Raw genomic sequence first — 140,830 nt, 5'->3', positions numbered from 1 at the left:
AGCTGAGGAATCTCAAGTAGGAGCAGAGAGTTATTTTACTTCTGTATTTGGCACTGGAGCAACCACTGCTGGAATCCTGTGTCCAGTTTCGGTGCCCACAATTCAAGAAGGATGTTGATAAATTGGAGAGGGGTCAGAGAAGAGCCACGAGAATGATTAAAGGATCAGAAAACCTGCCTTGTAGTGATAGACTCAAAGAGTTCAATCTATTTAATTTAACAAAGAGAAAGTTAAGGGGTGACTCAATCACAGTCTACATGGGGAACAAATATTTAATAATGGGCTCTTCAACCACGCAGAGAAAGGGAGAACATGATCCAGTGGCTGGAAGTTGAAGTCAGGCAAATTCAGACTGGAAATAAGGCATAAATGTTTACCAGTGAGGGTAATTAACCATTGGAACCATTTACCAAGGGTCGTGGTGGATTCTCCATTACTGACAATTATAAAATCAAGATAGGATGTTTTTCTACAAGCTCTGCTCTAGGAATAATTTTGGGGCAGGTCCCTGGCCTGTGTAACAGGAGGCCAGACTAGATGATCTCACTGGTCCCTTCTGACCTTGGAATCTATAAATCTATGAGGTGGAAACTGACCATGAATTTTACTAGCTTGTGCAGTGTTGGATCTACACCGAGACGTGAACATCAAAGAGCTTTTATGCTATTGTGTCCTGCAGCACCTACTAGGACCAAGAGAACAAGTCCAGGCTCCCTGTCCTAGGAGAGGAACCCCCTAGTGCAGAGGAGTAGCATGCACGATAAACCATAGCCAGAAACTCCCATGATGCATTTCCTCCCCTCACAAGGATGGGTGACCATGGTGCATCATGGGAGATATAGTCCAACTAGGGAGTGTGGTCTGTAGAGGAGAATGGGAACATGAGGCACTCAAACGACAACTCCCATGTGGTAGCACGGGGACGTTTCAGAATCACAACATTTTGGTTTCAGCCCAACTGTTTCTGGTCTTGAATTTGCATCAAAACCTCGACGTAGATAAAAATGATTTTATTTCAATTATCTTTGAAATTTTCTCTGGATAAATTTTTTTTGACCAGTTGTAACAGACATATCAGTTATTGGACACCTGCTGCCCTGGTAGATGTTCTGATGAAGGCACCGTAGTCCCTTCCCAGCGGAGGCTGAGCTGAGCTTTCCAGCTAAAGCAGGGAGTAAATCCCTCAGACAGTGAAACTGCAAACTCTTTTCAGATGCTCCGTATGTGGGAAATGAAAAGCAGCTTCCAACACCGAGCTCTGGATGTAGCTAAATATCTGTTTTGGGATGAAGGATGCTCTTGTGACTAAACCATTGGCCAGGAATTCTGGAAACCTTTGATGTATTTTTGGGGCCTTTCTATCTGGTTAACCACCTCTTAACCGCTAACCCACGCCTTAGACCACAATGGAGATGAACTGCAAGAGCCAGATATTGCCACAAATAGAAAGATACATGGAGAGATGTTTGCTGGTACGATCTGGTGAAAGGCTGAAAACACAGAATGACGTTCGTTTCTGAAATGATTCAAGTCCTGAACTATAAACAAAAACCTGACTTTGAACGTAAACATCCTCTATTCTTGTCACAACTGCCACAACCTTCATGGAAAGAGGTGTTTATGGATTGCAACAGTTTAGTCACTGGTTGAACAAGCACAACAACAAACCTTCAACTTCCCGTTCCCAGTACTGCTGCCCTGAAGTGTCCAAAAATCATGATTCTGGCCCCCCAAAATCATGAAATGTTAAAAAATTATAAATGTTGAAAGCTTTGTATTTGCCTTCTAGTTTTTGAACCTTACATAATGTTCAGGTCACGTTTTTTTAAGCTTTTCATCGTAACCACAAGAGTGAGAAACTTACTTATATTTGTTCTTAAATCAAAGCTGAGATTCTCACCTAATCAACTCCTGGAGATGAAACTTTAAGAAACATACCAAACATTGTGAGACTTGTGATCAAATCATATGACTTGCCACCACTGCAGTCTCCTCCCGCATCTCTCATCACGCAAAAGCTACAAGAAATGCACAGTTGTAACTCTACCTGCACTGGTTGTCTGCAGCTGACTGTAGTTAGATTGTCATGCAGAGGAAGAACTGTTTATTAAAAATGGGGATAATTAATTTTCTCACTCTGTTCCCCTACTTGTCTTCTGAGACTCTAAAATCTTCAGAGGAGGGACTGTGCCTTTATTTCTGTTTGGCCAGGGCCTGGCACAATGGACCCTTTGGGTTCTACTGTAATGCAAGTATTTAATACCAGCATGGGATGAAGAGCATGTCAATTGCTATTTGTACTGAGTCATTGCATTTGAAAAGGGAATAATTTGAATTCCTTGTACGGAATGCAGAAGTGGTTACACAGGACTATGAGGGTGATAGTGGTGTTTCTTACAGAAACATTGTCTTTATTTGATCTCCTCTCACATTGAGTTGGCTGAAATAACCCCGCCAGTTTCGTGTTGACCGACAGAGGTGGAATGTGGGAGGACAGTTGGGAGGTAGGGAGTATGGGACACACAGGTATGATTAATGTCTGAGTTCCAATCCGTCACAGTGTGCAATTAGCTGGTGCTTTCCATGGGTTGGTGTACTTGTCTGCGTTCCACTTCAATAACCTTAGAGACAAACTTTCTAAAGTGCTCTCCATTGGTCTAACTGGTCTCATTGAAGCCAAGGCGGAGAGCGTTTGAAAATCCCACCTTGAAACAGCCCAGGAGAGGGCTGTGGCTGGGGCAAGAAGCCTGGGCTGATTGGGGAAATTAAGCTCAGCTGCGGCCATGCCCCAGTCAGGCCCAGCTGGCCCCTATAAGAGGCTATGAGCCAGAAGCCCACTCAGTCTTCCTCTGTCTGTAGAGGGAGAAGGGCCTGGCTGCAGGGACCTAAGCAAGATACCTAGATCGGGAGCAGGGCTGGGGAAGGGCCAGGGGAGCTGGGAGCTCCGGCCTGGAAAGCCCCAGGCTGCAGGCTGAATAGGTGCAGGGTTGCAGGGGCAGCCCATGGGGAGGCAGAGGCAGCAGGTCTGAACCCCTTTGCCTGTGATGAGTGGCTTATACTGCAGTCTGCCCCAGTGAACGGGGGCTAAGTGGTGACTGGCAGTAGCCGAGACTGAGGCAAAGTGAGGATAAGGGTGAAGGTTCCCCTGGAAGGGGGAGACCCAGAACTGTGGGGGTACTGCCAGTGAGCAGCTCCCAGTTAAAGGGGCACTGGGGTCCTGGGAGGGACATGGTGGGGCCCGCAGTGGTGGCGAGACACCGGCCTGAAGAGGGTGCCCCGGTGGCTGGATGCTAATTTCCCGAGATGACCAGCAGGAGGCACCACAGGGGTGAGTGCACACTCTTACAGGCAGTATATAGTCATGTGATAATGGAAGAAACTATCCCGGGCCCGAATATTGGCTAGTAGCTTGGATGAAAGAAGCAACAACGATAAACTGTGACAGAGCCAGGAATTGAATCCAGATTGTGCTTTAGCCACGGATCACGCTTTAACCACTAGGTGCCAATGAAGATCAGTGTTGATGAACCAGAAAAAAACAGCCATGGACACAACAATGGGGGACACAGAGATTTGGAATGTGGTCTCAGGGAGGATCTAAAGCACAAAATTGCTCACCTGTCCGAAGTGACATATGTTCATGACTGAAAACGTGAACTTAACAGAGAAGTGGTGACTTTCTTTTGATATTGTTAAACACGCAGCCCATGGACTTTCCAGAAAGTCCTAAACAATAATGTTAGTTCCAGAAAGAACTAAACAATAATGTATAGAGAACAAAAACCAGTTGACTTACCTAATTCTCCATTTTGTGCCCACATCCATGATCACATGACTATATGCAGTCATAATGTTCCCCACACTGTTGGTCAACAACTAGCTACATTCAGACTGTTGGGCAGAGAAATAAAAGTATATTAAATATTGTACCTCTTTAACTGTATCCCCCCCACACACTTTGTCTCTCACTTGTCATCTTTCAGTGTAAGTTTTCCATGTCTTCCTAGTGTTTGTACAGTATGTAACACAGTGGGGTTCCAATCTCCCCAAACGCCAGCATCATTCAGGTGTTGGATAATGTCTGTAGAAGTAGTGTATGCGTGTTTATGCATGTGCGTGCTCACGTGCGCATGGACTGGTATTCGTATTGAATAATTGTGTGTGTTGAGTTCATAAATTTTACTTTGTGCAGACTGCAAAAGTGTCAGGTCTATGGCATGTGCAGTGGGTGTATAGAAAGGTAAGGGTGTTAATGGTTAGGACTGGTTGAAAATTTTCCACTGAAACTGGTTTTTGATGGAAAATTGGGATTTCAATTAAATTAAATTTCCCACAAAGAGAGTCTGTTTCCCGTGGGAAATTTTTACTTTTGGTTGAAAAATCAAACACACAAAAATAGAAAGTTTTTGAATTTTGGCTATAAACCAAAATATTTTAGTTTGGACATTGTGCTGTGGTGCATCATGGGGGTTATAGTTCATGTCTCTGTATGGGCCAGGCTCGCCAGACAGACCTCCTCTCCTGTGGTGCACTGCAGCCATGGGGCTTCCATGATACACTGTGGCAACTCCCTAAGATGGGATACCATGGTGCATCATGGGAGATGTCGTTTGATCTACAGAGGAGAATGGGAACATTATTATTTGTATTATCATAGCACCTAGGAGTCCTACTCATGGACCAGGACCCCATTGTGCTTGGTGCTGTACAAACAGGACAAAAAGAAAGTCTTTGCCCCAAAGAGCTTATTATTTTATTACATGATGGTTACAGAGACTGTAAGCATGTGAGAGAAAACCCGCAGTGAGAGACAGTCCCTGCCCCAGCTGAGATCAGGGCACCATTGTGCTGGGCACGGCAAAGACACACAGTGAGAGATAGTCCCTGTGCCACAGAGAATTTGGCCATGTTAGAATAATCCTAGGATTAAATGTAACATGAACAAAGTCCTGTGCCCTTGTCAATCATATGGTACAATCATATTAGTTAATAGCTCTAGTGTAAACACACCTTAACATGTCAAGAACCAAAACCGGATTTCTTGATCCTAATGCACCACCTTAGCCACACAACTACCCTGAGTTAGAAGAATCAGGCTTTGTCAGCTTTCTCATCCATACTGAAATATAACAGTAAATAAAATGAAATAAAGCCTCCACTTCTTTCTGAAATTTTAAAAAATCTGCTACTGTTACATGTAACATCTAAGATTCCTGAAAGACAAAAATTAGAGGCAATGTTTGTATTTAACTTGTCATTGTGCCAGAGGATGTTGTGAAGGCCAAGACTATAACAGGGTTCAAGAAAGAACTAGGTAAGTTCATGGAGGATAGATCCATCAACGGCTATTAGCTGGGATGGGCAGGGATGGTGTCCCTAGCCTCTGTTTGCCAGAAGCTGGGAATGGGCGACAGGGGATGGGTCATTTCATGATTTCCTGTACTGTTCATTCCCTCTGGGGCACCTGGCATTGGCCACTGTCAGTAGACAGGATACTGGGTTAGATGGACCTTTGGTCTGACCCAGTATGGTCGTTCTTATGTTCTTTCTTTCATTCAATTCACTCTTTCCACTGTGAACCCTGATCCTGCAAACACTTAAAAACACACCCAACTTTTTTCACATGGATTCAGTGTGACTGCTCGTATCATGAGTGTTGTGATACTTGGTGTGTTTTCTAAAATCTACATACAGGTCACTGAGAGGCTGCATGTGTGTCACCAAGGGCATGATGGGAAGGGGACGGGGGATGCACGGGGGGGTCAATGGAGGCAGGAAGGAGGAGATCACAGGACTGCAGGGTTTGTCATGCCAGGGATAATGCATCTGCCAGTTCTCTCTTCCCTCAGCTGTGCTGACTCTGCACGGCAAAGAAGAGAAAAGTGTCAGTGAAAACAAATTTTAACCAGTAAATTCCACTGGTCTCTCCCACAAACGTCCCAGCCCGCACCATGCACAGGGGATATCGCTGAGCATGCCGGGGCTGTTTTTAAAGTCACTGTTCACAGTGTAATGGCTCTGTTAGCAATTCAGCTCTAATGCTGAGGCAGCTTCTGCTTGTGCCTCTAGGTGCCTGTTTTGGGCTGGGGGTGCTGTGCGGGAGGGTCAGAGCCCTGAGCATGACACGGCTTTAGCAGGTCCTGGCCCGGGGAGCAAACTGCAGCATTTCCCTCTTCCCAGCAGGGGTCGACATGGAGCTACATGGCCCGATGGTGGAGCTGGGAGAGGGAGCATTACCCTGAAGTAAAATTACCACACACAGGGAAGATCCCTGATTCACTGTTCACAGTGTAATGGCTCTGTTAGCAATTCAGCTCTAATGCTGAGGCAGCTTCTGCTTGTGCATCTAGGTGATTGAGGTGGGATGGGGGTGCCCTCAGCATGACACGGCTTAAGCAGCTCCCTCCCCGGGGAGCAAACTGCGGCAGTTCCCCTTTCCCAGCAGGGTCGATGTGGAGCTGCCTGGCCCCATGGCGGAGCTGGGAGAGGACCATGGGTCAGGAGGCATGAAATTACCCTGAGCCTCTATGTGGGGCTCACTCTGTGACTTGGTGCGGTGGTGAGAGCCTGCAGCACCCACCTTCTCCCTTTCCACTTTGGGGGCGGGTCGCGTGTTCCTTGTCCTGCCCCCCATCACTGCAGCAAGACATAAGTGGCCACCAGCAGCTTAATCCTGCCTCCCAACCCCTGACCCTGCCGGTCGCAGAGACCCAGGCAGCAGCCACCTCTGCCCCACAGCACAGGAGACCTCTGCCCCTGCCACCAGGGGGAGCCCTAGGGGAGTGTTGTATGTCACAGGGGGGCAGAGCTTATTGAGACGTGGTGGGAGACAAGGGCTTCAGGGGTGGGGCCTAAAGCCCCCAAACAATTCCTGGCCCTTCCCCTCTGAGTCTGGATTTTAAATGTGCAAAAGTCCCTGCATGCCATGCCTGATGCCCTTTGTTTGTCCTATAACCAGAGCCCTTTTCATTTCTAATCCGTGTTGCAAGGTTCTGCTAGACGGCAGCCAAGGACATTCGTTATATAATCAGCATTAGAATGTGCTGCCACAAGAAACTTCAAACGAGTCTGTCTTTCCTGTTTCAGTCTCCCGGAACATCACATCACTGGCTGCTCCGAGCAGGGAGGAGCTGTGGGCCAGTATATAACCCGCCTGCTCCAGCGAGGGACTGACACAGGACTGCGTGTGTCTCACAGCCCAGCAAACCCGTCCTGATCCGAATTAACCCTTTCGCCGCTGTTGGGCCTCCTGCGGGGAGCTGGCTGGCTGATGCTCAGGTGAGCAGAGAGCTGCAAGCGCGGGGCTGGGGGGGAGGGGGAGATATCTGCATGGGGAGCTCTCCTGGGGGAGGGGTTGGGCTGCCTCCATTCTGTCTCACTCCGGCTTGGTCCCCACGAATCCAGTTCAGCTCCCGGCTCATTTGCCCCGCGGGTCTGTGCGGGGCTGGTTGCAGGGGGCTCCTATGGGGCAGGGTGAGCGCGGGGCAGGTGCAATGCCCCTGGGCACCCCATAGCGCCCAGCCTGGGATGTGCCCGCCCTGCAAAGCCAGGTGGGGTCTGTTCTCTGCACCCACTGCAGAGCCCGCGGGGTTTGCCCTGGGGTCAGACCCTCGGTGCCGGCTCCATTTGATGCCTTTGCTGGGGCCCCCTGAGGCCCACAGCTGCTGGGTTCACCCTTTCTGGGATCCTGCTCTGTTGATCTGTCTGTCCCTGCAGCGAGGGACCCTCCTGCAAACACCCTAGGCAGCAGCTGCCAGAGCAGATACACAGAGACACTGGAGAGTGGTTGTCAGTTGCATTGGCTGGACTCACCTTACCAATTATTAAAGTCATAGGCACTGACTTTTCTTTTTGCTGGCGGGTGCTTTTGAAGAGGTGTGTGTGTTATGGGAGGCATTCTGCTAGTTTGGGGGGAGGTGGGTAAACATTTCTGTCATATTCTAATTACTGAATGTGTCAATCATTGGCATCTTAACTATTTTAATAACAATTCAGTTGTTATGAGCTACCTAATTACATTCTCATGAATTACAGTATATTAAAATCATTGCAGCCAGCTGCAAGCAGTGTTCACTCATGTCCCAGTTTAAAGACATTATGTCTCACTGTAGCTTTCTGGATGAAACTACAGCCAGCAATCTTATTTACATCTAGTTCCCTGGGATGGTCTTGATGCACGTTCAGGACAGCTGCATTATCCAGTTGTGTCTGTCCCATTGATGACTGGAGAGAATTTTTAAGTCTTCTGAAGCTGGAGAATGAGTTCGGGATGATACAGGCACAGTGAGATGGATCCATTTGCAGTAATCTGGAAGCATAGTGCTTCCAGAGTCCTGCAAATGATTCCAAGGTCTCTTTCTTGATGGGTAACAGCTAATTTAGACCCCATTATTTTGTATGTATAGTTGGGTTTATATTTTGCCATGTCATAGAATCATAGAAGATTAGGGTTAGGAGAGACTCAGGAGGTATCCAGTCCAACTCCCTGCTCAAAGCAGGACCAACCCCAACTGAATTTGCGTTACTTTGCATTTAACATTGAATTTCATCTGCCATTTAGTTGCCCAGTCACCCAGTTTTGAGAGATCATTTTGTAGCTCTTCGCAGTCCGTCTGGGATTTAACTATCTTGAGTATAATCATAGAATAATAGAACTGGAAGGGACCTCGAGAGGTCATCAAGTCCAGTCCCCTGCACTCATGGCAGGACCAGCACCATCTAGACCATGTCTCACAGGTGTTTGTCCAACCTGCTCTTAAAAATCCCCAATGACAGAGATTCCACAACCTCCCTCAGCAACTTATTCCAGTGCTTAATCACCCTGAGAGGAAGTTTTTCCTAATGTCCAACCTAAACCTCCCTTGCTGCAATTTAAGCCCATTGCTTCTTGCCCTGTCCTCAGAGGTGAAGGAGAACAATTTTTCTCCCTCCGCCTTGTAACAACCTTTTAGGCACTTGAAAATGGCTGTCATGTCCCCTCTCTGCTTGTATCAGCTGCAAACGTTGGCACCTCACTGCTTACCCCCTTTTTCCAGATCATTGATGAATATTGCACAGCACAAGCCCCTTGGGGGACACCTCTATTTACTCCTCTCCATTCTGAAAATGGACCATCTATTCCTGCCCTTTGTTTCCTACCTTTTAACTGGAGCGCCTGGCAATGCTTTCAGGATCATCTAACCTTAATTTCATTTAATGCCCAGACTTTTGTTATCTCAATCACTCTGCAGCTTTTTATAAACACATTTCCTGCCCCAAGGGCAGATGCTGTTAGCAGCACAGAACTCCTCACATTCCACACTCCCGAGCTCTGACTCCTGGGTGCTGAGCACCCACTGTTTTTCTTCCAGAGCACCCAGGGAGTAACACCTATGATTAAATTGCTGCCCCAGCTTGTGCGTGTGTTTGTGCATGAGTGGCGGGTGTGTGTATGCCTGTTTGCTATGTTAGTCTGTAAGGCTGTCATATATCATGCAATCTGCCAGCCCTATTGTATAGCCTGGATCCTGTGAGCAGCCGGGGACAAATGCTCCCTGGGGCAGATGGGAGCTGGGGGGGGGGCTGCTCCTTTCATTGTGCAGGGGGAAGCTCTAGGCAGAAGCTTTGCAGTGGCAGAGACTAAAATCTAAGCAGAGAATGCTGAGTTCCTTATTCTACTAGTTTCTTGCTGACTGGTGGGAAAAAGTGACTCTCAGGGTGTGTCTACACTGCACAGTGAGCCCAGCTCAGACTCAGGTTTGAGACCAAACTCCTTTTTGTCCACACACAGATCAGTCTGACTCAGGTCATGTCAGGTCCTAGCATCCTGCTGGGGCGAGTCTGAGCCTGCGTCTTGGTGTGACTCCGGTCCGAGCCCTGTCATTTTGCAGTGTGGATGCAGCAGTCAGAAGATCGGCACGGTGCGGTATTGACCATTAGCAAGGCTGAGAGACCCAAGGCAGCAATTGTAAACCCAGGTTTGCAGTGCAGTGTAAACGCTCATGCATGGGTTCAGACACAAGTGTCCAAAACCCGGATCCCACAGAACTGGGTTTACAATGCAGTGTAGACGGACCCTTAGTGATTCATTGGCACCATCCCAGGCCAGGTGTAGTTGCCAAGAGGTTGGTGATGAGGCCAGTGGATACCAGTGAGAGGAGATTCTAATCCGGTGGCATTTCATACCCCACTGGGCAGGTGGCTGAGCTGTTACAAGGTGCCGGGCAGGGGAGAATCCGAATCTCTGTATGTGCACAGGAGACTCTGACCGGGGAAACTGCTGCATTTTCTGTCTCCCGCATTCCTGCCCTTGTAGCATTTTATGACACACAATGGGACTATCGGGCAGTTCCCAGCTGGCTGAGGTAGCCGTTACCCCCTCCCCCATTACCCCACGGCTCTGCTAATACCCGAGAGGAGCTGTGAGATGAGGGGGCTGTTGGTTTAGCTGCATTTTATTGATTCACTGACAGGGCTGTTTATTGTCTGATTGCAATGACATTTCATTTCCACTAGAGGGCAGGTGTCATTTTGCAACAGATCTCCCCAAAGCCCTATCAGAACCACCCCCTGACCACATCCCTGACTTGAAAAGGCGGCAAATTCAAATCTTATGAAATACATTTCACGCAAGGCACAGCTGGCCTGTGGAATTTGCTGCCACAAGATCTCATTGGTCAATCTTCTTTTCTGACTCCTGCCAAGCTCTTGGCTTTTATACTGATAATGGGACCATCCTGAGTTACAAACATCAATATTGCAAAATAACCTGGAATGGGAAGAGCTCTAAACCCGCCTGTGACAAGGTACAAGCCCCAGCTTCTAACCAATGGGGGTGAGGGAGGAATCTGTCCCTTGGGCAGGTTATTCCATCACTGCCCAGTACAGCGGTGTCCTGCCCCTCCCGCTGAAGCAGCTGGTGTTGGCTGCTGTTGGAGTCACTCCCATCAGATCTGCTCAGCTGGCAGCTCTGCTGCTGTCACAGGGCGCAACTGGGAATCTGTGTTTGCTGCTCTCTCAGGTTCTGTCCTGCCAGGGGTGCAGGGACTTCATGGGGCTCCCCCAAGGGCAGAGAGAGAGAACTGCTCCCCCGCATGCAAAATTCCAGGCTCTCCAATTAAACCATAACTACTTCTTGTGAACTATCTGCATAAGGGGAAGCAAATTCATTCCTGCCAATGCAGATGTGTCCAGAGCAACTGTAAACAGACATAACTAATCAGAGCTGGGGGTCTGGCCCCATTGGCTGTAGTGGAACCATGGTTAATTTCCCCAGCTGGGGATCTGGGGTCAGTGATTTCCATGGAGCTGCCCCAATTCACACCAGCCCGGGATCTGGCCCCACTCTCTCTGCATGGAACTGACCCCAGTCCAGCACCTGCATCCATGTGTTTGTCAAGTGCTTTGGGATCCTTCAGATGACAATTGCTGTAGAGAAACCAGGGCCGTCCTAGCACTGTCGGCTCTAACCACCCTGCTGTGCAGGGCTGTGGCTGGGCAGATAAACACGGACAGGAGCCAGCCCGAGTAACCCGACAATTCTCTCCACAGGCAAATCCTCGAACCCAGACCCCAAGGGAAACAGAACAAGGATGATTCAGTGACCTGGAGTCGATTTGGGCAGCGCCTGCTAAGGCCTAGTTGACCCTGGGGATCAAAGCAGTGCCAAGGATACCTTTGAAACAGTTCATTCGAACACAACCCAGACACAGTCTGACTGGTCGGGATATTTGGACAAAACTCACCATCCAATTATATTTGACGGGGGGTTTCCTCATCACCGCATGTAGCCAAACCGCGCCTGAGCTGTAATCCAGTGAGCTGCTTTGAAACTGTCCTGAAGAAGGGCTCTGCCGGCACCGCCAGCCCCACCGTGAACAGGCCTTAGTTACCAGTGGCTGCAGAAAGATGGTTGAGATGAATAGGTCTCCCGTTTTGGTCTCCCGTTTTGGACTCCATGAGTCTTTCAGAGAGAGAAAAGATGTGGAAGGAGTCGTCTCCTGTTGAGGAGCCAGAGCCAGATCCAGATCTGGGTTCCCAGAAAACCTCAATGACACAAAACGGAACAGCTTATGTGCCCATCCCCCCAAAGGCTGGAGAGAGCTGCACAATCTGCCCTACAGGTACAGCTGCCTCTTTGAGGTCTTTCTTACCCTTCTGTCCAACCCGCATTAACTCAGCGAGGGCCTTTAGCTCCCTCTAGTGGCCGGTCCGTGTGAAAGACACAAGTCAGCCACGGCCTTCAATGTACTGCACCCGATCTCTGCCCTGCTTTAGTCCCTGCACAGTCACCCCACTTCCTCCGTCCGCGCTAGACAGGCTGGTCAACTTTCCATCAGCGCCTTCTGGGTGGGAAATCCTTTTTTGAACAAGGCAGATTTCCCCCCACAACTCTTTTTGCTCAGAAGTTTTCCAAGTTTCAAATGGAAACAATGACAATCTTCATTTCTAATGAGCAGGTTTTTGTTTAGGGGGGAAATTTGTGTTTGATGTAGGAAAAGAATCCAATTTTTATTTAAAATGTTGCGGTGTGCTGCCCCCCTCCCTGCGCCTCTCCCCTTTTAACTGAGAACACTTTGAAGGTGCAGAGGAAAACCCTGAAAACCGCCAATTGAAACCCAAGTTTTTCTGATTTTTTTTTTTAAGTTGAAAGGACTTTCCCCTCCCCCCAATTTGGAATGAAAATTTTCACTTCCTGCTCTGTATATTTCTCTATTTGCAAAATATCCCCTGATGCAGTTAATCAGTGAAGGGCCCAGCCCTCCCTGCTCTGGCAGCAGTGCAAGGGTTAATGGCTTTTCCTATTACAGGTTTGCTGTCTGGGTTGAAACCATGGGCACGTCGCTGGGCAGTTCAGAGTGTGGGTCTCAATCTTGTACTGGTCATCCTCAGCCTCATCCTCCTCATCGCCCTCATCGCCGTGTCAGGTGAGTGTGGCGCCCGCACTGACCCCGTCTCTGCATCTTCCACTCAGTGTGGAAACATCACAATCCCCCGCACCAACTTCTACCCCTCCCTCCCCCAGCCCACCCCTGCTTCAGCAGTCACATCAGACTCTGCTGAGCCCGTGGCGTTTCTGTGGGGTTTCTGTCCCACTGGCTGTTGGGTAACTCTGCTGTGTCACCCAAACACACCTGGTTACCCAAGGCTGTGGGTCACCGTCTCACCCGCCTTCCTGCAGTGGGAGGGAGCCGTACCTGCGCCTGGCTGGCTGTCAGCTCCCTAAACCCACCAGCCTTTCAGCCTCACAAGCCCTCTCCTCCCGGCTAGGCCAGCCCTGGCTTTGCCCTGCAGGTAACAATAGCTGCACCCCAGCCCCTGCATCCCGTTGCAGCGCTGCCCTGTGACATCCAGCCCTGACACTGGGTCCTCACAGCAGGGGCGGCTCTAGAAATCACGCTGCCCCAAGCAGCGCAGTGCGCTGTGCCGCCCTTCCCCGGTCCTGCGGCGGGTCCCCTCTTCCCGCGGCTCCGGTTGAGCTCCCGCAGACATGCCTGCGGCAGGTCGACCGGAGCCCGGGACGAGCGGACCTGCCGGAGGCATGACTGCGGCGACTGCCCGGGTCCCGCGGCTCCGGTTGACCTGCCGCAGGCATGCCTGCGGGAGGTCCAGCCGAGCCGCGGGACGAGCGCCCCCTCCGCAGTCATGCCTGCGGCAGGTCCGCTCGTCCCGGGCTCCGGTCGACATGTCTGCGGGAGCTCAACCGGAGCCGCGGGAAGAGGGGAAGAGGGGACCGCCGGCCCAGCCTCCCGCCCTCCCCGGCGACAGGTGACGCCCCCTACATTTTGCCGCCCTAGGCACCAGCTTGTTTTGCTGGTGCCTAGAGCCGCCCCTGCTCACAGAAATCCCAGATCCGCTGCCCCTAAAGGCGCAGAGTGCCCCATTTACCAGTTTTACCATAAACTGCCGCTCCTGTATCTCACCCAGCCCTTCTGAGCGCGGCTAATAAACAAGAGGATGTTTGTCCAGGAAAGAATAAAGATTTAATCAGAAATTAGAGCGTGGGATGGAGAGAAATGGTAACAACACAAAACCAAGTAATAAAATGTGAACCCGGGTCTACACTCGCCATTTCTGTCTAATAAAGCTGCTTCCCCCGCAAGTCCAGTCTCTTGCCAAGCTGGCCGGCTTCACAGAAACCAGGAGCCAAGCGGTCCTGAAAGCCCCCCTGCTCCTCCTCAGTGAATGGCTCCAGAGGGGTTTTTCCCCCTCCTCTGGTATATTCAAACAGAGAGAGAACAGCACCACCTGGTGGCTGGTTGCATCATCGGTGGTGTTCCTATTCTGTACCTAGCATCTCATCTGTAGGTGCATGGGGATAACAGTGCCACCTAGTGGCTGTTTATAATGATCTTAGTGGTTGGTCGTAAGGGGCCTCACCCCCTGGCCTTTTTGAGAGCACAGTTTTGTGCCCACAGTCCATTGCCCTGGTATTGCTCCTCCCGCAGACCAGCTTGGCCGTTCAGATGTCAATGCGCCTGATGTGCAGGTGCAATCAGGTGTCTAATGACTGCATCTGTGTGGCATAGGGTACATGGCAGCCCTCACTGAAAATACCCAAACTCAGGGCCGGCTGCAAAAGGGAGAGCAGATCCTCCCAAGACTGGTGGGTAACACTGAAGTTAGACGCCCCAGCCAGTCACAAACTGTGCTTCTGATCCCCACACTGGTTATCAAGAAGTTAAAAAAGAAATCATCCAGCCCCCTCTATTGCATTCCAGTTCTCTGGCTCCCAGTCAGCACCTTTGTCCAGTACAGTGAGAAGTTATTTAAAAACTCTGCTCACTGTACAAAATGTTCTTCTGACCCCAAAGGGCCAGTCACATCACCAGGCCAGTATTAGGTTGGATCTTACCCAAAATACCACGCTGCCAGCCAGTCCTTTAGTGTCTAAAACTAAAGGTCTATTATAGAAGAAAGAAAAAGAAGAGAATTATTAAATGGCCAAGCAGTCAGATACATACATAAGACTTCAAAGTCCATATATCAGGTTCTTAGCCATATTGGTGAGCTTGCTGGCTTGAAAGTCTCCCTGGAACATCCCCAGCTTGGATGGGTCATTCAGTCCTTTGTTCAGAGCTTCATTTGTAGAAAAGTTGCTTCAGAGGTAAAAAGCAGGACTGAAGACAAAATGGAGATGATGCAGCTGCTTTTTATAGTCTTTTGCCATGTGTCTAGTACTTTCTGTGTCCCAAACACAAGCTCACAGCACATGGCATGGAAGAGCTGTAGAGTTCTCTGTCCACTGGCCTGTCCCTACACGTCTTGCTGACTCAAGGTGTAGCCCCTGTCTCCTTGCCACGGGTACATTGTGCAGCTGATGACCCTGGATGGGCCACTGAGCAGGCTGGGCAGTGCCGATGCCAATCTGTCTGGGGGTGTCACCCAGACACACAGCACAGCTATACCCCACACATCTATAGTTCATAGCACAAAAGTGATACAAACATATAAACAAGGTTATCATGCTTGGCAAATCATAACATTTTCGCAGCTCCCTCACACGGCCTGTCTGGCCAGCTCGGTTGCCATTTGATAATATTGGTATCAATAACATCACTAAGTGTTCCACATGTTCCACAGCGTCCCAGTCTGTGCCTGCAGGGGCCAAAATGGGGACCCCAGCAAAGGAGCCCAGGACTGGAAACGTGGCCCCAAATTCACAGCTGGCGTCGCTGTGGGGAGCTGGTGGGTGGCGCTGGCCTCTCTCTGGTGTGAAGGGGAACATGCCCAGGCACAAGCTCAGCTTCTCATGGTGTGGAGGGGGTGCGGGGTTCCGTGGTGTGATGTCACTGGGGCTTGTTGCTGTGGCTACAGATGGTGACGGGCAGATCTGTCACCCTGTTACTTTCTCATCTCCAGCAAAGAAATCAGAGCCGTCTCCAGCTGGTGCTGCCTGTCCAGTGGCTGCCTGCCCAGAAAGCTGGATCGGGCACCTGGGGAAGTGTTACTATTTCTCAGAGGCTGAAGGGAGCTGGACCCACAGCCAGAACAACTGCTCTGCCCTCGGTGCCTCCCTGGCAGTGATTGACACCCAGCAGGAAATGGTGAGACCCAGATTCTGGGCTGCACAGGGTGGGGCTGGCAGGGCCCCAGATGCTGCTTGAATTTAGGGCAACTTCTCACATCCCAGAATAGCCAGAGTACAGAGAGATCCACCCACTCTCCATCCTCCCCGTTCACTGGGGGTTGAGTCGGAGCAGTGTGGGGCTAATGTGCCGACCCTCTGCTCCAGGGGAGTTGTAGTTTGGGGGCCTTCTGAGTGCTGAGATCCCTGGTTGGACTACATCTCCCATGATGCCCAGCAGTGGCTCAGCCAATAGGGAAACCCCAGTGCATTATAGGAGATGTAGTCTGGGGGAACCCAACCCAGAGCGGATAATATGAGGCATAAACTATAACTCCCATGAGGCACCTTGGTAACTCAGCTGCCTACAGATTAATGTCGACCTGACCCCAAACAAAATCATTGCTCAATGGAAAATAGAAACTTTTCCATGAAATCAAAATTAAACTTAGGAAAAATTCATCTTTGCAGGAAACACATTTTCTGTCACAGAAACATTTGGCTGGAAAATCTTCAGCCAGCTCCACGAAATACACTAGACTAGTCTGAGCATCATGTCCCTGCATGGGCTGACCAACCTGTAGCTCATGGAGCGAACGGCTGCTGCCTCTGAGGTTGGGATGTCATTTCTGGTGTAGAATTCCCAGCCTGGACCACCTGCCCAGCGCCCTGTGTAGCAGCCCAGAGAACCCAGTGCAGGTTGTAGAGATCCCAGACACGGAGATGTGTAACGTGTATTTGCTGTTACTTTTTTAACAAAGGATTTCCTGATGCGCCATAAAGGACCCCCTGACCACTGGATCGGCCTCCAGAGGGAACAGGACCAACCCTGGATGTGGACCAATGGCAATGAATTCAACACGTGGTGGGTCCCGTTTAGTTCTCTTAACTCAGTAAATGTTGCAGCTCACATGTAAAACAGGACACTGGCCTTGTGGTTAAGGTCTGGGCTGTGACTTAGGAAATCTGGTTCAATTCCTGGTTATACCCCAGGTTTGCTGTGACCTTTGGGCAAATTGCTTGGAGCCAGATTGAAGCTGCTTTCATAGTTTTGTTGGATTTATTATTATTTTTATTATTTGTTCCTGTTGCAGGTTTCCAATAGCGGGAGGAGGCCTGTGTGCTTTTCTGAACAGAGGCGATGTTTCCAGTTCAGGCTGCTCCAGGGACGCACGCTGGATCTGCAGCAAAGCAGCAGAGAAACCAGCAGGCAGAGCAAAGTGACTGACCTGGATGAGTCGAGCCTTGTCCTTTCAGTAGAGCTGGCCCAAGCTGTCTCAACGAGTGGGGAACTAGATGGGGCTGGCGAAGGGGGACAGCCCAGCAGGAAGGAAGAGAGACGCTCGCTGAAGGACATCAGGTAGCTCCTCCCCTTGGAGCCTCTGGCACCATTGTCCCATTTGGGAGTGCGGGGTGCTCCAGGGATTTAATATGGAGGCCACATAATGTGGGTCTTTTATGGCTCCATTCCAGCAGCCCCACCCTGAATCAGGAGTTGGACTCCCGGGATGGGGTGAGGCACAGTGGCCCTCCCAGGCTGAGGGCAGCCCCTGTGTTCAGGTTTAATAACATCTGGAGCCTGCCACGTAAAATTCATCCATGGGCCTGTGCTTACTTTGCCACTGCGTCCTCATCAGTGTTCCTGCTCCAGCCAACATGCAGCTACCCCTGGCCTGAGTGAACCCCTTGTAACCAGCCAGCCAGCACCCCAACCATTGGACAGATGGACAGTAGCCATAAGATAGGACATGGCAGTTGTTTGTACTTCACAAGCAGCAGGGGGTGAGAAGTTGGCAGCCAGGCCTGCTGGGAGAGGAAATGGGTAGAAAAGCCCAGGCTCTGTCTATGGCACAGAGAAGGGATCTTTTGACTTGGAAATTGGAAGGGGAGCAGCCAAACCTGCAGTGTCCCTCCTGTCAGAGACCCTGTGCAGGAGCTGGCTAAGGGCTGGGGCTAAACTGATCTGCCAGAGACTCTCTGGAGGTGCTGTGGCCCCTGCAGCCATGGAGTGAAGGGGCCGGGGTGAACCCTGCCGCCTGGGGGAAGAACTCGAACTCCTGCTGTGAGGTGAGAAGGGCTGGTCTGCAGGCCCTGCTGCGAGGGCTGCGGGAGCGTGAAGAGGCTCCGTGGACAGGAGAGGATGCTGGAACGTGCTAGGATAGACTCGCTCTGTGTGTGTGTGTGTGCGCGCGCATGCGCATACAAACTTTTTATAATAATAAACTACACTGGGGTTTAAAATAATAAGGGAAATTTTTATTTTATTGTAAACCTTAAATCCTCCTTGTGAACGGCTCCTCCCACCCCAGCAGGGAAACTGAGGCAGCAGCTGCATCTGCCAACAGGGCTGTAAGCGCTCCTCCCACCAAGGACTAATGAACTGACACCCGTGGAATGTGTGTGTGTGTGAGAGAGAGAGATCAAAGAGCTGAGCTGGTCTCTGTCTGGCCATGCACAGTCCCCAGGAACCATTACGGATAGGGCCGTCTTTAGGCACAGGGCCGGCTCTACTGTTTTTGCTGCCCCAAGCAGCGCACCGAATTGCCACTGCAGACGGCGGGGGCAGTCCGTGCACCCTTAGGGCAGCAGGCGCATTTCCGCGGCAGCCGCAATTCAGCGGCAGCTTCTGTCTTCAGCTGGAAGACAGAAGCTGCGCCGCCGCGCACAGCTGAACAGAGAAGCTGCCGCCGAATTACCGCCGCCGCGGAAACACGCATGCTGCCCTAACGGCGCACGGACTGATCCCGCTCGCCGCGGTTGCAATTTGGCGCACTGCTTGGGGGAAAAAATACCCAGACTGCCGCCCCTTGCAGATTGCCGCCCCAAGCATCTGCTTGGAATGCTGGTGCCTGGAGCCGGTGTAACGACAGAAACAGCTCCCGCTCCCGATTCCCTACTTTGGCTGCACTGAGCATGCGCACCCTAACTGAGCATGCCCAGTAACCGTCGCTGTCGCCGCTTCCCTCTCTCTGCCCTCACTTCTACTTACGATTTGCTGCCTCCTCTTTGGGGGGGTTTAAAAGGCTCAAGGGGGCAAATTGCAGCGGGGGGGCTGCCAGGGTCTGAGCTGGGGGCAGAAATTTACTGGCCAGGGGGGTTGAGCTGCTGTAGGTAGCGGCAGGAGAGGGGCTGAAGGGGAAAAGTGGGGGGTGGGAGCCGGGGTTAAGCCCGGGGGTGGGGTGGGGGGAGACACTGCAAGACCCTGTGCGGGGACAAAGCCCCCGTTTAGGGAGGGGGTGGTGGGGGGAACAGTGGCCCCTCGGGATGAGCCACCTGCTGCGCTCGCAGATCTGGGGGTGTCGGGGGTGGGGGGGGGCACAGGCTGTTTTCGTTCTGCCGTGTGTCAGCCCCGGAGCAGGGGGCGGGTTCCTGGGGCTGGGTCTTACAGGCACAGGCAGCCCAATTCCCAGACTGTCAAAGCGTAGACACCGCAGCTCCTCTCGATCCTGTACAAGTGCTGCGGGGCGGTTACTGCTCCAGCCAGGAGACTTAGTGCGGTGAAATATTGTACAGACGCCCCCTCCCTCCCTCCAACTCTGCCTCTCACATTGTGACTATGTTACCAAAATATCGGGTCCGTCTAGCTGAGAGCCAATAACAGCCTGACAGGGATAAGGAAAGATTGCTTTATTCTGCAGAAAAAAGGAGAATTCTGTACTCAGGTACAAAGAACTCTGCAGCACACAAGTTTCACAAGCTTTTTATACACTTCATTGGTGGGTCTCAAACCCCGTGCTTCTGTTATCTGGTTAGTAAAAACTGGCTTGGAGCAAGATTTCTCTGCTTTGAGGCAGAAGAGAAAAGATAGTTAAAAAGTTTAGGTCGCTGTGTTACGTGAGGCTTCTGCTTCCCCCTACTGGCCACCTGCTAGTTGTTAACGGGGGTCACTAGTAGCTTTCACAACTATGTAAAAGTGTCTTCTATCATTTTCTATGTCTATATAAAATCACTGCAGCTCCTTTCTCTTATACAACGTGCTGATTTGGTAACTCCCTCCCAGAGCCCACATGTCTGTACCCCCTCCTGTACCCAAATCCCCTGCCCCAGGTCAGAGCCTGTGCCCCTCACTCAAACTCCCCATAGCCTGCAACCCTCCTGCACCCCAACTCCATCCCAGAGCCTGCACCCCAAAAAGGGCCAGATTAACCTTTTGTGGGCCCGGTGCTAAACATATTTGTGGGTCCCCATGGGGGAAATGGGGACATGAGGCATGGGGCAGAGTCCTCAGAGCGAGGGGCTGACTTCGGGCAATGGGATATGAGTCATGGTACGGCAGGGACAGCCCCACTCCACCCAGCCCAGTACAAGGGCACTGTTTACAAACCGGGAGCTGCCAGACCCACGCTGTCCAGCCCAGCCCTGCACTGCCATTGTGCTTCTTCCCCTAGGGGGTGGGCCCATGCTGCACCATGCTACCCCCTGCTCAGCACCCCTCTGGCTCCCTATGCCCAGTGCCACACCACCCAGAGACCCCCACAAACCCCCTGCCCAGCACCTCTCCGACTCCCTATGCCCAGTGCCACACCACCCAGAGACCCCCACAAACCCCCTGCCCAGCACCCCTCCGACTCCCTATGCCCAGTGCCGCACCACCCAGAGACCCCCACAAATCCCCTGCCCAGCACCCCTCCGACTCCCTATGCCCAGTGCCACACCACCCAGAGACCCCCACAAATCCCCTGCCCAGCACCCCTCTGACTCCATTCGCCCAGTGCCGCACCACCCAGAGACCCCCACAAACCCCCTGCCCAGCACCCCTCCGATTCCCTATGCCCAGTGCCACACCACCCAGAGACCCCCACAAACCCCCTGCCCAGCACCCTCCGATTCCCTATGCCCAGTGCCACACCACCCAGAGACCCCACAAACCCCTGCCCAGCACCCTCCGACTCCCTACGCCCAGTGCCACACCACCCAGAGACCCCACAAACCCCTGTCCAGCACCCCTCCTACGCCCAGTGCCGCACCACCCAGAGACCCCCACAAGCCCCCTGCCCAGCACCCCTCCGACTTCCTACGCCCAGTGCCACACCACCCAGAGACCCCACAAACCCCGGCCCAGCACCCTCCTACGCCCAGTGCCACACCACCCAGAGACCCCACAAGCCCCTGCCCAGCACCCCTCCGACTCCTACGCCCAGTGCCACACCACCCAGAGACCCCACAAGCCCCTGCCCAGCACCCTCCGACTTCCTACGCCCAGTGCCACACCACCCAGAGACCCCACACACCCCCGGCCCAGCACCCCTCCTACGCCCAGTGCCACACCACCCAGAGACCCCCACAAGCCCCCTGCCCAGCACCCCTCCGACTTCCTACGCCCAGTGCCACACCACCCAGAGACCCCCACAAACCTCCGGCCCAGCACCCCTCCGACTCCCTATGCCCAGTGCCACACCACCCAGAGACCCCCACAAATCCCCTGCCCAGCACCCCTCCGACTCCCTACGCCCAGTGCCACACCACCCAGAGACCCCCACAAACCCCCGGCCCAGCACCCCTCCGACGCCCACGGCCACACCACCCAGAAACCCCACAAATCCCTGCCCAGCACCCTCCGACTCCCTATGCCCAGTGCCACACCACCCAGAGACCCCACAAACCCCCGGCCCAGCACCCCTCTGACTCCATTCGCCCAGTGCCGCACCACCCAGAGACCCCCACAAACCCCCTGCCCAGCACCCCTCCGACTCCCTACGCCCAGTGCCCCACCACCCAGAGACCCCACAAACCCCTGCCCAGCACCCCAACGACTCCTACGCCCAGTGCCACACCACCCAGAGACCCCACAAACCCCTGTCCAGCACCCTCCTACGCCCAGTGCCGCACCACCCAGAGACCCCACAAGCCCCTGCCCAGCACCCTCCGACTCCCTCCGCCCATTGCCACCCCACGCAGTGACCCCACAAACCCCGGCCCAGCACCCTCCGACTCCCTATGCCCAGTGCCACACCACCCAGAGACCCCACAAACCCCGGCCCAGCACCCTCCGACTCCCTATGCCCAGTGCCACACCACCCAGAGACCCCACAAACCCCGGCCCAGCACCCTCCGACTCCCTACGCCCCGCGCCACCCCACCCAGAGACCCCCACAAACCCCTGCCCAGCACCCCTCCGACTCCCTACGCCCAGTGCCACACCACCCAGAGACCCCCACAAACCCCCTGCTCAGCACCCCTCCGACTCCCTACGCCCAGTGCCACACCACCCAGAGACCACCACAAATCTGCCCAGCACCCTCCGACTCCTACGCCCAGTGCCACACCACCCAGAGACCCCACAAACCCCGGCCCAGCACCCTCCGACTCCCTACGCCCAGTGCCACCCCACCCAGAGACCCCACAAACCCCTGCCCAGCACCCTCCGACTCCCTACGCCCAGTGCCACACCACCCAGAGACCCCCACAAACCCCTGCCCAGCACCCTCTGACTCCCTCTGCCCAGTGCTGCACCACCCAGAGACCCCACAAACCCCTGCCCAGCACCCTCCGACTCCTCTGCCCAGTGCCGCACCACCCAGAGACCCCACAAACCCCTGCCCAGCACCCTCTGACTCCTACGCCCAATGCCACACCACCCAGAGACCCACACAAATCTCCTGCCCAGCACCCCTCCGACTCCCTACGCCCAGTGCCACACCACCCAGAGACCCCCACAAATCTCCTGCCCAGCACCCCTCCGACTCCCTACGCCCAGTGCCACACCACCCAGAGACCACCACAAATCTGCCCAGCACCCCTCCGACTCCTACGCCCAGTGCCACACCACCCAGAGACCCCACAAACCCCTGCCCAGCACCCTCCGACTCCCTACGCCCAGTGCCACACCACCCAGAGACCCCACAAACGCCCTGCCCAGCACCCCTCTGACTCCGTTCGCCCAGTGCCACACCACCCAGAGACCCCACAAACCCCGGCCCAGCACCCTCCGACTCCCTATGCCCAGTGCCACACCACCCAGAGACCCCACAAACCCCGGCCCAGCACCCTCCGACTCCCTACGCCCAGTGCCACCCCACCCAGAGACCCCACAAACCCCTGCCCAGCACCCTCCGACTCCTACGCCCAGTGCCACACCACCCAGAGACCCCACAAATCTCCTGCCCAGCACCCTCCGACTCCTACGCCCAATGCCACACCACCCAGAGACCCCACAAATCTCCTGCCCAGCACCCTCCGACTCCTACGCCCAGTGCCACACCACCCAGAGACCCCACAAACCCCTGCCCAGCACCCTCCGACTCCCTACGCCCAGTGCCACACCACCCAGAGACCCCACAAACCCCTGCCCAGCACCCCTCCGACTCCTACGCCCAGTGCCACACCACCCAGAGACCCCACAAATCCCCTGCCCAGCACCCTCCGACTCCTACGCCCAGTGCCACACCACCCAGAGACCCCACAAACCCCTGCCCAGCACCCCTCCGACTCCTACGCCCAGTGCCACACCACCCAGAGACCCCCACAAACCCCCTGCCCAGCACCCCTCCGACTCCCGCTGCCCCGTGCCGCACCACCCAGAGACCCCACAAACCCCTGCCCAGCACCCTCTGACTCCCTACACCCAGTGCCGCACCACCCAGAGACCCCACCAACCCCTGTCCAGCACCCTCCTACGCCCAGTGCCGCACCACCCAGAGACCCCACAAGCCTCCTGCCCAGCACCCCTCTGACTCCGTCGCCCAGTGCCGCACCACCCAGAGACCCCACAAGCCCCTGCCCAGCATCCCTCCGACTCCCTACACCCAGTGCTGCACCACCCAGAGACCCCCACAAAACCCCTGCCCAGCACCCCTCCGACTCCTACCCCCAGTGCCGCACCACCCAGAGACCCCCACAAATCCCCTGCCCAGCACCCCTCCGACTCCCTATGCCCAGTGCCGCACCACCCAGAGACCCCCACAAACCCCCTGCCCAGCACCCCTCCGATTCCCTATGCCCAGTGCCACACCACCCAGAGACCCCACAAATCCCTGCCCAGCACCCTCCGACTCCTACGCCCAGTGCCGCACCACCCAGAGACCCCACAAATCCCCTGCCCAGCACCCTCCGACTCCTACGCCCAGTGCCGCACCACCCAGAGACCCCACAAATCCCTGCCCAGCACCCTCCGACTCCCTATGCCCAGTGCCACACCACCCAGAAACCCCACAAACCCCGGCCCAGCACCCTCCGACTCCTACGCCCAGCGCCGCACCACCCAGAGACCCCCACAAACCCCCTGCCCAGCACCCCTCTGACTGCGTTCGCCCAGTGCTGCACCACCCAGAGACCCCCACAAACCCCCTGCCCAGCACCCCTCCGACTCCCTATGCCCAGTGCTGCACCACCCAGAGACCCCCAGAAATCCCCTGCCCAGCACCCCTCTGACTGCGTTCGCCCAGTGCTGCACCATCCAGAGACCCCCACAAACCACCTGCCCAGCACCCCGCCGACGCCCAAGGACCAGTGCCACACCCCCCAGAGACCCCCACAAACCCCCGGCCCAGCACCCCTCCGACTCCCTAGGCCCAGTGCCACACCACCCAGAGACCCCCACAGACCCCCTGCCCAGCACCGTTCTGACTCCATTCGCCCAGTGCTGCACCACCCAGAGACCCCCACAAACCCTCTGCCCAGCACCCCTCCGACGCCCTATGCCCCGTGCCCCACCACCCAGAGATCCCCACAAACCCCTGCCCAGCACCCTCCGACTCCCTATGCCCAGTGCCCCACCACCCAGAGACCCCCACACATCCCCTGCCCAGCACCCCTCTGACTCCGTTCGCCCAGTGCTGCACCATCCAGAGAACCCACAAACCCCCTGCCCAGCACCTCTCCGACTCCCTTCGCCCAGTGCCACCCCACCCCGAGACCCCACAAACCACCTGCCCAGCACCCCTCTGGCTCCCTTCGCCCAGTGCCACACCACCCAGAGACCCCACAAACCCCTGCCCAGTGCCCTCCCAGATCACGCCCCACCCACTCAGAACCCCTCACAGATGCTCTCACTGACCAGTGCCCCCCAGCTGAAGATCCCCACAGCCCTCCCACAACTGCACAGTGCCCCACACCTTCCCACCCAGAGCCCCCCTACAGATCCCCTCACTGTCCAGTGCCCCCCACACAACTGCAGTGCCCCGCACAGACCCCCCACACTTCCCAGCACCCACACACACACAGATCTCCCCCACTGACAGCCCCCCAACACACAGATCTCCCCACCCCCCAGTGCCCAGCACCTACCCAGACCCACTATAGACCAACTCTCCTACACCCTAACCCCCAGAAGGGCTGTTGTGCAGGCCCTGCTGAGCGCTGTGGGAGCATGAAGAGACGCCATGGACAGGAGCGGATTGCTGGGACGTGCTAGGACGAAGGGAAGAACGGGTCTGTCATGAGCCCACTGGAATGTGGGTGAGATCAAAGAGCCGGGCTGGTCTCAAGCTGGCCAGGCACAATCCCCAGGAACAATTCCTGATCGGACAAACTGCTAACAGTGACACACGCGCCCTAACCCCTGAGCTAAACATCAGGAAGATACACAGATTATTTGTATCACATCAGCAGTCAGAAGCCCCAGCTCAGATCATGGCCCCGTTGTGCTGGGTGCTGCCCAGACACACAGGGAGAGACAGTCCCTGCCCCAGCTGAGATCAGGGCCCCGTTGTGCCGGGTGCTGCCCAGACACACAGGGAGAGACAGGCCCTGCCCCAGCTGAGATCAGGGCCCCGTTGTGCCGGGTGCTGCACAGACACACAGGGAGAGACAGTCCCTGCCCCAGCTGAGATCAGGGCCCCGTTGTGCCGGGTGCTGCCCAGACACACAGGGAGAGACAGGCCCTGCCCCAAGGAGTTCACAGTCTAATTAGACCAGGGGTCTCAAACTCAAATGACCACGAGGGCCACATGAGGACTAGTACATTGGCCCAAGGGCCGCATTACAGATACCTCCCCGCCACTGCCCTCGGCTCCACCCCTTCCATGAGGCTCTGCCCCCTGCCCCACCTCTTCCCACCCCTTCCCTGCCCCCATTCCAACCCCTTCCCTGAAATCCTCACCCCAACTCCACCCCCTCCCTGCCCCCAGGGGGTGAGGGCAGGGAGTTGGGATGAGGGGTGGGGCAGGGGATTGGGGCACAGGAGAGGTGTGGCAGGGGGCTCAGGGCAGTGGGTAGGGGTGCAGGGTGCGTCAAGGGGTTCAGGACAGGGAGTCGGGTGCAGCAGGTGGCTCAGGGCAGTGGACTGGGGAGCAGGATGGGTGTGGGGTGCAGAAGGGGGCTCAGGGCAGTGGGTTGGGGTGCAGCAGGTCGGGGTGCAGGGTGCGGCAAGGGGCTCAGGGCAGGGGGTTCAACTGCAGGCAGGGTTCGGGGGGCGGGATCTGACCCGGCACGCACCGGGGCAGGGCAGGCTTCCTGCCTTGCCTGCCCCTGCCCCACTCCGGGAAGTGGCTGGAACATGGGAGAGGAGAGGTGCAGGGGGTGGGTGTTGCTGTTGCTTCAGGCACCGCCCCCAGCAGTTCCCATTGGCCACGGTTCCCCATTCCTGGCCAATGGGAGATGCTGGGGGCGGTGCCTGAAGCAACAGCAACACCAGGGGTGGCTCCAGGCCCCAGCACCCCAAGCGCGTGCTTGGGGCCGCACGCCACGGGGGACGCTCTGCCGGTTGCCGGGAGGGCGGCAGGCGGCTCCGGTGGACCTCCCACAGGCGTGCCTGCAGAGGGTCTGCTGGTCCCACGGGACCGGCGACCGGCAAAGCGCCCCCCGCGGCATGCCGCCGTGCTTGGGGCGGCGAAATGTCTAGAGCCGCCCCTGAGCAACACCCACCTCTGTGCCTCTCCTCCCCCAGGTTCTGTTGGCTTCCTGGAGTGGCGTGGGAGCAGGGCTGGCAGGCAGGGAGCCTGCCCTGCTCCCAGTGCGCGCCGCGCCAGACCCGCTTTAGGTAAACACTGGGGGAGGGCCGCGAGGAGCTCACGGGCCGCAGAAAATAACCTCGCGGGCTGCATGCTGCGTGTTTGAGATCCCTGAATTAAACTGACAAAGGCTGGGAGAGGAAACTCAGACACAGAGAGGGCAAGTGATTTGTCAAAAGTCACAAAACAGGTCAGATCCAGGAATAAACCCAGGTGCCCTGAATCCCAAGCCAGGGTTCTAGCTGATCTGTGGCCCATCAACAATAAACACACTCAGCTTTTGCACGGTTCAACAGAAATCTTTACTCTCTGTGTGATGATAGCCAGCAATAGGCATAAGCAGACTAAGCAATTGCCTAGGGGCCCGAGCAGCTCAAGGGGGCCCCATTCACTTTTTATTATAAGAACTTGTGGTAGTATTGAGGGGGAGTAATGTTCCTACTTCGGGCCCCAAATGACCCCTGCTGATCCCTAGCTCTGATCTAGAGCTTTTCTGTCTCATTACCCCATTTCACAGATGGAGAAACTGAACCACAAAGGGTGCCTACACTGCAGTTAGACACCTGTGGCTGGCCTGGGTCAGCTGATGTGGCCTTGGGCTAAGGGGCTGTTTAATTGCAGTGCAGCTGTTCAGGCTCCGGCAGGAGTCTGAACTCTGGGACCCCAGGAGGTTGGAGTCACTAGGCCCAGCTCGGACACTGGATCTTTGCTGATTTACATGACCCAGGGCAGACTCTTCTCTCCTGGTCCTGGGGGTGAGGGATAAATTTCCCTCTGGCTGTGCAGAGCCTGATACTCTACGGCCCTAAACCCAGCCCCCGCAGCGCTCTCCAGCCCCTGCTGGAATATGTGAAGCCAGCCCCTGCTGGAATCGCTCTTCTCTAGGCTGAGGTAGGACTGGGAGTCAGGATGCCTGGGTTCTATTCCCAGCTCTGGGAGAGGGAGAGGTGGAGGGGCTAGTGGGTTAGAGGAATGGGAGTCAGAGGTCCTGGGTTCCATTTCCCACTTTACCACCAACTCTGTGTAATCTTGGGCAGGTCAGTGTCGGTTTCCCCAGGTGAGACATGGGGCTAACAGTGCCGCACTCTGAGGTCTCCTTTGTATCTTGTTCAGAGCAGGACGGCATCTTGCTGGCAAATTGACTGAAATGCAGAGTTGCAGGTGTCAGAATGAATCTGATTCCCCTTCACCGCCCCACAGCTGTTCCCCTCAGCCGGGCCTGACACCGGGAACCTGCAGGACAAAGGAGAGGACCCCTGTCAGCGCATGTGGGTCCATCACACTCAGTCGTTAGCAGCTCTTCCCCCTTCTAACAGGATCCATGACTCCTCTCCTCCAGCTCTGCCCTGGGGGCTGCCCCTTCTCCACCACTGTCAGGGCCCTGGCCAGGGTCTCTAACGGCCTCTCCCTGCCCAGACCCCAGGGACCTGCTCCAGCCTCATCTGCCCTGCTGCATTAGAACCTGTCTTCTTCTTCTGCTCCGCGTCCCCTCCCCACCGGGCTGTGCGGATGCTGTCCATCCTGGTTCCCTCCTGCCTCTCTGGCTGCTCTGTGTCTTCCCCTCCTCCCCTGCCCCACTCTCCAAGGGATCCCCAGGGCTCTGGATTTGCCCCTTTGCTCTTCTCACTCCACACCCTCCTTTGTGGGGAGTCTCATCATCACCTTACACTGATCACACAATCCCCAAACTTCTGACCTTCCCCCCAAGCATCCCTTCTCCTCCCCACATCTCTCTCATGGCCCCTTCTGCCCAAAGAGGGGAGGGAAAGTGAATCACTCACTGGGTCTGATCCAGCTGGGAGCCGTCCACCCAGGTCCAGGCCTTCTCCAGGGAAGGGATGGACAGTCCGATCCAGAACAGAGATGTGCCTTGTGTCAGGTCCTTTATGAACTCCTGCAGTGAGGGAGTTGACAGGCAGCTGGTGATTATAACACTCTCTTACCCCGGGGGAATTCTGTGCCACTGAGCAATGCAGAATTTGTGCAAAAATTAATGTTGTATGTGCAGAATTTCCCTTTTCCCCCCAACAGAAATAGGCTACAGAGCTCCCGGTCGCCACTAGGGGCTGCTGGACCCAGCAGATCCAAACTTGCAAATAAGAGACACTGCTGGAGTGGGAGCTGGAGAGTTCCTGGCAGCTGAGGTTCTCAGCCCGGCCTGAAGGACGGAGGCGGCATGCAGGAAACTCTGTACTAGCCTGAGACCCAGCATCAGGCTATTTCTCCCTCCGGATCCCTGAGCTCTGGGGGAGGGAAGGGTGTGAGTGGCTGGACTGGGGGGGCCTGTGGCTGGGCTCTGGGGGTAGGGGTGCAGGTGTCTGGGCTGAGGGGGTACCATGTGGCTAGGCTCTGGGGTGCAGGGGGCAGAGAAACAGGAACTGGGTTGGTGTAAGGGTGTGGCATTACACACCATATTCTTCATAGTTATATTATGATATGATTATGGATAACTTGATGTATTTTATGCAAGATAGGTCATGTAAGATATCATTGAAAGGTTACAATTTACTGAATATGATTATCCTACTTGTATGCATGTATCATGTCTGTATCTGATGTTAGGAATATTGTCTATGTATCTATTACAAATGTGTTTACAGCTGGGGAATGCCCACTAGACAGAATGCAATCAGTCTAGATGGCTGGGAAGGGCCATTAGGGAGAACAATAGGTCTCAGATGCTAATCTCCCACTGGGAAGCCTTCCTGAGGACACTACAAACAACCTCCCAGTTATGGTTGCTATGGCCCTACAGAGACATGTGACCAAGTCACCTGGTACTGGACTCCGTCACAGAATCCTAGTGTTTTTCCACTGTCTGGCGTGAGAACTAAAACGGGGAGACAAAGGGTTCCCGCCATAGGCAGAAGCTATTTCAGGCAGGGGAATGACATCATCATGGTTCTCCTTCACTGACTCCCCACCCAAGAAGACTGCTGGAAACACCTGAGAAACAAGGACTGAACTGGGGGAGAAGGGCTGAACCCAGGCTAGAGGGATTTCTAGCCTGTGAAAGGAACAGCTGGGGTTTTAAGCTGCAAGTGCAGCTTGTCCGCCAGAATCTCTGCAAGCTGCCTAAATCAACAATTAGGGTGAGAATTTGCTACTCATTTCCAATTTCTTTAGTACATTAAGCTTAGATTGTGTTTTGTTTTCTTTGTTAGGCAATCTGCTTTGATCTGTTTGCTACCTCTTATAGTCAGGGCCGGTGCAAGGATGTTTCGCACCCTAGGCGAAACTTCCACCTTGCGCCCTCCCCCTCATCCACCCTGAGGTGCCCCCCTTGCGGCAGCTCCCTCCGCCTAAATGCTGGCGGCGACCGGGGCAGCTGAAGATCCGGCCGCTGCCGAAGAAAACGGCATCCCCCAAATCCTAGCGCCCTAGGCGACCGCCTAGGTTGCCTAAATGGTTGCACCAGCCCTGCTTATAGTCACTTAACATCTATCTTTTGTAGTTAATAAACTTGCTTTTGTTTTGTCTAAAACCAGTGGGTGGAAATCATAACTTGGGGCAGAAAGTTGTGTATGGTCCTTTCCACATGGAGGGAGGGGGTGAATTTCATGAGCTTATGCTGTACAGTTCTCTGGGCAGTGCAAGACGGTATAATTTTCAGTTTACCCTACAAAGGGGGGTGCACTTGAGTAACTGCGCAGTTCCTTAGCTGAGCCATCCCATGCAGAACTGATCTCAGCAGCTGTGTGTGTAGCCGCATCTGGGAGTGTCCCAATCTGTATGTGTGCTGGGAAAGGCTTGTCACAGCAGTGCAGTGTTAGGGTGCCCAGGCTGGTGGGTCAAGTGGGCTCAATGGTACCCTAGTTCCAGGTGGCACCTCGAGGGGGGTGGGGGACCCATCACAAGGGGCTTGTTTAACTCTCTACTCCTGGGAGAAATTTTGTGTGTGTCTCTATTGTTATAGACATACTTGCTGACAGGTATTTTGAAATAAATTACCAAAATATTTGAACCTGGACAGATTATACTATGTTATTTTGACAAAATAAATATTCAAAATTTTGCAGAATTTTAAAATATTGTGTGCAGAATTTTCAATTTTTTAACACACAATTTCCCCAGGATTAACTCTCTTCTTGCATTTCCAAGTCTTCAACAACTTCAGCACCAGAATTACAGGGCTGTCTGTCTAATCTATCCTTCTACATCTCCCTCTCCCTCACACACACACCCCGCCCCTCGGTTCCAGCTGAGCTGTCTTGGGCACACACAGAAGGGGGATGGCTTAAAGCAGCCTTTGTCCCCCCACCCTGATCCTGGGGCTAGTGATTTAGGCTGGGATTGTCAAAGCCACCTAGGGGGATTGGACACCCTGTTATTAACAATTAATGGGAACAAGGTGTCCAAATCCCCATAGCAGCTGTGAAACTCCCAGTCTTAAAGTGTATCTAACAAACCCCTTGAACTCTGCACCCAGGGCCCAGCCCTGCAGGGGCAGCTCCAGCAGGAAGGTATCATCCCCTTTACCAGCTCCTCGGGGTCCCGGATCACCAGCAGCTGAGAGCCCCTCGCTGAGCAGTCGGCGCGGCTCTCGCTCCATATTTTATTTTCTCTGGAGACCCAGTAGCACTTGTTCCCGTCCAGCCGCCAGTCCGTGGGGCAGAGTTTGCACCTGGAGCCCCCTGGACAGAGACAAGCATCATTAATGCTCTGAGCCCTCTGGGCCTCGTTCCCAGATACTCCCTTCCTGCAACCGGGGCAGGGATGGGGTTAAAATGGTTTTGAGTCCCCTTTGTGCTCCCTGAAATCTGGGGCTAGGATGGGCCCTGCCTGGCTCTTGGTGTCAGTTAGAGCAGCCTTGGGGCTGCTCTCCCTTATCCATTGCTCCCACATGGGCCCTGGGGAGGAAAGGAGTGCAGGGCCCTTACCTTAGCTCCAGACCAGCCGGAGAGACCCCCTCCCCCAGGACAGGGGAGATTGTCAGGGGCCTATGGACCCACTTTAAGGCCCCTTTACACTGCCAGAGTGGCCTACAGGCATCTTGCAGTAACTGGGGGGAAGGGGTGTTGTTAAACGGGGAACAGGAGGGAAGGCTGGGACCCAGCGGTGATGGGGAATGGATGGGGAGATAGGAGTCAGGTGTGGGACAATGGGAGAGGAAATAGGGCCCAGATGTCAGGGAATGGGGGGGGTGGCACCATAAGACAAGCTTACTAATGGGATGGGATGTGACACCTCCACACTGAAAATAATTAGACAGCTTTGTATTAATTATTAAAATCTTCATGGGTGGATATTACCCTGAATGGCCATTAGATGTCACTGCTCCACACAGTCTCAGCAGAGGCCCAAGTTGCAGTCCCAGTTGAGGCGGGTACATTCGAGGGACTGGTGGCTAGAGAGGTGCAGCCAGCAGGGGGCGGCGTGTCCCTGCTCTGCAGGATCCCCATGGCCTGGGACGGCAACTGGGTTTCCACTGGCCGTGCCAGGGGTGGAGGGTGGCTCAGAGACACACGCGCTGGGGTTACCTGCTGGGCTGGGTAGAGTCGGGTGGCACAGTTGGAATCGGAAACGCTCTAGGCAGGTGCTGCATTCTGCTGTGCTGGGGTCTCTGCTCCCGGCTCTGTCGCTCCCAGGGGGTGTCGCTGTATCTCTGCTCCCGGCTCTGTCGCTCCCAGGGGCTGCCGGGGTCTGTCCCTTCTCAGATACCAAGTGGGAAACTGCAAAGCAGCATAAGTGGGAGTGAGGACGACCGATCAATGTTACAGGGGGTTGGTGGAAGGACCAGCAGAGAGTCCTGTGGAGACACAGTGCCTGGCCCCATCACCACTGACTCAAGTGGGCTTTGAAGCAGCCCCAAAGGGCCATGGTATAAAAAACTGGCTGGGATTGAAAATCTGTGGGAGCTGGTGCCTAAATCCATTGGGCCCCTTTGCAAACCCAGCCAGTGTTTACATCTAAGTTTCCCATCCCCCTTCACCAGAATGGAAGAGTGAGGCAGGGCACGACTGCTATCCCCATGGCACAGGTGGGGAAACTGAGGCACAGAGTGCCTCGAGGTGGCAAGGAACAGCTTCAGTTCCAGGCTTGGGATGGGCCACCTGAGCTGCCCTCTTGGGCTGCAAGTTCAATACAGTGTAGCCCTCGTGGTCCTGCGTGGTGCCCCAGCGAGAGGAGGGGCCAGGAGCCGTGTGGGCTGGGGTGTGAGATCACACAGGAAGCTGAGACCTGGGCTGCAACCGTGTGGACGTCTGGGCGGCAGTTAGAGCATCCGGTGTCAGGGGCTCTTTGCTGCTACAGAAGTTGGTTCCGTCATGAAAGCGCTCCCAGTCCCTGATGGGCATCCCTCCCCCTTCAATGCTGCCACCTGATACCAAGGTGAGGGGCGCAGCCTGTCTGATGCCCCTGTCACTTCCTGTCTGTGTCCCTCACCCACATTCCCTGTGATGCAGAGGAGGATCATGGAGACAGATTGTTTGAAATTTTGAATTTTCAGAATTTAGAGGGTTTTTTTTTAATTTTGAAAAGAGGGTGCCAAGGTGGTTTTTATATATCTGTAAAATTTTCCCTAATTTTTTATCCAGTTCTAGTGTATCTCTGGATCTATCTTCTCTCTCTCTCTCTCTCTCACACACACACACACATCCTATCCCCTCACATACTTATTAATCTATCTACACACACACATCATGTATTTATTCTCTCACACACTCATCAATATATCTATATATATATACACCCACGTGCACACACACACTCTCTTTCTGTTTCAGTCAAGCTGTCAGCAACTTCAGGTTGTTCGTCTACAATGGAAGTGAACTCTGCAATGGGAGAGCAAGAGAATCCATGCTACACACTTATGCAAATACACAAATAAACACCCAGCTTTTGGCACTTACCCCAAATCCCCAGCGCTATGACAACTGCCAGCAAAGCGATGATCACAACCCAGGCAACCCACTGAGCGAGTCGGTGCCATGGCAGGTGCTGAGGAGGACCTGGAGGAGTTGACATTTGGTAAAACACAATCCGAATGGAGCACAGGACTAATTAATATTTGAAAAGCCAACACGGCTCCAGGCTTCCAGTGAGGCCAGGCACTCGTCTGCCTCTCTTCTCTCCACTGACAGTCAGATTTAGAGTGGGTCAAAGTTTTTCATCCATAAGTTTTTCAATTACATTTTGCTACTTTTTTCTTTAACTCGGAACTTGTGTGAAAACAGGTTGATTTTCCCCAAAATGTTCCAGTTTTAGGTCCTTTTTTTGTTATGAAAATGCCTTTTTGTGGTTCTATTGGTTACAGTGGTGACCCATTTCGACTTATAATTTCCTTTTCCATTTCCAACGCCTGGGGGTATTTTCCTTGCCAGGTTGGCCTGGGCAGCTCAGGGACACGAGGGATTTTTCAGCACTGAAAACCTGTTTCCTGATGTTTTACGCTCTTGGAAATGAAAAATGTTGGGCTGGGAAATGGCAGTTTTTAAAAATGGAAAAAACATTTCCTCTGAAAACCTCAACCCCCAACCAGAGGAAGGGCCCGCCCAGCTCAAGGAGCCAGTGCGCTCAGCAGGATTCACTCCTGGGCCCCGACAGTCACTCCCAGCCCTGCAGGGATCAGGGGTGAAATTCTACAGCCCCAGGGTGCAAGAGATCAGGAGAAACCCTCTGTCCTGTGCCCGGCTCCGGGAGGGGAGTGGGGGCTAGTGGTTAGAGCTGGGGGGCTGGGAACCAGGACTCCTGGGTTCTAAGCAGGGGCTGCTGGTTAGAGCGGGGGTGCGGCTGGGAACCAGGACTCCTGGGTTCTCTCCCCACTGAGGGAGGGGAGTGGGGTCTAGTGGTTAGCGAGGGGCTGGGGGCCAGGACTCCTCGGGTATCTCCCCAGCGAGGGAGGGGAGTCTAGTTGTTGGGGGCAGGACTCCTCGGGTCTCTCCCCGGCGAGGGGCGTGGGGTCTAGTGGTTAGAGCAGATGGGGGAGGGGGACTGGGGGCCAGGACTCCTGGGTTCTCTCCCCAGCAAGGGGAGGGGAGCAGGGTCTAGTGGTTGGGGGGAGGGGCAGGACTCCTCGGGTCTCTCCCCAGCGAGGGGAGCGGTGGCCGTTGCTGCCCCTCCCCCGGTGGCGCAGCAGGGGGCGCTTCGCGGGGGGGCTGAACGGTCCTGTCCCCCTGAACGTTCGGTGCCGCCCTCGGACCGTTAACGGCCGCTCTGCCCGCGCGCTCCCCGCTGCCCCCGCGCCCCGCCCTCGGTGAAAAGCGCGCGCAGGCTGCTCGCCGGGCCGGAGGCCGGGACTGAGGCGCTGGCTGGCGGCATCCCCGCCCCCTCCCCGTGGCTGGGTCCGGCGGCAGCGGCGGCGGCTCCTCCTACCTCCGTCCCCCAGTGGGACCCGGGTAGGTGCCGGCGCCGCCTCAGCCCGCGGGGAGGGGAGTGGGCGGGGGTGTTTGGGCGCCTCTCGCGGCACCGCCACAGGTCGGGAGCTGCCCCCGCAGGCTTTGGGGAAGGGACGGCTGGGGGGTCTCTGGCTGTGGGGGAGGGGTGGGTGCATTGGGTTAGAGCAGGGGGGTCCCTGTCTCTGAGGTGAGGGGTGGGGCTGGGGGGGCCTGGCTCTGAGGTGGGGGTGGGGTGTTGGATTGAGGCAGGGGGGTGCCTGGCTTTGAGGTGGGGGGTGGGGTGCGTTGGATTGGGGAAGGGAGGGCTGTGGGGGTCCCTGGCTGTGGTGGAGGGGTGGGTGCATTGGGTTAGAGCAGGGGGGTCCCTGGCTCTGAGGTGGGGGGTGCATTGGGTTAGAGCAGGGAAGTGGGTGTTACACTTGGCTTCTCTCCCCTCCCGTGGGCGGGAAGTGGGGGCTGTTGGTTAGATCTGGGGGTCGGGACGTGGGGGTTCCAGTCTCAGCTCCGTGAGGACTGTGGGATCTGGTGCTTGGCGGGGCTGGCAGGGGGAAGGAAGGGAGTCTGGGAAACAGGATTCCTGGGTTCTTTTCTTAGCCGTGCCACTGATTTGCTGCATGTCCATGGGTGAGACACTCCCCACATCTGGGCCTCCATTTGCCGATTGCTCCCACCTTGGAGATCCTGGGATGCAAAGCTCCCGTAGGTGCTCTCAGTCATGTGTGCGGATGCTGAAGGATCAGGCCCCGTATCTTTCCCTGCTTTGTGCACAGCTAATCCCGCCCTGGTCCACCAGCCCCGGCCATGCTGTGTGCACTTCCTGCTGCTGGGACGGGGAGCCCGAAGGTGAGAAGTGGGGTTTGAAATCAATACCTTGGATCCTGTCCGAGGACGGGACCACTGAGCCTCTCCCCTTGGGCCGCAGGTTCAGCACGGTGTAGCCCTCCTCGTCCTCCATCAGCGCGGGTATTGTTCCTCAGAGAGAGGAGGCAGCGACAATGCAGCGGGGAGCCCCGTGGGGAGGGGTGTGTGACACCTCACAGGAAGCTGAGACACTGGCCTGCAGCCGTGTGGGCGACAAGGTGATGGTCAGAGCTTCCGGCTTGAGGGACTCTTTGCAGCTGCAGAAGGTGCCTCAAGTCACACAAGGTCTCATCCCAGCCAGTAACTGGTGCAGCCTATGGCCACCCTGATATCAGGATGAGGGGCACAGTCTGTTGGTGTAGGGGCTTTAGCCTGCCCCTGTCACTGTAGCATCTGCATGCCAGTGTTGAAACTCATATTTAGATGAAAAAGGTGCATGCCTCAGTTTCCCCCACTGGCTTCGAAGGGGTTCAATTTCCCTTTGGGACATAGAGGCCGTGGACCTATCTGGGTTCCCATAGCAATGCACTGTCCAGAACTTTCCCCATATGGATGGAGAGCCAATGGAAGAGTCAACAATTAACTCAAAAACTGGCAGCCCAAGCAATCAGCACAGACAGAAGCAAAGACATCTGAGGTGTCTGCTCCTGTAAACACAAATGGGGCTGCCCAGCGTGGAGAGAGCTGAAGCCCAGGCAGCTTTGGGGTAGGTGATTCTGCCAGCACAGACAACGAGCTGAGCTTGGCTTTCTCAGACTAACCTCATGGCCCTCAAATGCTGTGTCCCAGTTGGTTAGTCAGTGTCAGCTTGGTTTGGAAAGGTGGCTGCATCTCTCCCTCAAGGGGTGAAGTCTTTACCAGGCATCTGAACTCACTGGATCCACTGGGGAGCCACAGTGCAAATGTGGGGGTGCTGGATTCCCAAGGCCCAATGTCGGAGTCACGGGGCTGTGGGGCTTGCCTGTGGGAAAGTGAAGCACAATAAAGGGGGCACTTCCAGAGAGACTGGGAAAACTTGCAGGCAGAGCACAGCCTGTAAATCCGTGACAGCCTCCCAGATGGTAACATACTGAGGGAGAGATCAGCACCCCCACATGGTGAAACTGAGGCATGGAGTGATGAAGTGACTCACCGAAGAACACATAAGAAGTCAGAAGCAGAGCCAGGTCTCAAGGCCTAGTCCACAAAGACAGCCTTTTTTTCCCCCATAGGATCACTTTGGATCTCCTTCTCCAGTAATCCCACCCAGCAGATCAATCCCCTGTTGCACAGGAAACGTACAGCTATGAAGGTCATTGCTCTGGGATGTTTTATAGCCACCACACAGTATAATTGTCCCCTTCCAGTCAGATGGATCTATCCCTCTGTGCATAAATCAGGAGCCAGATGGATTTTTCACATGCTTTTTATTTATTCACACACATTACTGTAATAGCACAGCTGGATGGGGCATGTGGGGATTGAACCCACGACCTCTGGATCTAAAATACACAGATCATCAGTGCTTGAGCTATCCAGCGAAGTCTGTTAGCAGTTTTGGCTTTGTTTCTAAGAGGGAGCTAAAGTATGTTAGCACAGATTGCACTATCAAGCAAGCTGCTGATTTTGAAAAAGAAGCACCAGACTGAATGTTTACAGATGTAGCTGGGCAGAAAATGGATTTGATTTCCATGGAAAATTTGGATTTGCCCAAAAGCCATGAACTGAAAACTTTTCAGTTGCAAAAAACTGAAAAGGTTCAGCCCAAACCCAACAATTGTTCAGTCCTGAACTGCTGAAATCTGACGAATTTGGAGATTAAGTGACAATTTTTCTATAGCTCAGATTCCCAATGAAAACTCACATTTTTTGAGAAAACCGATTCTCTGCATAGGACTGGTACAAACTGATTCCTCAAGACGAGTTTTTTGATGGAAAATTGGTTTTACCGTTTAACCAATTTTCCTTGAAAAGTATTGGGTTTAACATGGAAAAGTTGAAGTTTTCTTTTAAAAAATCCCTAAAGGCCCAATGTGACAGGGTTCCCGGAGTGCAGCCAAGACTGTGGGACCCTTGAGGGTATCCCTCTCACACTGTGAGGATGTTGCTATGCCACAAACCTCTGGCAGGTGCTGCAATGACATGGACATCCACAGGCAGGAACACACCCAACTGAGTTACATGGATGATCTCCCAGCCACTCATGAACCAACAATAGGGAAGCCCCAGCACCCCCATCTTGCACCCCAGAATTATACTCTCTTGTCTTGGTCAGAAGCCTGGCCAGTGTAAGTTCATTACCCATCCACCCCTCCCTCGATGTAGAGCGGACACACACTAGCCTTTGTAACCCAAGCTGATATTTTCCACGCACTTCAACCAAAATACAGTTTTAAGTAAAATAGAAAAGATTTATTAACTACAGAAAGATCAATTTTAGATGATTATAAGTAGCAAGTGTAGAGATTAAAGTTGGTTATCTAAGAAACAAAAATAAATTTGTAGTCTGAGTTCTACAAACTAAACATGATTTGAATCAAGCAGTAGCTTACCCTGACTGATGGTACAAACAAGTCACAGATCTTCAATACAGAGGCTGCAACTGCCTGGGACCATCCTCCCCTGGTTTAAAGTCTTTGTCCTCCAGACGTGTTTCCAGGTGTTGAGTTGTGGGGGCAGTGAGGCCAAGTCATGATGTCACTTACCCTCTTTTATAGTTTTCTTCCAGCTTGCTGGAAAAATCTATGCGTGTAACGTGGGGGTCCATTCCCATTGGTCAAGCAGTCTCCATTGTCTACGTGCTGTCTCTGAGAAGTCTTTTGAGATGGTTGTTGGGAGAGTGGATTCCCTTTAATGGGCCACCAGCACATCTGGCTACTCCATTGTTGAACCTGAAAGGCTGTTTGTAGGTGTTCCCAACCTCACGACATATTACAGTAACACACACTCAGCATTGCGTCATAATGTCACATACAATCCAACAGGATATTAATGTCAAACAGATCAAGTCTTTTAAAATGATACATCACAAGGCATACTTTGTACAAAACATATCGTAATTGTATGACAGTGGTGAATATGGGGGTTCAGAGTGCTACTTGGAGGTACAGGGTGCCATACCCAACAACCATAATACTTTGAGTCTGAAGTGGCCTCATGGGAGTTCAGTGACACCGAGGCAGAGTAGTAATGGGCAGAGGGCAGCACTTGGCCACCCCAGGATGTGGCTGGGTCTCAAATGCCATGGCCACAATAGATCACTTTAAGAACCAAGATTTATACGTTTAGGTCCCAGTTTTAAGCACCACTGTGATCCATAAAACCTGTGGTCAGCTGCTGCCCAGCCCTGGAGACATCTAAAATAATGCAGCGCCAAAATATTTGCTCCGAAAGCTTCCTAAGTGCATTTTTTGAGGCCTCTGGGGATGTGGATTTCTGCCTCACTATAGGTGCTCAGATACCTTTCTCCCATGTAAGCCTCAGTGTAATCCAGTAACACTAAGAACATAGGCATTCCTCCAGCTACCCCAACAGGTGTGCTCCAACCACACATAACTCCAAACAAAATGGCTCGGCTGGGCTAGAGGAGAGCTTTTTTTCCTAACTTTTAGCCCCGTGGTTAGCACGCTCACCCAGGGCATGGGAAAACCCCAGTTCAATTCCCCTTTCTGCCTGATGAGAAAAATAGGTTTGAAGAAGGGTCCCACACATCTCAGGTGAGTGCCCTAAATACTCATTTACAGAGTGATTCTCACTCTTTCTCTGTCCCACTTAATATTTAATTAAAATGGAACAGCCTCAAGAAGAGAGAGCCCATTATCAGAACATCTCATTGTCCAATGTAAGTAACTGCTCATTCTTGTACCCCATGGGGCTAATCAGAACTAAAGGGCTTGTCTGCACTTGAAACACTACAATGGCATCTCTTTACCTCTTCTGTGTAGACACGATATATGCCTGTGGGAGGGATTCTCCTATCGGTGTAGGTAAACGCCCTCCCTGAGAAGTGGTAACTAGGTCAACAGAAGAATTCCTCAGTCGCCCTGGTGCTGTCTACTTGGGGATGTAGGTTGGCTTAACTAGGCCAATCAGGAGTGTGGATTTTTCACATGTCTGAGTGACTTAGTTATGATGACCTAATTTTCTAGAGCAGACCAGGACTTAGGTATTACATAAAATAAGGAAGTGTGGTAGAATCATGCCTGGAGTGAAGTACTATTCCATGAGAAGTTGAGTGGCCAAATCACATGCCCAGTTTCAGGATGAACACACTGTAACGGGTTCGATCACAGAGACTGCCCTCGAGACTGTCACTCGATGAGCTGAGATACCACTGAGAACAAGCCTCCTGCCAGAACAAGAGCCCCTCCACTCCTGTCTTGCTGAGTTAGACACACCAATCGACTCCAGCACACACCCAGAGGTTGGGCCATATCGCTTTGCAGTTCACTGAAACTGAGATTCACTCAGCCCAGGAGCTTCTCAGTTAACCGGGACTTTTCCAGCACCCAGTGTTCAGCTTTTCTGGGAGCCAGAACCCAAGATAAATCCGTTTTACTCTGTATAAAGCTTATACAGGATAAATTCATGAATTGTACGCCCTCTATAACACTAATAGAGAGAGATACACAGCTGTTTGCTCCCCCAGGTATTAATCGCTTACTCTGGGTTTACTAATAAAAGTGATTTTATTAAGTATAAAAAGTAGGATTTAAGTGGTTTCAAGTAATAACAGACAGAACAAAGTAAGTCACCAAGCAAAATAAAGCAAAAACATGCAAGTCTAAGCCTAATACATTAAGAAACTGATGACAGGTAATATCTCACCCTCAAAGATGTTCCAATAAGCTTCTTTCACAGACTAGACTCCTTCCTAGTCGGGGCCAAATCCTCTCCCCTGGTACAGTCCTTGTTAGTCCCAGCAGACATCTCAGATGATAAGCAGGGTTTTTTTCATGACTGGCAGCCTTTGTCCTGCTCCACCCCCTTTTATCTCTGGCACAAGATGCGAATCTTTTGTCTCTTTGGGGCCCCACCCCTCGTTCTAAATGGAAAAGTACCAGATTTAAGATGGATTTCATTATCAGGTGACATGGTCACATGTCACTGTAAGACTGCTACTCTCCATTTTCCATAGGCTGGCCCACACATACACAGGAAGGCTTTCAAGTAACTACGGCCATTTACAACATATTGTTTCTGGAGCACCCTTAATGGCATCCACTTAATATGTTTACATCAGTGATACAGGTTTATATCTTATTCTCCTAACTCCAGAAATAGAAACAATACATGGAAACAAATGGGATGAACACACTTAGTAGATTACAAGTTTTCTAATGACACCATACAAGTGGTATTTAGCGTAAAGCATATTCCTGTTATGGCCTATTCAAAAGCATATTTCCATAAAGCATATGGAGTGCAACGTCACACACACCCTCAAAACAAATCCCACAGTGGCAGAGAAATGGCTTATTTCACCCTCATGTACTTCAGCAATATCTGAAAATGTTTTAGTCACATTTTATTTGAAAAGACATCACGCAGAGGGCCCTGCCTAGAGCAAAATATTTGCTCTCATTTGTTCAGTGACAAATATTGCTTCCCGATCTGATTCCTGAGCCCTCAATTGAACCCGTGACCAACAGCAAACATTTGTGGGGTATCTACATTTGCATTCAGCCTCATGTGAGTGCACCCAACATGTCAATCAACCTGAGTGATGACATGACCAACAATTCTAGTCTAGTCATGGCCTAGGATTAAAACCATCAGCACATGCCTGGCTTTGTTTATTTGCATTGTCAGAAACATGTTTAGAAAAGTGTAACTGATTGGAGTTGGTTTTAGAATAAGCTGTTCTCTCAGCCTTCTCTATTCCATAGCATTAGTACTGCAAAATATCAAGGTTTACAACTAATAAACAAGATAAAAGCAATTCACTGAAATTAAGCAATATTGAATTATTTTCATCTATTCCTTTATTGATAGGATGCTACAGAACAATTTTTTTTCTCTTTATAAAAAATCCAAATCCAAAAAATCCAAATCCAGTACTGGTGTTGATTGGTGTAGCTCTATTGACTTCAATGGAAATAGACCAATTTACACCAGCTAAGGATCTGTCCCAGTGAAGGAGATTAGCAGTGCAGTTTCTAATTCCCTACTCAGGGCATGTCTATACTTATGACTAAATCGGCACAGCTGCGATCAATGCAGCGGTGTCGATTTAGCGGGTCCGGTGAAGACCCACTAAGTCGATAGCAGAGCACTCTCCCATTGACATCTGTGCTCCAGCTCCTCGAGAAGCATAAGGTATGTCCGCGGGAGACCATCCCCCATTGACACAGTTGGTGTAGAAACCGCTGTAAGTCGACTTAACTCACGTCGCCTTCAGTAACTCACATCACCTTACATAACTGAAGAAGCATAATTTAGCTCGATTACAGCTTTAGTAAAGACCAGCCCTCAGTGTCCAGTGCAGTTGTGCTTTCCCTAAATACCCATGAAGCAATTAAAGTTCAACTTTTTGAACCCAGTTAACCCTTTCCTGCTCCTGCTGTTGTTGTTCTTGCTGAATCTGCAGCTGAAGTTGCCCCCATGACAGATCACTAGCCCCATGGATGTTCTTTGCTGCTTTCACAGCAGATTTCATAGCGGTGTCGATCCAGGCATGAGGCTGAGCTGTGTGTTCTCCTGCAAAGTGGATCCTTCCTTCATTCTGAAACAAAGGCCCAGAATAGTCAACAAACTGGTAGGAGGTGAATGAGGCATACGCTCCCATGGAATGTTTGTCCAGGTTCCATCTCTGTATCACGTATTTATCACAGACAAACTGGAGATAGCCCTTAGATACCTTGTGGATTTCTTCCAGGTCGTCCAGCACCACATTGATGCACTTCTCGTCACTCAGGGGAACAAAGAATTCACCATCATCGTTCCATATGTAGGAAGCCACAATCACCCCCACCCCATTAGAGAAGTTGTGGTTAGGATAGTAGATGAATCTGGAAGGGCGATCCGTGACTGACGGCCCGCCTCGAATCCCGTCCTTCTCCCAGAACTTTTCGGTACAGGCCAAGACAATCTTGGTGGCGCTGGAATAGTGAATGGAGCGCAGGGCACGGGTCTTATTGGAAGAAAGCAGTGGCATAAATTTGATAAGTCTTGTGGCTTTTGCTGTGGCTGTGACAAGAACATAGTCAGCCATCACTAAGGAGGGGCTCAGTATGTCGGGTGCACGGTAAAACACTCCGACCTTGTTATCATTGGATATATAAGAGAGGTATGCTGTGAATCAGGAGAGGTTAGAGCTCTTCCAAAACTCCTGGGATTTGTTCAGCATTTACCATTCTTATCTCTGGACAGTCTCATTCACCAGATACATTTCCAGTCCTTTCTTCAATCCTGCTAAACTCTTACCCTCAAATATGTTGTGTGATCATAATTTAAAACTTAATAGAACCGTAAGGATCCCACGTGATCCATCCACTGACTTGTGTAACAAACCAACAGAATTCTCCAGTGTACTGTCTAACAGGGCATTGGCTTGGAGAAAAATATTGAGACGGTTATTTATGCTATGGAATTTTCAGAATTGCTGGAATATTAACGGAGATGTTAGAGTTTTAGATCCACTCTCAAACCCATGAAATGCCATAGACACTAAGCATGGATTGCTATTTACACTTTCAAGTCCTTGTCCTGTTAAAAAAAAAAGAAGTATATTTAGCCTGGGTAGAATTTGCTTTTTATTTGTTTATAATTTCAAGGGATCATTGTAATAATTTTTTTCTATTTTCATCCATTTAAATTTTCACCATTGCACAAAACAATGTGTTTTAAATTTTTTAAAAAATATTTATATTGATTTAAATGTTCACCATTGTGGGAAATTATGGGGGGTGGGTCAAACAAAATTTGCGGGGGGGAGACAATAACTATTTAATGACAGTAGATGTTGAGATTGAAAAAGTTCATGCTTTATAACCATTAAAATACAAACTGTCAACATCATATGATAGGGTGACCAGCTAGGAAGTGTGAAAAATCGGGATGGGGGGGTAACAGACCCTTATAGAAGACACAGCACCCCAATATCGGGATTGTCCCGATAAAATCAGAACAGCTGGTCACCCTAATATGTCAAGATTTTAGCCTTAAATCAAATTCTAATCCAACGCTGAAGCACCATTTTTCTGACTTTGCCTGTCTATAAATGTCTGCTTTCATTATCATTGATGGAAATATTTTTTCATCGCTTTGTGTGTGTGGTGAAATCAATAGTTACTGATAAATTATCTAATCTTCCTAACTCAAAATGTTACACACTTATCCAGTATGCAGTACCGGCAAGAGATTTTTAGCGGGTACGGGGTACCAGAAAGACTTGGGGAGGCTAGCGCCACCTCCTCAGGGGGGCGAGGTGGGGCTGCGCTCTGCTCTTTAAAGGAGCAGAATGTGGCTATGGAGGACATTCATTCTTTAAATGGCTTTAACAGCACAATACATATTCTAACAAATTTAAACAAAGCCTTTGTGCTGTTATGTTGGTCAGGAGTCCTCAAAAGGGGAGGGATGGGGAGGATGGAAAGTGTTTAAACACTGTTTTTGATTCTGCTTCTCCCCATTGGTCTGAATTATCCATGACATCCATACTGCATTACATCAAGTCCAAATCATTAGAGGAATGCCTCTGCTTGCACTGACCAGAGGATGTTTGGATTCTGATGTCAGCACAGTTCTGCAGCCTGACAGGTATCAGGTGTTGTCCTCAGTGTACATAGATTCTTCTTTGCAGTCAAACTAGTCTAACATGCATTTTGTTAACTGGAACTGGAGCAGCAAAACAAAGAAAACAAATGCCTCATTTTCCAGCTTTGTGGGTGAGAGAACTATCAGTGAAGATTATAATGCCGGACACTGAAGGCCTTAAACCAGCTGCCTCAGGAATCTGCCAAGAACTTTGCTGAAAATATGTTTCTCATCTTAGCAATGGAGCTAAGACTTATCATACATCTGCCCACCTTTATTCAAATGAAGCTCCTTCTTATCTGTCAGCTCAGGCATTGTCAGTTTCATCCAGAACAATTTACAAACTTGGAACCTAATCCTGTAAACTTTTAATCATTTGATCAATCCCATTGAAGACAATGGGACTATCTGCATGACTATGGACCCTTTTTGTGGTCTGGTAAGAGTTTCAGGAGTCTGGTCCTATAAAGGAAGTTGAATCCCCCATTGAAATGCAGTGTTTGGGTACAATACCATAAAGCAGTTAAGGATACTGTTCTACTTAACATTTGTCTTTTAATAAGTCAGACATAGGCTGAAATGGCTCCTCACCCAACTCCCATATTCCATATAAACAGACTGAATACTACATATTTGGGGGGGAAGGGAGTAATTAGCAAAGGGGGTTGTAGGAGGTAATGGGGAGAGTGTGGAGGCCCTGGGCTGGGGGGCGGGGCAGGGTGGAGTCACATGGAGGGTCAGGTGGGTTGGTCGTGTGCCCCCCCATTGTGTCCCTCCCAGGAGTGCAGTACCAGCAAGAAATGATTTCTACTTGCACCACCACTCTTATCTCCTTCTTACACAAAGGTTTGAAGTGCCCACACCCTACTCCATGGATCTGAACAGCGAGGGCTCCTCCACGTGGCAAATCTGTTCATTGCACTGACATGACCATATGTAAACTCCTACAGTGAAATCACAGAAGGGAAAAAAATCCCACAGGTCCATGCAGCTGTTCCCCTGAGGGACCCATGCAGATAGGGTGACCACACATACTGATAAAATTGGGACTGTCCCGATTTTGAGGAGTCTGTGCCGCATCCCGACCGAAGTACGGTTAGGACACCATTTGTCCTGATATTTTGTTTTGGGCTTTTTTTTTTTTTTTTTTTTTAATTCACCCCTCCAGGTCTTCGGCGGCAATTTGGCGGCGGGTGCTTCAGTCGCGGATGGTCTTCGGCAGTATTTCGGCGGTAGGTGCTTCTGTCTTTGGCAGCAAGGTTTATGACCCACCGCTGAAATGCCGCCAATGTGCGGGGACACCCAGGAGGAGCTGGGCTGGAATAAGGCAGGGAAGGAACTAAGCTAAATATTAGTGGGGGAAAACCTTCCTGCCCATGACATGGATCCAGGCAAGGAGCGCCCAGAGCAAGGCTGGAGAGACCCAGCACTCCGGATGTTGAAAACTATGGCCCTGAACCCGGCCTGTGTTACCTTTATGCACATGATTCATCCCATTGCAGTCACGGGACTGCTCACACATTTACACTTAGGCCACTGCGCTGCTTAAGTGTTTGCAGGCAGAAGGCCCAGGCTAGATTCACTCAGAATGAGATACACGTGAGCTAACCCTGCACTCAGATATTTTCCTTTCTGTAATTTCTCTGTAAAAATGTGCACATGATCATGTCAGGGCAATGAACAGATTCACCACCAGGAGGAGCCCTCACTGTTCATATCCATGCAGTAGGGTGCTTGCACATTAAACCTGTGTTTAAGCAGGAAATAAGATTGTAAATATATTTAGAATTGGAAAATTAGATACTGTGAGCTCGGGCCAGATGGCTACAAGAAAGTAGCAAAAAAGCAGGTATATTAGCCCCAGGTTAAACAAGTCCCTGTTTCCCTAACAAGGTTTACCCCAGATTGATTAAGACACCTGGAGGCAACCTAGAACCTGCTAGAACCAGTGGAGACAGTTAGGTTTGATTGGGACACCTGGAGCTAATCAAGGACCGGCTGGACCTGGTTAAAAGCCTCCCCTTTAGTCAGTTTAGGGCATACCAGGAGTGGTGGGTGGGAGGAGGAGGATGTGCTGCTGGAGAGCAGCAGAGATGCTGTCGGGTACCAGGAGGGAACCCAGCTGGTACAGAGGAGAGGGGCAGGGAGAGCCCTGCCTGGGGAACAGCCCCTTCGGGCCCCAGAAGTCCGAGGGAGGTGAACCCCTGCTAGAGGGGGAGAGACTGAGTTAAGAAATCTGGTCTGTTGCCTCCACATCTGGAGAGGCCAATAGAGCAGAGGTGGGCAAACTACGGCCCACGGGCCACATCCAGCCTGCGGGACTGTCCTGCCTGGCCCCTGAGCTCCCAGCCAGGGAGGTGAGCCCCCAGCCTCTCCCCTGCTCTTTCCCCTCCCCACATGAGAAGTGCTCTGACCCGCTGCTCCTGCCGGGCTGTGCGGCTTGCGCCCGCCCACCTCCCAGGCTTTCCGCTAAGTCAGTCCTGCCGCTCTGAGCGGCATGGTAAGGGGGCAGGGAGCAGGGGGGTTGGATAAGGGGAAGCGGGTCCTGGGGGACAGGAAGCGGTTGGATGGGGTGGAGGTTTGGGGTGGGGCGGTCGGGGATGGGGAGGCGGTTGGATAGAGGTGTGGTCCTAGGGGCTGTCGGGGGCAAGGGTATGGATATGGGTCAGGGCAGTCAGGGGATGGGGGGAAGGGTTGGATAGGGGGCGGGGTCTGGGGGCCGGTCCCAGGAGGGGGTGGTCAGGGGACAAGGAGCGGGGGGGTTGGATGGGTCGGGGGTTCTGAGGGGGGCAGTCAGGGGGCAGGAAGTGGGAGGGGCAGATAGGGGGCAGGGGCCAGGCTGTTTGGGGAGGCACAACCTTCCCTACCCGGCCCTCCATACAGTTTGGAAACGCTGATGTGGCCTTCAGGCCAAAAAGGTTGCCCACCCCTGGTGTAAGCCCTTTACTTCTGGGGCAAGCCTCAGTCTGTTTTAGCCACACTCGTCACTGGCATAGCAGGGGAGGGGGGAATCTCTTAGTCTCTAGTGCAGGGGTGGGCAAACTTTTTGGCCCGAGGGCCACATCAGGGTTGTGAAATGGTATGGCGGCCGGGTAGGGAAGGGGATGGAGTGAGCGGGGTGGGGCCTCGGGGAAGGGGCAGGGCATGGGCGGGGCCTCGGGGAAGGGGCGCTGGGTTTTCTGCCCACTGATGCGCTATAAGGGACGCCTTGACCACTGGCCTCCAGAGGGAACCGGACCAACCCTGGATGTGGACCAACAGCACCGAATTCAACAAGTGGTGGGTCCCTTTTGCTTCTGTTAACTCAGTAAATGCTGCAGCTCCCATGTAAAACAGGACACTGGCCCTGTGGTTCAGGCCTGGGGCTGACTTGGGAAATCAGGGCTCAGTGCCTGGCTCTGCCATAGATTTGCCGTGTGACCTGGGGTGAATCGCTCGGGGCTGGATTTTCACGGCTACTTGAAGCTGCTGTAACAGTTGTGTCGGGTTTTTATTATTGTTTGTTGCTGTTGCACTTTTCCGATAGCGGGAGAAGGACCATGTGCTTTTCTGAACCACAAGGATATTGCCAGGTCAGGCTGCTCCAGGAAGGGACCCTGGACCTGCAGCAAAGCAGCGGAGAAACCAGAAGGCAGAGCAAAGTGACTGTGACCTGGCTGAGGCCGACATTGTCCTTTCGATGGGCCAGGCCCAAGCTGCTTCAGCGTGGGCAGCTGTGTCAGAGTCTTAGGCTTCCCTCTGCTCTGCGCTGCTGGAGCGGTGGGCTGCAGCTCTGCTCACCTCCAGCTCTGCCGCCCAAGGGAGCTAATTCCCTGCCTTTGAATGCCTCCAGCAGATGGAGCATTTGCTGCAGGTGTGGCAGGGCAGGGCTGGCTGAGCCCAAAATAATCCCTTCGCTCCTTGTTGCCCAGTGTGGGGTTTGTGCACCCCCTCATAGGCAGGCACTCCCGCTTTTGTGTTCTGCGTTTTTGGAGTGCTGCACACTGCAGCACACCGAGGCACCACAGGCGCCAACTTTTGTTGGAGCTGGTGGGTGCTTGCGGCCCCCCCACCCCGCCCGAACTCCGCCCTGGCCCGGCCCCGGCCCCGACTCTGACTCTGCCCCCTCCCTGCCCCGTTGGATACCTCCCCAAATCCCTGCCCTGGCCCCGCCTCTTCCCCAAGCATGCCACATTCCTCCTCCTCCCCCCTCCCTCCCAGGCTTGCGTCAATCAGCTGTTTGGAGGCGCAAGCCTGGAAGGGAAGGGGGAGAAGCAGGACGCGGCAGCGCGCTCAGGGGAGGAGGCGGAGGTGACCTGGGGCAGGGGGTGGGGCCACGGGGAGCTGCTGGTGGGTGCTCAGCATCCACCAATTTTTCCTCTTGGGTGCTCCAGCCCTGGAGCACCCACGGAGTCAGCACCTATGCAAGGTGCTACCACCAGCACAACCTCAACAATAAGGACACTCAATGATTAGCAGTGCACTTTTAATTCCCCCATCAGAATCCCCAGGGGTTTGTACCTTCACGAAACACTCAAAAATCCATTACAATTTATTTTCCTTCAGCTCTTCCTGTTGCCACCTGGGTGATGCACTGACAGCACCATGGATGTTCCTGGCTGCTCTCACGGCAGCTTTCATAGCCGTCTCGATCCAGGCGTGAGGGTGAGCAGTGTATTCTCCTGCAAAATAGACCCTCCCTTCGTTCTGAAACAAAGCTTTGGAGTAGTCGACTAACTGATACGGGGTTAATGAAACATATGCTCCCATCGCATATTTGTCCAGACCCCATTTCTTGACCACATGTTTATCACAGACGTTCCGGATATAAGTCTTGGGCAGCTGGTGGATTTCTGCCAGGTCCTCCTGTATCACATCAACGCACTGTTCATCACTGAGGGGAGTGAAGAATTCAGCCTCATCATCCCAAGTGTAGGAAGCCAGGATCACCCCCACTCCACTGGAGAAATTGTGGCCGGGGTAGTAGATGAACCTGGATGGACGATCAGTGATTGACCTCCCATAATAGATTCCATCCTTCTCCCAAAACTTTTCCCTGCAGGCCAAAAAAATCTTCACATCCCTTGAGTAGCGGAGGGAGCGCAGGGCATGGGTCTTGTTGGAGGAAAGAGGTGGAGAAAATTTAATGAACCGTGCAGCTTTTGCTGTGGTTGTGACAAGGACATAGTCGGCCATCACTGAGGAGAGGAGCGATGTGAGTGGCCTGCGATAAAACACTCTCGCTTTTTCATTGTCGTGTAGTATCTTCACCACTGTGGACTGAAATAGAATATCCCTAGGCATAGTCTTGTAGAAAGCCACTGGTAGCTGATCGAATCCCCCTATGATCTCATCAAGACTGAAAGAAAGACAGTGGGGTGGGGAAAGGAGATGATAGTAGAAGAATGACAGCTTGTCAATAGTTCTCTGAGTGAATATCACAAAAATAATAAGTGGATCAGTAGAATATCAGGGTTGGAACGGACCTTAAGAAGTCATCTAAGTCCAACCCCCTGCTCAAAGCAGGACCAATCCCCAGACAGATTTTTGCCCCAGATCCCTAAATGACCCCCTCAAGGATTGAACTCACAACCCTGGGTTTAGCAGGCCAATGCTCAAGCCACTGAGTTATTCCTCCCCCACATAAGGAGCTTCTTAGCTGAAGATATAATTCCCCCCTCCCGACCACTTCAATTCCAACTTCTTTTATTAGAGGCAGGTGTCAGGTCTGTGGTAGTTCAGGCTAAGACCAGCTTTCTGGTTAAAGTTTCACTCTTCTACGTGATCTAAATTCTGCATGATTTTCAGCAGAGTGAAGCTCCAGTATCACTATTCCAGGTACTCTTAGTCAGAAGTTAATTACTGAATTCCACAGGAACTCTCCCCAGGAGAAGCCAGAGATAGACACTTTCAGTAATGTTCATTTCATCCCTTGTGAAAGTGTCCCCTGCCTTGTATGGCTAGAGAAATATAGTAATGAACACCTGCCCTGGGTGACAGTTCAGACCATCGGTGCCTACTTGAAAGAAGGCAACTGGTCGCACCGATAGATGGACGAGATCCATCTATCTCCTTATCAACCTCATTATATCAGAAGATGGATGGATAGATAGACAGATCCTACCATAGATACATGTTCTTCTCCATATAAAGCAAGTAATTAAAGATACTCTTCTTCTTACCCTTCTTTGAACGCAATATCGTCCATGACAGAGTACAGAAAAGACAGGTGGAAACTACCATCTAGATTCAGCACGTCACCAATCATGTCAATGGCTCCTCTACTTAATTTTCCTTCTTTGATCAAATATTCCTGGTTGGGGAAGAGAGGAAGGGCAGAAAGTGCATGCATATCACATCCACATTGAAACATGACAGCTGAAGAGATGAACGTAGGAATTATTCGGTACCCATAAAGGGTTAGCCAAAGGTCACAACCACAGAGACACAGAGACTCCCTTGGCAAACAGGCCTGTGTTCTTTGCAAACATTTCTCAGCTCAGACCTGACAAACTGACTACACCAAACACATCTTACAAGCTATTTATCTATGAAGAGTAACGTGTAAGGTATCTGCAGAAAGCTCACAACTTGTCAAGATTAATAGTCGTGGCGAGATGTATGTATGGGTAATATTTAAGGGGTAAAGTATTTATGTTTGATGGACTTGGGGTAAAAATTAGTCACCAGGGATACAGTGTCTAGGTGACGACTCTTTCACACCAGAGGGGCTTGTTCCCCTCCACCAGTTGGCCAAGAGGTAATGCAAGGTTCTTTTCCCTACTGTGGCCCCATCACAGAACAAATTAGCAAAAAAGACCATTGTAACAGGCAGCAGATCGCCCTGGCTATGAATCAAGGCAAAAGTCTGTTTTGGTATAAATAGAGCGACAGGGAAGGCATTCAGGATTGATTCGCTGAGGAAACCCTTTACGTCAGTGGTCTCCAAACTGTGGGGCATGCCCCCCAGCGGGGCATGGAGGAACATTTGGGGGGCTTGATGGGGCAGAAGCTACGTTGATGGGAGTACAGAGTAAAAATAATGGTGGGCAGTAGGGTGACCAGATGTCCCGATTTTATAGGGCCAGTCCCAATTTTTGGGTCTTTTTCTCATATAGGCTCCTATTACCCCCACCCCCATCCCAATTTTTCACATTTGTTGTCTGGTCACCCTGGTGGGCAGGTACACAGAGGAAAGGTACCTCACTGAAATAATCATGGATGAGGACACATAGCTGGAGACCCAGGGTGAGAAGAAGCGATTCCAAGTCGGTTACATAGGAATGGAGGACCGTCTTGTCTTCGCTACACAAACATAGGGCAGATGGGAGCACAGGGACCGTTTGCTTTCTACAGACCGATGTCTTGGGTAGAGAGAGGCAAAGAAGATGTGGATCCGTGGCCCTGCCCTCCCCCTTCCACAAAGCAGAACCCGGGAGACCACAGGGGAAAGTATGCAAGGCCCCATGAGGCAAGCGTGTTTCCGCCACATATAGCCAGGAAGCGTAGGAGGATTCAGATGTAATACCTCCTACCATGGACTGTGTGAACATGGCACAATCTATCCCACAAGGAGTTGCATTAGCTGGTGTGAGGAAAGCTTTAGGAAATCAGGCACAAGATACTGGAATGCCATCTCCAATTACCTTGATGGAAAATGAGTCATATTTCTCTTTCAAAGCTCTGCAGTCTGTTGTCACCTGGGGAGCAACGAAGAAAACAGTCACTAGTTTCACAATCACACCTCTACCTTTGCAGACTGGTTATTTTCCCTGTTTGTGATCGTGTACTTACGGATGGTATCCTAGTGCATATGCCCAGGGAGGCAGGCCATGAAATGACTGCTGAGGTGAAAGAGCTGTTAACAAGGTCTTTTTAATGGGGACATTGGGGCGGACTTCTCCTTAGCTGGGGGGTGCTTGCCCCCCCCGCCCCAGGCCTCACCCCCACTCCACCCCTTCCACCAAGCTCCTGCCACTGCCCCGCCTCTTCCCACCCCTGCCCCACCTCTTTCCGCCCCCTCTCCTGAGTGTGCCCCATCGCCACACCTCTCCCTCCCTCCAGGAGCCTCCTGCATGCCGCAGAACACCTGTTCAAGGCAGGTGGGAGGCGCTGGTAGGGAGGGGGAAGAGTTGATCAGCGGGGCCGCCGGTGGGCAGGAGGCACTTGGGAGAGGGGCCAGAATTGGGTGGGAAGAGGTGCAGAAGAGGTGGGGTGGGGGTGGAGTGGGGGCAGGATGAGGTGGGATGGGGGTGGAGCCTGTGGCGGAGCAGGAAGGGGACATTGGGGGAAGGGGTTGAGCTGGGTTTGAGCACACCCAGGGAAAGGAGGAAGCCGGCGACCTGTGCCCTCAAGCCATGCCAGCTAGCCTGGGTTGAAAGGACCACTTAAGTTGAGCAAGATGGTGTTGCGTGTGGATGAAATGGGGTTTAGGACCAAAATCTAACTTTGAAGTGAAGACCTACCTACAGTACATGAGTCCATTCCACAACACACATACCTTATCCAGTGTCTGGTCATAAAGTTCACCGGCAGACTTCCCCCTCTCTGTGGGAAGCACAGGGTATTGCAAGATATCAGGGTTTCGGTCAACATCTCCAGATTTTGCCCTGACGTTGTTAGTCAAATACCAGGCATTGACATTAGTATTATAGAATGGCTTCAGTTTAAGTCCGAATCTGGTAATAAATTCACGCACAATCCTAAAGAAAAGAGAAAGAGTAAAAAGAGAAATATTCCATAATGAGAAAGAATGTTATATGCTCATGTATGGTCCCGAGCATGAATGGCCCAATCCTACCTAGGTAAATGACATTATTTGTGTGTCATATGACCCCAAATCCATATTTTACCAAATCCACATTCCACCCTGTTTTGCAGTAGCTGAAAAATGTGGACAACTCTTTCAATAACGATTATAAATCTGTTCATAATAAACATGTTAGTTAAATGTGTCATAAAACATGTTGCTAAAACTGAAACCAAAAAATGCACTGAGCAATTTCTTTTAGAAAAATGCCATTTGGCATTTTGTCTGGTGGAGTAGATTGTCATAACTCAGCCGACTCTGCATTTCCGCCCACCCCAGTGCCATCCCATCTACGCAGGAAGAGTTACAGCTCCATAGAGATTTCAGTCCATGCACACAGACTGACTATTTGATGCAATGCAAGTCGTCCACATAAGGAAGCAAGGGGAGATTTTAACCTACTCAAATTAAAGCCTTCAAAGATTTTTTTTCCTTGGCATTTTCATAAAAGTCTTTGAAATAGGGCTTCCACGGTTCTGAACAAGGCTGGCGGGTGAGGAGGGCGAGCTGTGTATTACCTGTGGCTTCTTGGCAAACGCATGGCTCCCAGCTCCGCGTACCAATCTCCTTCTCGGTAGGTCAAGATACGTCCTCCCACACGGTTACTGGCTTCCAGAATCAGGACCTAGGGGCAAAACGCAGGTTATGGTTTTCAATCCCTTGCTGGTACCTAGTAGCTGTAGGTAGGGCTTGAATGATCCCACATCCTTTCTTTTGTAAATGGCCATCAAAGAAAGAACATTCATGTTTTATCACAGTCATGTCAGATGCTATGTAAGCAAACAAGCCTGGATTCAGGAAAGCAGGTACCCATATAAAATACCAGGGTTGGAAGGGACCTCAGGAGGTAACCTAGTCCAACCCCCTACTCAAAGCAGGACCAGTCCCTAGACAGATTTTTGCCCCAGATCCCTAAATGGCCCCTTCAAGGGTTGAACTCACAACCCTGGGTTTAGCAGGTCAATGCGCAAACCACTGAGCTTGCTCAACTTGAATATCAATGTCATAAGACTTAAGCATAGGCTTAAAGTTAAGCACGTTCTGACGCATGCTTCCAGAATCGGGCTGTATTCCTGCACTGGGTACTCCCTGCCCTGGGCCCCCTCGTACATCCTGCCCCCCAACTCCCTGCCCTGAGCCCCCGCCTGCACTCCGCACCCCTCCTGCACCCCAACCCCCTTCCCTGAGCTCCTTCATACCACCCCTCCTCTGCCCAAGCCCCTTCCCGCACACCGCAGCCCCTCCCGCACCCCAACCCCCGCCCTGCCCCTGAATACAATTTCCCCACCCAGATGTGGCCCTCGGCCCAAAAAGTTTGCCCACCCCCGCTTTATCGAAAAGGAATGATAAGAGTATTTCAGAAGAGCGCTGTCTCCCTGGCCTGTCTCGGGCGCCTCTCGGTCATTTAATTACCTTGCAACCAGCTTCTTTCAGCAGTGTGGCAGCAGTGAGTCCACTGATTCCTGCCCCGACAATCACCACCTCCTTTGAACGACATGCTCCTTCCAGCCCATTTTGGGCAATGTCCACCAGTTCTTCGTAGTCAGGGTCAATAAAGCATTTCTCCCACTCCTTCGATTTGCGCGGGAAGCCCTCCGAGCTCAGGATTGCTACGAGGAGGAAGAGCTGAAGAAATACTAGAACAGAGATGCAAAGAAAACACCCACGTTGAAGCAAACTCCCTCTCTGAGACCATGCAGCTCAGTAACATCACTGACCTCATCTCTAGGAAGGGGCTAACAACCGCAAATGCAGAGCTCTGTTATATTAACAATACAATCTGCGTATAAACCCAGAGAAGGAAAGTCAGTTCTCAAATCCTCTCTCAGTTCATGCATTCTTATAAACTGTAAAATATAAGACCGGCCATACTGGGTCAGACCAATAGTCCCTCCAGCCCAGTATCCTGTCTTCTGTCAGTGGCTGGTACCACATGTGGCCTATCGCCCACTCTACCACTGAGGGTCCTGGGCCCCACAGATTCACTTAGAGCTGTGCATGCCACAGGGATGTGATGATTTGTGGGGCCAGTCATCACCTGAGGAAATGGTGCAGGAGAAATTCATCTAACATGAACAATGTGACTGTACAAGGTCTTCAAGATTTAACTTCATGAGGTGAATTGTGGAACCTAACCAGAGTCTCTGCTTTATGCCATTTAAAAAAAACCTCAGTTCCGCTTTTGCTTTCCACAATTCAAGATAAGCTTTTTGTTTTTCACAATGGAAAGCTGTGATTCCCCCTCTCGATGACCACGAAGGAGCTCTGTGTCCTGTGGAGTGTGGTTACGGAAGGATCACACCAAGAAATACGCGGTGCGTGAGGCCACCAGTCCCCTAACTCCTTACAGCTTTAAAATTCAAATCAGCACTCGAAACTCTGTCTGGAAGTTCACAGGCGGCCAGTGCAGCTTTCAAAGCAAGATTATTATGGTGTTCTCAATGGAAAGCTCCTTCCAAGTGCACACCCAAATTTTCCACTAGTATCAGTTTCTGACTGGTCTAAACTGAAGGTGACAAAGGCATGGAGGTCCCACATTGCACAGCAATGGTGCCTGTGCTCAGCAAAAGCAGATGAAAGGGTATATTAATCTGGGCTATAACACCATCCTGAGCATCCACCAGCACCCTTGGACCTAACCAAACCCCTATGTTGAATTTCTGATGGTGTCCAGCCCCACCAGGAGATGAAAGGTCTACATGGAAGGATGTTCTCTGCTGCTTTTTTTCTCACCCTTTTGAGCTTCCTTTATCTCTCTTTCCTGCTTGATGACTCTGTTGACTGCTTCAGTGCAAATTAGGCAGCGCACTCAATGCTCTGTTTGAGACAGAACTGTTTGCCAATCTCAGTTTGGGACATGAGTTAATAACACCATACAGTGGAATCTTATCATTGCATGACAATGTTGCCACATGCAAGTTCTCGGAACAATATTAATCATCAGATTATGAGTTTTCAATTGATACCTTACAAAACATACTTGGTACAAAAATTACCATAGTGTGGAGGGTGTGGACACAGAGCTACATCCTGTCACAAATCCTCTTACTCTTTTTAATAACACAAGAACTAGGGGTCATCAAATGAAATTAATAGGCAGCAGGTTTAAAACAAACAAAAGGAACCGAGTAGCAGAGGGGGAGCCGTGTTATTCTGGATCTGTAAAAGTGGCAAAGAGTCCTGTGGCACTTTATAGACTAACAGACGTATTGGTGCATGAGCTGTGGGTGAATACCCACTTCGTCGGTTGCATGTCACACTCAAGGACTAAGTATTATTTAGCCCATCCCTGACAGGCATTTGTCTAACCTGCTCTTAAAAATCCCCAGTGATGGAGATTCCACAACCTCCCTCGGCAATTTATTCCAGTGTTTAACCACCCTGACAGTTAGGAAGTGTTTCCTAATGTCCAACCTAAACCACCCTTGCTGCAATTTAAGCCCATTGCTTCTTGTCAGCTAAGAGCAACATTTTTCTCCCTCCTCCTTGTAACAGCCTTTATGCACTTGAAAACTGTTATGTCGTGTCCCCTCTCAGTCTTCTCTTCTCCAGGCTAAACAAACCCAGTCTTTTCAAGCTTCCTTCATAGGTCATGTTCTCTAGACCTTTAAATGCAGGTTAGTTCAGGACTGTGAAATACACTGTACAATTTAACTGTAACAGTTGCAGGTGAAAACAGTCAGCCAAGGTATAATTCATCATCATCATCAAATCTTCATTTCTCCTCCATCCACATTTCCAAATGGACATTGGACAAGAAATAAACAGGGCATCTAACATATGCTGTGAGGAAAAACAGCCTGCAGCTGGGAGCACCCTGGCCATGGTAACTCAAGGGAATGATTCCTAAGAGCCCCTGCAAGAACTTCAGCAGCGTCAGTGCTTTGATTTTTGAGTCAGTGTATTTACAATCTCAAAGGCTTTTCCAGCGTATTGAAATAAATACGTTCAGCACTGACTGACAACACTGGTGTCCCTTCACCAGGGCTGCCCAGAGGATTCAGGGGGCCTGAGGCAAAGCAATTTCAGGGGTCCCTTCCATTTAAAAAAAAAGTTGCAATACTATAGAATACTATATTCTCATGCGGGGGGCCCTGCAGGGCCCGGGGCAAATTGCCCCACTTGTCCCCCACCCCCACCCCCCGGGCAGCCCTGCCCTTCACTTGGTGAACAGCTCATTTGTTCTCTTAACACTTTAACTGAATCTAATCACCGAGCCACAGCCGCAGAAAGTGCAGAACTGCTACCACAGTAACAATGATTTACTGTGTCACTGACCCCAAGTGCAACCGAAACTACCACACTGGTGGCTGTTTCCTCCTACATTCACACTGAAAGAGGAGTAGATGATTCCAGCAGAAGCTCAATTGAAAATGAGGAAGAAAACGACAAACAGAGAAAGACGGTGAGAGAGAGAGAAAGATGTGAAACACGAAAGCCCCTTGCTACAGTAAGATGTGCCCAAAGGAACAATGAATTCCATCGCTCTGAGAAAGCTCAAAAAGACGTTTCACTCACAGAACCTGTCCATTTCGGATGGTGGGTGGAGTCATCCAGTTACCCTCTTATTTTATACCCACCTTTTATATAGACCTACGGATAAATATCCTAGCAGGAACTGCTGACTCTGTGTCTAGTGAAACTGTCACATGGCTTATAGGACCTCCTCCTGTGATGTGCTCACAGCCTGCAGGTGACTGAGTTGAGTCAGCTCCACCCAGGCACATAGGACCTGGGAACAAAGGATTGTGGTGGTAGACTCTGTCCCATCTATCTTCTTCCACACCCTGCTGAATCTCCTAGTCTTTCCTGGAAACCGCCCCAAAACTCCCTCTATATCCTCATGAGCCCATATCTTCTCTCCGGTTGAAGCTGTTCCCCTGTGGGGGGAAAAAAATAATTTAAAAAGTCATTGGCACAGAGGGACTGGATGCTGGGTCTCCTACGTCCTTGCTTTAACCACTAGGCAATGGAGTCATTCTCCAGCTTGTTTTCTTTCTCTAGCCCAGTAGTTCAATAGTTAGCCACAGCGGGTGCTTTGTTTCAGAGGCACAAGTTGAAATCTGCATTTCCTGGGTTTCAAAACGTTTGAAATTTTATTTTATTTGTAGAAAGAACGAGAAAGCTTGTAGAAATTACTTGTGGCACCTTAGAGACTAACAAATTTATTTGAGCATAAGCTTTCGTGGGCTACAGCCCACTTCTTCGGATGCATGGAGTGGAAAATACAGTAGGAATACGCACACACAAAAAAACATGGAAAAAATGGGGGTTGCCAGACCAATCGATTCAGGTGAGTTATTATCAGCAAGAGGGAAAAAAAACTTTTGTAGTGATAATCAGGACGGCCCATCTCAAACAGCTGACAAGAAGGTGTGAGTAACAGTGGTTATTGCAATATGAGAAAATGAGATCAAACCAATGTCATTCCCTACTCCTGCTTTTGAATACACATCTCGTTTTCTGTCCTTTTACAACCATTCGCTATGTTTTTCAATGGGATTCTCCTCTGCCACTGTGTGAAAGACCCATATTTCTGTGACAACACATTCTGGTCATTTCTAGCAATGGGAGGCCTAAGAACTCTGTGAGTTCATGTCCTGGAATGGAGCCTCTGTTGTTGATGCAGATCCCAGAGCAGCTTGTTAATAAATGAATCCCTCCTGATTCACATTAGCAAAGAATCCTGTGGCACCTTATAGACTAACAGACATTTTGCAGCATGAGCTTTTGTGGGTGAATACCACTCGCCGATGCAGTAGTAGTGAAATTTCAGGGGCAGGTATATATATGCAAGAAAGCAAGCTAGAGATAACGAGGTTAGTTCAATCAGGAGGATGAGGCCTCTTCTAGCAGTTGAGGTGAGAAAACCAAGGGAGGAGAAACTCGTTCTGTAGTTTAATCAGGATTAAACAAAGACTGTGAATGGCTTGCCAACTACAGAACCAGTTTCTCCTCCCTTGTTTTTCACACCTCAACTGCTAGAACAGGGCCTCATCCTCCCTGATTGAACTAACCTCGTTATCTCTAGCTTGCTTCTTGCTTGCATATATATACCTGCTCCTGGAAATTTCCACTACTTGCATCCAACGAAGTGGGTATTCATCCACGAAAACTCATGCTGCAAAACGTCTGTTAGTCTATCAGGTGCCACAGGATTCTTTGCTGCTTTTACAGATCCAGACTAACATGGCTACCCCTCTAATAATTAACAATGAAATGGGGGACATCTTTATATGTCCTCATCACCATAGCATCTGAGCACCTCACAATCATGAATCTATTTATTCTCATAAACACCCCTGTGAGGACTGGCTGGTACACCCAGATGAAATTTTTTGGCCAAAATGTTTTGGTGGTGTTGAGAATTTTTACCAGATTGGTTGAAAATTTTCAGTTGCTTTATAATTTAAAAAAAAAGGAGTTTGGTTGCTGAAAATGGAAACGTTTTTGGTTTCTGATGAAACTCCCCCAAATTCTTGTCAAAGGTGAAATTTTCTCGCAGAAACATCTGTCTTGCAATGAAGAATGTTGCCCAGCTCTGCTCTGCTGTGACTCCTGAGTTATGAAATGTCTGGATTTCGAGCTAAAGCAACCACCTCTTCGGTTGAGGAGCTTCCCCTGCCAATGTGATTGCGCAATGACCCATGAAGCAATTCCTCTCTGTGGCAACTGCGGAGGCCTCCAGACCCCTGGGGCTTCAGTTCAACCCTGCCCTGTCTCCGATTACACAGAGAAAATTGCATTTGACTAGCCCATGACCCTAATGAATGAAAAGACCATCAGTCAGGCAGATGGGAGATTTCCCTTCTTCTGTTTGGATGTGCTGCTGCCTAAATCATTCCCAACTCTTCTTTAAATCCTTCCACCTTATTATTACTAAACAAAGCATCAAAGCAACAAAAGCCTCTAGGTTGGGCCTTCCATTGCTAGAAATGCTGCACACTGTGCTAGATGCGGCACAAAAATACCACTACGCTGGGAGATGGACACCATGAAGTGAGTCTTTGCTCCTACGACAGCCGCAGACCTCGGCGGGGTCCATGGGTGGCTAAGCACCCGCTGTCCAACTCAATGGAAGGAGCCATTAAACACCTGTTCTGTAGTAAAGGCAGCTGGAGACAATGGAGAGACCATCCAAGGCGCATGGCAGGGTAGAGCTAAGCCACATGAGCCAAGGGGTTTCCCTGATTGCAAATGCAGGGGCTAGGAGGCTGGTTTGCAATTGGTCTGAGTTAGAGGCAGGAAACCAGGGCAAAGAATTGTGAGCAGGGCCCTGAGAGGGAGCAGAGAGACTGAGCTTTTTGGGCACAGAGCTCAATGGAGGGGCAGACTTAGGGATTTCTGAGCAAGAACAAGGCCTGTGGCTGTTTGTTTCTGTTGTGTTCATGGAAACAAGGACTCTGTGGACATTCTTCTGAAATACACGAGATTACACTGAGAATAGACCTGACTCATGTCACTGATTTCTCATTGTAATGGAAACAACCCTACAAGGCCCTGAATATGGGCAAATTGCTCAGGACAAAGGGGCAACAATAATAATAAATATACTATTGCTATGATTTCCCATCTCTTCAAACATGGAAAAGTTCCGAGCATGGGAGTACGTTAGTGGCACGTAATAAAGACCTGGGTGTGAAATGTCCCCATGTAGGTAAAATAACTCAGTGAAGATTTTTTAGAACTGTCCCATCGTCAGCCCTGTCACAGAGACTCAGACCTTGTCTAACTACCACTTACTTCGGTATAAGGTACATTGCTCCGGGGTGGGACCCACTGCGTCCCCGTGAATGACATGTTACACCACTGATGGGAGAGCTTCTGGTGCAGACCAGCCCTTAGGCTCCTAAATTATCTCAGACACAGTTTTGAGTCAGAGGATGTCCCGTGGTACCGAAGGCCATTCCTCCTGAGTGGCTTCAGATCTGTCACCTTGCCCGATATTCACAGTGTGAAACTGACTGTATCTGCGCAGTTACCTGCTGTGGTTTCTGGCTTATGTCAGAGCGCTGCTGGGAGCAATGATTTCAGGTGCTTTCCATTCTCAGTTAGCTCAACGTCAGATACAAAACAGACGTCCATTATTAGCAAGGGAGACGTGAAAGCCCAGGGCTGCCCAGAGGATTCAGGGGGCCTGGGGCAAAGCAATTTTGGGGGCCCCTTCCATAAAAAAAGTTGCAATACTATAGAATATTATAGTCTCGTGGGGGCCCCTGTGGGGCTCAGAACCAATTTCCCCACTTCCCCACCCTCCCAGGCGGCCCTGTGAAAGCCCCGAACGCTTTTACAGTACCTCAGTGTCAATGTCCTGAAACTTGTCCTGCGTCCTGGTTTATGTTAGTAATCTACATTCCGTTGTAAGGTTTACATGGGAGCAGGTTGAACAATGTGCCCCAAATGCGTCCCTTTAATCCATCAAAGTTTCATAAAAAATGTTCATCAACATTTCGACTTTCAAAACCTTTCTACCCACTCGAGTCCTAACACCAGAGTCTACTCTGCTGGCGCCTCCTGTGCTGGGCGACCAGCCACCCCTATGCCAGACGGCCGCTACTGCTCACTGGCACACGTGTGATTGTGGGAACCTCTAGAGAGCAGGTCTAGAAGCTTGTAGAGCAGCTATCCCTGATCTCAGCTACTGCTGCCCCCTCCCCAGCTCTCTCATTGCTCAGGACAGAAGCTGAGTGACCATTTACTGTGGGTGGCTAAGCACCACCTGGAACCTGAGGGCTGTTCCCTCCCCAGCTGAGCTCTCTCAAATCATGTGGGACATCCATGGGCATGGAGATGCTGCGCTGGATTCTCGGTTAGGGTCCGTCTGTCCCCGTCGCTCCACTCGGGTGGCACAAAGGCTCTGGATTCTGGCTGGAAATGGTCTGTGGAGAATTGCCCTGGTGGTGTAATGCTGGAGGCGCTGGGTTACTATGTCGACAGCCTGCTCCTTCCGCCACTGATGCAGGGGGAATGTCGGGGTGTGGATCACCACTCCATTGGCCCCTCTGCCATTCGCTGGATCTCCTGGCATAAGCTAGAGTATTGTTATGTGTAGACAGGAACAGACACTGCCCTGAAGAGCTTAGCTGACGCAGAGAAGACAGACAAAGGAAGGAGCCTTGTTCCTATTTTACACCTGGGGAAACTGAGGCACAAAGTCTTGTCCCAGGTCACCCAAGGACTCAGTGGCAGAGCCGTGAATTGAAATGTGATCTCCGGATCCCCAGCCTGTTGGCTCAATCACAAAACCAACCTTCCCCTGTGTGTCCTTCACCTGGGATATGTGCAGAACCTCTCGCCCCTTCATGTTAGGTCAATGAGAATTTTCTCTAGCCCAGGGGGTTTGAACGCATTCTAAGAACCTGTGGAAACCTGAGGCTTTGGTTACTGCAGAGCCTTTCTCAGCCCACCAGCCCCTGCCAGGGTAGCTGGATTATTCGTGCTGACACATGGGGTCTGTCTGCCCTGCTCTCTGCCTTGTCAAAGCCATTTACACTTGTGCAAAGTGAGACTGAGACATTCCCAAAGTAGAATCTCCCCTCGCCCTCTGTGCACAGGTGTCACTCAGGCCTGATTCTCCATCACAATCAGGTCACTTTGTGCTGCTCTGGAAGTATAAATGCACCTTACAATGGATGCAAACAGCCTCCTGGAAACAGCCTATGCAAGGGATCTCCATGGCTGGTGTGGAGCTGTTGTAAAGACCTTGCAAACACCGTGCTCTCAGGCCTCCTGCATAGGGGGTTAATTCGGGGGGGCCCAGAGCACACTGCCCTATAGCTAGCCCATGCTGGTCAGGGCCCATGGGGAGCAGAATGTAAATTAGAGCAGCCCCGAGGCTGCTCTAAATTCTGATGAGGGCCTCATGCAGACCCCCAGAACAAGGGGAGCACTGGGGCAGGCTCTTCATTTGTTGAACCTTCCTCCTTGATTGAATGCATTGTGTTGATTCCCAACCTCAGGAATTGTGTGATTGAGAGCCAGGCCCCATGTGCTTCCTCTGAGGGAGGGGAGACTGTGACAAGCGGTGTTAATCATGGGGAGTTGGCTACACTGTATCTCCACAACCAGCTGCCCTTGTTTTCCGTCTGTTCAGCTAAGACCCTCTCACTAGAGGCCTTGATTGTTCTGGGAAATTCACCCGTTGATGGTGACAGATGCAACTGCCTGCATTGCTCAGGCACCTTATCCGGCCTGTGCACATTTCCTAGTGTGGGCAAAGCCGCAGGGACAGCGAATGCTCTTTTCTACACTCTCTTGGTCTTGATCTCAAACCAGCCCCAGGCCAGATCCCCACTTCGTGTCAATCGGCCGTAGCTCCATTGGCGTCAATGAACAGTTGGTCCAATTTACACCTGCTGATGGCCTGGCTTGTTGTTTGCTAGTTTGTCAAGGGCCGTTGCAAACTTAACTAACCAAAAATGTCAAATGACTTGAGACCTAGAACGAACCCTGCAGCTGGGCTGGAGAGTCCAGCTTCACAATGGAGAAACATCTGCACGGTTTATTGCAACATTACCCTGCCCTACGGACGCCAGACCTCCCCTGTGTGCAAAATCCCTGGTCCTGTTCACATGCAAACACAGCAGCAAAACCAGCTTTGCGGAGGAGCTGATCACATCCCCCAGCATTGCCAGGGCAGGGCTGTCTCTGGAGCAAAGGCTGATTCCTCAGGAGCACCGAGGAAGAGCCAGTTCTGTCTCCCAGCCAGCAGCAGAGTAACTGTGGCCAAGGCTGGATCTTACATCTCCCAGTCACAGTCTGACATCATCACTGTAGTGACACCCCCCTGCTCTGAGTGTGCATGAAGCGACAGCCCCGGCCAATGGCACAGAAGAGAACCAAGGCCAGACAGTCCCATTATAGTGCTGAGCTGAAATACACCCATTGCCCTGCACTCAGGAGAGCAGGATTTGGAGTTAAGACACTGGCTTGGTGCTTGAAAACCATGAAGTGACCCCCTAGCGTGGCCATGGAAAGCAGTTTGCAGAAGTAAGTTGTCAGCTGGAGACTGAGCTGGAAGTGTTGCCAAAAACCATGGTCAATTGGTGCAGAACTGGTGGTTTCAGATGTTTGCTAACCGGCCTGGCCTTGCACAAAGCAAGGGTGGCTGAAGATATTTCTACATATAGATGAATGGATTGAAACAGTGAACAATTGCAAAACTAAAACACGACAAGGGAGATGCTGTTTTGTGCCCATGGGAGTCTGTTCCCATTCGCAGCACAACGCACTTTGCACATGCACAAGAGCCATTAAGTAGAGCTGGTTGAAAATTTCCACATGGAGCGGTTTTTATGGGAAAATGCTGGTCAGACAAAATCAAAATATTCTGTGGGAACAGGCCAATTCCAATGCAATTTCATTTAGAAAAAATCAAAGCGATTGGCTCTGAGAAGGGTGAAACTCTTCATGTTACATTATGCATCGCAATAGAAAATGTAAACGTTGAAATCGAAATGGGTGCCTCAGTTTCCCCTATGCAGTTCTTAATTATCTATGTGGTGGGATAAGGGGGTGTGATTGTTGCAGAGCCTTGGCAGGCCAGTGTGATCCTGCCTGCACAGAGAATGGCCGACACCCTGTCTCCTGGCAACTGATGGCCTGCGCGCCTCCCCTGCAAGGTGCCAACTGAAGGTGTTGGAAAACAAAGAGATCAGGTGGCCTCCTGGCCCGGGAAAGAGACAAAGGCAGAGGAGGGGCTGGAGGGGGTTTCAGTTTGGAGCTGGCTGGGGAAATGGAGGGAGGCCCAGATGGGGCTCTGGCCTCCCTGCTCCCCAAGACGGACCTGACTGAGGGGCTCTGGTCTCTGTACCTACAAGCAGGGCCGGCTCTAGGCACATGCTTGGGGCAGCAAAGTTTCAGGGGCGGCTGCTGCCCCTGCGTCCCCACGTCTCCCTGTTCCAGCTCCCTGCAGGCACAGACACTGCGTAGTGGCGCCGGGCGCTGGGTGGGTCACTCTGACCTTGGCTGTGATTGTGCTGAGCCGTGTGGTTGGATCCCCAGGGGCTGGGACGGCAGCTGGGTTCCCACTGGCTGTGCCCGGGGCGGAGGGCGGCTCAGAGACACACGCGCTGGGGTTACCGGCTGCAGCCCTGTGGTTGATGGGGCGACGGTCAGAGGCTCCAGCCTGAATTTCCTCTCTCTGCTCTGGCAGATGTTGGCTCTGTCAAGCGAAAGCTCCCAGCCAGCCCCGGACACCCCCATTCTCCACTCCCTGAGGGGGCTCGGTTGCCCTGACACCAGGCTGAGGGCAGGGCCGCCCGGGGGGGCAAGTGGGGCAATTTGCCCCAGGCCCTGTAGGGGCCCTGCAAGCCGCTCCAGGTTTTCAACGGCACTTCGGCGGCGGGCCCTTCACTCACTCCGGGTCTTTGGCAGCGGGTCCTTCAGTGCAGCGGAAGCCTCGGAGGGAGTGAAGGACCCGCCGCTGAATTGCCGCCGAAGACCCGGCCCTGCCCCAGGCCCCCTGAATCCCCTCTGGGCGGCCCTGGTGAGGGGAACAGTGGGTTCTGAGAGGGTCAGAGCCTCAGCAGGTGCCGCCCAGAATCAGTCCCACTGATCTGTCGCAGCCTACGATGGCCCTCGCAGTGCTCTCGCACTCAGCACTAAAAGGGTTTGTAACCCAGCACCAGCCGGAATCGATCAGTTTGGCGACCCAGCTGCGTCTGCTGACTACCTGGGCAGAGTGGGTGTGTCTATGCAAATACCGTCCGGTGCTGAGGTCTCCTCCCCCCAGCTCATCGCTAGGTGTCAGGGGGGAGCTTGTTCAGAGCCGGGAAATCCCCCAGGCCCTGTAGAATGATCCTGTGTCTCAGCTGCTCACTCACCGCAGGCACAGCCTGTAACTCTCGGCGGTGGGGGGCTGGGAGTGGGGGTCGGGGCGGCTCTGCAGAGGCGATTTAGCCAGAGAACACAAATCACTTAGTGGCAGGTAACCTCTGGCTTCCCAGGGACTGCCAGGCTGGATCAGACCTGACGTCGCCCTCATCCAGTATCCTGTCTCTGCCAGTGGCCAGTGCCAGCTGCTTCCGAGGGAGGGGCCGTAACCCTGCAGCTATCGGATCATCTGCCCCTGGGGAAAGCTCTCTCCTGGCTTGCGGGGCACCTCAGGGAGTGAAGAGAGCCTGGCTATTGCCAACGCTCAGCACACTCTGCATCGCTTTTAGGGGTGTGAACGGGCACCGCATGGACACACGCTGCCCCCTACTGCCGGGAGAGGGGAACTTTCCAGGTCGATTTCTACCAGCCGGGCTTCTGTTGGCATTAGTGAAGGCAGGTCGAAGTTCCCCTTAGCGCTGAGCCTGGGGCAGCTCGTAGGGCCTGCTGGACTTCGTTCCACAGCCCCGTCCGGCCCCCAAGGGTGCGTCCACACTGCAAAAACCCAAATGTGCTGTAGCAAGTCTCCAGCTCACACTACAGGGCTAAAAATAGCTGTGCAGACATTCCCGCTTGGGCTGGAGCTCAGGGTCTGAGAGCCGCCCCCAGCTGGGTTTCAGCGCTTGAGCGGGAACATCAACGTGGCACAAGGCCCATAAACCTCAGTCTGTAGACCCAGGGTCTGAGACTCACGGCTGCGGGTTTGCAGGATTCTTTTGCACTGCAGATGTACCCCAAGAAACCTCTGTCTTCTGCACAGTGAGATGCAGATAAAGCTGGGCAAATAATGGATTTGTTTTGGGACGCTGGCCAGTCTGAAAAATACCAACATTTATTTTGGGTTGAACTGAAAAATGAAACTCTTTGAAAGTTTTGGTGAATCAAAAAACTGAAAAAAAAATAATTTGGGGTTGAATTAAACATTTTGTTGGATCCAAAATGAACTGTGGTGTTTTTTCTTTTGAGCATTTGAAGCATTTTCTCAATAAAATGAAAGGAAGTTTTTGAAGCTACAAGTCTCTTTGAACCAAAGAATCCAAACATTGTGTTGAAAAAAGGTAAAAAAATGAAACATTTTGACTTGTTTGGAGTTAGTTTTGGTTTGTTATTTGTACTGAGACAATTTGGCAAAACCGAGATGAATTTGCCAAATATTCTGGTGTCGCTGGATCTGCATTTATCTCAGGGGAAAAAAGCTTTGTGTGAAAAATTTCACCCAGCCGTATATATGGAACCCGTGTTTCAGGGAGCTCTATTGTGGCAGAGAGGTGGAGTTGAGCTTTTAGCTGCCCTGGGCCCAATTCGTTAAGTGCGTTGGGAGATCTTAGGCTTGATGTGATATTCTCTGGGGAGAGCAGAGAGTGGAGGATGGGAATCCCTATTGCTAAGCAAACATGCTGTCAGGGCTTTGAAATCTCATTATACTGTCCTGTGGGAGCTGGCTTCATGCCCAGATCGATTGCACTGCTATAGTACAGATGGAAGGTAACCAGACCACACGTTGATGCAGCCCGTAATCAGTATTGTCAACCCCAAGTGTTTAAAAATCATGGATCGGGCCCCCGAATAATGAAATTGGCTTCAAAATTATGGGTTTTTTAAATAAATTGTGGAGGGTACTTTTATTTGCCTTCTGGTTTCTGAGCATTTAGGGCCCACTCTGATCATGTTTTCAAGCTGTCCTATGGAACCAAACAGGCAAGGAATTTGCATTATAAAATGAATACTTAGATTCTTATGTAATCACATGGCTCCAGGAGCTGGCGCTTTAAGAAAAGCACCAAATATTCTGAGGTTTGTGATAGAATTGAGAGTTAGCAGCATGGACAATGATTTAATTTAATTCTTACACACACAACTTTGGCTTGCAGCTACGCATAGCAGGAAACCTTTCCTCTCCTGGGGAAAATTCCCATGAAAGTGGAGGGAAAAATATTTTTTGTCAAAAATTTCAAGGGGAAAAAAATGTTGTTTTGTGAAAAACAGGAAAAAAACCACCATGTTTTGTTTTCAGGTTGGCAACAGAAAACTGATTTTTATCTGATATTGATTTTTCCCCCTAAAAAACTGCTGTAAACCAAAAGAAAACAAAATCAGCTGAAAGCTGAAGCATGTTCAGTTTTTGGCCCAGATTTGCTCTCCAATGAAGAGGGGTGGGGGGAAGGGGTCAGGCCAAGACAGCGAAGTGGCAGCCGGAGGAGTCTGTGTCCGGTTTTGGTCACCGATGTGTAGAAAGGATGTCGAGAAACTGGAAGGGATCCAGAGGCGAGCGACAAAGATGACCCCAGGGATGGAACACAAGCCCTGTGAGCAAAGGCTGACGGAACTGGGTATGTTTAGTTTGGAAAAGAAGATAGAAGGGGGCATCTGACAGCAGTATTCCAATACTCGAAAGGCTGCCATAACAAAGATGGAGAAAAGTTGCTCTGTCTTGCCACAGAGGCAGAACAAGAGGCAATGGGTTCAAACACCAGCATGGCAGGTTTAGATTAAATCTCAAGAAAAACTTCCTAACTGGAAGACCAGCAGGGCAATGGAACAGACGCCTCGGGAGGTGGTGGAAGCTCCTTCACTGGAGGTTTTCGAAAGGAGGCTGGAGCCATCTGTCCTGGATGGATTAGACACAACAAATCCTGCATCTTGGGAGAGGGTTAGAGTGGGTGACCCTTGTGGTCCCGTCTAACCCTATGGGGTTCTGTGAACCCAGCCCTCTCCTCTGAATGGGTTTGACACCTCCGAGCTGGAGGGGTAGGATGTAACCAGCAGAGGTCGCTGCGTCACTCTGCTCAGAGAGCTGCACAAGGAGATTGTGCTAGTAAAACGGAGACAGGGATTGCTGTGGATGGGGGGTGGCAGTGAGGCGATGTGGGGCAGAGTGGGGCAAATGCACGTGGGGTGGAAGGAGGATGGTGCAGAAAGGCCCTCGTGAGACCACAGACACAAGCCTGAGCTCTGTCTGGAGTATCGGCCAGGGGCTGCTGGATCGTCCCTGGGAGAAGGGACCCTGGAGGGACATGGCACTGGGACAGAGGTGCCCATGGGAACAGTTCCCTTTTCCCCTCTAACCGCCTGCCTTTTGGGGCTGGGTTAGCAGCGGCTGTGCTGATGATTTGTTATAAGCTGCTGTCCGGGTGCTCAGGGCATTGGCTCCCCCTGTCTCTGCCAGCCACAGTAAGGATTCATCCATCGCTTACTGGGAATGGGTGGGGTTCATGGAGACCCCCCCAGGGCTGGAGCCGGGGGCTTCTCTGCACTGCTGGCATCTGGCCCTGTGCTGTACTGAGCTCCCCACTAGGCACACCCTGCTGGGGTGAACGGTTACTAACAGCTGTAGCACCCTGAGAGAGACCACAACTGAGATCAGGGCCCCATTGTGCCGGGCGCTGCACAGACACAGCAAGAGACAGTCCCTGCCCCGTAGAGTCGGGCGACCTGAGCTGTGGAGACGTTGTGACTTGCCCAAGCTCTCACCGGGAGTCTGTGGCAGAGTCAGGAATTAAATCTAAATTTTCCAGGTACCATGGCAACGCCTCGAGCGCCGAGCCAGCCCTTCACAACATGGCTGCCCACGGCCAAAACTGCTCAGCACATCCAGAGACTTTGGCTTTGTTCTGGGATCAGGGTTGTGCTGGTTTCCCAGGGTGCATTTTTAAACTGGTGCGAAACCCAGCCTGACTCCCCGTGTTCCCACATCAGAGAAATTAAACTGATTGTTTCCCTTTTCTAACCAAAGCAAGTGGTGTTAAAAGCCTCCACATCTTAATTGAGACACGCTCCGTGCCTGCCCCCTCCCCCAGCTAGTCCATCATTCCTCACTAGAAGAATTGCTAATGTGGATTTTCATAACAATAATTGTTCCTCTTCTTGTTCCCAGGCTTTAACGAGCAGTGACATAACTCACAACATTAATATTTAAGGCATCATCTCGCTTAGTGGAGAATAGTTCATATCTCAGAGCGATTTTTTCAGGCTGTCTGCAGGCTCAGGCAGAAGTCGCAGCACCTGTTATACTTGGGGCAGTTCCTATAGGAATTGCCAGAATGGATCAGACCAGATCCGAGGTCCATCTAACCCAGGACCCTGCCTCTGGCCTGTAACTGATGCTTCAAAGGCCAATGTAGGTGCAGCAGGAGATGTGGGATAATCTGTGGGACATTAGGTCAGACCTTGGTCTCTAATCGTTAGACTGAGCTATGCCCTGAACCCAGCCCCTGCCACAATTTGTTAGCATGAACTATTGTAACTCAGGGGGCTCTTTTTATGCATAAAAGGGTCCAATCCTTTTTGAATGTTGCAAAGTTCTTAGCCCCGACACCTTCCTGTGGCAATGAGTTCCACAGTCTAATTATGTAAAATTACAAGTAACTCAGCCTAGATGCACGGCAGTCACTTGATCCCAGCCAGTACTCTAATCAGGAAGGAGGATACAACTGGTTAAGTTCTCCTTCAGACCAGCTGGGTGTCTGGGGCGGAGGAGTGGCCACAGCAGTTGGAGATCTGGCCCCATTGACTCCCATGGAGCGACACTAACACACCAGCTGGGATCTGGTGTTTGTTGTCCTGTGACTCAGTGACCTGTGGGGAGCTAATTAAGTATTTTAGGAAGAAATGTGAGAATGGCCACCAGGAAGAGTTGGTGGCTGCATTCTGAGGCCACCAAAAAGTTTGTCCTGAGAACCCCTGTGCTAGACCGGCTGCCTTTAATGCAGTGCCCCTGGATCAGGTTAGCCCGTTTCCCACAGCAGCTGGGAGCTCATTTGTGGCTTTCGGGTTCCCTCTTTTCTGTGGCCTTGTGAGGGTTAATTCCCACGTGCGAAAATAACTGGGCTGGTTAGAGTGAAGGTTGGCAGAGGGCCCAGCATAGAATCATGGGACTGGAAGGGACTTTGTGAGGTCACCTAGTCCAGCCCCCTGCACTCATGGCAGGAATATGTATTTTCTAGCCCATGGTGTTTGTCCAGCGTGCTCTTAAAACTCTCCAGTGCTGGAAATTGCACAACCTCCCTAGGCAATTTATTCCAGTGCTTAGCAGCATCCCAGCAGGGCTAGCGGAGACCAGCAAGATCACACAGAGCTAATCACCAGCTCTGTCCATCCAGCTCTCCCCCTTCTCCTCCTCTGCAGCCCCCCTTCTGCCATTACCGCTCCGATCGCCATCCCGAACAGCCAATGGGAGAAGGAGTGGGAGGACTCAGGAGATAAAAGCAGGAGGGGCTGAAATGCTGCAGTGGGTCAATCTCTGGGTCCTACAGATGGTCACTGTCTGGAACAGACCCAATGCATTTAACTCGCTGCAGCTGCTTGGGATCAGGGTAAGTGGTGGCTCGTGTCCAGGGGAAGTTGGGGGGGCGGGGTTAGTGGATTTCTTAAAGGGATGTGGTTGCTGGAGGCAGAAGAGGGAAAACCCCCTTCAAGCCCCCAGGGGTGCGGGGGAAACACCCGGGAAGGGACTGGGGGTTGGGTCCTGGGGGAGCGGATCGAGGGAGGAGAAGAGGCGCGTTCAGGGCGGTGAATTGGCCCAGCCAAGCAGGGGGCAGCGCTCGGCTCGGGGGCGTTTCTCTGGGTCAGGCTGACTCTGGGGAGCTGCAGCTGATCGGCTGCAGGAGGGCGGGGTTGGGCTGGGGAGCAAAGAGCCGGGTGCTGGCAGCACCTTCCAGCGTCACCCCCCAGCTCAGCTCTGGCCTGTCCCCGGGGAGCTTGGCAGGTTGCACCTTGGGTGATTGATCGCCCAGAGCTAAAGAGTTGAGTGTGTGTGTGGGGCGGGGGGGTACAGAGCCCTGGGGAGGGGACATTGTGGGGGCTGGTGTGTGGGAGGGGGAGCACAGAGGCCCTGGCATGGGGGCAGATTGGTGGATCCTTGTATGTGGGGAGGGAGGATTTTGGGGGCACAGAGCCCTGGCATAGTGGGGGGAGTTGCTTGGAGTCCCTACAATAAAGGAGGATGGGAGCTTTGGTGAGGGGGAGGTGGTCAAAAAAGCAAACAGGATGTTGGGAATCATTAAAAAAGAGAGAGAGAATAGGCCAGAGAATATCTTATTGCCCTTATATAAATCCATGGTGTGAATACTGCCAGGGTCGGCTCTACAGTTTTCGCCGCCTCAAGCAGCGCGCCGAATTGCCGCCCTGGGGGGGAGGGGCAGTCCCTGTGCCCTTGGGGTGGCAGGCGCGTTTCCACGGCAGCGGCAATTCCGCGGTAGCTTCTGTGTTTAGCTGAAGCCGCCCCGGACAGCTAAACATGGAAGCTGCCGCCGAATTGCTGCTGCCGCAGAAACGCGCCTGCCGCCTTAAGGGCACGCGGACTGCCCCCCGCCCCCCCCCCGCGCGCGCGCGGCGGCAATTCGGCGTGCTGCTTGGGGGCAAAACAAGGGGGACTGCCACCCCTTGTAGAATGCCGCCCCAAGCACCAGCTTGGAATGCTGGTGGCTGGAGCCGGCCCTGAATACTGCGTACAGATGTGGTGGTATCATCTCAAAAAAGATATACTGGCATTAGAAAAAGTTCAGAAAAGGTCAGCTAAAATGATTAGGGGTTTGGAACAGGTCCTATACGAGGAAAGATTAAAGAGGCTAGGACTCTTCAGCCTGGAAAAGAGGAGACTAAGGGGGGATATGATAGAGGTCTATAAAATCATGAGTGGTGTGGAGACAGTGAATAGGGAAAAGTTATTTACTTGTTCCCATAATACAAGAACTAGGGGTCACCAAATGAAATTAATAGGCAGCAGGTTTAAAACAAATAAAAGGAAGTTCTTCTTCACACCGTGCACAGTCAACTTGTGGAACTCCTTGCCTGAGGAGGTTGTAAAGGCTAGGACTATAACAGTGTTTAAAAGAGAACTGGATAAATTTGTGGAGGTTAAGTCCATAAAAGGCTATTAGCCAGGCTGGGTAAGGAATGGTGTCCCTAGCCTCTGTTTGTCAGAGGGTGGAGATGGATGGCAGGAGAGAGATCACTTGATCATTGCCTGTTAGGTTCACTCCCTCTGGGGCACCTGGCCTTGGCCACTGTTGGCAGACAGGATACTGGGCTAGATGGACCTTTAGTCTGACCCAGTATGGCCATTTCTTATGGCTCAGCCGCTGATTCTGTTTCCTCATGTTGCACGTTTTTTCTCTTGCAGGGGGCTGAAGGTGGTTTGATCTTGGCAGAAGGGATTGTGATTTGTTACTTACCAAGCACCAGCATGCTCGGAGCTCTACAGACTAATTAAACCCCACACCCTTCGTCCTGAAGAGCTTACAGTGGAAATAAATGATGAATGGATGAGATGTAAAAACAGGGGTCCTGTGCTCATCTGGCTATGGGTGCTTGGTATCCCAGCCCAGGAATACAAACTATAGATCTGAACTGAGCGGCGCGTCTGTGAAGGAACACAGATGTCACTCCAGCGTTCGCTTCCAAACCTGCTGTTCCAGCCCTGCCTCTCTGGGGTAGCAGCCAGGTTGAAGATGGGTGGAGTTTAGGAGGTCTCTGGTTCCTCACTGCAGAGTCTGAGCCTCCCAAACTAGGAATGAAATATTCCCTCACCAAGCAAGCGTTATCCCGGACCTGTTTGGTAGGTGAGGGACAGAGAGAAACTGACCAGCCCAAGGAGCCTGTGAGGTTGTTGGACGTATTGGTTCAATTTCCTGGTCAGCAGATCAGTGCTCTCACCATGCTTTGTTGGGACTGAGAGGTAAGATATAGAGGGTAGCACTGAAGGGCACATCTACACTGCAACGTAAGCCCAGGGTTAGTAGAACTCAAGTGAGCAGACCCAGGTAGGGTGACTAGACAGCAAGTGTGAAAAATCGGGACGGGGGTGGAGGGTAAAAGGCCCCTTTATAGGACAAAGCCCCAAATATCAGGACTGTCCCTATATGGGGAGGACGTTCACAGGGGATGGAGCAGGGATTTCTCCCTCCTCGGTGACTGGTTCCGTAGCCCGGTGGCTGGGACAGTCTCACATGCTCTCTGGCCCAGTGAAGAGCTGAGTACTTTATATGGCGTCAGGAGGAGAGATTGGGAGGTACCTGCCCTAGGACCAGGGGCGGCTCTACGTTTTTGGCCGCCCCAAGCAGTCATGCGCGGGAGGCGCCCCGGAGCCGCGGGAGCAGCGGACCTCCCGCGGGCATGACTGTAGAGGGACCGCTGGTCCCGCGGGGCTCGGCTGGACCTCCCGCGGCTGCGGACGGTTTGCGGGTCCGGCGGCTCCGCTTGAGCTGCCGCAGTCATGCCTGCGGGAGGTCCAGCCGAGCCGCGGGACGAGCGCCCCCTCCACAGTCATGCCTGCGGCAGGTCCAGTCGTCCCGGGGCTCCGATGAACCTGCCGCAGGCATGACTGCGGCAGGTCCGCCGGCCCAGCCTCCCGCCCCCCCCCGGCCGCAGGGGACGCCCCCTAGATTTTGCCGCCCTAGGCACCAGCTTGTTTTGCTGGTGCCTAGAGCCGCCCCTGCCTAGGACACCCCACAGCCCGACCGTCTCCCAGGAGCTGCTCTAACCGCAGGGATAACGGCGCACGACCACCTCCGTCTGTTTTGTGGCTCTAGCCCTGTAAAAAGGCCGGGGAAGAGGGGTCCTGGTGATTCCGTCTCTTCCCCAGGGGCAGCTGCTGCTGACCTGATCGTGTTGGACCCCACCTGCTCCCCAGCCCGATCCCTGGAGGGCCAGTGGCTGCTCCCAGCAGCTGCAAGCCCTCCCCCCGCCTGAGCAGCCTGATGGGCAGGAGCAGAAACAGATCAGCCCCTGCAATATTTCCATTGAGGGGGGGGTGCTCTCGCCTGCCCCCGTCCCCACCCACAGCCGTTCTGCCACCCCTGCCTGGGGGGAGGGTTACAGAAATACCTGCAGGAACTAAAATAATGCAAAACACTGCCAGGTAAATGACTCTGGGGAAGTACCAGCCCCCGGGAAATGGCAAAAACTGATTCTGATCGGATTCAACTGTCTGTTAATGGCTCATTGATCTTCTGCTTGGCTTTTTCCTTTTCTTCCCTGGCAACTAATACAAATGTCTGTGCGCATGCAAATGTGGTTGGTAGGAGTCAGGCCAATGAGTAACAGGTACATCACATTGTATCCTGTTTCTTGGGCTTTTAAACAAACTTCTTTCTTAGCCTAGTTTATAGCCTGTTTGTTTTTCTTCAGGAGGTGAGTCTGGGTTAGGTTGGGAAAGGTTTTAGGCAGACGCTCTGCAATGACACAGACGGCCGGGCGTCCTGACTGGTCTTCTAAGCACAGGCCTGGGGCTGTTTGGCTCCAGAAGCAGCCAGTGCATTGAGCCCAGCGTTGGGCATAAGCTAGGACAGCTCTGTCTCAAAATCCTGGGACATCAATGGGGCCCAGTTCCAGACCCGTCCATTGCCACAGGCTCAGTGCACATCCTACCCCCACGGAGTTTGGTGCCAGGCTGCGTATCCACGTTGCGGACGGACAGAGCAGCTTTGGGGGATAATGCTGTTTGCTTTGAAGTGCCAACTGCGGGTTTCATGCTCTGCAGCTGCTGTTACTAGGGGAACAGGTGCTGGGTGAGTTGATCTGATTTAGGGCTTGTCTGCACTAGTAACTTTCTCGCTCAGGGGTGTGAAAAAACAACCCCCACCCGAGTAATGCACGTGTCAGCGCTATAAAGCGCCAGCGTAGACAGTGCACCAGCGCTGGGAGCGATTCCCCATTTTAGCAGAGCCCTTTGTTCAGAGCTAGGAGCAAACACATTCCTGGGACTCTTTACCCCCTGCACCACCCGGCTTGGTTTTTAAGCTTCCGGGCAAACAATGGGCCCGGGTCATGCAGCCCATTTGTACCAGCGCAGCGTAAGGACAAAGCCTGGCACCAGACTGTGGAGGCAAGACTGGCTCGTGAGAACCGAAGAGTCTCGAACGGGGGCCCATTGATGTCCCACGACTCTGAGACAGAGCGGACACGATTGATGGGTTCCAAGGCCAGAAGGGACCATTGTGATCGTGTAGCTGGATCTCCGGAATAGCACCAGCCAGAGAGCGGCCCTGGATGAATTCCGGTTTGAACTAGAGCAGAGAGTTTAGAAAAACATCCGATCCTGATGGAAACATTTACAGTGGTGGAGATTTTATTAAGATTCAGACTCTCTAACGTGTTACTAGTAATATATAGAACCAAGGCCCTTTCTTTTTTGGTTTTTATTTTGTTTAAAAGTCCCTGGGAATTTCAGTGTTTATTATAAAAAAATGTAAACAGAGGTGGAAATCACTGCAAAAAATTAACTTCACAGTTTTCGGGTTAAATATTGGGGGACAGAAGAAAAAAAAGCAACAAGTAAAGAGAAGTGGGAGTATTGAAAGGAAACCCAGTTTAACGCTGTGGTTTGTGTTATGAACTGTACATAGTACATACATGTAGGCACTCACATACGTGTGTGTTTCACTTTAATAGACAGCTCGCATTTACACTTAGTCTAACTTATTATTAATGTGAACACATCAATGTAAGGTACTGGATTTTTTAAACCATAATTAGTATTTCCATGTACTGGAGAGGTCAAGAATTGGTTAAAAACCCCTCCACCCAATAGCTTTTGTAAAACCCTGGAATTTTTCAGTTAAAAACTGAAAACAAATGGCAATCTGTGTAATAAGCAGTCAATCAGCCAGACACCAACAGGAACTGCTTCCCAATTCTTCATTGATGGTCTTGGGGCGGGGGGGAGGGGATTCTAACACCTGCCAAAGAAGAAATTTATTTAAGCTCCTTTTCCGTTGAGGACTGTGGTATTTCACCACTTCCAACGTATTGTGTTGTCTCCCCTCCCACTTTCCTTATCCAGCTCTTTGGTTGTGAGACACGTTGTATCTACACCCCAGCAGCTGCACAACAACTCCCAACGGCTGTTTCCGGACAGTTGGCCGACCATGCCCTGAAGCAGGGAGCCTCCAACTGCCTGTTCAGTTCAGCAGGTGTCATGGGGGTTGTTCTTAGACCCCGTTCGTTATGGGGGGGAGACTAACGCCTGTCTCAGACTCTCACAACTCACCCATGTTGGCGCCGCCCCAGCAGTGCGGGATTCATCTGCTGATCTCTGGCCTGTACGCTTGTGTCTCTCCTGCCCACCCACCAGACACACACGCAGCCCTATAGACTCATAGCCCTGAAGGCCAGGAGGGCCCATCACGATCATCCAGTCTGATCTCCTGCCCGTCACAGGCCACAGAACCTCACCCACCCACTCCTGTAACAGACCCTGAACCTCTGGCTGAGTCACTGACATCCTCACATCATGGCTTAAAAACTTCAAGTGACAGAGAATCCACCATTTACACTAGTTCAATCCTGCAAGTGATCCGTGCCCCATGCTGCAGAGGAAGATGAAACCTCCCCAGGGTCTCTGCCAAGCTGAGCTGGGGGAAAATTCCTTCCTGCCCCCAAATCTGGTGACCAGTGAGACCCTGAGCATGTGGGCGAGACCCACCAGACAGACGCCTGGGAAAGAATTCTCTGTAGTAACTCAGAGCCCTCCCCAGCTCGTGTCCCATCACGGGTCATTGGAGATATTTGCTAATTGCAGTCATGGCTGGGCCACATGCCACTGTAGGCAACTTCGTTGTAATCCCCGCCCCCTCCATAAAATTATCAAGCTCAGTCTTAAAACAAGTCATTTTGTTGTTCACACTGCTCCCCTTGGAAGACTTTCAGAACTAAACTCTTCTGGTGGTTAGAAACCATCTAATTTCAAACCTAAATTTATTGATGGCCAGTTTATATCCATTTTTTTCTTGTGCTGACATTGGCCCTTGACTTAAATAACTCCTCTCCCTCCCTGGTACTGATCTCTCTGATCTATTGATAGAGAGCAATCCTATCTCCCCTCAGCTGTTTGGTTAGGGTAAACAAGCCAAGCTCCTTAAATCTCCTCTCATAAGGTTGGTCCTCCATGCCTCAGATCGTCCTAGTAGCCCTTCTCTGCATCGTTCTAGTCTGGATTCATCTTTCTTAAACACGGACGACCAGAACTGCCCACAGTATTCCAGGGGAGGTCTCACCAGTGCCTTGTATAATCAGAGAATCGTCGGACTGGAAGGGACCTTGGGAGGTTCATCTAGTCCAGTCCCCTGCACTCAAGGCAGGACTAAGTATTATCTAGCCCATCCCTGACAGGTGTTTGTCTGACCTGCTGTTAATAATCTCCAACAATGGAGAGTCCACAACTTCCCACAAAATTCCACCATTTATTCCTGTGTTTAACACCCTGGCAGTTAGTACTGACTAATGGTACAAACACTTCCCTGTCTTTATGGGAAATATCTTGCCTAATGCACCGTAGATTGGTGGCTCATAGTCATCCTCCCTGCCCAGCTGCTTATCTGGATCTCACAAGAAACTACTTGGGTGGCTTAATCGCCTGACTCCAGAGTCATGTCCCGTTCGTGGATCGCTAGCGGAGATAGGTGCCTCGCTCCAGCCTGGACTTAGGTGCCAAACTCCCCAAGGGGGCAGGGCTTAGGACACACCCCTCTCATTAGCATCGGCCGGAGTAGGCGTCTCCCTGCCCAGCATGCTGGCTGTTGTGAATCCCATTCTACCTCTCCCCATTCATTGTGTCGGGAGCCGAGGAACCTAACCCAGGTGTGGTGGATCCTGGTGCTGTTCCTGGGATTTTTCTAGGCATCTGAAAGTTAGGTGTTGTGACTCTCAGCAGCACGACGCCGTTTGTGGGGCCAGGTCCTCCTGGCTTGAAGAGAGGAAGGATGGTCCCGTCGTTAGGACCTTAGCCTGGAACCTGCAAAACCTGGCTTTGATTCCCTGCTCCAGCACTGATACCTGGGGCGCAGCACCTGGGCCTGATCTTCATTGGTATTTACCTGCCTATTTCCCACTGAAATCGATCTGGGCCGCAGTTCCCCGTCTGTAACACGGGGGGTAAAAGTGCTGCCCTGCCTTGTAGGGCTAAATCCATTAAAAGATTGCGGTGACCAGTGCGACGTTGCACTCCATGTGATTTTATGAAAATATGCTCATGAGTGTGACTATGATGTAACTGGAATATGCTTCATGCAAAAGGTCTCTTGTAAGGTATCATTACAAAGCTTATAATCCACTGAGTGTGTGTGACGTTCCCTTCTGGTGTTGTCTGGCCTAGTGATCTCCTAGGTCACTGCAATCCTTGACTCTGGGAACCAGCCTTACCCTGCTCTGCTGTGAGAACCCCACTCCTGGGCTGTTCACGCACAGCCTCTGGCATGTCAGCCGCTCCCAGCTACTTGCAATGAATGACACTAGCCAGTAACTCCGGTCCCAGAAACAACCCTAGGAACCTCCATCTTGCAGTGGCCAGTTACGCCTACTGGATGCTACAAGCTTATAAGAGTTTGTCAATTTAACAAAGAAATTGATATGTACCAGGCTTGTTCTCCCAAGGGGAGTCTCTGACGCACTTCAAACCAAACGCACGGCTTCAGGTAGAATAAACAAACAGCTTTATTAGCTATAAAGGTAGATTTAAGTGATTATAAGTCAAAACAGAACAAGTCAGATTTGGTCTAATGAAATGAAAGCTCAGTGCATTCTAAGCTGGTCTTAACACGTTCAATGGCCTTAAAGCTTGGATGTTTTTCCTCACATGCTGGCAGCTTTTCAGCCAGGCTCTCCCCTTTGATCAGCGTTTCAGTCGCTTGGTGGTGGTGGTGTCTGTAGATGCAGGTGGAAGAGAGAGATCATGGCAAAATGTCTCTCCCTTTTATCATCTCCTTTCTTCCCTCCTGGCTTTGCTCCCTCCCACCCCCCTTCAGAGTCAGCTGAGCATCACCTCATCACAGTCCCAGACTGCCCAAAGGAAGGGGGGTCACTCCCCTAACAGATTCTTTTGTTGCTGTGTGAGCCAGTGTCCTTTGTTCCTGTGAGGTTGGGCTGAGTTTGTCCCATCCATGCCCTGGCGGGGTGGGACCTCCTGTTACTCCCCTGCAGAATCTGCTGGAGGCGCAGCACTGGGTGTTGTCACTGGTATTACAGCAGTGCCTGGAGGCCTTAAGCTTAGACTCATAGAAATGTGGAGCTGGAAGGGACCTGGACCGTTGGAGCCTGTTCCAGAGCTGAACTTCCTGGAGAGTTAGAAAGTTTTCCCTAATACTGAATCTAAAACTCCCTTGCTGCTGATTAAAGCCCATCACTCGTCCTATTTTCAGCAGCCCGGCACTTGGTTTAAGACAAATAAAATCAGCATGTTTTGCATAGTCAGTCTCAGCTTCTCCCCCGGCCCTGGCCTCACCAGCCGGCCGCGTTCTGTGGGTGTTGCAGCAGAGCGGAGTGGAAAGGAAGGTATTGTAGGGACTTTCTGTGTTTTGCAGGGGGATGTTTTATACCTTGATGAGGGGGGAGCCTGGAGACGCTTGCAGGGGGGGACAGGGCTGGGTATCACCAGCAGAGCGATGGCGCTGTCCCTGGTATGATGAAATAGCAGGTCTGCTAGGACGTGAGGGGCTGAAGGGTGAAGAACTGCGACAGGAGCTAAGCAGAAAACTGCTTCTCCAGCCCTCGGTCACTCCAGCTCCACTGAGGGGGGGTGAATGGAGCTGGACAGACCCCCCGGCCCTGGCTGGGGAAGCTGGAACAGCTGCTGCCTGCTCAGGCTGGGCTGGCTAAGAGCCCAGGGGAAGGAAGCCGGGGGGGGGGGAAGCTGCAGCAGAGGAAAGGCAGCGAGGGAGGCAGAGAGAGAACTTGCCCCTCTGTCCTGCCGGGGGCCTGCGAGACGGGGGCGACGTGTGCGGTGAAAGGCGGTGGGAGCCCAGCCTGTAACAGCCTGTAAGTAAAAGCACCAGGTGGGCCCTGCACCTAAAGGCGTCTGGGCGACTTTCTCAGCCCAGCGGGGGCGGGAGCCAGGAGGGCCCTGCAGTGAGGCTGTTACATCGAGGAGAAGCTTGTGTCTAACGCTGTAGAGCGGGAGCCAGGGGGAGAGACCAGGGAGGCGTCTACGTTGGCAGGGGAACAAACTCGAAGGGTAACGGCACTGGAGGCTTTTAGGAACAGGTTCGACGGACGCCTGTCAGGGCTGGTCTAGGGTTCCCTGGTCCTGCCGCAGCGCAGGGGGCTGGGCTTGAGGAGCTCGCGAGGTCCTGTCCAGCCCGACCTCGCTGTGACTCTGTTCTCAGCAGCCACCTTGTGAATGAAGCGGGGAAGGGGTGAGCTCTGGTCTGGGGGGGGAGGGCAGAGAGAGGGAGGGGGGGGTCAGTGAGGGAGGGAGAGAGAATTCCTGCTCGTTACCTTAAAGCGAGTGTAGAGAAAATTGGCATCAATAGGAAAGAGGCTTTATGCTGCCAGAGTGAACATTTCTGTTTAGTACCCAGACCAGTGTGTTGCCGGCTCAAAGAGCCCAAGGCGGAGCAACAGCAGGGTTCGTTGCCCGGTGTGCGTCGCACTAATTATCACACCAGGGTGGAGAAGCAAAACCAGGTTTATTTAAGCCCAAATAGGTGCCAGGGAGAAAAGCATTCTCAAATCCTGCACCCCGATACAAGCGGTTTTCCTCTCTTTATACAGAACTTCAGCTACGCATTTCCATTACCCCCACACTCCTCCTCTCCCCCCACCTTTCATTCCCATGCAGCAAATACATTTTGCAATAGCAATCACATGAAGCAGTTAAGTCATACTTGGCAAAAAACCACCTTAGCTCGTTAGCAACTTTTCTGTGATCAGTTATCTGTACTTTCCCACCGTGGGGGCTACGTTCTCATGCATATAACTTTAATTACAGCACCTGCTTTCCGCCTATCTTATTTAATATTGGCTACATCTAGTATCAAGCAACCTTACCACTGCAGTAATTAGCACATAACACAAAAGGTTACAAAAGTTTAGTAAGGCTAACAAAAGCACTTTACATAAAGGTACTTTGGGTCACATAGGCCCAAAGTCACAACTTTGGTTTACTCAGGCCTAGTGGCACCAACAATCGTGTGCACTAAAAACAAACCGCTCCCCAGCCGCCCTGCTCTGTTCTCCTCCAGGGACGGGAGGGGAGGGAACGAATCCCGGGTCACCGACAGCTGCTCATGTCGTGCAGCAATGAGGAGAACAGAATGTATACGGCAGCGTCTGGAGACTTGTCGGGATCAGAGCCCCTTTGCCCTGGGTGTTTTACAGACCGAGTTAAGTCCCTTCCCCAAGCAGCCTGCAGTCTGAATAGACACGAAACAGACCAGCCGCTGGGGCCATGGCTAGAACATGCAAGTGAAAATAGTGAAGAATGGGAAGAGCCTTTTAGTGATGTGGGTGGTTGTGATTAGTTGCAGTCTCACACGTGTCTGTTACTTGCCTAGTTAAGTTTAATGGCACAGTTGCTCTCTGGTCTGTTTTTAACCCCTGTCAGTTTTAGTTTCATTCTACTTATAGGATACAAAAGTTCCCCAATTAATTCTGTGTGACAGGCCCGGCCCTGTGTTTAATCACAATCCGGGGGCCGGGGGCATAAATTTAGAGCTACGCACGCCCCTCAGTGCACTGCGAGGTTCCCGCGAGCGTCAGTGGCAGTCTGCAGGGAGATGAAGGGGATAAATCTGTTCTTGATGAAATAGCAGAATTCTGAGTTATGATCAGTTCTGCGGTTGCCTGTTCTGACTCACTCGTGTGTTGGTGCCAGGCAGTTTATCCCCCCACCACACATGGCCTGAATCACAAGGCCACCCTCTGTCTCTGATAAGGCCTCAAGACCATCAGCTGCTACCCTGGATGAAAGGAGGCTCTGTTCCCCTCGTTAGCTCAAGCTGTGCGGGAAGAAGGGCTGTTGGGTGCTGGGCTCTTTGGAAAATCTGACCCCCAGGGGTGGGTTCACTTTATTTGCAGCTGCAGCCCATTGCTGACTCGTTCAATTTGTGACCCACTCGCACCCCCAGCTCCTTTTCAGCAGTACAACCCCGAGCCAGCTGTTCCCCAGTTTGTAGTTGTGTGTTTGATTTTTTCTTCCCATGTGCAGTATTTTGTGCTTGTCTTTACTGAATTTCATCTTGCTGAATTCAGACCAATTCTCCCATTTGTCGAGGTCATTTTGAATTCTCATCCAGCCCTGCAAAGTGCCTGTGATCCTCCCAGCGTGGGGTCAGCTGCAAATTTTACAAGCTTGCTCTCCACTCTGTTATTCATGGAAACAATGAATTGCTCCTGAGACAGGACCCTGGTGGACGTCACTAGATCCATGTAGATGTCCCTGCCCTGAAGCTCAGTGAGAAGGGTGGGTCTCCAAGCCCGTGCAATTTAAAGTGCCATAGTACAAGCCGAGTCTCTAGTCCCGGGCTCTGAGACTCGCTGCCGTGGGTGTTTTGCAGTGTAGACGCACCCTAGGTCATTACTGAGCGCCTGGAACCTGCCCACTTTGCAGTGAGCGCAATTTAGGGAGCCGGTGATCGTCACAGCTTGTCCCTGGCTTGGTAACGGTGCTGCAGCTCTGCAATATCTCCTGAGGGGACAGAGCTGGGGGCGCAGAGAACCCCTGCCGGGGGGTTAGTGATGGTCATCTAGTAGTTAGGCCTGTTTATTAGCCTGAGGTAGAATTTGGGGTTCGTTTGCCTATTTGACTTTTGATATTCTTACGTCCTCACTAACACGGGGGAACAAAGACTCTGTGTGTTGCATCTGCCCGCGGCCAGGTGGGGTTTATGGCACACGGTGAGACGAGAAGGAAGAGAGTGAAAGTCTTGCTGGGGATGGTGGGAGTTTGACGTAGGAGTGGACAGTTGAAGGCTGCTGGACTCCTCTCCCAAGCCAAGGTCAAGCAACCAGTCTGGAGGGGGGAGAGAGGGGTATGTGTGTAGGGGGGAGGCATAAGAAAGGCTAAAAGCCAAAGAAACAGTGACCCTGCCTGGCCGAAACACCCTCTCCCTCCTCACCCCTCCCATGCGGCACAAAAAGAAGTGCTGATGAAGCCCCCAGACTCCCGATCCTCCAAAAGGAACATGGCCATAAATTGTAAGGGGTGGGGGAGGGGCAGGCACTACAGGTCTGATTAGGCCTGGTAAGAAAGAGGAGGGGGATGGGAAAGCTGTGCTGCTGTACAGAGCTGTGGTTGCTTGGTAACTCCAATAGTCATTGCACCTGCGCCTGGGACTGTGGCCTTCAGCTTTGGGTCTGCGTGACAGGAGCCGAGGGAGGGCGAGGGGAGGCCCTGCCAGGGGGAAGTTTGGGGGCGGTTGCAGGAAGTGCCTGCGAAGGGGAAGTAGAGGCAGGTGGCATCAGGCAGCCTGTGGAGCAGGGGCAGGATATGGGGAGATCCAGGAGCCCCTGGTGGGTGCAATGAGGCCAGTCAGCACAGGATACAAAGTGCCCCCCGCCCCCTCCCCCCAGTAATGTAACAACACTCCAGGCCCAGAGGGGTTTGTGGTCACAGCCAGCTCGAGGTGCTGCACTCGCCAGCCCAGCGATCCACGCTGCAGAACCACGGCCGAGCCACCGGGTGATTTCACGGGCAGCCCAGAGACAGGCAGAGCAGAGCGTTTGTGCCCGACGACTTGCGCTAACGACGTCCCGACTGCAGTACTGGCTCTGACATCAGCAGCGCTCGAGCTACCTCCCCCCCCCAGCCCCAGCGGGGAGGCTGGGTCATGGTTACGGCACCGCTTTACTCAGATTAGTGGTTTGTGGGTGTGCTCGGGAGCTGGCTCCAGGGCAACGCTCGACTGGCCCCTCCAGCTAACCCTGCAGCAAAGTCCTCGGAAGCAGAAAAAGCTGCCACAGCCTGGAGAGTTTTATGACTAATAACAAACGTTGCTATTTAGAACTCAGGGCAGCGTGTGCGTTAACAACACAACCCTGCTGTGATAAATGGAGGGGGTGTAGCTCGCTTTGATGGACACCCAGCCAGCCAGTTAGCTGTAAAATTCCACTTGGTATCTGTTCTTTACTTGCTTTACCTGTAACGGGTTAAAATGTCCCCCAGGTAAAGAGAGAAAAAGTGGGCCCCTGACCAAAAGAGCCAATGGGAAGGCAGGACTTTCCAAAATAGAGAATGAAACTTCCCCTTTGTCTGTTGTTCTCTGGGACGGAGCAGCCGGGCTATAAGCAGCTGAAGCCAGGTATGATCATGCCAAGAACTACTTATCTGAGCTCCAGCTGTGTAAGTAGATCAGAATGTTTAGCTAGAGGCGATTACGGTTATTTCTTTTATTTCTTAGTGGCTTGTGGACTCCTCTGTGCGAACCCCAGATGCTTTTGTTTGCTTGAAACCCCCAAGAAAGCTATTTTGGGTGCTTGATTTTTGTAATTGTTTCTTTTAAGATCAGATGTAATTTTTTTCTTTTTGTTTTTAATAAAATTAACCCTAAGAACAGGATTGGATTTTTGGTGTCCTCAGAGGTTTGTGCGTGTTGTTTGATTAGCTGGTAGCCACAGCTAATTTCCTTTGTTTTCTTTCTCAGCTGTTCCCCGGATGGGGGGTGGGAGTGAAAGGGCTTGAGGGCACCCCATAGGGAGGAATTCCCAAGTGCTCCTTCCTGGGTTCAAAGAGTTGTTGGGTTTTTTTGCGTTTGGTGATGGCAGCGTTTACCAAGCCAATATCAGAAAAAAAGCTGTAATCTTGGGAGTGCAATACAAGCTTGAAGCGGCCAGTATTAATTTTTAAAAATCCTTGCAGGCTCCACTTCTGCACTTGGAGTGCCAGAGTGGGGATTCAGCCCTGACACCTGCCAAAACAAAACACTCCAGGGCATTGGCAATTCACCCCCTGGGCAGAGGGCAAGACAGAATAAACCACCTGTGGCAGATGTTTATTTCCGAGCCTGGGTCTACACACTGTGGTGCTAAAAGGAGCCATATAGACGTTCCTGCCCCGAAGCTCGGTGAGAAGGGGGGTCTCCCCCTGTTTAGCGCCATAGCACAAGCCCGAGTCTGTAGTCCCGGGCTCTGAGACTCACTGCCATGGGTGTTTTGCAGTGTAGACGTACCCTGGGTCATTACTGAGCGCCTGGAACTTGCCCACTTTGCAGTGACGATGCAGGCGAAATCATCTCGGACCTGTTAGCGATTAACTTATGGAAGGTGGGTATGGAGAAGGGCAAACGTTGGACCCACCTTTAAAAAGGGGAAGAAAGAGGAACCAGGGAATTATAGACCCGTCAGTCTAACTTCGATCCCTGGAAAGGGACTGGAACAAATGATTAAACAATCGGTGTGCAAGCCCCTAGCCTAGATGATAACAGGGTAATAAGTAAGAGTCAACATGGATTGGTCAAGAAAAAAATTGTACTAACTAACCCAACCTTATTTCCTTCTTTTAACAGGGTCACTGGCCTAGTGGAGAAGCAGGAGACGTGATATCTTGATTTTAGTAAAGCCTTTGACATAGTCCCACGTGACATTCTCACAAGCAAACTGAGGAATGTGATCTAGATGAAATGACTATAAGGTGGGTGCACAACTGGTTGAAAGACTGTACCCAGAGTAGTTATCAGTGGTTCACTGTCCAGCTGAGAGGATGTATCTAGTAGGATGTAGCAGGGGTCAGCTGGAGGTCAGGTGCTAGTCATTATTTTCAGTAATTACCTGGATAATGGAGTGGAGCGAATGCTTATAAATGGGAGGCTGATACCAGGCCGGGTGGGGTTGCAAGGACTTTGGAGGACAAGATTAGAATTCAAAGTGACCTTGATAAATTGGAGAATTGGCCTGAAATAATCAAGATGAAATTCAATAAGGACAAGTGCAAAGTGTTACACGTAAGAAGGAAAAAAATAAATGGACAATTACACACTGGGGAATAACTGGCCAGGTGGTCGTTCTGGGGAAAAGGATCTGGGGGTTCTAGTGGATCAAAAAATTCAATGTGAGACAACAATGTGATGCAGTTGCAAAAACGGCTTTAATATCATTCCGGGGTGCATGAACAGGAGTGCCGTGTGGAAGACAGAGGAGGTCATTGTCCAGCTCTGTTCGGTGCTGGTGTGACCTCATCTGGGGTACTGTGCCCAGTTCTGGACATTAAGAAAGATGTGGACAATTTGGGAGAGTTCAGAAGAGAGCAACAAAAGTGATAAAAGGTTTAGAAAACCCAACTTAGCCAGGCTGGGTAAGGAATGGTGTCCCTAGCCTCTGTTTGTCAGAGGGTGGAGATGGATGGCAGGAGAGAGATCACTTGATCATTACCTGTTATGTTCACTCTGGGGCACCTGGCATTGGCCAGTGTCGGAGGACAGGATACTGGGCTAGATGGACCTTTGGTCTGACCCAGTATGGCCGTTCTGATGTTCTTATGACTTATGGGGAAAGGATGAAAGATTTGTACATGTTTAGTCGTGAGAAGAGAAGGCTGTGGGGGGACCTGATAACATTTTTCAAATACGTTAAGGGCTGTTATCAAGAGGACTGTGATCAATTGTTCTTCTTGGCCACTGATGGCAGGACAAGAAGTAATGGGCTGAATCTGGAGCAACGGAGATTTAGGTGAGATATTAGGACAAAATATAACTCAGAGGGGAGTTAAGCTCTGGAACAGGCTCCAAGGGAAGATGTGGAATCCCCGTCACCGGAGGTGTTTAAGACCAGGTTGGACAAACACCCGTCCGGGATGGTCTAGGTTTACTTGGTCGTGCTCAGCACTGGGGGCTGGACTGGATGACCTGTGAGGTCCCTTCCCACCTGACATTTTTCAAATCCTTTGATTTGATGAACTGGCTCTTTGAGGAGCTCAGGGGCAATTTGCCTCCTTAGATTGACGGTGCTTAAAAGCAAAAATCCGAAATATTTGTTGACGGAAAATGCCGTCAGCCCCAGCTCTGGCTGCCGTTCCACCCTGGCTCAGTAAATGCACAGCATGTACCAATGACTCCAAAGCGAAAAGCCTCCAAGGCCCATCGATGTGAAAGTCTCAAGTTCAATTAAAGGTCTCACTCCCCCAGTCCCACCTGAAAACGTCTGGGAGAAAGGAAACTAGGTCCATGAAGTGAGAGTGAGAGGTGAAAGTTTAGCATTTAGGAACTGTGATTGTAACGAAGGTCAAGTCAGCCGCCCCTTCCTCACTAAACCAGCACAAGCCTTTCAGCAGAAGTGCCTCAGCTCAGCTCCGTTGTGTGTCACATGACGTATCTCAGTCACAAACAGCTGTTGTTACATTAGTGATTATATTATTACTGTGGGGTCTAGAGGCCCTAAGTGAGACCAGGACCCCACTGAGCTTGGCACAGAACAGACACACACACTCAGGCGGGCAGCTTGCAAGTGAAATGCACCAGAAAGAAAGGTGCAGGTGGGGAAACTGAGTCACAGAGCAGGGGCTTGCCCAAGGTCACCTAGGAAAGCAGTGGCAGAGCTGCAAACAGAATTGGTCTCTCCTGAGACCCAGCATGGAGCATGGCACCTTCACTACTTAGGGTGACCAGATGTCCTGATTTTATAGGCACAGTCCTGATTTTGGGGGCTTTTTCTTATATAGGTTCCTATTACCCTCCCCGCCCCCCCCAGCCTCTGTCACGATTTTTCACACTTGCTGTCTGGTCACCCTATTGCTGCTAGACCATCCTGTCCCGCAGGAGTCCATGGGTGTTGAAGGTGATAGAAGCAGGAAGGGGGCATCCTGTCTGCTCCAGCCAGAACGGCAGGGGAGCAGTGAAGGAGGCTGCTCAACCCAAGCCAGGGAGAGGAGGATGGGCCTTGCCTCTGCTTTTAGCTCCCCCTTCCTTTAACCCCTGGAGTTCTGACAGGAAGAAGGGACAAGGGGGGGAGAAGGAGGATCAGCACATGGATCACAGCCCAGGCAGGGGGGGAGTACAAGGCCTAAAGACACCAGTGGGTCTCTGTTATTCAGGTCTGCTCCGGGGATGTTAGTGCAAGTTAGAGCAGCCCCAGGGCTACTCTGATTTGCAGCAGCCTTGCAGAGTCATGCTCTCTCCTAGCCCTTGCTGCACCCCCAGCAGGCCTCTATGCTAGGGCTGTGTAGGAGGGGGGCACAGGGCTTCTGAGCAAGTCCAGTGGCATAAGGGGTTGGAGCGGGGGTTGGGAGAGAATCCACCACACTGTCATGGCTCCTCGTCCTTCTGGAAGGGCGGTTTAGCCTTCCCCAAGCTCTTGTCTGACTCTCACAATCAAACACCTTCCGAGGGCTTGTCTACATGGGGAAATGGACCAGAATAGCTCCTGTGGGCCGAGCTGCTCCGGAATAGCTCCCCTTGTTCCAGAAGTGGGTGAAGCTGAACCAGAACGAGGTGATCTTATTTCAGAAGGAGAGCGCCCGCCCTGGGAGTTGTTCCAGAACAGCTCTGGCCCTTTCATGTCTCTCCCTAGCTTACTCCGGAATCACTTCTTGGGGTAGCCCAGGCCTCAGATGGGAGCCCAGCAACCGCTGTCACCTTGGTAACGCTGCTCTGGGGATCACAGACCTTTTCCTGTTTGCTGCCTGCAGAGAAAGCCGAGCTAAATAAGCACCCTGGCATGGAGCAGACAAAAGCAGAGCCAACAGAAGGAAGCTGAGGGTGGGAAAATCCGGCTGCAGAAAGAATGCCTGTTTCCCAATCATGAGAACAGCTCTCCAAAGCCGAGATTCGCTGTCTTCCTGAAACACACGCTCTGTTTAACAAGTCACCGTTCTGGATGCTGGACGTGCTGCAGGGGAGGGTCTCTGGCCTGTGGTTAATGAGATGATTTTAACAGGCCCTGCTGGCCTTTGACCTGGGGAAAGAACCTGATTTTCAGCGTCCCTGATACTCGGCTGTTTCTGCGAATTTGGCCGTTTTCGATGACTGACTGTCGTCCGCGCTGCGGGGCGCGGCCGATGCTGCAGCGTTGTTCCCGCTCACAGCACAGCGTGTTCGTTCAGTGTGTTATTCGTAAGCCCCTGGGCTCGGTTCAGTGGCGAAGGCGCTTGGCCAGGTCCATTGTCGACACACCACAGTGCTAGCGTCCCGTAGGAGCCACAAGGACACTAACACATGTATACCCGGGACAATGGTACCCGCTCAGTCAGCGCGCCAGGATCCTGTCCCCTAGATCAGCGAAAAGTCACCCCTCCTCCGGCGTCTTCTTTTTAGGCATCGATACAGACATTGTTAGTTACCACCCTTCTCCTTGTATCTTCTAGTTCCGCCAAAACATCCTGATCTGTTATTCTGTCGTCCCCTCCTTGTCGTACGAGGGGTCGGCGTGTTCCTGCACCATCTCTCGGGAATCATAGAATATCAGGGTTGGAAGGGAACTCAGGAGATCATGTGCTGACGTCTCTTGAGGGATCTGCGTGTTTTTGTACCATCCTCTCCGCTCAGGATATGCTCACTTGGTGTGAGCTAAAAGTTATTTTGCCAAGGTCAGGCCCCAGCCAGGCCCATGCTAATCAGAACAAAGAAACACGGCCATGCTGGAGTCTAGTGCCCGGAGCAGCAGAGTGGGTGACAGAAGACCTGGGTTCTAATCCTGGTTCTGCCACTAAACTGTGGTGTGACGCTGAGCAAGTCCCCTCCTGCCCTTTGTGTGGTTAGATTGTGAGCTCTTTGGGCCAGGGATTGTCTGCACAACGGGGCCCTGATCTCGCTAGGGTAGTGACTGTCACTGTGTGTGTCTGTGCAGCACCCTGCACAACGGGGCTCCAGTCTTGGTTGGTGCCCTGTGACACTTCTGCAAGAGAAGTAGCTAATAATATTAACTGTAGGTGCATTGGCACCGAGTACATGGGAGATTCTCAGAAGCTACGGTGATGATAGAACTTGCAGCACTAAGGGCTGGAATGAGGGAGACAGACAAGAGCCGTCTGCATTCCCAGGTGTCTGTGCAAAGTCTCACTCGCCCTGCCCAGCAGCCCGCACCACTGAAGCTGAGGTGGAACGGAAATGCTGCATGTCCCCTGAGTTAAAGGCCTGGTGCCAGAGGAGGTCACGTTCTTTAATGCCTTGAAAGTAGCCATGTGGTTGGTGTAAGTGAAGGTTGGGAATTTGGTGGCCCAGAGGCCAGTAGCTGGAGCAGGAGAATGTGCAGCGCTGGCCCATTGCTCTTACTTACTAACCCCTTGTGTGGGGAACCCTGTGCACCCCATTACATTAAGGGCCCCAGGAGATCTCTCTGATCAGTGGGTGTGTCCTAAACCCCACTAAATTTATCACAATTTTTTTTAATCGTGTTTAATTTTTTGAGTTAATCACGTGAGTTAACTGCAATTAATCGACAGCCCGATTTCGGGCGTTAAAATCTATGACTCTTTGAAGGAGGGGTGGGGACTGTTGGGTATTTGAGGATATTAAGGCCAAGGGAAGCCATGACCATGGGTCTCACATGGTGACGGATACACTGAAAACACCTTGATGGACACAGTGAGAGGTTGGACTGGGCATCGTCTGTTGCATTTGGCACATGGTACGTTCTGACGGCTTTAAAGAAGAAGTGCGTAATTAAAATAACCCACCCTGAGTGACCGTCTCTGTTCCTTCCTGGTAGGTGGCGACACAGCAGTCTTGGTGCTGATTGTCCAGAAAATGGCAGGAGAGAGCGCTGAAGCAACAAGCAATACCAGTAAATACTAAATACTTTGGTCTTAATTAAAAGGGAGCCTGCAGTGTGATTGGCAGAGGGTGGGTGGGTTGCCTCCTTTATTTTATGAGGATAAAGGCAGGAAACAAGGAGTTTTTGTTGCTCTTTGGTTCATGCTTGTTGTTTACGTTAGCAATTTGGGTGTTTTCTACCCTGAAGGACTCTATGGCCAACAGGAGAACTGGTGGAGTGAAAGGCTGAAAATCTGGAATACTGTGTGCGCCCCATTGTGCCAGGCGCTGCACAGACACACAGGGAGAGACAGTCCCTGCCCCAGCTGAGATCAGGGCCCCGTTGTGCCGGGGGCTGCACAGACCCACAGGGAGAGACAATTCCTTAAAGTGCTGTTCCTTTAGCTCAAGTGGTAATGGCTTGTGCCTTTAAATCCAGAAATCAGGAGTTCAATTTCTACTGCTGATGATTTTATGCCCTTTCTAAAGGCAAGTCCTGGGATATCCTGGTAGCCCCCAAATTAGCCCCAGTAACTCTGGGCAACCATGAAAATTTCTCTCCCACTCAACCAGCTCATGGCGGCAAGGTCCCTGATCTGGCAATCTGGAAAGTAAGAAGGTCCTTCAAAGCCGGTGAAGGGAGCTCAGTGACATTTTTGAACCTCTTTGTTTGTTTAACTGAAAAACAAATTTTTTCACCCAGAATTGTCAGAGTTGTTCGGCTTTTTCATTTTTGGTGGAAACAAAGGTGTTTCTTGCTTTTGCCTTTTTCATTGCTCTTTTGGTGACATTTTTATTGAAAATACATTTTTAAGTTGTTTGGGAAAGTTGTAAACGTAAGAGCTGCCACACCGGGTCAGAGCAGGGTCAGTCTAGCCCCGTCTCCCGTCTGCTACAGTGGCCACTAGCAGAGCTTCGGGGAGGGGACAGGGCAGGGGAATTACTGAGCGATCCACCCCTGCCTTGGCTCCTGGCAGTCAGAGGAGCAGGGGTTGCGTCCCTGCCCACCTTGGCTAATGGCCATTGATGGATCTGTCCTCCAGGAACGTAGCTCATTCTGGTTTGGAACCTAGTTATTTTTGGCCATCACCACATCCCGTGGCAGGTGGACTATGCGCTGTGTGAAAAAGTATTTCCTCTTGTTTGTGTTAACCCTGCTTCCTGCTAATTTCATCCGGTGACCCCTGGTGTTTGTGTTGTGGGAAGCTGTCCTACCCCGCTTAGTCGTCTCTTCTCTAAGCAGAACGGCCCTAATCTTTGTAGTCTCTCCTCGTATGGAAGCTGTTCCATGCCCTTGATCATCATCCACTAGATTTATCCACTCGTGGAAGCACTTAGCAAAACATGACCATTTTCACGCTCTGGCAGCATTTGCTATTGAAACGCCTTTGTCTCCTTTCATCTTTTTTTATTGCAGAGTTCAGCCTAAAACTCATTAAAGATAAATGGATCCCAATTACCGTTACTGTCGTCATCACAGCTTTGATCATCACTGTAATTGCACTGGCGGGTGAGTGAAGGGTCATTACTAACCCGGCTGATTCTCATTCCTGGTTCTTCATTGGCTGTTTGTCTTAGCCCCAAGGTCACGGTGCCCACTTGCGTTTCCCACGGCCTCTTCTCACCCCGTCTTTGCCCTGGTCTGACTCCTCCGTTGAAGGACATTCCCCTTTTCAGAGGGGAAATCTCTCTCCAGACCCTTTCCCCCAAAGAGGAAGGGACCAACCCTGTTCCCTACCCCCTCGGAAGCAGCCCCACTAGATCCCAGGCCTGGGTAGCGGTGTAGGGATGCAGTGGGTGGGTCTCCCTATCCCACTCCCTGTGTCATCCAACACCCAGTCTCACCTTAAATTGTTGTAGGTTTGGGTGCCACCGTGTGGCCACGGCTCACAGCGCATCTCTAAAATAGTTTCCAGTCGATTTATCATTGTTCTTCCTCCCTCATCCACCGTACTGTGTGTAAATGCAACTGGGAGTCTCAGGCAGAGGGTTCAGTTCCCTGATCCCAGCCAGTCTCTTGTGGCTTTGGGAGCATTTCTGAATGTTTTTTCTGTGCCAAAGCTCCTCCGTAAAGCTCACATGACACAGAGAATCTGTCGCGCTGAACGGATTCTTCCCGTTCCTGGCTGGGTGTCGCTGGCGCAGCGGAAAGGGGTGTGTTGGGGTGTGTGCGCCCTGCCCCCAGGAACCGAAGAGCTCCCGGGATTCCTTAGAGAAGACACGTGTGGTAGGGAGTGTGCGGTGACAGCTGTCAGTGCTGGAGCGAGGGGCTGGCTGCTTGGCCTCACTGGGCAAACGGACCTTCACAAGGAAATGGCTACAGGGAGGAACTCGCTGCAGGGGTCGGGTGTTAAACCTGTCCCGTGGTAGATGGTGTGTCTGCAAGCTGGGAGCGCACTGGTCTTTCAACCCTCCACTGGCAGTTATTCCCGGCTAAATACACCCCTGCATCCTTGGCACAATACAGTGGCTAGTACGGCTGCTTTTGTTCTCCTGAAACTTCCTTTCCCGCACTTGTACTTGAAGGAAGAAATGTCTCTTTAACAGCCAGGTTGAAATGGGCTACAGCCAATCACGGAGGGCTAGATGGAGACATTAGACTCTGAGTAAAGGGATGTGGCACGAGCTGTAACAACCCCGGGTCTCATTCTCAGTGACCATTCCCCCACACGGGCAGGGACAGGTGTTAAGCCACCTGTGTGTTCCCCACATTCTGGGGCTGTGCAGGGCCCTGTCTGGTTCTCTGGTGTAAGCAGGAGCAGCCACAAGGCAGTTGTAACTTCCACCTTGATGCACCCCCCCACCCCCATACACACCCCTGTTTTCCTGCTTCCTCCTTGCTCCCCATGGTGTACTGGTATAAAGAGGGGTGGTGTTCCAGGCTGGCCAGGCCACTGGGAGCACTGAGGGTGTGCAGAGTTTTGGACTGGGTTTAGGCTAGGGGTGAAAACCAGAGCTGCCGTTAAAATGCACTCTGGGCACTCACTGTCCCATAGAGACGTTACACGCATGTCAGTTGCGGTGGTCGTGCAGGCAGGCTTGGCACATTTTTTGTTGTGCTTGCATGCTCTCTGGCAAGCTCCCTTGCATGCTCTCTGTCTCTCTCGTATGGGAAGATCTTGGGGGCCCAGCAGGGACGGTGCAAGGATATTTTGTGCCCTAGGCAAAACTTCCACCTTGCGCCCCCACCTCCTCCCCTGCACATCGGTTCATTGAGAGGCAAATCCCAACGAGCCTTTATAGACCCCAGGGGCTGCTCCTCAGACCAGGTTCCCCCCTCCCCGCCCCCTGAACTCCCCTGGACGGTGCACAGCCCCCCCGCAAGACAAGCCCACTCCTACCCACCCTGATGACCCCCGCCCCAAGTCCACTCTCTGGCTTTCCCGGGCTTGAACTGCTGCAGCAGCTTGGCAGGGAGAAGCCGCCTTCTGGAGGCACCAGAGAGCCAGAGCGTCAGCGGCGGGCCGCAGCCAGGGAGGAGCCGGTGGGGTGCAGGGGGGCAGCAGCTAGAGGGGAGCAGCTGTGCCCCCTGCCCCTCCTGCCAACCCATCCAACCCTCCCCCTTCTCCCTGACTGCTCTGATCCCTCTCTCTACCCCTGCCCCTTGAGGGCCCCCAGGACTCCTAACTCATCCAGTCCTCTCCTGACAGCCCCAAACTCCTGACTCATCCAACCCACCCCTGCCCCGACAGCCCCCACCAGAACTCCCGACTCATCCAACCCTCCCCGCCCCTGACAGCTCCCCACCCGAACTCCTGACTCATCCAACCCGCCCCTGCCCCTGACAGCCCCCAAACTCCCGACTCATCCAACCTCCCCACCCCTGACAGCCCCCAAACTCCCGACTCATCCAACCCTCCCCCCCCCCCGGACAACCCCCCCCGGACTCCCGTTACGAGGCCCAGGCCCGTCAGACTCTGGCTCCACAAGGCGCGAAACCAAACAGGCTGCGGAGCCCACAGCCTCTCCCCCGCAGCGTGCTGGCGACGCCGTGCTGGAGGTGGGGCCGGAGAGGGACTCTGCCTGCTGGAGGCCAATGGGAGCAGCTAAATCAGGCCCAGGCACCCAATCAGCTGTGCCACACTCTGCGTGAGGGGAAGGAGGAAAATCCCGGACACCCCCAAACCACTTGGCGCCCTAGGCGACCGCCTAGTTTGCCTAGTGGTTGCACCAGCCCCACTAGATCCCAGGCCTGGGTAGCAGTGTAGGGATGCAGTGGGTGGGTCTCCCTGCCTCCCACTCCATGTGTCATCCAACACCCAGTCTCACCTTAAATTGTGGTAGGTTTGGGTGCCACGTGTGGCCACGGCTCACGGCGCGTCTCTAAAATAGTTTCCAATCCATTTATCATTGTTCTTCCTCCCCCATCCGCCGTACTGTGTGTAAATGCAACTGGGAGTCTCAGGCAGAGGATTCAGTTCCCTGATCCCAGCCAGTCTCTCGCGGCTTTGGGAGCATTTCTGAATTTCTTTTCCGTGCCAAAGCTCCTCCATAAAACTCACAGTACACAGAGAATCTGTCGCGCTGAACGGATTCTTCCCGTTCCTGGCTGGGTGTCGCTGGCGCAGCGGAAAGGGGTGTGTTGGGGTGTGTGCGCCCTGCCCCCAGGAACCGAAGAGCCCCCGGGATTCCTTAGAGAAGACACGTGCGGTAGGGAGTGTGCGGTGACAGCTGTCAGTGCTGGAGCGAGGGGCTGGCTGCTTGGCCTCACTGGGCAAACAGACCTTCACAAGGAAATGGCTACAGGGAGGAACCCGCTGTAGGGGTCGGGTTGGACTGTGTGGAGAGTGGGAGACTCTGGGCTGGATCCTTAGACCACTTGACACCACTCTGGAGACTCAAGGTGGATCCAAAGAGCCCTCTGAGAATCCCCCCAATTCAGGGGGCCTCCCCAGCTGGTGTGAAGCTGGTGTATGGGCTCTGCACCCAGAGTGTAGGGGATGGGTTGGGGTTGTGGCCAGAGCACGCTGCATTACAGCTGTTCTGTGCTTCCCAGGCAGCCTGAGAAGCAGAGCGTAAGTTAGAGCAACCCTGAGGTTGCTCTAAGTCACACCGGGGAAGGTCAGGGCCCCGAATGGCCCCGGAATACAGGAAGCACAAATCCAGCATCTCTTCACATGTGCCAGCCATCCACCCGTGCTGTTTTGCTACAGAGCATGTGTCACCATTTCTGCCCATAGTTAATGTGTCTGTGCATTGGGAAATCACATGGCTGGTAAAAGTTTCCATTGGCCCAAACTGAAATTGTTTCTGGCTTTTCAGTTCATGAAAACGTTTGACTTTTCTCCCCGACTGAGGAAGGGAAAATTCTCTGAAACCTCGAACATTTTTGTAGGATGTTGGGAAAAACATTTCCCGCATCCCTCTTGTTAGGCTCCTTTGCCCTCAGTTTTAGTGGCTGCTTCGCTCTCCTGAGTGGAAGGCCTTGGCGAGTGTGTGTGACAGGCCGGCCTATGGCCCAGCCACGGAGAACGTGAGTTGGGGGTTATGGGGGATAATCCGCTGAACACGAGCTCCCAGTGGGATGCGGTGGCCAAAGGCTCTAATGCGACCCTGGGATGTATAAACGGGAAATTCGAGTAGGAATAGAGAGGTTATTTTACCTCTGGATTTGGCCCTGCTGCGACCGCTGCTGGAATCCGTGTCCAGTTCTGGTGTCCACAATTCAAGAAGGATCCAATGGCTGGAAGTTGAAGCTGGACAAACTCAGACTGGGGATAAGGCAGCAGCTGTTAACAGTGAGCGATAGTCACCCTCGGAACGATTTACCAAGGGGCGCGGTGGATTCTCCATCACTGACAGTTTTTAAATCACGATGGGATGATGATGTAAAAGTTCCGCTCGAGGGATTATTTGGGGGCAGTTCTAAGACCTGTGTGATGCAGGAGGTCAGACAAGAGATTGGTCCTTTCTGGTCTTGGGATCTCTGCAAAACGACAACCCAGGCCCGAGCCGAGTGGGTCTTAGTGCCCTCTCTGGCCGGGATTCGCACGCAGAGAGAGACAGCAGAGATAGGTCCATCTCTCACCACTGTGCCACTTGCTTATTTTCAGCCAGGAAGCCTCCCCCCTACCCACGCAGCCCACCCCACGTCACTGCTGCGTGTCCGGACCGCTGGGTGGGATACCAAGGGAAATGCTACTACTTCTCAGAGACTGAAGGGAACTGGAACAACAGCCAGAGCCACTGCTCTGCCCTCAACGCCTCCCTGGCTTCCATTGATTCCCTGCCGGAGCTGGTAAGGAAGAGACACAAACCTTCATAACCACAGCTAGGGACATGCCAGAGCCTGGCGCCCCCCGGAGGCCTAACGCAGCTCCTAGATTCAAGGAACTGAATCCCCTGCGGAGCTGGTTATAAAACGGAAATTCAGGGGCAGGATTTGACATTTTTTAATAGAAAAAAGTTGATTCTCTCCTCCCCCCCAAATTTTTAACTTCAAATGTCATTTCAGTTTGGGTTTTTGTTTTCTTTTTAACTCCAAAATCCCCCCCTTTTTTTCCTTTTCCCACATCATTTTATACTGGAAAAAGGGAGGAAAAATAAAAAATGTGGGGAAAAAGTTGTGGAAACCCACCTTAAAAACAAACAAACAAAAAAACAATTTCCCAACCTTTCCCCAGCAGAAAACCAGTGCAAAGGTTACCCTGAAAAAGAAAGGAACATTTTCATCTCAACAGTATATGCCGCATTTTTATATACAGTATCTATGTCTATATAATTTAACCAGCAATAAAGACAAGTAGAAAGTACTTCACCTAGGAAGGAAAAATCAAATGCATGAAGGCAAAATAGGGAATACCTGGCTCGGCAGTAGTGCTGCTGAAAAGGGACTGGAGGTTACAGTGGACCACAGATTAAATATGACTCGACAATGGGATGCAGCTGAGAAAAAGGCTGATCTCATCCCGGGGTCTATGAACAGGAGTGTTGTATGTAAGATTCGGGAGGTGATTGTCTAGGTCTGTTTTCTCCTGCCTGAGCACGGGGGGCTGAACTTGATGATCTCTTGAGGTCCCTTCCAGCCCTGTGTTCTGTGATTCCCAAAAGTTGCAAAACTGTAATAAAAAATGGGAGGAAACCCCCCAGTTACGAAAAGGGGCAGAGGGGGAAGTATTTGGGTTTTTAAAATACATTTTCCTGTGCAAAAAGTCATTTTGGATGAACCCCTTTGCCCTGTGCAGTTTGACTGGCAGCTCTTTGGGTGAGGGACCAGCTTTCTGTGTGTGCAGCACCCAGCGCGTGGGGGCCCTGATCCCCGTGAAGGCGGCTGTAATACAGCTAAGGACATAATGTGTGTGTTCTTATCCACAGGATTTCACGCTGCACTATAAAGGGCTCCCTGACCACTGGATTGGCCTTCAGAGGGAACGAGGCGAGGGCCAGCCCTGGAAGTGGACCAACGGTACCATATTCAACAACCTGTGCGTCCCTTTTCCTCATTCGCCCTCTCAGTATTAGGGTGCAGAGAAATGCAACAAAACCCTGGGCTGGGTGGAGAACCGGGATTGGAAGCGAGACCTCAGGATCTTAAAAGCCTGATTCTCTACTGCCTGAGCTACAGGGCTAGTTCTGGGGAGGTTGCACCTGTAGGAGACCTGTAGACCTCTGCCATAGCGTAGGCACCAGAGGAGGACAGAGAGCCCCACTTGGTTAACGGTGGATGACACCAGTGGGACTGGTTGGAAAAATTCCTACTCAAAGTTTTCCCTTATGGAAAATCTGATTGTGTCAAAAGAAAAATTTCCTGGAGGGAAAGGTCACTGGATGAGATTTTTTTATTGCAGAAATTGACTTATTTTCAGTGAACTCAGACTGAAACATTTTCATTTTGGTTTGCCTGTGGGGCCGCTGCAGCACATCACGGGAAATTGTAGTTCCAGTCCGATTTGTCCCTGGTCTTTGACCAGACAACATCTCCCATGATGCACTGCAGTGTTTCAGGTTTCAGTGTAGCAGCTATGTTAGTCTGTATCCGCAAAAAGAACAGGAGAACTTGTGGCACATTAGAGACTAACAAATTTATTTGAGCATAAGCTTTCGTAGGCTACAGCCCAGTGTTTCACTCATGCATGTTCTTATGTGGTACTTTGGTGGTAGGAAGACACTGCCGTGCATCATGGGAGATGTGGTCCAGATGGGAATCAGGACCTATAGGAGAGAACATGGGTGGAAGAACCAACAACTACAATTCCCATGATGCCTGGCATCAGCCTCACAGTCTTATGAAAATGTTTCATTTTGGGTCAACCTAAAGCATTTTTTGGGGACGAGGGGAAGAGAATTTCTGTTCTGTGGGAAATTTAAATATTTTGACCTTTCTGTCCGAAAACATGAGAATTTCCCTCAGGATGGAAATTCCATTTGCCACCTACTTCTGTCTAAACGGTTCCCCCCTGAGGCATTCACGAGCACATCCCATTGTCCGTGCACAGTGACACCCCACCGAGGGGAATCACTATGGCTACGGGATGCAGCAGAAGATGCGGCAGCTCAGTGGGGGAGCAGCTCGGTAGCCGCGTTAGGGCCTTGCTGAGCACAGCTGGGCTCTGGCTGCCTGGGGCAGAAGGGGAGGCAGAGGAAATGGATGGGAAGTGTGGGGGAGGGCTTGGGAGACCCAGGGAGAGAAGATAATGGTGGTGGGGTGGGGGCAGGTGGGACAGCAAAAGGATTGTGGGAAGAGGGGAAGTTGCTGGAAGAGGCGAGTCTGGAGGGAAAGCGGGAGGACAGGTCCATCAATGGCTATTAACCATGATGATCAGGGAAGCCACCCCATGCTCTGAGTGTCCCTAGCTCTGTTTGCCAGAAGCTGGGAGTGGCCAACAGGATCACTTGATAATTGCCCTGTTCTGTTTATTCCCTCTGAAGCACCTGGCATTGGCCACTGTCAGCAGACAGGATACTGGGCTAGATGGACCATTGGTCTGACCCAGCACGGCCGTTCTTATGAGGTTTGCTTACCCTGAGGTATTGCCTGATTTCTGGTCTAGCTGAACTAATGCATCCAGTTCTGTTTATCTGTATTCAAGAAAGACGCACTCAGACTGGAACAGGTGCAGAGAAGTGCAGCTAGGATGCTTGTGGGAATGGAGAGTCTCTCTTATCCGAGGAGACTGAAAGAGCTTGGCTGGTTGAGCCTAGCAAGAGGAGAGGGTATCTCATTGCTCTGTAAATACCTCGGGGGTAGACACCTGGGCGGGAGAGGAGCTACTGAAGCTACAGGGCAATGTTGGCACAAGATCACACAGGGATAAACTGGCCAGGAATTAATCTGGGGCTGGAAATTAGCAGGTTTCTGCCCATCAGAGGAGGGAGGTTCTGAAGCAGCCGCCCCGTAGGAGCCGTGGGGCGACCCACCTAACTAGATAGAACACGGAGCCTGAGAAGTCTGTGAACAGGATGATATGCCGGGGTTGCCTGCCATAGCAGGGGGCTGGACTCAGTGACCCAGGAGCTCCCTTCCAGGCCTATGTCCCCTCACACACTGGAAAGACCTGCAAGAAACTTCACAACCTCTGTTTCCTGTTCTCTGTGAGCCTGATTTTCAGGTGCTCAGCGTCCACTGTGACATTTACAGCTAGAAGTGACTAGCTCAGGGTTGATTATTAGCAAAGCCTGGTTGAGAACCCAGTTCCCCTGCGTCATACAGCACTGGACCACATCGCTTCTCCGTACGTGAGCAGGAACGGGAGCCGGCTGCATCTGATAACCCCACACTGCTTCTCATTGCAGGTTTCAGGTCAGAGGGGAAGGGCAGTGCGCCTACCTGGATGAATATGGGGTCAGCAGCTCCAGGTGCTACTCAGAGAGACATTTCATCTGCAAGCGGCCGGACGATTGCTCTAGAAGGAAGCCAAGTGCTGCAGGAGGGGACACAATGTCTAAGATCACGTAAAGGGTCAATGCAGCCTCTTCAGTGGATGCAGAACTTACACATTCATCATCTCTTGTGCAGCATCCTACCTCTGCAACCATTTCTCCCGCCAGATCTCTGCTGAAAAACCATCTTTCAATGCTCAGAACACTAACTCTACTGCAGAATAACTTCATTACCATGGTACTACTGAACAGGTGCTTTAGAGGTTTAAATCTAATATTGCGTTAATACCTAAAGTGAATAAGCTATTTAGATTATGAAGAATCCCTGCTTTTATTTAAAAAAGAGTATGTTTGTAGCTTGGTTGGTTATGAATATACCCTGGCAAATCAAAGAGAGCCTGAGTCAGCAGAGAACTTGAAACAATAACTCAGACAAGTGCCCCATTTAATTGATTGATGTGTTAACTCTGGAACTTAGTGATGACACTAACTTCCTTATTTTTCCTCTACGCCGTTTTTTCCTGGTAAGGGTTGTGGCAGCAGCATGGAGATTAGGGACAACTAGACCTCCCTTTCCTCCACAACAGACTCCAGCTCCTCCTGGGGGATTCCCAAGCATTCCCACGATGGGCTGGCCCTCCGCAATGGAAACTGGCCTGACACTAAAATGACGACATTAATTCGTAAATTAATTGTAGCTCATTTTAGTGGATGAGAGCTTGGAGCTGCAGAGGGGAGAAAGGAAGAGAGTGACAAAGACGGGGGGAAAGAGCAGACAGGGGAGGATGGAGAAAGAAGAGACGGAAAGGACAGGTTGCTCTAAAGGGAGGATCCCCCTGAGTGATGTTGAATGTGGGACAGAAGAGCTAAGAACTCAGGCCTGGAACTTCAAAGGTTTCCTTGTAGCCTAAATATCTTTGAGTGTCTAGGTCTCCATTACTAGTTTAAAGCCAGATTCTGCTACTGGAATGTGCTTTTATTTGGAGAGTTTTCATAAATCTCTAGCCTCAGGAGTCATGTGATTACATGAGACTATTTCTAGCCTTCGTGATTGTAGAAAAAAGTTTGAAAATCAGATCCTCCTCTCCCCTAACAAAGGTTAAAAAAAAAAAAACCTCAATTTGTGTATTTTAAAAAGTCATGATTTTGGGCGGGATTTTTGAATATTTGGGTTTGACAAAACTGGATTAACAAAATCTAAAGGCCATAAATTTTGGTCGCAACTTGAACTGGGTGAAATGTTTTGACAAAATTTTTTTATTTTTGGCCAAAAATGCAGATCTGGTGACACCAAAACAATATGAGAATGTTTATCAATTTTGCCAAATCAATTTAGCAGACAAACCACCTAAAAACAAACTCCAAAAAAAGCCGAACACTTAACTTCGCTGGTTTGGGCTTTTTGTTTCATAACTTCCTTTAATTTTGTTTTTAAACCTTAAAAGTCAAAATGAAACTTTTTTTAAACATTTTTTTTTACTTGTCGATGCAATGAGAATTTTGAAAGAAAATAGTTCTAAGACTAATTTTTGTTTGATTTGTTGGAACTTCCAACAAAGTGAAAAAATCCATGATTTGCCCAGCGCTAGTTGTGACCTCACCTGCCCTTTCTGTGCTGCTCAGTGAGGGAGGTGGGATCCAGGTTAGATGGGAAGTGAACACTAGTGTGCAAAGAGCACACCTGGTCTCTCTACACTTTAAACTTAGCTGGACCTAGATCCCTTGCTCGGGTGTGAAAACTTCACAGCCCTGAGAGACGTAGTGAAGCTCCCTCAGCCCCCTTGTAGACACCGCTTGGTCCAGGAAAGAATTCTACAGTCTCGCCAGGAGCTGGATTTACAGTAGCGATGGGAAGAAAACCACCTGTCTCGCTAGCAAGTCTCTACACTGCAGCCGCGTATCTGCAGCCCTGTTAACCCAGCGTATCTGCTGTGATGTGAACCTGGGATCGCTGCCTCTGCAGACACAGGAGCGACTCTTTGCGCTAAAGAACCAGACTTGTGAACAGCCCTGTCCTTGTGAACAGCAGCCACTACAGGGGGACAGAGACCCTGAGTGTAGGATACAGACCCGTGGGATGCACTTGGGAAAAGGCCGAAGAGACACTGAACCAAAGTCGGGGTAAGAAGTAGCCAGTGGATCTTGGAGACATCATTTGAAGCTGGGACTGGATGACACGGGATGGATCACTTGACAATTGCCCTGTTCTGGTCATTCCCTCTGGAACAATTGCCACCAGCGACTGTGGGAAGACAGGACACTGTGCCGGATGGATCATAGGTCTAACCCCGTATGGCTGTTCTGATTAACTTTATTTTTTTATGCGTTTTTGAGTAGATCTGATCAGAATTTGACAAGAAACATTTTTAACAGTGTTTTCTCCAGGACTTGTTTGCCATCCTTTATTTATTTTATTCATTTACAATTTTGACAGAAACTGTGAATGGGAGATATTTAGTGAGCATCTCTCATCATCTGCATTTAATTCATTGCTTTGAGCTAAGATTGTTTGGGTCGGGAGAGCTCCTGGAAGGGTTTAGTCACTTCCCCTGGGCTGTGTAAATACCAGAGTAACCCATAATGACTCCCAGTTAGGAACCAAAATGAGTGGCCAGGTTTTCAATGGATTCATGTAGATTAAGGCCAGAAGGGACCATTAAATCATCTAGTCTGGCCTTATGCCTAGCACGGGCCAGCAGGGCCGGCTCTAGACCCCAGCGTGCCAAGCGCGCGCGTGGGGCGGCATTTTGCCAGCAGGGTGGCAGGCGGGTCCAGCGGACCTCCCGCAGGCATGACTGCGGAGGGTCCGCTGGTCCCGCGGCTCGGGTAGACCTCCCGCAGGCATGCCTGCGGATGCTCCACCGGAGTCGCGGGACCAGCGAACCCTCCGCAGCTGCGGGAGGTCCACTGGAGCCGCGGGACCAGCGGACGCTTCACAGTCATGCCTGCGGGAGGTCTACCCGAGCCGCGGGACCAGCACCTCCCGCAGGCATGACTGCTTGGGGCGGCCAAATTCCTAGAGCCGCTCCTGAGGGCCAGAGAACTTCCCCCACTTACCCCTGTATTCAGTCCAATAACTTGTGTTTGGCTAACGTCTATCTTCCAGAAAGGCACCAGTCCGGCGTCTGGCTCACTGACGCCATATCCAGTGAGCTGAGCTGCTCTGAAAATCTGCTCTAAGAGTCGCAAGGGAGCTGCCACGGTGGATGAGGGAAACTTGAGGGTCCTGAACTTGGAGCAGAAACTAAAGCAAAAAGCAAACAAAAAACACAAACGGAAAACTGAACACGAGTCGTAGATTCCAAGGCCAGAAGGGACGGCGGTGGTCATGTCGTCTGACCTCCTGTATGACACAGGCCAGAGACCTGCCCCCAAATAATTCCCGCTTAAGCCGGGCCTCCCATTTGGGGTATTCTGGTGTTTAAAATAGACAAGTAAATAAACCTTTGTTGTGGTGGGAGGAAAAATAAACCAACCAACCCTACTTCCCCTCACTTCTAAAAAATCTTTTTCCCACGCCAAAAGAGGGGTATGGGAAAAATATTGTTTTTAAAGAGAGACGGAAAGTAGGGGGCGGGGGAGGTTTCTTTAGAATTTTTCATTTCAAAATCTTTTGTCCAAACAAAGAGAAAGAAATGATATTCAACCCAAATGAAGATATTGGGGAGGGAGGAAAGGGGCTAAACATTTTATTTTTCTAAAAAAGGCATTTTCTGTTTTAAAACTGTTTTGATGGCAAGGTTTTGATCTGGTCTATTCGTGTGTAGATAAATTACATGTTTTGCTTCCCTTCCCCTTAACACAGATTCCCTGCTGTGAATCGCTCACAGTCTCAGGACAGAGTGTGCCTTCCATGTTTGGGAAGTGCCTTGTACAGGGCAGCCTGTTTTCCCGTCCCACAACATTTTTTGATATTTAAAAACAAAAATTCTGTCCCAAATTGGGATGAAACCATTGCACAATTTCCCAAAGAAGCTGAGTGTCATTTGTAATAGAAATAAATAATATACAAACATATAACAAAGAGCTGCCCCAAAGAGTTTACAATCTAAGTGTAAGACAACAGTCAGGGAGAGAACCAGAGAACAACGAGAGGAGATTGTTGCTGGACTTTCATTCTAACTGTCTAAGCCAGTGGTTTTCAACCTCTGCTCGGGGGACCCCTGAGGGTTTGTAGATGATGTCTAAGGGCTCCACAAAGGGTTGTTGTTACCACAAACAGTGGTTTTCAACCTGTGCTCCGTGGACCCCTGGGGATCCGCAGACCATGTCTACAATTTACAAAGGGGTCCGCACCTCCATTGGAAATGCTGTAGGGCTCTGCAAATGAAGAAAGGTTGCAAACCAATGGTTTAAAGCCATGGGGCTTGGAGCATTTGCATCTTCTTATTTCTGTTTCACAGTGACTAGGGGACCCTGTCGTTCTGCTTCTCTTCTCTGGGTGACCCCTGGACTGTCCCGCAATAGACGCAATAGAATTACAAGTAACTCAGCCTAGAGCCACGGCAGTCACTTGATCCCAGCCAGTACTCTAATCAGGAAGGAGGATACAACTGGTTAAGTTCTCCTTCAGACCAGCTGGGTGTCTGGGACGGAGGAGTGGCCACCCAGTTGGAGATCTGGCCCCATTGATTCCAATGGAGCGACACTGACACACACCAGCCGGATCTGGTGTTTGTTGTCCTGTGGCTCTCAGTGACCTGTGGGGAGGGAATGATTTAAATAACAGCTCAGGTACCTACAGCTGCTCTGGGACAGGAAGCTGTAAACCAGCTGCTCAGACTCTGCCAGCAGGGAGGGGCTGGGGGAAGGGTGATCTCAGTGCAGGGCTGGTATAAAAACACTGAGCTGGGGAGAAACTTTTGTTACCTTTGAGGGTGTTTTTCTGTGACCTAAAAAGCCAGGGCTTGGAGTGACTCAGTTAGTGGTGCTCACTGTGTCCTGAGCCAGACACAGCCGGAGCGGCGCTGGGTGTGTAGCTGAGCCTGGCACGTGGGTGTGTAGTCAGTAAACACAGTGACTGGGAACTCCCCTGTGCCTGTGTGGATGCTACACGCTATTTTGTCGTGCAAAGAGCAAAAGACACAGCACAGTCCCTGCCCAGGAGAGTTTATTATCCAAATAGACAAGATGGGGGAGGGGAAGAGATGGGCCCAAGGTTATGCAGCAGGGAGGGGGCTGAAACAGGGATAGAAACCCAATTTTCTGAGTCCTACTTAAGCCCCTTTGTGTTCAGTTTAAACTGATTTTTACTGAAAAATTTCTGGGTTTTACAAAAAATATTTTTCTTTTTCTTTTTTCAATTTTCACCCTCTTTTGTATCATTCATCTATGGAAAAAATAACTTGTTTTATGAGGAAAATACAATACACTGTGTGCAATCTCTGCATTAAGATCGTACATTAGTCTGGGTGTATATGCAAAGCTGCCTGTTGAAGTCAGGCCACGTATTAGTCTAGAAGATACACACAATAAAGAAACAGGCATGAATGCAAGCTCTGAACGTACTGCTGAATCTCACGCCCACCACGGACACATTACAAGCTGTTAGCAGATAACGGTTTCGAGATCTGACACCCTAAAGGGCAGGGCCGGCTCTAGACCCCAGCGCCCCAAGTGCGCGCGTGGGGCGGCATTTTGCCGGCAGGGCAGCAGGCGGGTTCGGCGGACCTCCCGCAGGCATGACTGTGGAGGGTCCGCTCGTCCCGCGGCTCGGGTAGACCTGCCCCAGGCATGACTGCGAATGCTCCACCGGAGCCACAGGAGCAGCACCTCCCCCAGGCATGACTGCGGATGCTCCACCGGAGCCGTGGGACCAGCACCTCCCCCAGGCATGACTGCTTGGGGTGGCCAAATTCCTAGAGCCTCCCCTGTTAGCAGCTTCCCAGCGGGGCGAGCGGAGACCAGCAAGATCATACGGAGCTAATCACCAGCTCTGTCCATCCAGCTCTCCCCCTCCTCCTCCTCTGCTGCCCCCTTCTGCCATTACCGCTCTGATCGGCATCCTGAACAGCCAATGGGAGAAGGAGTGGGCGGGCTCAGGAGATAAACGCAGGAGAGGCTGAAATGCTGCAGTGTCGTCACTGCACGGAGCAGGTGCGATGCAGGTAGCTCACTGCAGCTGCTCGGTATCGGGGTAAGCGGTGCCCTGTGTCCAGCGGAAGTGGGGGGCGGGGGGGTTAGTGGATTTCTTAAAGGGATGTGGTTGCTGGAGGCAGAAGAGGGAAAACCCCCTTCAAGCCCCCAGGGGTGCGGGGGAAACACCCGGGAGGGGACTGGGGGTTGGAGTGATGTTGAGAAAGTGGATAAGGAAAAGTTATTTACTTATTCCCATAATACAAGAACTAGGGGTCACCAAATGAAATTAATAGGCAGCAGGTTTAAAACAAATAAAAGGAAGTTCTTCTTCACGCAGCGCACAGTCAACTTGTGGAACTCCTTACCTGAGGAGGTTGTGAAGGCTAGGACTATAACAATGTTTAAAAGGGGATTGGATAAATTCATGGTGACTAAGTCCATAAATGGCTATTAGCCAGGATGGGTAAGAATGGTGTCCCTAGCCTCTGTTCGTCAGAGGATGGAGATGGATGGCAGGAGAGAGATCACTTGATCATTGCCTGTTAGATTCACTCCCTCAGGGGCACCTGGCATTGGCCACTGTCGGTAGACAGATACTGGGCTAGATGGACCTTTGGTCTGACCTGGTACGGCCTTTCTTATGTTCTTATATATGTTCTTATGGACCCTGGGGGAGCGGATCGAGGGGGGAGAAGAGGCGCGTTCAGGGCGGTGAATTGGCCCAGCCCAGCAGGGGGCAGCGCTCGGCTCGGGGGCGTTTCTCTGGGTCAGGCTGACTCTGGGGAGCTGCAGCTGATCGGCTGCAGGAGGGCGGGGTTGGGCTGGGGAGCAAAGAGCCGGGTGCTGGCAGCACCTTCCAGCATCACCGCCCAGCTCAGCTCTGGCCTGTCCCCGGGGAGCTTGGCAGGTTGGCGCCTTGCGTGATTGATCATCCAGAGGTAAAGAAACGAGTGCGGGGGGGAGAGGGGGTACAGAGCCCTGGGGGGGATGGGACATTGTGGGGTGCTGGTGTGTGGGGAGCGGGATGCACAAAGACGCAGGGTGATTTCCATTAGCCTGGGGCCTGCTTGTCTCCATTAGCCTGGGGCCTGCTTGTCTCCATCCAGCTGCCTGGATGTACCTGTGCTGGGCCACACCCTCAATCCCAGGGGAAAGGGACGGGGTGGGGGGTTCCCGAGTGAAGGCAGGGCCGGGGCATCTGTGGCGGATGGGAGCCGGGCGGCCGCACAGAGCAGACGGGCGATTGTGGGTTTGCTGGATCACCTCCCTTCCTATGGGGCCTCATGCAGGGAGAGCCGCAGCCATAACCAGCCCACCCAGCTAGCAGCCTCCCCTGCTCTGCTCGGATGGGCTGGGGAAGGGTGGGGGGCTCTCGGCATGGCGGGAAGGAGGCTCCCTTGTTTTGGGAACAGCAGCGCTGGGGTGGGTGGATCTGGGAATGGGGGGAGGGAGGCCCCTGGATTTGAGGGGTGGGGCAGGAGGGGAGATCCAGGCTTGCTGGGGGAAGGACGGAGGCGGCTCATTCCATGGGGAAGGCAGGCAGCAGAAGGGGTCTGGTTTGCAGCAGGCAGGGTGGGTCTGGGCTAAGGGAGCGGGATGGGGCCGGGTGGGGGAGCAGAGGGCAGCAGGGCTGGGAAGAGGAGTCCGATGGCTGTTTGCAAAGTGAGGGCCCGAGTCGGGGTGCAAAGGGGCTGGAGGGGAGGGGTCAAGGCCCCCCTGCTTTGGGAATCCCCCAGAAATCCCCCTCACCAGTGCAGGGGCCTTTCCAGGGCCGGACGGGAACAAGCTGCCCATCCTGCACTGTGTGTTACAGGCTGTTCCTCTGCACCCAGTGCACAGAGGCTCTGGGTTGTTTGAGCCCAGCTCAGCTCACACTGGAGCAGTTCATGCTGGTAGCGCTGGAGATCTGGACTCAGTCCCTGCGGCGTCAGCCAGGCCAGCAGCTGTCACCCTGCAGCAGGGCACCAGGCCAGGGGCCTGAAAATGAAGAGGCTGGGCTTGAGGAGGCCAGTGTCAGAGAAAAACGCAGTTTTTACTTTTTGATTGGGTGCAGCAGCGTCAGATACAATTGTAAAGAGAAAATAAAGTATAGCGGGAGGGAGAGCCCTCGGACACAGGGGTGCCCCAGTCCCAGGCAGGTCTTTTTACATGTAAACAATTACAGCAGCATTTATACCTTTTGTTAGACAATAATAAGCAACAGCTGCATTTTGTTTATACATAGGCCATCCTGATAACTTATTTTTCTCACTTCTATTTAGACGCCAGCCTACATTTCATATTATCTACACAAGGTCAAAACAACTTTACACATTTTTTTTTTCCTACGCGCCTCCCGCAATCCTCGCTTCTACAAATTTTGTGTTAGAAGGGTTACAGCTAGCCTGACTCTGGCTAACAGACTGTCTTGCATTAAGATCCTCTACAAATTCCTGTCAGTTCTTTTTCTGTTTCCACACCAGGGAAGGGGAGAGACATGCAGTGAACCCCAACTGCTTATTCGCCTTCTGGTCTGTTTCTAGGCCTTGTGGCCAGTGGGAAAAAAGCTGGAAAACATGAATCCGAAAGGCCGAGAAACCAGGAGGTGAATAAACAGAACCCTCCTTGTAAGTCCCAGCAGCCAGCGCAGGCCTCTCTTTTTCACCGTTTTCAAGGTCTGCTCCTGTCTCTTTCTCATTGCCCAGGGTTCAGAGCCTGGGACGGAGCGAGACTCACCCCTGCGGCGCCTCCTGTTGGCCGTCCTGGGAATTAGCTGTTTTGACCCGGAGCGCCCTCTGCAGGCTGGTGCCTCACTGCCGCTGGCCCCTGTGTCCCTCCTGGACCCGGTGCCCCTTGTCCTCTGGCGCTGCTCCCTGGCAGTACACCCGCTCTCTGGGTCTCCCCACCCACTATCCCCACCTCATCTGAGTGGCTACTGCCAGTCACCGTCTAGCCCCCTTTCGCTGGGGCTGACTGCAGTGTACAAGCCACTCATCACAGGCAAGGGGGGTTTGGACCTGCTGCCTCTGCCTACCCCTGGGCTGCACCTCTGCAGTCCCAGTACCTTTCCAGCCTTTCCTTTCAAAACAGGTATCCTGTGCTCATCTGGCTATGGGTGCTTGGTATCCCAGCCCAGGAATGTAAACTATAGATCTGAACTGAGCGGCGCGTCTGTGAAGGAACACAGATGTCACTCCAGCGTTCGCTTCCAAACCTGCTGTTCCAGCCCTGCCTCTCTGGGGTAGCAGCCAAGTTGAAGGTGGGTGGAATTTCCTATTCCAGGTGTGGGGCGTTTAGGAGGTGTCTGCTGTTTGTCACTGCAGAGTCTGAGCCTCCCGAATAGGAATGAAATATTCCCTCACCAAGCAAGCGTTATCACGGGCCTGTTTGGTAAGTGAAGGACAGAGAGATGAACTGACCAGCCCAAGGTCAGGCCAGGAGCTTGTGACATTGCTGGAAACTGAACCAAGACCTGGTCAGCAGGTCAGTGCTGTCACCATCCTCTGTTGGGACTGAGAGGTAAGACCCATTAGGGCCACACCCTAGATATGTCTACATTGCAGTGTAAGGCCAGGGTTAGTAGAACTTGAGTGAGCAGATCCTGGGTTTGTTACCCTGGGACTTGAGCGTCTACACTTACTTGTAACCCCTTGAGCTTGAGTTTGAACCCTGGGCTTACAGTGCAGTGTGGACATACTAGAACCTGATCCCAACCCCCCTGTTTCTGTTAAGGTCACTGAGTGCTGGAACCGGGCTGGCAGAACCACAGTAGGTGGGTAACAGCCTAAGCTTGGGCTAGTGGGGATTTGTTTCCTAGGGATTTTAAATGACTTGTGTTTATAACTAGGCCTGGTGGATGCTGATTTTTATAATTTTGACATAATGATCTGTAAGCTTTATTTAAAAGATTTTTATCAATTCTAAATGTTCACAGCTGTGCAAAATTATGGGTTTTAAACCTTTTAAAAATGTTTAGGTAAATGCTCGCAGTTGGGGAGGAAGTGGGGGTCGGACAATCATTAATGACAATAGATGTTGAGATTTAAACAGTTAAGGCTTTATAACCTTTAAAACACAAATTTCAACACCTCATGTCAAAACATACAAGGGAAATACACGTCAAACAAACCCTACTCAGTTCTCAAGCAGCATTTTCCTTACTTTGCCTGTCTGTGAAGCTCGATAATTGTGGCTGGAAATATTTTGTCGTCAGTTTGTGCACGTGCGCCCCCACCAAATAGCTTTTGTAAAACCCTGGAATTTTTCAGTTAAAACTGAAAACAAATGGCAATCTGTGTAATAAGCATTCAGCCAGAAACTCAGCCAGCCAGACTCCTACAGAAACTGCTTCCCAATTCTCCATTGTTCACTGTAATTGGTGGCTTCAGGAGGGGCCTGGGATTTTAACACCTGCCAAAGAAGAAATTGATTTCAGCTGCTTTTCTGTTGAGGACTGTGGTATTTCACCACTTCCAACCTGTTGTGTTGTCGCCCCTCCTGCTTTCCTTATCCAGCTCTTTGGTTGTGAGACACGTTGTATCTACACCCCAGCAGCTGCACAGCTCCCATCTGCTGTTTCCTGACAGTTAACTGACCATGCCCTGAAGCAGGGAGCCTCCAACTGCCTGTTCAGTTCGGCAGATGCAGGTGTCATGGGGGTTGTTCTTAGACCCCGTTGGTTATGGGGGGGGGGAGAATAACGCCTGCCTCAGACTCTCACAACTCACCCATGTTGGCGCCGCCCCAGCAGTGCGGGATTCATCTGCTGATCTCTGGCCTGTACGCTCGTGTCCCTCCTGCCCACCCACCAGACACACACACAGCCCTATAGACTCACAGCCCTGAAGGCCAGAAGGGCCCAGCACGATCATCCAGTGTGATCTCCTGCACGTCACAGGCCACAGAACCTCACCCACCCACTGCTGTAACAGACCCTGAACCTCTGGCTGAGTCACTAACGTCCTCACATCATGGTTTAAAAATGTCAAGTGACAGAGAATCCACCATTTACACTAGTTCAATCCTGCAAGTGATCCGTGCCCCATGCTGCAGAGGAAGATGAAACCTCCCCAGGGTCTCTGCCAAGCTGAGCTGGGGGAAAATTCCTTCCTGCCCCCAAATATGGCGACCAGTTAGACCCTGAGCATGTGGGCGAGACCCACCAGACAGACGCCTGGGAAAGAATTCTCTGTAGTAACTCAGAGCTCTCCCCAGCTCGTGTCCCATCACGGGTCATTGGAGATATTTGCTAATAGGAGTCATGGCTGCACACAGTATTCCAGGTGAGGTCTCACCAGTGCTATAAGAATGGCCATACTGGGTCAGACCAAAGTTTTCATCTAGCCCAGTATCCTGTCTTCCGACAGTGGCCAATGCGAGGTGCCCCAGAGGGAGTGAACCTAACAGGTAATGATCAAGTGATCTCTCTCCTGCCATCCATCTCCATCCACCCTCTGACAAACAGAGTCAAGGGATACCATTACTTACCCATCGTGGCTAATAGACATTAATGGACTTAACCTCCATGAATTTATCCAGTTCTCTATTAAATGCTGTTATAGTCCTAGCCTTCACAACCTCCTCAGGCAAGGAGTTCTATGGGTTGACTGTGCGCTGCGTGAAGAAGAACTTCCTTTTATTTGTTTTAAACCTGCTGCCTATTAATTTCATTTGCTGTCCCCTAGTTCTTGTATTATGGGAACAAGTAAATAACTTTTCCTTATCCACTTTCTCAACATCACTCATGATTTTATATACCTCTATCATATCCCCTTAGTCTCCTCTTTTCCAAGCTGAAAAGTCCCAGCCTCTTTAATCTCTCCTCATATGGGACCTTCTCCAAACCCCTAATCATTTTAGTTGCCCTTTTCTGAACCTTTTCTAGTGCTAGAATATCTTTTTTGAGGTGAGGAGACCACATCTGTACACAGTATTCGAGATGTGGGCATACCATGGATTTATATAAGGGCAATAATATATTGTCAGTCTTATTTTCTATCCTCTTTTTAATGATTCCTAACATCCTTTTTGCTTTTTTGACCCCCTCTGCACACTGCATGGACATCTTCAGATTTGGGTGATGGTAGCGTTTACCAAGCCAAGATCAGAGAAAAGCTGTAACCTTGGGAGTTTAATACAAGCCTGAAGCGGCCTGTATTAATTTTTTTAAAAATCCTTGTGGGCCCCCACCTTCTGCACTTAAAGTGCCAGAGTGGGGAATCAGCCTTGACACCTGCCAAAACAAAACACTCCAGGGCACTGGCAATTCACCCCCTGGGCATAGAGCAAGAGAGAATAAACCACCTGTGGCAGATGTTTATCTCCAAGCCTGGGTCTACACACTGTGGTGCTGAAAGGAGCCATATAGATGTTCCTGCCCTGAAGCTCGGTGAGAAGGGCAGGTCTCCCCCTGTTTAGCACCATAGCACAAGCCTGAGACTCGCTGCCGTGGGTGTTTTGCAGTGTAGATGTACCCTGAGTGCCTGGAACCTGCCCACTTTGCAGCGACGGTGCAGGCGAAATCATCTCGGAACTGTTAGCGATTAACTTCAAGAACTCCTGGAAGGTGGGTGAGGGCCCATAGGAATGGAGAAGGGCGAACGTTGGACCCACCTTTAAAAAGGGGAAGAAAGAGGAACCAGGGAATTATAGACCTGTCAGTCTAACTTCGATCCCTGGAAAGGGACTAGAACAAATGATTAAACAATCAGTGTGCAAGCCCCTAGCCTAGAGGATAACAGGGTAATAAGTCAGAGCCAACATGGATTGGTTAGTACAATTTTTTTCTTGACTAACCCAACCTTATTTCCTTCTTTTAACAGGGTCACTGGCCTAGTGGAGAAGCAGGAGACGTGATATATCTTGATTTTAGTAAAGCCTTTGACCTAGTCCCACGTGACATTCTCACAAGCAAACTGAGGAATGTGATCTAGATGAAATGACTATAAGGTGGGTGCACAACTGGTTGAAAGACTGTACCCAGAGTAGTTATCAGTGGTTTGCTGTCCACCTGAGAGGATGTATCTAGTAGGATGTAGCAGGGGTCAGTTGTAGGTCAGGTGCTAGTCATTATTTTCATTAATTACCTGGATAATGGAGTGGAGCGAATGCTTATAAAATGGGAGGCTGATACGAAGCCGGGAGGGGTTGCAAGCAAGTTGGAGGACAAGATTAGAATTCAAAGTGACCGTGATAAATTGGCCTGAAATCAGCAAGATGAAATTCAGTAAGGACAAGTACAAAGTGTTACACGTAAGAAGGAAAAAAATAAATGGACAATTACACACTGGGGAATAACTGGCCAGGTGATCGTGGTGGGGAAAAGGATCTGGGGGTTCTAGTGGATCAAAAACTTGAATGTGAGACAACAATGTGATGCAGTTTCAAAAAAAGGCTTTGATATCATTCCGGGGTGCATGAACACGAGTGCCGTGTGGAAGACAGAGGAGGTCATTGTCCAGCTCTGTTCGGTGCTGGTGAGACCTCATCTGGGGTACAGTGCCCAGTTCTGGACATTAAGAAAGATGTGGACAATTTGGAGAGAGTTCAGAGGAAAGCAACGAAAGTGATAAAAGGTTTAGAATGGTGTCCCTAGCCTCTGTTTGTCAGAGGGTGGATGGAGATGGATGGCAGGAGAGAGATCACTTGATCGTTGCCTGTTAGGTTCACTCCCTCTGGGGCACCTGGCATTGGCCAGTGTCGGAGGACAGGATACTGGGCTAGATGGACCTTTGGTCTGACCCAGTATGGCCGTTCTGATGTTCTTATGACTTATGGGGAAAGGATGAAAGAACTGGACGTGTTTAGTCGTGAGAAGAGAAGGCTGAGGGGGGGACCTGATAACATCCCTTAATGTATTTGCAGGCTGTTATCAAAAGGACTGTGATCAATTGTTCTTCACGGCCACTGATGGCAGGACAAGAAGTAATGGGCTGAATCTGGAGCAAGGGAGATTTAGGTGAGATATTAGGAAAAAATATAACTCAGAGGGGAGTTAAGCTCTGGAACAGGCTTCCAGGGGAGGGTGTGGAATCCCCGTCACCGGAGGTGTTTAAGACCAGGTTGGACAAACACCCGTCCGGGATGGTCTAGGTTTACTTGGTCGTGCTCAGCGCAGGGGGCTGGACTTGATGACCTGTGAGGTCCCTTCCCACCCGACATTTTTCGGATCCTTTGATTTGATGAACTGGCTCTTTGAGGCGCTCGGGGCAATTTGCCTCCTTGGATTTTTTGCTTTTAAGCACTGTCAATCTGAAATATTTGACAGAAAATGCCGTCAGGCCCGGTTCTGGCAGCCGTTCCACCCTGGCTCAGTAAATGCACAGCACCATGTACCAATGGCTCCAAAGCTAAAGCCTCCAAGGCCCATCGATGTGAAAGTCTCAAGTTCAATTAAAGGTCTCACTCCCCCAATCCCACCTGAAAACGTCTGGGAGAAAGGAAACCAGGTCCATGGAGTGAGAGGTGAAAGTTTAGCATTTAAGAACTGTGATTGTAACGAAGGTCAAGTCAGCCGCCCCTTCCTCACTGAACCAGCACAAGCCTTTCAGCAGAAGTGCCTCAGCTGAGCTCCATTGTGTGTCACATGACGTATCTCACTCACAATCAGCTGTTACTTTAGTGGTTGTATTATTACTGTGGGGTCTAGAGGCCCTAACTGAGACCAGGACCCCACTGAGCTGGGCACAGAACAGACACACACACACACACACACACAGAGGCACGGAGCTTGCAAGTGAAATGCACCAGAAAGAAAGGGGCAGGTGGGAAACTGAGTCACAGAGCAGGGGCTTGCCCAAGGTCACCTAGGAAAGCAGTGGCAGAGCTGCAAACAGAATTGCTCTCTCCTGAGACCCAGCATGGAGCATGGCACCTTCACTACTTAGGGTGACCAGATGTCCTGATTTTATAGGCACAGTCCTGATTTTGGGGGCTTTTTCTTATATAGGTTCCTATTACCCTCCCCGCCCCCCCAGCCTCTGTCACGATTTTTCACACTTGCTGTCTGGTCACCCTATTGCTGCTAGACCATCCTGTCCCGCAGGAGTTCATGGGTGTTGAAGGTGATAGAAGCAGGAAGGGGGCATCCTGTCTGCTCCAGCCAGAACGGCAGGGGAGCTGCGAAGGAGGCTGCTCAACCCAAGCCAGGGAGAGAGAGGAGGATGGGCCTTGCCTCTGCTTTTAGCTCCCCCTTCCTTTAACCCCTGGAGTTCTGACAGGAAGAAGGGACAAGGGGGGGGGGGGGAGGAGTACAAGCCCAGGCAGGGGGGAGCACAAGGCCTGAAGACACCAGTGGGTCTCTCTTATTCAAGTCCCCTCCTGCCCTTTGTGTGGTTAGATTGTGAGCTCTTTGGGCCAGGGACTGTCTGCACAACGGGGCCCTGATCTCGCTAGGGTAGTGACTGTCTCTCCCTGTGTGTGTCTGGGCAGCGCCCGGCACAACGGGGCCCTGATCTCAGCTGGGGCAGGGACTGTCTCTCCCTGTGTGTCTGCAGCGCCCAGCACAATGGAGCTCCAGTCTTGGTTGGTGCCCTGTGACACTTCTGCAAGAGAAGTAGCTAATAATATTAACCGTAGGTGCATTGGCACAGAGTACATGGGAGACTCTCAGAAGATACGGTGATGAGATAGAACTTGCAGCACTAAGGGCTGGAATGAGGGAGACAGACAAGAGCCATCTGCATTCCCAGGTGTCTGTGCAAAGTCTCACTCACCCTGCCCAGCAGCCCGCAGCACTGAAGCTGAGGTGGAACAGAAATGCCACGTGTCCCCTGAGTTAAAGGCCTGGTGCCAGTGGAGGTCACATTCTTTAATGCCTTAAAAGTAGCCGTGTGGTGGGTGTAAGTGAAGTTTGGGAATTTGGTGGCCCAGAGGCCAGTAGCTGGAGCAGGAGAATGTGCAGCGCTGGCCCATTGCTCTTACTTACTAACCCCTTGTGTGGGGAACCCTGTGCACCCCATTACATTAAGGGTTCCTGTATCAGCCAGGAGATCTCTCTGATCAGTGGGTGTGTCCTAAACCCCACTGAACTAATCACAATTTTTTAATCGTGTTTAATTATTTGAGTTAATCACGTGAGTTAACTGCAATTAATCGACAGCCTGATTTTGGGCATTAAAATCTATGACTCTCTGAAGGAGGGGTGGGGACTGTTGGGTATTTGAGGATATTAAGGCTGGTTGAAGCCACGACCGTGGGTCTCACATGGTGACGGATGCACTGAAAACACCTTGATGGACACAGTGAGAGGCATTGTCTGTTGCATTTGGCACATGGTATGTTATGACGGCTTTAAAGGAGAAGTGCGTAATTAAAATAACCCACCCTGAGTGACCGTCTCTGTTCCTTCCTGGTAGGTGGAGACACAGCAGTCTTGGTGCTGATTGTCCAGAAAATGGCAGGAGAGAGCGCTGAAGCAACAAGCGATACCAGTAAATACTAAATACTTTGGTCTTAATTAAAAGGGCGCCTGCAGTGTGATTGGCAGAGGGTGGGTGGGTTGCCTCCTTTATTTTATGAGGGATGAAGACAGGAAACAAGGAGTTTTTGTTGCTCTTTGGTTCATGCTTGTTTTTTATGTTAGCAATTTGGGTGTTTTCTACCCTGAAGGACTCTATGGCCAACAGGAGAACTGGTGGAGTGAAAGGCTGAAAATCTGGAATACTGTGTGCGCCCCGTCTCGGAAAGGATATTGTAGAACTAGAGGGGTTCTGAGAGAGGTGACGAGAAAGATCAAGGGCCTGGGAAAACTCTCCTGTGAAGAGAGCTTGACAAGACGGAGATTGTTACCTTGGAGAGGAGACGGGTACAAGGGACAGGATAATGGATGGGATAGAGAAGGTAGATCCGTGTCTAGCACAAGCACAAAGGGGACAGTCAATGGGATGGAAAGGTGGGAACGTCAAAACTGATCAGTGGAAACAGTTTTTCACACACTGGGTAATTAGATGGTGGAACTCGCTGCTAGGTGACATCAGCTGATGACGTTGAGGTCAAGAACTTAGGAAAATTCCAAGAGGGATTGGAGATTTCTGTGGAGAGCAGGAAGAGCCAGAATTGTTCTAATGCTGACAAAAATGCTGTCAAAGAAATTATCCCCTTACCAGCCACTAGAGAGGGACATGGCACACAATTTGTAAATGCGTTGCCATGCTCTCTAATAATAGAATCATAGACTCTCAGGGTTGGAAGGGACCTCAGGAGGTCATCTAGTCCAACCCCCTGCTCAAAGCAAGACCAAGCCCAATGAAATCATCCCAGCCAGGGCTTTGTCAAGACGGACCTTAAAAATATCTAAGGATGGAGATTCCACCACCTCACTAGATAACCCATTTCAGTGCTTCACCACCCTCCTAGGGAAGTAGTGTTTCCTAATATCCAACCTAAACCTCCCCCACTGCAACTTGAGACCATTACTCCTTGATCTGACATCTAGTACCACTGAGAACAGTCTAGATCCAGCCTCTTTGGAACCCCCCTTCCGGTAGTTGAAAGCAGCTATCAAATCCCTCCTCACTCTTCTCTTCTGCAGACTAAATAATTCCAGTTCCCTCAGCCTCTCCTCATAAGTCATGTGCTCCAGCCCCCTAATCATTTTTTGTTGCCCTTCGCTAGAGTCTTTTTCCAATTTTTCCACATCCTTCTTGTAGTGTGGGGCCCAAAACTGAACACAGTACTCCAGATGAGGCCTCACCAATGCCGAATGGAGGGGACTGATCACGTCCCTCAATCTGCTGGCAATGCCCCTACTTATACAGCCCAAAATGCCGTTAGCTTTCTTGGCAACAAAGGACACAATCTAATCCGCTTGGAGCCCCTCAACCAGGCCAAGATTTGGGTCACTCTGGAATGTGGGATGGGGTGGGGAGGGGAAGCAGTGATGGACACATTCAAAAGGCCTGGGCTTCGGACACAGCACTGGGCCCTGCATAGAGGGGACTGTATGATCTGACCTTAAATGACAGTTTCTTTTCCTTTCTGGTAGGTGGAGGGGTGACTGGTGCAATGCTGCCGGGTCTGGGAACAGTGGAAGACAGGGGAAGAGATGTTGGTAAATAATTATATTATTTGTTAGGTACAATATGGTAACATCGAGAGACAGCAGCTGAGTTCCATTGCGTGCTGCACAGACACAGGGAGAGACAGTCCCTGCCCCAGCAGAGATCAGGGCCCCCTTGTGCCGGGTGCTGCACAGACACAACAAGAGACAATCCCTTAAGGTGCTGTTCCTTTAGCTCGAGTGATAGTGGCTTGTGCCTTTAAATCCAGAAATCAGGAGTTCAGTTTCTGCTGTTGATGATTTTATGCCCTTTCTAAAGGCAAGTCCTGAGATATCCTGGTAGCCCCCAAAGTAGCCGCGGTAACTCTGGGCAACCATGAAAATCTCTTTCCCAATCAACCAGCTCATGGTGGCAAGGTCCCTGATCTAGCAATCTGGAAAGTAAGAAGGTCCTTCAAAGCCGGTGACCAGAGCTCAGTGACATTTTTGAACCTGTTTGTTTGGTTTTTTTTTTTAACTGAAAACCAAAAAAAAGTTGTTCGGCTTTTTCATTTTTGGTGGAAACAAAGGTGTTTCTTGCTTTTTCTTTTTTCGTGGCTCTTTTGGTGACATTTTTATTGAAAATACATTTTTAAGTTGTTTGGGAAAGTTGTAAACGTAAGAGCTGCCACACCGGGTCAGAGCAGGGTCAGCCTAGCCCCGTCTCCCATCTGCTACAGTGGCCACTAGCAGAGCTTCGGGGAGGGGACAGGGCAGGGGAATTACTGAGCGATCCACCCCTGCCTTGGCTCCTGGCAGTCAGAGGAGCAGGGGTCGTGTCCCTGCCCACCTTGGCTAATGGCCATCGATGGACCTGTCCTCCAGGAACTTAGCGCATTCTGGTTGGGAACCTAGTTATTTTTGGCCATCACCACATCCCGTGGCAGGTGGACTATGCGCTGTGTGAAAAAGTATTTCCTCTTGTTTGTATTAACCCTGCTTCTTGCTAATTTCATCCGGTGACCCCTGGTGTTTGTGTTGTGGGACGGGTAAATAACACTTTTCTGTTCACTTGTTCCACACTGTTCATTGTTTTATAGACCTCTGTCCTATCCCCCCTTAGTCGTCTCTTCTCTAAGAAGAACGGCCCTAATCTTTGTCGTCTCTCCTCGTATGGAGGCTGTTCCATGCCCTTGATCATCATCAACTAGATTTATCCACTCGTGGAAGCACTTAGCAAAACGTGACCGTTTTCACACTCTGGCAGCATTTGCTGTTGATACGTTTGCCCACCTTCATCTGTTTTCATGTCATTTTTTTTTATTTTGCAGATTTCAGCCTAAAATGCATTAAAGATAAACGGATCCCAATTACCGTTACTGTCATCATCACAGCTTTGATCATCACCGTAATTGCACTGGCGGGTGAGTGAAGGGTCATTACTAACCCGGCTGATTCTCATTCCCTTGTCACTGATTCTTCATTGACTGCTTGTCCTAGCCCCAAGGTCACGGTGCCCACTTGCGTTTCCCACGGCCTCTTCTCACCTTGTCTTTGCCCTGGTCTGACTCCTCCATTGAAGCACATTCCCCTTTTCAGAGGGGAAATCTCTCTCCAGACCCTTTTCCCCCAAAGAGGAAGGGACCAACCCCGTTCCCTGCCCCCTCGGAAGCAGCCCCACTAGATCCCAGGCCTGGGTAGCGGTGTAGGGATGCAGTGGGTGGGTCTCCCTATCCCACTCCCTGTGTCATCCAACGCCCAGTCTCACCTTAAAAGTCTCTCATGGCTTTGGGAGCATTTCTGAATTTCTTTTCCATGCCAAAGCTCCTCCATAAAACTCACGTGACACAGAGAATCTGTCGTGCTGAACGGATTTTTCCCGTTCCTGGCTGGGTGTCGCTGGCACAGCGGAAAGGGGTGTGTTGGGGTGTGTGCGCCCTGCCCCCAGGAACCGAAGAGCCCCCGGGATTCCTTAGAGAAGACACGTGCGGTAGGGAGTGTGCGGTGACAGCTGTCAGTGCTGGAGTGAGGGGCTGGCTGCTTGGCCTCACTGGGAAAACAGACCTTCACAAGGAAATGGCTACAGGGAGGAACCCGCTGTAGGGGTCGGGTTGGCTGCGTGGAGAGTGGGAGACTCTGGGCTGGATCCTTAGACCACTTGACACCACTCTGGGGACTCAAGGTGGATGCAAAGAGCCCTCTGAGAATCCCCCCAATTCAGGGGGCCTCCCCAGCTGGCATATGAGATTGGCACCCAGAGTGTAGGGGATGGGTTGGGGTTGTGGCCAGAGCATGCTGCATTACAGCTGTTCTGTGCTTCCCAGGTGGCCTGAGAAGCAGAGGGTAAGTTAGAGCAGCCTCAGGGTTGCTCTAAGTCACACCAGGGGAAGGTCAGGGCCCTGAATGGCAGCAATACAGGCAGCGCAAAGCCAGCATCTCTTTGACATGTGCCAGCCATCCACCCGTGCTGTTTTGCTACAGAGCATGTGCCAGCATTTCAGCCCATAGTTAATGCGTCTGTGCATTGGGAAATCACATGGCTGGTAAAAGTTTCCATTGACCCGAACTGAAATGGTTTCTGGCTTTTCAGTTCATGAAAACTTTTGACTTTTCTCCCTGACTCAGGAAGGGAAAATTCTCTGAAACCTCGAACGTTTTTGCAGGATATTGGGAAAACCACTTCCCTCATCCCTCTTGTTAGGCTCCTTTGCCCTCAGTTTTAGTGGCTGCTTCGCTCTCCTGAGTGGAAGGCCTTGGCGAGTGTGTGTGACAGGCCGGCTTTGGGCCCAGCCACAGAGAACCTGAGTTGTTCTAGCCCCACCTAGGGGCTCTTGGCTTCGATATTACGGGTCTCGCTCTTTGCTCTGGAGGGCCCCAGTTCTAGCCCCAGTGTGTCAACTGTCCAGTGTGCACTGAGGACGATACGTCCAGGGAGAGTCCATGAAATGCACCCACCCCTCCCATTTTTCACGCCTTGCACCACGGAGGCGCATTTGAATGGGCTGCCCGTCCCTGGCAGAATGGGCCACCGCAGACGACAGTGCTGGAAGTTAAGATGGCTGATGGGCCCATTTGGATGCGCGGGTACCGTAGGTCATGACGCCATCTTAGCACCACCCCGTCCTCCCCAGCCACCCCATGGAAATGGCGGCCGTACAACCAGGATGGGGGCTCTCTCCGGGGAGCAGGGGCTCTGACAAAGGTTTGGGGGTCATGGGGCATAATCCGCTGACCACAGCGTCCCACTGGGAGCTTGTGTTCAAGAGGAGCTAATGCGATCCTGGGATGTATAACCAGGGGAATCTCCCGTAGGAGCCAAGAGGTTATTTTACTTCTGGATTTGGCCCTGCTGCGACCGCTGCTGGAATCCGTGTCCAGTTCTAGTGCCCACAGTTCAGGAAGGATGTTGATAAATTGGAGAGGGGTCAGAGTGGAGCCACAAGAAGGATTAAAACCTGCTTGATGTGATAGACTCAAAGAGCTCCATCTGTTTACAAGAGAAGGTTAAAGGGTGATCCTAGGGTGATGGGTTTGGTCACAGAGACCCCCTTGGGACTGTCACCTGATGTGCTGAAATTACCTCGGAGCCCGTTTCCCCTGCCAGCTTGGGCCTCCAGACCCCTGCCTTGTTGAGCCAGACACGCTAACCTGCTGCAACCCAGACCCAGGTCTGGTCCACGCTCCCACAGATGCAGACTTTTAACCAAAAACGGCTCAGCAAGTGCTCCTGTCTCCAGCACTCAGCTCCCAATGGGATCTGAACCCCAAATAAATCTGTTTTACTCTGTATAAAGCTTATATAGGCTAAACTTATAAATTGTCCAGCCTCTGTAATACCGATATAGAGAGAGATGCACAGCTGTTTGCTCCCGCAGGTATTAATAATTTATTCTGGGTTAATTAATAAACAAAAGTGATTTTATTAAGTATAAATTAGGATTTAAGTTGTTTCAAGTAATAATATGCAAAACAAAATAAAGTTACCAAGCAAAATAAAACAAAACACGCAAGTCTAAGCCTAATACAGTAAGAAACTGAATACAGGTAAATCTCACCCTCAGAGATGTTCCAATAAGCTTCTTTCACAGACTAGACTCCTTCCTAGTCTGGGCCCGATCCTTTCCCTGGTACAATCCTTGTTAGTTGCAGCAGACATCTTAGGTGAAAAGCCGGGGATTCCTCATGACTGGGCTCCCTTTGTTCTGTTCCACCCCCTTTTATAGCTTTGGACAAGGTGGGAATCCTTTGTCTCACTGGGTCCCCACCCCTCCTTCTAAATGGAAAGCACCAGGTTTAAGATGGATTCCAGTACCAGGTGACATGGTCACATGTCCTGTGAGCCCCCCTCCATTCCTCCAGGACTGGCCAGTACCTATGCAGTGGAGGCTTGCAAGTAAACAGTCATCCACAATCAATTGTCCTAGCTAATGGGAGCCATCAAGATTCCAAGCCACCATTAATGGCCCACACTTTGCATAATTACAATAGGACTTCAGAGTAATACTTCCTATTTCTAGTTTCAGATACAAGAATGATACATTTATACAAATAGGATGACCACACTCAGTAGATTATAAGCTTTGTAATGATACCTTACAAGAGACCTTTTTCATAATGTAACTGGAATATGCTTTATATTTACACTCATAAACATATTTCGTGCAACCTCAGACCCCGTCTGTAACTACTTACATGGGGAACAAATATTTAACAATATTAGTCTGCTCTTCAGACTAACGCGATCCAGTGGCTGGAAGTTGAAGCTGGACAAACTCAGACTGGGAATAAGGCAGCAGCGAGCGTTAGTCACCCTCAGAACGATTTACCAAGGGGCGCGGTGGATTCTCCATCGCTGATGGTTTTTAAATCACGATGGGATGATGATGATGTAAAAGCTCCGCTCCAGGGATTATTTGGGGGCAGTTCTAAGACCTGTGTGATGCAGGAGGTCAGACAAGATGATCACAATGCCTTGGGATCTCTGCAAAATGACAACCCAGGCCTGAGCCGTGTGGGTCTTAGTGCCATCTCTGGCCGGCATTCCCACGCAGAGACAGACACCAGGGATAGGCCCATCTCTCACCAACATGCTACTTGCTTATTTTCAGACAAGAAGCCTCCCCACTGCTCCCCCTGCCCACCCTATGTCACTTCTGCGTGCCCGGACCGCTGGGTGGGATACCAAGGTAAATGCTTCTACTTCTCAGAGACTGAAGAGAACTGGAACAACAGCCAGAGCCACTGCTCTTCCCTCAACGCCTCCCTGGCTTCCATTGATTCCCTGCCGGAGCTGGTAAGGAAGAGACACGAACCTTCATAACCACAGCTAGGGACATGCCAGAGCCTGGCGCCCCCCGAAGGCCTAAGGCAGCTCCTAGATTCAAGGAGCTAGTTGTAAAATGGAAATTCAGGGGCAGGATTTGACTTTTTTTAATAGAAAAAAGTTGATTTCCCCCCCCCCAAAATTTTTTCATTTCCTTTTTAACTTCAAATGTCATTTCCGTTTGGGATTCTTTTAAACTCCAAAAATCTCATTTTTCAAAAATTTGGGTTCCCTCCCTTTTTCCACATAGTTTTGTACTGGAAAAAAGAGGGAAAATAAAAAGCATGGGGAAGAAGTGTGGAAACCCGCCTTTAAAGGAAAAAAACAACAACTATTTCCCAAACTTTTGCCAGCCTCTGAAAAAGAAAGGAAAATTTTCATCTCAACAGTGTATGCCTCGTTTTTATCTATCTATATCTATGTAATTTAGCCAGTAATAAAGACAAGTAAAGAGTCCTTCAGCTAGGAAGGAAAAATCAAATGCATGAAGGCAAAATAGGGAATACCTGGCTTGGCAGTAGTGCTGCTGAAAAGGGTCTGGGGGTTACAGTGGAACACAAATTAAATATGACTCGACAATGTGATGCAGCTGAGAAAAAGGCTAATCTCATCCCGGGGTGTATAAACAGGAGTATTGTACATAAGACATGGGAGGTGATTGTCCCGCTGTACTTGGCACTGGTGAGGTCTCAGCTGGATGCTGTGCCCAGTTCTGGGTGTCTCACTGTAGGAAAGACGTGGACAATTTGGAGAGAGTCCAGAGAGAGCAACAAAAGCGATCGAAGGTTGAGAGGACCTGACTTATGAGCAAAGGTTTAAAAAAACTGGGTGTGTTTAGTCTTGAGAAAAGAAGACTGAGCGGGGACCCGATAACAGTCTTCCAGTATGTTAAGGGCTTTTATAAAGAGGACACTGATCAGTTGTTCTCCGTGTCCACCAAAGGCAGGACAAGCAGTAATGGGCTTAATTTGCAGCAAGGGAGATGTAGGTTCAATATTAGGAAAAAATTTCTAACTCTCACAGTAGTTAAGCTCTGGAACAAGCTTCCAAGGGTGGGGGGGAATCCCTGTTATTGGGGGTTTTAAAGAGCAGGTTGGACAAACACCCGTCAGGGACGGTTTAGGTTTATTTTGTCCTGCCTGAGCACGGGGGGCTGAACTTGATGAGCTCTTGAGGTCCCTTCCAGCCCTGCATTTCTATGATTCCCCAAAGTTGGGAAACTGTAAGAAAATGGGAGGAAACCCCCCCTGGTATGAAATAAGGGGGGAGTATTGGGTGGGTTCAATAAATTTTCCTGTGGGGGGGGGGGAATCTTGGATGAACCCCTTTGCCCTGTGTAGTTTGACTGGCAGCTCTTTGGGCGAGGGACCAGCTCTCTGTGTGTGCAGCACCCAGCGCGTGGGGGCCCTGATCCCCGTGAAGGCGGCTGTAACACAGCTAAGGATATAATGTGTGTGTTCTTATCCACAGGATTTCATGCTGCGCTATAAAGGGATCCCTGACCACTGGATTGGCCTCTGGAGGGAACAAGGCGAGGGCCAGCCCTGGAAGTGGACCTACGATACCATATTCAACAACCTGTGCGTCCCTTTTCCTCATTTGCTTTCTCTGTAATACGGCACAGAGAAATGCAACAAAAACCCTGGGCTGGGTGGAGAACTGGGATTGGAAGCGAGACCTCAGGATCTTAAAAGCCTGATCCTCTACTGCCTGAGCTACAGGGCTAGTTCTGGGGAAGTTGCACCTGTAGGAGACCTGTAGACCTCTTCCATAGCGTAGGCACCAGAGGAGGACAGAGAGCCCCACTTGGTTAACGGTGGATGACACCAGTGGGACTGGTTGGAAAAATTCCAACTAAAAGTTTTCCCTTATGGAAAATCTGGTTGTGTTGAAAGCAAAATTTCCTGCAGGGAAAGGTAAATTTGGATGAGATTTTTCCATTGCGGAACTTGACTCAAATGTTTATTTTCAGTCAACCCAGAATGAAACATTTTCATTTTGGTTTGCCTGTGGGGCTGCTGCAGCACATCATGGGAATTGTAGTTCTGGGTCATTCCGGTCTCATTTGTCCCTGGTCTTTGACCCGACAATATCACCCATGATGCACTGCAGTGTCTCACTCATGGGTGTTCTTATGTGGTATTTTGGCGGTAAAAAGACACTGCAGTGCATCATGGGAGATGTAGTCCAGTTGGGAATCAGGACTTATAGGAGAGAACAGGGGTGGAAGAACCAGGAACTACAATTCCCATGAGGCTTGGCATCAGCCTCACAGTCTGTCTAATGAAAATGTTTCATTTTGGGTAGACCTACATTTGGGGGGGGGGGGGTGAAGAGAATTTCTTTTCTGTGGAAAATCTAAATATTTTGACTTTTTGTCCTAAAACATGAGCATTTCACTCGGGATGGAAATTCCATTGTATTCCACCTCTGTACACACATTCCCCCGCACCCAATGATGCACAAGCACATCCCATCGTTTGTGCACAGTGACACCCCACCGAGGGGGAATCACTATGGCTACGGGATGCAGCAGCAGATGTGGCAGCTCAGTGGGGGAGCAGGTCGGTAGCCGCGTTAGGGCCTTGCTGAGCACAGCTGGGCTCTGGCTGCCTGGGGCAGAAGGGGAGGCAGATGAAATGGATGGGAAGTGTGAGGAGGGCTTGGGAGACCCAGGGGGAGAACATAATGGGTGAGGGGGTAGGTGGGACAGCAAAAGGATTGTGCGAAAGAGGGGAAGTTGCTGGAAGAGGCGAGTCTGGAGGGAAGGCGGGAGGACAGGTCCATCAATGGCTATTAACCATGATGGTCAGGGAAGCAACCCCATGCTCTGAGTGTCCCTAGCTCTGATTGCCAGAAGCTGGGAGTGGCCAACAGGGGATGCATCACTTGATAATTGCCCCGTTCTGTTCATTCCCTCTGAGGCACCTGGCACTGGCCACTGTCAGCAGACAGGATACTGGGCTAGATGGACCATTGGTCTGACCCAGCACGGCCGTTCTTATGAGGTTTGCTTACCCTGAGGTATTGCCTGATTTCCAGTCTAGCTGCACTAAGGGGTCCAGTTCTGGTCACCTGTATTCAAGAAAGACGCACTCAGACTGGAACAGGTGCAGGGAAGTACAGCTAGGATGCTCGTGGGAATGGAGAGTCTCTCTTATCCAAGGAGACTGAAAGAGCTTGGCTGGTTGAGCCTAGCAAGAGGAGAGGGTCTCTCATTGCTCTGTAAATACCTCGGGGGTAGACACCTGGGCGGGGAGGAGCTACTGAAGCTACAGGACAATGTTGGCACAAGATCACACAGGGATAAACTGGTCAGGAATTAATCTGGGGCTGGAAATTAGCAGGTTTCTGCCCATCAGAGGAGGGAGGTTCTGAAGCAGCCGCCCCATCGGAGCCGTGGGGCGAACCCCCTAACTAGATAGAACACGGAGCCTGAGAAGTCTGTGAACAGGACAATATACCGGGGTTGCCTGCCATAGCAGGGGGCTGGACGCAGTGACCCAGGAGCTCCCTTCCAGGCCTCTGTCCCCTCACACACTGGAAAGACCCTGCAAGAAACTTCACAACCTCTGTTTCCTGTTCTCTGTGAGCCTGATTTTCAGGCGCTCAGCGTCCATTGTGACATTGATAGGTAGAAGTGACTAGCTCAGGGTTGATTAGTAGCAAAGCCTGGTTGAGAACCCAGTTCTCCAGCGTCGTACAGCACTGAACCACATCGCTTCTCCGTACGTGAGCAGGAACGGGAGCCGACTGCATCTGATAACCCCACACCGCTTCTCATTGCAGGTTTCAGGTCAGAGGGGAAGGGCACTGCACCTACCTGGATGAAAATGGGGTCAGCAGCTCCAGGTGCTACTCAGAGAGACATTTCATCTGCAGCCGGCCGGACGATTGCTCTAGAAGGAAGCCAAGCGCTGCAGGAGGGGACACAATGTCTAAGATCACGTAAAGGGCCAATGCAGCCTCTTCAGTGGATGCAGAACTTACACATTCATCATCTCTTGTGCAGCATCCGACCTCTGCAACCATTTCTCCCTCCAGATCCCGGCTGGAAACCATCATTACAAAGCTTACTGTATGAACTCCACTGCACAATAACACCATTGCCATGGTACTGCTGAACAGGTGATTTAGAGGTTTAAATCTAATATTCCATTAATACCTAAAGTGAATAAGTTATTTAGATTATGAAGAATCTCTGCTTTCATTTAAAAATGCTTATATTTGTAGCTTGCTTGGTTATGAATATACCCTGGCAAATCAAAGAGAGCCTGAGTCAGCAGAGCGCTTGAAACAATAACTCAGAAAAGTGCCCCAGCTAATTAATTAACATGTTAACTCTGGAACTTAGTGATGACACTAACATCTTTCTTTCTTTTCCTGGTGAGGGTCGTGTCAGCAGCATGGAGAGTAGGGAGGACTAGACCTCCCTTTCCTCCACAACAGACTCCAGCTCCTCCTGGGGGATTCCCAAGCATTTCCAGGCCAGCCAGAAGATATAATCCCTCCAGCGTATTCTGGGTTGGCCTCGGGGCCTCCTCCCAGTGGTACATGTTCAGTAGAGTTCCAAAGGAAGCCTTGCAGGGGGCATCCGTATTAGGTGCCCAAACCCCCTCAGCTGGCTCCTCTGAATCTGGCGGTGTAGCAGCAGCTCCTCCCCTGTCTCAGAGTAAGCCAAGCCACCCTGCAGAGAAACCCCATTTCCTCCACTTGTGCTGCCAATCTTGTCCTTTCTGTCAGGGCCGGCTTCAGGAAGTGCAGGGCCCAATTCAAATAGTTTCGACGGGGCCCCAGCAGGGATGACTCACCCAGCAGTGCTCTGGGTCTTCGTCAGCACTTCGGCGGCAGGTCCTTCACTCGCTCCAGGTCTTCGGCCGCATTGAAGGACATGGTCCCGATCTCCCAGCCAGAGTGCCAGGAGGAGCACGGCAAAACCCCCAGCCCTGATCCCCCAACTGGAGTGACAGGCAGAGCGTGTTGAACACCCCGGCCCCAACCCGCTGGCCAGAGCCCCAGGAGTAGCATGGTGAAACCTCCGACCCCAATCCATGGGCTGGAGCGGCAGGCGGAGCGCGGCAAAACCCCCAGCCCTGATCCCCCAACTGGAGTGACAGGCAGAGCGCGGTGATCCCCCAACTGGAGTGACAGGCAGAGCGTGTTGAACACCGCGGCCCCAACCCGCTGGCCAGAGCCCCAGGAGTAGCATGGTGAAACCTCCGACCCCAATCCATGGGCTGGAGCGGCAGGCGGAGCGTGGCGAAACCCCCGGCCCCGATCCCCCGGGGGATCAGAGCCAGGGGGTTCACTGCGCTCCTCCTGGCGCTCTGGCCAGGGGATCGGGGCCGGGGGTTTCGTTGTGCTCTGCCCACAGCTTCAGTCAGGGGAGCGGGGCCGGGGCTGTTGCCACGCTCCTCCAAGGGCTCTGGTCGGGGGATCGGGGCTATGGGTTTTGCTGCGCAGCGCCTGCCTCTCCAGTTGGGGGATTGGGGCCGGGGGTTTCTCTGCGCTCTTCCCAGCACTCCAGCTGGGGGAGCGAGGCCGAGGGTTTCATCACCAAAATGCCGCCGAAGACCCAGAGCAAGTGAAGGACCCGCCACCGAGTGAGTAAAACTTAAAAAGGCGCCTAAATTAGGTGCTCTTCTAGGCACGGGCGCGGGACCCTCTTAGGCGTGGGGCCCGATTCGAGGGAATCGCCTAAAGCCGGCCCTGCTTTCAGTGATTACCCAAAGTTCATGGCCATATTTGAGGATGGAGACATAGATTAAACTGTAAACCGAGAGCTTCGTCCGAGAACCCAGCTCCTGTTTCACCACCACGGATCGGCACAACAGCCGCATAACTGCCGCTGCTGCCCCCATCCGCCGGTAGATCTCCCGCTCCCATTTACCATCACCAAGCGGTGATTGGTTGACAGCTCTGCCCCTCTCTGCACCCGGGTGTCCAGAACATATGGCCTTCCTCTGAGGATCGTTACCTTGTCGTGGTGGAGGGGCTTGCGTGTTCCGATGAACCCCAGGGCTATGGCGTCTGGAGCCTTGTGCTCCTGGCAGGGTCACCCTAGACGAACAGGTCTGGGGGGAGGTTCCAAACTAAAAACGATCCTGCGCAAGATGCTCATGAAAGCCCCAAAAATGAGCACGGAAACCTCGCCTGGATAAGGAATATTGGACCCAGCCCTGAAGCCAGGCCTGGGGGTGGTGTTAGGTGAGTGTCTGATGGCCAGGCAACACAGTAAAAAGCGTGGGAAACCAGTGTGGAAACCCGCTTTTGAAGGAAAAAGGTTTTTTTTTCCCCTTTTTCCCAAACTTTTGCCAGCCTCTGAACAGGAGTGTTGTATGTAAGACATGGGAGGTGATTGTCCCGCTCTACTTGGCACTGGTGAGGTCTCAGCTGGATGCTGTGCCCAGTTCTGGGTGTCTCACTTTAGGAAAGACGTGGACAATTTGGAGAGAGTCCCGAGAGAGCAACAAAAGTGATCAAAGGTTTGAGAGAACCTGAGCTATCAGCAGGGGCGGCTCTAGAAAGTAGGCTGCCCCAAGCAGCGCGGAGCGCTGCGCCGCCCTTCCCCGGTCCCGCGGCGGGTCCCCTCTTCCCGCGGCTCTGGTTGAGCTCCTGCCGGCATGCCTGCGGCAGGTCCACCTGAGCCCGGGACGAGCGGACCTGCCACAGTCATGCCTGCGGGAGCTCAACCGGAGCCGCGGGAAGACGGGACCCGCCGCAGTCATGCCTGCGGCAGGTCCGCTCGTCCCGGGCTCCGGTGGACCTGCCGCAGGCATGCCGGCGGGAGCTCCACCGGAGCCAAATGCCGCCCCCCCGGGAAACGGCCGCCCCAGGTGCCTGCTTGGCGCGCTGGGGTCTAGAGCCGCCCCTGGCTATCAGCAAAGGTTTAAAAAAACTGGGCGTGTTTAGTCTTGAGAAAAGAAGACTGAGCGGGGACCCGATAACAGTCTTCCAGTATGTTAAGGGCTTTTATAAAGAGGACACTGATCAGTTGTTCCCCATGTCCACTGAAGGCAGGACAAGAAGTAAAGGGCTTAATTTGCAGCAAGGGAGATGTAGGTTCGATATTAGGAAAAACTTTCTAACTCTCACAGTAGTTAGCCTCTGGAACAGGCTTCCAAGGGTGGGGGGGAATCCCTGTTATTGGGGGTTTTAAAGAGCAGGTTGGACAAACACCTGTCAGGGACGGTCTAGGTTTATTTTGTCCTGCCTGAGCACACGGGGGCTGAACTTGATGATCTCTTGAGGTCCCTTCCAGCCCTGTGCTCCGTGATTCCCCAAAGTTGGGAAACTGTAACAAAAAAAATGAGAAGAAACCCCCCAGTTACGAAATGGGGGGAGGGGAAAGTATTTGGGTTTTTTAAATACATTTTCCTGTGGAATTAGTCATTTTGGATGAACCCCTTTGCCCTGTGCAGTTTGACTGGCAGCTCTTTGGGCGAGGGACCAGTTTTCTGTGTGTGCAGCACCCAGCGCGTGGGGGCCCTGATCCCCGTGAAGGCGGCTGTAACACAGCTAAGGATATAATGTGTGTGTTCTTATCCACAGGATTTCACGCTGCACTATAGTGGGATCCCTTACCACTGGATTGGCCTCTGGAGGGAACAAGGCGAGGGCCAGCCCTGGAAGTGGACCAACGGTACCATATTCAACAACCTGTGCGTCCCTTTTCCTCATTCACCTTCTCAGTATTAGGGCGCAGAGAAATGCAACAAAACCCTGGGCTGGGTGGAGAACCGGGATTGGAAGCAAGACCTCAGGATCTTAAAAAGCCTGATCCTCTACTGCCTGAGCTACAGGGCTCGTTCTAGGGAAGTTGCACCTGTAGGAGACCTGTAGACCTCTTCCATAGCGTAGGCACCAGAGGAGGACAGAGAACCCCACTCGGTTAACGGTGGATGACACCAGTGGGACTGGTTGGAAAAATTCCAACTAAAAGTTTTCCCTTATGGAAAATCTGGTTGTGTCGAAAGCAAAATTTCCTGCAGGGAAAGGTAAATTTGGATGAGATTTTTCCATTGTGGAACTTGACTCAAATGTTTGTTTTCAGTCAGGGGGGAAAGCCGCGATCGGCGGCACTTAGGCCACTCTTCCACCATTGCTTCATTCTTTGGCGGTGGGTCCTTCCCTCTGAGAGGGACTCACTGCTGAACCGCTACCGAAGACCCGGCCCTGCCCCAGGCCCCCTGAATCTTCTGGACAGCCCTGGACAGGACACTGGGCTAGATGGAGCATTGGCCTGACCCCGTATGACGGTGCTGATGAACTTTTTTTTTAATGTGTTTTTGAGTAGATCTGATCAGAATTTGACAAACATTTTAACAGTATTTTCTCCAGGATTTTTTTGCCATCCTGAATTTATTTTTTTATAGTTTTGACTGAAACTGTGAATGGGAGATACTTAGTCAGCATCTCGCATCATCTGCATTTAATTCATTGCTGTGAGCTAAGATTGTTTGGGTCAGGAGAGCTCCTGGAAGGGTTTAGTCGCTTCCCCGGGGCTGTGTAAATACCAGAGTAACCCATAATGACTCCCAGTTAGGAACCAAAATGAGTGGCCAGGTTTTCAATAGATTCATGTAGATTAAGGCCAGAAGGGACCATTAAATGATCTAGTCTGGCCTCCTGCTTAACACGGGCCAGAGAATTTCCCCCACTTACCCCTGTATTGAGCCCAAGAACTTGTGTTTGGCTAACGTCTATCTTCCAGAAAGGCACCAGTCCGGCGTCCGGCTCACCGACGCCATATCCAGTGAGCTGAGCTGCTCTGAAAATCTGCCCTAAGGGTCACAGGAGAGCTGCCACGGTGGTTGAGGGAAACCTGAGGGTCCTTAACTGGGAGCAGAAACTAAAGCAAAAAAACCAAAAAACACAAACAGAAAACTGAACACGAGTCGTAGATTCCAAGGCCAGAAGGGACGGTGGTGGTCAGGTCGTCTGACCTCCTGTACGACACAGGCCAGAGACCTGCCCCGAAATAACTTCCCGGTTAAGCCGGGCCTCCCATTTTGGGTTACTCTGTTTAAAATAGACAAGTAAATAAACCAGAAAAATAAAGCAACCAACCCTACTTCCTCATTTCTAAAAACTCTTTTTCCCATGTCAGGAGGGAGGAATGGGGAAAATATTTCTTTTTTTTTGAGAGCGAAACAGAAAGTAGTTGCAGGGGGGGGGGGGGAGGTTTCTTTCCAAAAAAAAGAAAAGAAATTCAACCAAAGTGAAGATATTGGGGAGGGGGAAAGAGGGCTAAACAGTTTTTTTTGTATTTTTTTTTTTAAAAAAAAAGGCATTTTCTGTTTTAAAAAAATGTTTTGATGGCAAGTTTTTGATCTGGTCTATTGATGTGTAGATAAATTACACGTTTAGCTTCCCTTCCCCTTAACACAGATTCCCTGCTGTGAATCGCTCACAGTCTCGGGACAGAGTGTGCCTTCCATGTTTGGGAAGTGCCTTGTACAGGGCAGCCTGTTTTCCCGTCCCACGACATTTTTTGATATTTAAAAACAAAAATTCTGTCCCAAATTGAGATGAAACCATTTCACAATTTCCCAAAGAAGCTGAGTGCCATTTGCAATACAAATAAATAATATACAAACATGTAACAAAGAGCTGCCTCAAAGAGTTTACAATCTGTGTGTAAGACAGGGAGAGAACCAATGAAAAAACAACGAGGGGAGATTGTTGGCTCGACTTTCATTCTAACTGTCTAAGCCAGTGGTTTTCAACCTGTGCTTCGGGGACCCTGGGGGTCTGTAGATGATGTCTATGGGGTCTCCAAAGGGTTGTTGTTACCACAGAACAGTGGTTTTCAACCTGTGCTCTGCAGAACCATTGGGATCCACAGACCATGTCTAAGATTTACAAAGGGGTCCGCACCTCCATTTGAAAAGCTATAGGGCTCTGCAAATGAAGAAAGGTTGCAAACCAATGGTTTAAAGTCATGGGGCTTAGGGCATTTGCATCTTATTTCTGTTTCACGGTGACCAGGGGTCACCCAGAGAAGAGAAGCAGAACGAGAGGGTCCCCTAGACTGTCCCACGATAGACGCATGGTGTGACCCAGGGACCCCTTAGTGCCACCTGGCAAAGGGGCCAGCGAGGGTGCCTGGGGCGTGAAGTCTCATATTCATGCGCGTGTCACTGGTCACCACTGTCATTGTGAAACACATGTGCAGCTGGTGTGTAAGCAGTTCTGTGTAAACACCGATCGTTATGGTCCCCGTGTCTGTGTCTAGGCGGGTGGTCACCAGCAAAGGTGTGAACCAGGTTTTCTGTCAGACAAAGGCTGTTTGTGTCTCTCTGGCTGTTTACAAGTAAATTAAGTGTTGGATGGTTCACCGTGGGGCTCCTCTCCCACATCTGAACCAAATGCTGAGGAAGGATGGAGCAGTGTCAGTTACGCTGCTTCTACCTCCATTTATAACTAGAAATTAAACCCTGTTGCTGTATCAGGAACGTAAGTGGCCTGTTGCTACTGCAGTCCCTGAGTGTGTAGAAATTGGCCCCAGCTTCCTGGCAAATGCTCTGAGTGATGCATTTGGTCTGTAATAATGTGTATGTACCGTGTCTGTCTCACTTGTGTCTGAATTCTGTTTCTATTTTATATAATATATTAACAGACTTGTTTTTTTTAAGTAGCATGGGGAAAACTCTCTTGTGGGATTTGCAGGATCTAAGGTTTTCCTAAATCTTCCTCACCCAACAAATGTGCTGTTTTGTCAGATTCTACTTGGTAGTGTGCGAATCCCCACCTGCCTCCTGGAGATGGGCCTGTCCTGCAGCAGTCCCTGCATTCAGAGCTGGGTGTTTATTGCCGCTGGGTGTCCCAGTGGAGCTGTGACAGCCGCTGGCTTGGCTGACCCCCCAGGAGTTGAGCCAGGGAATGTTCAGAACAAGACGCGTGAGCTGCCCTGGGCTGGAGCTGCAGGGCCAGGCTTTGCAGCGACGGGTGTAACAGACGTTGATCCTCTGTGGAGCAGGCGCAGGCAGCGACTTGTGCCCCGCACTGACCAGTGTGTTACAGAGTCACTAATGGATCCGGGCAGAAATTTTTCGAGAGGCCATTTTTCCTGTCGGAAAAATGGTGATTCATCAAAAATTTCTTCAGGGATGTGTCTATTTTGACAAAAGTTTGGATGGAAACTTCCCTGGTTGCCTGCCTGGCTCCTCAGCAGTCCACCTGGTTGGAAGTTTGCCCCCAGTGGGATGCCAGGGAGCTGGAGAGGTGGGACTGGACGTTTTTGCAAAATTCTTCCAAAATCTAATTTTTTAAAAACAATCCCTCCCATGGAAATTATCGCAGAGCCGACCATTAATTCCTATTTGGAACACACACACTCACATTCTCTGCTGGAAATGTGGAATTTTCCATGGGAGGGAATTTCCAGTTTCCCTCCCAACTCCAGGCTCTAGGGATGGGATGACTTTTGGTGGGATTTTGGCACCAAAATACCTTAAACTCCTTGGAAAATTCCAGCCTAGATGCTTATTTAGTGAGATGTATGGGGGAAAGGGGGTGAGGAGATTTGAAGAGATTTGTGGGCCCAGTTCCCTTTGATTTTCTCTCCCAATTTCCTTAGAAAACCCCTCCTGAACATTGCTAGAAAAGGGGCACCTTTTCCTAACACACTAGTAACTTGAAAATGCATCACAAATAATATGCCTTAAGTGCAGCAGTACAGTTTAATATAGGCCCTGCCTGCAATAAGTCAGGCAAATTACAAATCCAAGCCTAACTCCCCTTTCAGTAAAAAAAAAACAAAACACACACATACACAACCCTGTAAATAACATATTTTGCAACATTCCTTGAAGCTCATGTGACACTGGCTGTTTCAGACCAAAGGCCCATGATCTTGAGTTCGGCATCCCGCTACATCGGTGCAGAGATCTGCGTACGCAGCGCCTGCTTCAAGGTCATAGATTTACTCCAGGGATCACTTACACCAAGGTCACATGACTCTAACCTACATTCCGCAGCACCCTGGGCCTGATTCTCAGCTACACTCACCTTTATGCTACCACAGCCGGTGTGGAGCCATGTGCCTACCTTCATGCCTCCAGCTTCCATCCCGGGCACACCACACGATCCATTGTCTACAGCCAAGCACTGAGGTACAACCGCATCTGCTCTAACCCCACAGACAGAGACCGACACCTACAAAATCTCCACCAAGCATTCTCAAAACTACAGTACCCGCACGAGGAAATAAGGAAACAGATCAACAGAGCCAGACGTGTACCCAGAAGCCTCCTACTGCAAGACAAACTCAAGAAAGAAACCAACAGGACTCCACTGGCCATCACATACAGTCCCCAGCTAAAACCCCTCCAACGCATCATCAGGGATCTACAACCCATCCTGGACAATGACCCCACACTTTCACAGGCCTTGGGTGGCAGGCCAGTCCTCGCCCACAGACAACCTGCCAACCTGAAGCATATTCTCACCAGTAACTGCACGCTGCACCATAGTAACTCTAGCTCAGGAACCAATCCATGCAACAAACATCGATGCCAACTCTGCCCACATATCTGCACCAGCAACACCATCACAGGACCTAACCAGATCAGCCACAACATCACCGGTTCATTCACCTGCACGTCCACCAATGTAATATACGCCATCATATGCCAGCAATGCTCCTCTGCTATGTACATCGGCCAAACTGGACAGTCTCTACGGAAAAGGATAAATGGACACAAATCAGACATTAGGAATGGCAATATACAAAAACCTGTAGGAGAACACTTCAACCTCCCTGGCCACACAATAGCAGATCTTAAGGTGGCCATCCTGCAGCAAAAAAACTTCAGGACCAGACTTCAAAGAGAAACTGCTGAGCTCCAGTTCATCTGCAAATTTGACACCATCAGCTCAGGATTAAACAAAGACTGTGAATGGCTTGCCAATTACAGAACCAGTTTCTCCTCTCTTGGTTTTCACACCTCAACTGCTAGAACAGGGCCTCATCCTCCCTGATTGAACTAACCTCGTTATCTCTAGCTTGCTTCTTGCTTGCATATATATACCTGCCCCTGGAAATTTCCACTACTTGCATCCGACGAAGTGGGTATTCACCCACGAAAGCTCATGCTGCAAAATGTCTGTTAGTCTATAAGGTGCCTCAGGATTCTTTGCTGCTTTTACACATCTTAATTGAGACACGCTCCGTGTCTGCCCCCCTCCCCCCCAGCTAGTCCATCATTCCTCACTAGAAGAATTGCTAATGTGGATTTTCATAACAATAATTGCCCCTCTCCTTGTTCCGAGGCTGTCATAAGAAGTTAGTTAAGGGTTAAGTTCTACCTGTAAAGGGTTAACACAGACCTGGTGAAACACCTGACCAAAGGACCAATCAGGGAAGAAAATTTGAAAATCCCAGAGAGCGGGAACTTGGGTCTCTGTGTTCTTTGTTCTGTGTTCTTAGCCGTCTGGAACTACACCAGCCCAGACGCTTAATCAAGTCTCTGGAAGGAGGAGGGGGGGGAACAGAGGGGTGTCTCGATTCACCGAATTAATCGAGTGGTGGCAGCGCGAAGGAAACCTACCCTAAGGGTTAGGGTGGGGGGAGAATACATGCGGGTCCCCATCTTTGAACCCAAACGCTCAAAGTGGGGGTGAGACCCTATGACATGGTGGCAGAATACATGCGGGTCCCCATCTTTGAACCCACAAGCTCAAAGTGGGGGTGAGACCCTAATTCCTCTTTAAAGCCTAAAGTGTTTCATGTTAACTCTCTAAAGCCCTTTTATCCCAGAGAATTACAGGTCTGTCACTTTACAGTTCAGGAAGGAGATGACACCGAGTGGCCTGAAGGTGTCTACTACGAAGGTAAAAGAAATGGTGGTGTGGAAGAGGTGACCCTCTCCACAACCCTGCAACGTCTGCAGCGGCAACAGATCAAGGAGCTGTGCACTCACTTCGCGCCCTTGTTCTCAGCCAACCCAGGACGGACTGAGCAAACCTGCCACTCCATTGACACAGGTAATGCTCACCCGATTAGGACCCCACCCTACCGGGTGTCACCTCATGCCAAAGTTGCTATTAAACAGGAGATTGACAACATGTTGGAGATGGGTATCATCCGCCCTTCTACCAGTGCATGGGCATCTCCAGTGGTTCTGGTTCCCAAACCAGATGGGGAAATACGCTTTTGTGTGGACTACCGTAAGCTAAATGCTGTAACTCGTCCAGACAACTATCCAATGCCACGCACTGATGAGCTATTGGAAAAGTTGTGACGTGCCCAGTTCATCTCTACCATTGACTTAACCAAGGGGTACTGGCAAGTACCACTGGATGAACCTGCCAAGGAAAAATCTGCCTTCATCACCCATGCAGGGGTGTATGAGTTTAATGTGCTTCCGTTCGGACTGCGGAATGCACCTGCCACCTTCCAAAGGCTGGTGGATGGTCTACTAGCGGGATTGGGAGACTGTGCAGTTGCATACCTCGATGATGTGGCCATTTTCTCTGATTCATGGCCCCAACACCTAGAACATTTGAAAATGGTTTTTGAGCGCATCAGGCAGGCAGGACTAACTGTTAAGGCCAAAAAGTGTCAAATAGGCCAAAACAGAGTGACTTACCTAGGACACCAGGTGGGTCAAGGAACCATCAACCCCCTACAGGCCAGGGTGGAGGCTATCCAACAGTGGCCTGTCCCAAGATCAAAGAAACAGGTCCAATCCTTCTTAGGTTTGGCCGGATATTACAGGCGATTTGTACCACACTACAGCCAAATCGCTGCTCCACTAACTGATCTGACCAGAAAAACCCAGCCAAATGCAGTTAAGTGGACTGATGAGTGTCAGGAAGCCTTTATCCAGCTTAAGGCGATGCTCATGTCTGACCCTGTATTACGGGCCCCGGACTTTGACAAACCCTTCCTAGTTACCACCGATGCATCTGAACGTGGGGTAGGAGTGGTACTAATGCAGGAAGGACCGGATCACAACTTCCATCCTGTCGTGTTTCTCAGCAAGAAGCTGTCTGAGAGGGAAAGCCACTGGTCTGTCAGTGAAAAAGAGTGTTACGCCATTGTGTATGCCTTGGAAAAGCTACGCCCATACGTTTGGGGATGGCAGATCCAGCTACAAACCGATCATGCTGCACTAAAGTGGCTTCATACTAACAAGGGAAACAACAAAAAACTTATCAGATGGAGTTTAGCTCTCCAAGACTTTGATTTTCAAATTCAACACATTTCAGGAGCTTCCAACAAAGTTGCTGATGCACTCTCTCGTGATAGTTTCCCAGAATCTAGTGGCTAAAAAGTGTTCTTTACATGTTATATGCTTAGTAGTATATGTAATAGTGCATGTGTTTATTACTCTGTTGGTTTTACAGTTTAGGAGGAAATCACCGCCAGTGCTCCCACTGTTGGTGATTTGGGGGGCGTGTCATAAGAAGTTAGTTAAGGGTTAAGTTCTACCTGTAAAGGGTTAACACAGACCTGGTGAAACACCTGACCAAAGGACCAATCAGGGAAGAAAATTTGAAAATCCCAGAGAGCGGGAACTTGGGTCTCTGTGTTCTTTGTTCTGTGTTCTTAGCCGTCTGGAACTACACCAGCCCAGACGCTTAATCAAGTCTCTGGAAGGAGGAGGGCGGGGAACAGAGGGGTGTCTCGATTCACCGAATTAATCGAGTGGTGGCAGCGCGAAGGAAACCTACCCTAAGGGTTAGGGTGGGGGGAGAATACATGCGGGTCCCCATCTTTGAACCCAAACG

General features: G+C 51.3%; 4 protein-coding genes and 1 pseudogene across 13 annotated transcripts; 3 read left to right on the top strand and 2 right to left on the bottom strand.

Annotated features, from left to right (window-relative positions):
- Nucleotides 1-7,121: 7,121 nt before the first annotated feature.
- On the top strand, nucleotides 7,122-18,288 carry LOC120392404 (C-type lectin domain family 2 member D-like). The gene is made up of 6 exons (XM_039517142.1): nucleotides 7,122-7,278; nucleotides 11,530-12,101; nucleotides 12,789-12,905; nucleotides 15,841-16,025; nucleotides 16,807-16,910; nucleotides 17,140-18,288. The coding sequence occupies exons 2-6, from the start codon at nucleotides 11,936-11,938 to the stop codon at nucleotides 17,267-17,269; spliced, it is 702 nt and encodes a 233-aa protein (XP_039373076.1). The 5' UTR covers nucleotides 7,122-7,278; nucleotides 11,530-11,935; the 3' UTR covers nucleotides 17,270-18,288.
- Nucleotides 18,289-26,977: 8,689 nt separating this feature from the next.
- Nucleotides 26,978-34,401, bottom strand: LOC120392398 (killer cell lectin-like receptor subfamily F member 1). Of its 3 annotated transcripts, none has more exons than XM_039517133.1 (5): nucleotides 33,786-34,401; nucleotides 32,415-32,683; nucleotides 31,414-31,568; nucleotides 28,716-28,828; nucleotides 26,979-28,167 (listed from the first exon to the last, which is right to left on the bottom strand). In XM_039517133.1, the coding sequence occupies exons 1-5, from the start codon at nucleotides 33,863-33,865 to the stop codon at nucleotides 28,044-28,046; spliced, it is 741 nt and encodes a 246-aa protein (XP_039373067.1). In that variant the 5' UTR covers nucleotides 33,866-34,401; the 3' UTR covers nucleotides 26,979-28,043. The 3 variants fall into 3 exon arrangements, with proteins under 3 accessions (XP_039373069.1, XP_039373067.1, XP_039373068.1); XM_039517134.1 differs by having other exon boundaries at nucleotides 26,982-28,167; nucleotides 32,415-32,606; XM_039517135.1 differs by lacking the exons at nucleotides 32,415-32,683; nucleotides 33,786-34,401 and adding an exon at nucleotides 32,187-32,336 and having other exon boundaries at nucleotides 26,978-28,167.
- A 14,929-nt stretch (nucleotides 34,402-49,330) lies between these two features.
- Nucleotides 49,331-58,259, bottom strand: LOC120392389 (L-amino-acid oxidase-like). Its single transcript, XM_039517105.1, has 7 exons — nucleotides 58,174-58,259; nucleotides 55,069-55,292; nucleotides 54,174-54,280; nucleotides 53,347-53,548; nucleotides 52,493-52,546; nucleotides 51,029-51,159; nucleotides 49,331-50,205 (listed from the first exon to the last, which is right to left on the bottom strand). Exons 1-7 carry the CDS (start codon nucleotides 58,184-58,186, stop codon nucleotides 49,392-49,394), a joined length of 1,545 nt encoding a protein of 514 aa, XP_039373039.1. The 5' UTR covers nucleotides 58,187-58,259; the 3' UTR covers nucleotides 49,331-49,391.
- A 13,207-nt stretch (nucleotides 58,260-71,466) lies between these two features.
- LOC120392396 (C-type lectin domain family 2 member D-like) lies at nucleotides 71,467-104,989 on the top strand. 8 transcript variants are annotated; one of them, XM_039517127.1, is made up of 8 exons: nucleotides 71,467-71,840; nucleotides 73,649-74,083; nucleotides 86,742-86,866; nucleotides 91,873-91,947; nucleotides 93,334-93,426; nucleotides 97,970-98,154; nucleotides 99,231-99,321; nucleotides 101,649-103,148. In XM_039517127.1, the coding sequence occupies exons 4-8, from the start codon at nucleotides 91,911-91,913 to the stop codon at nucleotides 101,912-101,914; spliced, it is 672 nt and encodes a 223-aa protein (XP_039373061.1). In that variant the 5' UTR covers nucleotides 71,467-71,840; nucleotides 73,649-74,083; nucleotides 86,742-86,866; nucleotides 91,873-91,910; the 3' UTR covers nucleotides 101,915-103,148. The 8 variants fall into 8 exon arrangements, with proteins under 8 accessions (XP_039373061.1, XP_039373060.1, XP_039373062.1 ...); XM_039517126.1 differs by having other exon boundaries at nucleotides 73,649-74,203; XM_039517128.1 differs by lacking the exons at nucleotides 71,467-71,840; nucleotides 73,649-74,083 and adding an exon at nucleotides 81,148-81,276.
- A 5,902-nt stretch (nucleotides 104,990-110,891) lies between these two features.
- LOC120392413 lies at nucleotides 110,892-127,246 on the top strand (annotated as a pseudogene).
- The last annotated feature ends 13,584 nt before the right edge of the window (nucleotides 127,247-140,830 follow it).

The sequence above is a fragment of the Mauremys reevesii genome, unplaced genomic scaffold (assembly GCF_016161935.1).
Source record: "Mauremys reevesii isolate NIE-2019 unplaced genomic scaffold, ASM1616193v1 Contig1, whole genome shotgun sequence".
Classification (NCBI taxonomy): domain Eukaryota; kingdom Metazoa; phylum Chordata; order Testudines; family Geoemydidae; genus Mauremys; species Mauremys reevesii.
The sequence above is the reverse complement of the archived record's forward strand: the minus strand, read 5'-3'. Positions and strand labels throughout refer to the sequence as shown.

Excerpts from the sequence above, each read along its gene's own strand:
- LOC120392404 (XM_039517142.1), top strand. The coding sequence starts at position 11,936 with ATGAGTCTTTCAGAGAGAGAAAAGATGTGGAAGGAGTCGTCTCCTGTT. Across the intron at positions 12,102-12,788 it reads CTGCACAATCTGCCCTACAG|GTTTGCTGTCTGGGTTGAAA; the intron begins GTACAGCTGCCT and ends TTCCTATTACAG. Across the intron at positions 12,906-15,840 it reads CGCCCTCATCGCCGTGTCAG|CAAAGAAATCAGAGCCGTCT; the intron begins GTGAGTGTGGCG and ends TCTCATCTCCAG.
- LOC120392398 (XM_039517133.1), bottom strand. The coding sequence starts at position 33,865 with ATGGCACCGACTCGCTCAGTGGGTTGCCTGGGTTGTGATCATCGCTTT. Across the intron at positions 32,684-33,785 it reads CATAGCGCTGGGGATTTGGG|GACTCTCTGCTGGTCCTTCC; the intron begins GTAAGTGCCAAA and ends GTGTCTCCACAG. Across the intron at positions 28,829-31,413 it reads TCCGGGACCCCGAGGAGCTG|GAGTTCATAAAGGACCTGAC; the intron begins GTAAAGGGGATG and ends CCCTCACTGCAG.
- LOC120392389 (XM_039517105.1), bottom strand. Across the intron at positions 54,281-55,068 it reads TGAAAGAAGCTGGTTGCAAG|GTCCTGATTCTGGAAGCCAG; the intron begins GTAATTAAATGA and ends TTTTGCCCCTAG. Across the intron at positions 50,206-51,028 it reads GATATTGCGTTCAAAGAAGG|TCTTGATGAGATCATAGGGG; the intron begins GTAAGAAGAAGA and ends TCTTTCTTTCAG.
- LOC120392396 (XM_039517124.1), top strand. The coding sequence starts at position 91,740 with ATGGACACAGTGAGAGGTTGGACTGGGCATCGTCTGTTGCATTTGGCA. Across the intron at positions 93,427-97,969 it reads CACTGTAATTGCACTGGCGG|CCAGGAAGCCTCCCCCCTAC; the intron begins GTGAGTGAAGGG and ends GCTTATTTTCAG. Across the intron at positions 98,155-99,230 it reads TTGATTCCCTGCCGGAGCTG|GATTTCACGCTGCACTATAA; the intron begins GTAAGGAAGAGA and ends TCTTATCCACAG.